At 45.2% G+C, this 144,179-nt stretch overlaps 1 protein-coding gene and 1 non-coding gene across 2 annotated transcripts; both read left to right on the forward strand.

Moving 5' to 3' along the window:
* Positions 1 to 232: 232 nt before the first annotated feature.
* Positions 233 to 61,644, forward strand: RHOBTB3 (Rho related BTB domain containing 3). The gene is made up of 12 exons (XM_052642920.1): positions 233 to 361; positions 518 to 743; positions 6,119 to 6,305; positions 16,375 to 16,529; positions 22,774 to 22,885; positions 25,280 to 25,645; positions 35,246 to 35,358; positions 38,415 to 38,535; positions 43,641 to 43,814; positions 46,631 to 46,797; positions 54,130 to 54,226; positions 58,716 to 61,644. Coding segments are annotated over exons 1-12 (1,836 nt in total). The 5' UTR covers positions 233 to 359; the 3' UTR covers positions 58,832 to 61,644.
* A 57,364-nt stretch (positions 61,645 to 119,008) lies between these two features.
* Positions 119,009 to 119,119, forward strand: LOC128051871 (U6 spliceosomal RNA). Its single transcript, XR_008199789.1, has one exon. It is a non-coding gene; the product is annotated as a U6 spliceosomal RNA (small nuclear RNA).
* Positions 119,120 to 144,179: the final 25,060 nt, after the last annotated feature.

Consider the following 144,179-nt stretch of genomic DNA (forward strand, 5'->3'; position numbering starts at 1 on the left):
GGCGCGGCAGCGGGCCGCCCGGCCGGGGGAGCGCGGCGCCCGGCGAGTCTCCGCGGCGGCGGCGGGGGCCCGGCAGCGGGAACGGCGGGTCCCCCCGCCCGGGATGCGCCCCGGCACTTCCTGACTTGCTGGCGGCGCGCACGCGGCCCCCGGAGCTCGCTCGCCCGCCCGCTCTGCGTCGGCCGCGCCGCGCTGCAGGCGCGCGAGGAGGGGGAGACGCGGCCCGGGATGAGCTGACTGCCGGGGGGCGCGCGTGGTGGTGGCGGGGGGCGGAAACCACGCCGCCGCCTGGCCCCCCGCAGGCCGCGAGGAGCCGACCTTTCTCCGCGCCGCCGCCCGGGCCCGGGGGACTGGAGATCATGTACGTACGCGTCGCGGGCCCGCTCTGGTCTCCAGCTCCGGCGCGTGCCGTGCGCCCCACCCCGGGCCCGGGGGGCTCTCGCGCGCCCGTCCTCGCCGCGCGCTGCCCCCCGCGCTCACCACGCGCCTCTTCTCCCCCTGGTCTCGGCCGCCTTAGGTCCATTCACATCGTGGCGCTGGGGAACGAGGGGGACGCGTTCCACCAGGACAGCCGGCCGTCGGGGCTCATCCGCGCCTACCTGGGGAGAAGCCCGCTGGTCTCCGGGGACGAGAGCAGCTTGTTGCTGAGCGCGAGCGGCGCGGCTGCGCGGCCCGTGTTCACCGAGTATCAGGCCAGCGCGTTTGGGAACGTCAAGCTGGTGGTCCACGACTGTCCCGTCTGGGTAAGGGGGCTGACGGAGCTTTCCTTTCCTTTTCTTTCTTTTCTCCCCCCGCCCCCCCTTTCATGAATGTCAACGTCCGGGTCACCGGGGGAGAGTTTTCTTTTCTTTTCTTTTCTTTTTTTTTAACATTTTGGGGAAAGTCTTTGGTCCTTCGTTTCAGGGGGCAGGGGCCAGCCTAATCAAAGAACACTCTTAGAAGGCAAAAAAAAAAAAAAAAGCCCCAGTGAGAATGGGAGGCACTTAGGCGTACGTTTCACGATTGTGGGTTGTCTCTTGGTTAAGACAGCTGACCCTTAAATGTCCCAACCCCAGGGGACGCGGGTCACTAAGTTTCACCAGCAGAGAGCAGTGGTTTTTTTTTTTTTTTTTTCTTGCCTATCCTGTGTGGGGGATATAGTAATATGAGTGTTCTAAAAATAAAGATCTCTGAAAGCTCAACAGAGCCAAAATACATTTCACTGGGGGCCAGCTCAGAAATAGGACCCCTGGAAAGGAGGGGGAAAGTCAGGGACTGAGAATTAAATTTAAACAACTCGCTTATAGCACTTTGAAAACATTTTTAATTAGTTTTTAATTTTAATAGTGCAGATGTTCCTGATATATTTAGCCATTTCTTTTTCCTGACCCGTAAATCAGAAATATTACTGATACTATTTTGGGACTTGAAAAAAGCTTTAAAATTTGCGATGATTAGAAGAAATTGTAATGAAGTTGATAAATGCTAATCTAATTCTTGAGTGATAAAAGAAGAAAGAAATCTACACCCTGATGGTATAAATGTTTTTCAGTACACAGTAGCATCCAGAATGTTTTCATGTAATCTTATTTCAAAGTTTCTGAGTCTTTACTAGTATAGAATCTACATTGCAGCTAAGTGTTATATTTTATAACAGAAGAAGGTTTAAGGTCTGAAAAAAAATAGAGGTTATCTTTATGTGAGGTTTACATTTAAACCACAGTTTAAGAAAAGTGAATTAGGGACTATAGGCTACACCTATACAAAGACAGGATACACCTTTCCAAAGAAATGTATAAAATGTCTGTAAAAACATTTCTTATGCGGATTTCCATATTACAGAAAGAAAAGATCACTTGTCCAAATAAATTTTCAGCTAAAAAGTAAATTTATGTTAGTAGACTAAAATAAATGAAAAACAGGCCTTTTCAGTCTAACAGGGAGGCTATTAAACTCCTAATTACGACATTGATGATGCTGATCATAAGAAGCATGGGTAGAGAACTTACTGGCTGGAGTCCATGCAAACAAATGAAACCCTTCTTCCCCTTTGATCATTTCATTGTGAAAAATCATACAATCTAAAAACTTACTGGGTCTACACTCAGTTGGACAAATATTGAGTGAATAGAGTAAATAAATGGAGGGGAAATAAAATAAGCTGAATTAGGATGTTAGGATAACCTTTCCTGTTTTTTTTGTTTTGTTTTGTTTTGTGTGAGCAGTTAACTCCTGTTGATGTTATTATTAATAATTTAACAAAAAGCAGTGCTTGTGATCCCATGGATTGTACTAAATGAAATCTTCCAAATCAGTTAAAATTAACCTTGTCGTCTAGATTTTTGATTGTTATGTTTTATTATTCTAATCACCTTTGTTTGGTTAACTCTGGCCCTTTTTAAGGCATTGAGTTTGTATGTAACCAGGCACAGCTTTCTGGGTTATAATGGTCTTCAGGCATAGTAGAGGGTGTTTGTAGAGCTACTCTTTATTTTTTTTTTATTTTTATTTTTTTAATTTAAAAATCTTTAATTCTTACATGTGTTCCCAAACATGAACCCCCCCTCCCACCTCCCTCCCCATAACATCTCTGTGGGTCATCCCCATGCACCAGCCCCAAGCATGCTGTATCCTGCGTCAGACATAGACTGGCGATTCAATTCTGACATGATAGTATACATGATAGAATGCCATTCTCCCAAATCATCCCACCCTCTCCCTCTCCCTCTGAGTCCAAAAGTCCGTTATACACAGCTGTGTCTTTTTTCCTGTCTTGCATACAGGGTCGTCATTGCCATCTTTCTAAATTCCATATATATGTGTTAGTATACTGTATTGGTGTTTTTCTTTCTGGCTTACTTCACTCTGTATAATCGGCTCCAGTTTCATCCATCTCATCAGAACTGATTCAAATGAATTCTTTTTAATGGCTGAGTAATACTCCATTGTGTATATGTACCACAGCTTTCTTATCCATTCATCTGCTGATGGACATCTAGGTTGAAGATGCTTTTCTTCTCTAGGTTGTAAGTAAAAGCCTGTTGGAGGTATGAAAGTTGATTGTATTCATCAGCTGGTATTTGACATGTACTGAATCAGAATATTAAACACAGCAAAGCAGATAGAGCACAAGTTTTGCTATCAAAAGGACCTGATTTCAGATCCTCACCTTGGTACTTAGTGGCTGTGTTCTGGGTAAAGTCACTCATCCTCTTTTGGCTTTATTTTCCCTGTGTGTAAAATAAACATAATAATCACCCCTCCACCCCCTGCTAGAACTATGCCAAAGAGTAAATGAGAGAATAGTGTAAAGTTCTTAGCATCCAGACTGGTATGTAATAAATACTTAATAAGTGGTAGCTATGATAATAATAAAGTATTTATCACAACTTTAACATAGCCATGTATTGCTTACACTAAGCAAAAGTAAAGTTTTCCTACATATCATTCAAGATTTACACACGAGAACACAGAGGCAGCTTGTTAGTACTTAGTATTAATAGATGCTGTATTGCAGCCCCACAACCAAGTAGAATGGAATTGTTGTTTCATTGTAAAAATTCAGATTCCTTTTAAAAGATGAGTTCCATTCCCCAACCGTGGCTCCAAGCCTTGTGTTGCATAACTATCCTGAGGAAATCCTGGAACTGATTTATGAGGGTTGGGAGAATTTGATTTCCTTCGTATTTCTAGAAATCAGTGGAACATTTTCTCTTTGAGATAGTTTGAAGAAATGTGACGTTGTTTCCTTGGAGTTAGAATGAGATAGTTGTGTTCCTCTTTCCTAGGTTTCTTCTGTAGGTCTGCTGCCCTGCTCTGGATCTTTGCCATTTATACTTGGCACTTTAAATAAATGAGCTTCAAATTCATTTTATGTAGCTTATTATTTATTAATAGTATGTCTCTCAAATCCATGTTTTTTAAAAAAATTTGTTATTTCATTTCTAGATCTTTTCCTGTTTACCAGAAATATTCCATAAAAAGCAATGAGGTAATATATGCACACATTTCTTGTGCAGGGTTTGAAGCTCTGATTTGCATTAAAAAGTAAAATTAGTTATAGTCTTTATATCCTCAATACCACAGAGTTAATGAAGCCAAAACCCATTTCCTCGTAATATTTTCCCTTAAGTGTCTCCTCTTTCCTTCTTCAACTCTCTAGTATTCTGGAATTTTGAACCATTCGGAATGCAAAGAGCAGTTACTTTGGATTTGTTTTCTCAGAGTTAAACAGCTGCTTGATATTGCTCCCACTTCTTTCGTTTGTTCATCCCACTCATCTGACTTTGTCCTCTTTCTTTACTGTACTTCCATACCCTGTTGTACTTACACACTTTGAGCTTGAATACTATACCAGATACAGTTGGAACTGAATGGGTTTTGTGGTTTGGGATTTGGAAATTAGCTTAGAGCTCTGCTGGGAAGCTTTCACATTTTCTTGATCTGTGTCCCTTTCCACTTTTCCCTCTTCTTCCATCCTCCACGATATTCAAGGTTTTGCCTTTGCTGTTTGTAGCCCCATGGTTGGCCTCTTTTTTTTTTTCTGTTTCGTTTTTAAGTCTTCCTCTAAAAACGCTGTGTCTGTCCCACTTTGGGTAAGGTATTCATATCTAAAAATTCTGTCATTTGTGTTACTGAATATACTTTTGGAAATCGGCAGGTTGTGAGGGTGCAGGGAACTGGGAGAGGCTTGGCCAGGGCATGGGGTGTACTGGTTAGAAGAAACTCTGCCAAAGGGCATTGCCGTGACCCTTCTCCAGAATTTGCTAGCAGAATAAAAGCTCTGTCACAGTTGATTGAAACCCTGTTTTGAACTCATACTTCAAAGTGCGAACTTTCATAGGCCAGCAGCTTTTTGGACTTGTCAGCCACATCTAGCTATTTTCTTAATCTAGCTTTATTACATCCTAGGAATACATACCAAAGGCCACATGAAAGGACAAATAATGATTAATAGTTAACCAGAATGGAAGAAGGAGGCCATTTATGCATATTTTAGCAATGGTTTTAAGGTACATACAGATATTTTTCTTACACCACTGTTCACGCAATAACTTTGAAAAATTATTTTTAAAATATCAAAGTGCAAACTTTTATCCTTAAAACTTTATAGGGTCCATAATAAGTTACTTTTGGCCTTTATTCTAAATATAAATATTATTAATGTGCGTGCTCCGTCACTGTCTTTGGGACCCCATGAACTGTAGCCCACCAGGCTCTGTCCATGGGATTTCCCAGACAAGAATACTGGAGCAAGTTGCCATTTCCTTTCCCAGGGGATCTTTCCAACCCAGGAATCAAACTGATGTCTCCTGCGTTGGCTGGTGGATTTTTTTACCACTGTGCCACCTGGGAAGCCTAAATATTATTAACTGTAGTCCAGAATAAAGATTTTCAAAACTGGAAAGGTTTAACCTGAATTTTTAATTGATAGGAGGAAAATACATGAATTGCAAGTGTATTCCTTACCATGTTAACATCTTAAAATACACACCATCTTTTTATGAAAGCATACCCTCTCCCTGCCCCATTCTCCTCCCTTAAACCACTATATATATGGAGTACTGTCCAAAGAACGGATAAAGTCGAAAGATATATATGAAGTTTGTCTGTATAATACATGGAGCTCCGTGGCGTTCACAGTAATTATAATCCAAAACACTGAACAATCCTGCACTAACTGGGTCACAGAAAATCCTCTGAAGCTTCCTTACTCACACTGATGCTCTTGTATCTAAAATGCAAGTGTTACATTTTTGAAACTATAGGTGATAAAGCTATGGCATAATTTTAAAACAAAGTGCTTATTTTTAGGTACAGGTGTTGAAAGAGGTTGCTTATTTCATCAGAGTCTCAGGGATCCTCTAGGTTCTGTTTTACCACTACATAGCTCTCCAGGCTAAAAGAATATAAAAAAAAATTTAAAGAGTTGATTGACTTCAAACATTTTAAATTTCATGAGTTACCTTTTAAAAAATAAATTTTTATTTATTTTTCATTTTTATTCTTTAAAATTGTTGATAATTTTTAAATGAATTCAAAAGTTAAAATGTAGCAAAAAAATTAATATATTACAGTTTATTTCATGATGAATTTGAAGATAGGCAGACTAAAGATTGCTCTCTACATTTTGGTTTAGGACATTTTTGACAGTGATTGGTATACCTCTCGAAATCTAATTGGAGGTGCGGACATCATTGTGATCAAATACAATGTAAACGACAAGTTTTCATTCCATGAAGTGAAGGATAATTATATTCCAGTGATAAAAAGAGCATTAAATTCAGTTCCAGTAATCATTGCTGCTGTTGGTACAAGACAAAATGGTAAGTAGTTTTCGTTTATATGAGAGTGCAGGTGCCATGATAATTTTGAAAAGCATTATTTATTGATGATTAGTAATTTTTTTTAAAGCAAAATGATTGGGTTCAAATTGCCAACTGTCATCTCTTCATCAACGGCTATGATAATGAGACGTCAAACATAAGTATCACAAACTACTGTGATTCTCATGGGTACAAGGTTATCTTTTAAACTGTTCTTCTACAGAAGTGAGGTATCAGTATCAGTTCAGTCGCTCAGTCGTGTCCAACTCTGTGACCCCATGGACTGCAGCACGCCAGGCCTCCCTGTCCATCACCAACTCCTGGAGATTACTCAGACTCATGTCCATTGAGTCGATGATGCCATCCCACCGTCTCACCCTCTGTTGTCCCCTTTTCCTCCCACCTTCAATCCCTCCCAACATCAGGGTCTTTTCAAATGAGTTCTTCGCATCAGATGGCCAAAGTATTGGAGTTTGAGCTTCAACATCAGTCCTTCCAATGAATATTCAGGACTGATTTCCTTTAGGACGGACTGGTTGGATCTCCTTGCAGTCCAAGGGACTCTCAAGAGTCTTCTCCAACACCACACTTCAAAAGCATCAATTCTTCAGCACTCAGCTTTCTTCATAGTCCAACTCTCACATCCATACATGACCACTGGAAAAACCATAGCTTTGACTAGACGGACCTTTGTTGGCAAAGTAATGTCTCTGCTTTTTAATGTGCTGTCTAGGTTGGTCATAGCTTTTCTTCCAAGGAGCGAGTGTCTTTTAATTTCATGGCTGCAGTCACCATCTGCAGTGATTTTGAAGCCCCCAAAAATAAAGTCTGTCACTGTTTCCACTGTTTCTCCATCTACTTGCCATGAAGTGATGGGACCAGATGCCACGATCTTAGTTTTCTGAAGTGAAAGAAGTCAGTCATTGTGTTCTTTTTGATATGGGAGAGTTATTAGGCTGACACTGAGCCCTGGAAAACTGTTTTTGACAATCTAAGGGACTGTTCAGTTGGGAAAGATAAATTGTCCCCATAAGGGTGTGGGGTTGAGAGCTCAGTTTTTAGGTAGGTCTGCAGTGAATGAGCTGAATGTATTGACACCACCACCTTGAGAGTATTGGTGACTCCATAGCTGGTGGATTGTTTAGGTTCAGTTTCAGTAGTTGCTGCTGTACATACTGTTGTCAAATTATCTCAAGGTCAGCTCAGAATTCTCTTTGAATTGATGGTGTTTTCTAGTTCTTAAGGATTATTTCCTCAGTAAAACTGTCTTTAAAATTCTGTTTTTATTCATTTTTTTCTTCCTTTTTATTGAAGTATAGCAAAATAAAGGACATTAGACTTCACTAATTTTAGAGCACAGTTTAATGCATTTTTCTACGTATGTATGCGTCTATACAGCCATCTCATACAGATCGAGATATATAGAACTTTTGCCTCATTCCAGAAGCCTCTCTTGCCCCTACCCACTTAATAACACCCCTCCCCGGAGATGACTTCCCGGGTGGCTCAGAGGTTAAAATGTCTGCCTCCAATGCGGGAGACCTGGGTTCAATCCCTGGGTCGGGAAGATCCCCTGGAGAAGGAAATGGCAATCCACTCCAGTATTCTTGCCTGGAGAATCCCATGGACGGAGAAGCCTAGTAGGTTTCAGTCCACGGGGTCGCAAAGAGTCAGACACAACTGAGCAACTTCACCTTCACCTCCCCAGAGATAACTGCTGTTCTGACTTCTAACATCTTAAGTTAGTTTTACCTATTCCTGACCCTCATACAAATGGAATTATACAATATGCAGTGTCTTGTGTTTGACTAATTTCGGCTTGTGTGATACTTTTGAGATTCATGCATGCAGAACTTATCTGTAATTTGTTCTTTTTATTGCTGTGTATTGTCCCATTGTATGAGTACACCAGGGTTTATCTCTGCATTCTTTTGATGATGGTTAGGTAGATTTCTGGGAGGATTTTTGGGTCACATGGTAGATATGTGTTTAGCATTAGTAGATGTGAATAAAGCAGGCTTGACCCTTCTTTGACCCCATGTCCCCTCTACTTCCCTAATCTTCTTTTTATTGCTGGTCACAGTTCTTGAACGAGTCATCCACACTTCCTGAGTCCACTTCCTGACTTCCCATTCATTCTTGAGTCCACTACAGTCTAACTTGACTTTCGCAATGACGCTGGGTTTGTTTTCACTCAGGGCTGCCAATTATATGCCTGTCGCCCAGTTTAATTGACATTCTAATAACAATTTTCCCTTTGAAGTTATTCACACACACCCCTCTCCCCACTCAGCAAAAGCTACTTTTTCTCTTCCTGATTGTTGTAATTCTCTGTCTTATTTCCTGGCTCCCTGAGGCCCCTCTTACTCATGCACCAAATCAGTCCACCCTGTGGCTGCTGCCCAGGGTCCCATCCTTTTTCTTCACCTCTTCTTGCTGTTTCCTCTGAGCTGAACCTGCTAATCTGTTGTCCTCACTTCCCTGCAGCTACATGGTGATTACCCGGTCTCTCTCTCTTGCTCCAGTCTCTCTCCTGACCCATGTCTCCACAGATACCTTTGTCTTTCTACTGAGTTCCCCAGTCTTTTTTTCTTTTTCTTTTTTAATTGAAGGATAATTGCTTTACAGAATTTTGCTGTTTTCTGTCAAACCTCAACATGAATCAGCTTCAGGTATACATGTATCCCCCCCTTTTGAACCTCCCTCCCATCTCCCTCCACATCCCACCCCTGTAGGTTGATGCAGAGCCCCTGTTTGAGTTCCCTGAGCCATACAGCAAATTCCCGTTGGCTATCTATTTTGCATATGGTAGTGTAAGTTTCCATGTTACTCTTTCCACTTCTCACCCTCTCCTCTCCTCTCTCCATGTCCATAAGTCTATTCTCCATGTCTCTTTCTCCATTGTTGCCCTGTAAATAAGTTCTTCAGTACCATTTTTCTAGATTTCTTATATATGTGTTAGAGTTCGATGTTTATGTTTCTCTTTCTGACTAACTTCACTCTGTGTAATAGGTTCCAGGTTCATCCACCTCATCAGAACTGACTCAAATGTGTTCCTTTCTATGGCTGAGTAATATTCCATTGTGTATATGTACCACAATCTCTTTATCCATTCATCTGTCAGTGGAAATCTAGGTTGCTTCCATGTTCTAGCTATTGTAAATAGTGCTGCAATGAACAATGGGATACATGTATCTTTTTCAGTTTTGGTTTCCTCAGGGTATATGCCTAGGATTGCTGGGTCATATGGTGGTTTTATTGCTAGTTTTTTAGAGAATCTCCGTACCATCTTCCATAGTGGCTGTATCAATTTATATTCCCACCAACAGCGCAAGAGCATTCGTTTTCTCCACACCCCTCCAGCATTAATCATTTGTAGGCTTTTTGATGAGGGCCATTCTGACCCTCACTGTAGTTGCGATTTGCATTTCTCTAATAATGAGTGACGTTGAGCATCTTTTCATGTGTTTGTTAGCCATCTGTATGTCTTCTTTGGAGAAATGCCTGTTTAGGTCTTTTGCCCACTTTTTGATCGAGTTGTTTGTTTTTCTGGCATTGAGTTGTATGAGCTGCTTGTATATTTTGGAAATTAATCCTTTGTCAGTTGTTTCATTTGCTATTATTTTCTTCCGTTCTGAGGATTGTCTTTTCACCTTGCTTATCATTTCATTTGCTGTGCAAAAGCTTATAAGTTAAATCAGGTCCCACTTGTTTACTTTTGTTTTTATTTCCATTACTCTAGGAGGTGGGTCATAGAGGATCTTGCTTTGATTTATGTGATCGAGTGTTCTGCCTGTGTTTTCCTCTGAGAGTTTTATAGTTTCTGATCTTACATTTAGGTCTTTGATCCATTTTGAGTTTATCTTTGTGTATGGTATTAAGTAGTATTCTAATTTCATTCTGAGTTCCCCAATCTTGAGAAATAATGCCAAACTTATCTGTTCACCCACACTAGAATCATCTAGGCAGTCTTTCTTTCCTGTTCTGCTTATCCAGTTGACTCAGAAGCTGTTTTGATTTATATTTGAAATAAACCTCAAACTCATCATCTTTACTGAATTTCAGATGCTAGTGATTTAATTATCTGTCAGAATGACTTTCTTTTCGGTCTAAATGGGCAGTTCCAAATTTTGTAGGATTTGAGATCTATACAATTGTAAAGGTTCTTTGTAAGGAAAAAAAAAAAAAACTACAAAATAACAGACATACATGTATACAAATGAATGTTTATTCAGAATGTGAAAAGAAAGCCAAAGAAATTAGAACTCCAGAAAAGCTGTCAAATACCACAGACATTTTAAAAAAAGTTTTTTTTTAAAAACGTGACACTTCTCTAACTTTTCGTATATTTTTTGGCTGCAGATTCTTTGATCAAGTCTTCACATGAGAACCCCTTTCTGAGATTTTCTGTAGAGCAAAAAGAATGGTAGTTGGGTTTTTTTTGGAGCTGGCACCACGGTTTGTGTCCTGTTTGCTTGTCTCTCAGCTCTGCCTCTTTGTGTCCTGATGCTGGACTAGTCTGCACTGTGGGTGGAAAAAGCGTTCCTGAAGGCCGTTCATGTACCGAGACAGCTCGCAAACACTTACACGGAAGTGACTACAGACCGCAAATAGTATCTCACGAAACCTAAATTTAAATTCCTCTTTCGCAGCGTCCTAAAAATGTCCACAGCTACTCCAAAGCTGCCTGATGCAAGGTGAAGTGAGTTGGACGGGAAGGAGGCCTGTGTCTTCGCCAGACATAGACAGACTATCTCATTTTGCATATTTTACAAAAGCATATGTCATGTGAAAGAACCCAAGGCCCAGGTTTCTCCCAGGACTTTGGAAACAAGCCATAAGGAAGGGCTTTGAAGCTTAGGCTTGCTGGTAAATCAGCCTCTGGTCAATTTTTCCTGCGTGGCTTCTTTCTGAAATAGATTCTCTCAGAATAACCATCCTAGAATATCTCAGATCATAATACTCAACTCTTTCAATCCTCTAGAAACTTACATCTTTTTTTTTTTCTATTTGCAAAATTTCAAACCTAAGAACTTGACAAGAATAGGACAGTAAGCTCCAGAAATTAAAAACACACACTTTTTTTTATTTGTTTGAACCATTCAATGGTAAATTGTAAACATTATGGAATTTCCTCAATCCTGATTAATTAAGCATGTCTCTTCTAAGAACAGAACCATTTTCCTATTAACCATAATGCAACCATCACTCAAGAAACATACTATTACCTGTTACATTATTATTTAAAATATAACCCATGTTCACATTTTCCCATGTATTCTAATTTTTTTCTTTTTAAAAAAAATTCAGTATGAAATTAAGGACTGTGTGTTTAGTTCTCATGTCTCCCTGGTGTCTTAATTCAGAACAGTTCCCAGTTTCCTAGCCATTTGTTTTTGTTTTTGTTTTGGAGGGGGTCGGGAGGGGTATCTTTCATGACACTGACATTATTAATAAGAATGCAAACCCGTTATTTTGCATGATCCCTTCAGTTTTGATCACTGGGGTTGCAAAATAGTGATTTCCTATCATTCCTTCTTCATTTATTAGTTGGCACGCTACTGTAAGTAGAGTGGGGTTTCCCTTGTGGCTCAGCTGGTAAAGAATCCACCTGCAGTATGGGAGACCTGGGTTTGATCCCTGGGTCAGGAAGCTCCCCTGGAGAAGGGAGAGGCTACCCACTCCAGTATTCTGGCCTGGAGAATCCCATGGGCTGTATAGTCCATGGGGTCGCAAAGAGTTGTACATGCCTGAACGCCTCTCACTTCACTATCACTGCCGTAAGCAGAGCTCTCCCTTTTCTCTGCTCCTGCACCTTTCTTTGAAATCATTATGAAAAATTCATGGGTTGGTTATTTAAATTCAATGTTTCAGAGTCTACTCATTATGCTTTCTGATACTCCAGGTACCCCCCATTTGCATCTTCACACTCGCTCCGGTTAGTTCTTGGGTCCTTCATCCTCCTGGTATAGAAGGATGTGCAGACTCACCTTAGACCTGCCCTGCCCCGGGCCACTCGGGTGCCCTTGGGCTGCTCCTCGCCCCGCTTCGTGAAGCAGTGAGCACTTCCATGTTGCTGCAGGGCGTGAGGTGGCCCCTGTCCTCTGAGCCTTCAGGTTCCTCTTTGGTCCTGTGCTCGCCACCTGCATCCACTCAGGGACCCCTAGTTTATGGTCCTATAAGAGTCTCTCCCCTAATTTTTCAGTGTTGCCATAGGTTCACCTCCCTTTTTCTCTTCTCTCTCCACTCCCCCCCCCCCCCCATCTCTCTCCTTCCCTTCCATCCCACCCCCCATTTCATGATTTCTGTGGTTTGGCAGGAAGAGGAGATTGCACTGTGGGCTTAGCTTGTCCTCTTGAAAGTGGAAGTGACGTGTTCCTTTTCTCACATTCAGGCCTCCGCATGCACCGTGTTGTACCATATAGAGTACCCCTCTGCACAGCCCGTCTTGTCTGCATACTGAATTTCTCCTTACCCTGGAAATCGTTCCCTCTTCTGCGAGGCCCTCCCCCATCCCCCAGGAAGAGTTAATTTCTCCTCTGTTCCTATGGTGATTTCATACACCTTTATTTCAGTACTTATTATAATGGTCCACAGTCGTTGTCTGCCTGGGCTCGGTTAATGATGAGTTTCAGTTATCTGTGTATCTTTATTACCCTGCTATTTGAGGTGCGGTGGCTGCTCAAAAAACGTTTATTCAATGCGTGAATGAATGGTTTTATGAATGATGTATACAGATGTGAAAAATCATTTTCACTAACTGAAATTAATTTCCCATGTGAAATGTGATCGCAAGGTAATTACAAAGCTAAAGCTGGCTCTTTGGTTCAAGGACACAGATTGTTCCTCCTTCCTGGAATATTCCTGCCTCCTGAAATCCCTTGCAGTCCAGTGTGCTGGGTGTTCTGTAACTCCTTTCTCCAGCTGCTTTAAGAACAAGTTCAGCAAGTACAGTCAGTCTCATCTCTTTGCTTTGTTATACGTGTTTTGACAAGCTTGACTGTGTGTGTGTGTCTTCATCGTACTTGGCTCTGAATAAATCTTTGGCTTTTATTAAATATTGAATTTGTCTTTAAAGTAGAAATTTTTTTCTCAAACTTGGCAAAGGTGTATTCATAGCCTTAAGCTTCTGAAAGCAGGCATCCTGTCTTGTCTTTTTGAAGCTCTGACAGAGCCTAGTACATTGCTAGGCTGGAATTCCTAGAAAGATTTCCAATACTCCCAAGCACTGGCAACATTGTAAGCATCCCCCTGAAAGAAAGTGAAAGTGAAGTCACTTAGTGGTGTACAACTCTGCGACCCCATGGACTGTAGCTTACCAGGCTCCTCCGTCCATAGAATTTTCCAGGCGAGAGTCCTGGAGTGGGTTGCCATATCGGTTCTCAAAGCCACTCTTGAAAGAGATGCCGTTCATCTTAATTCCAGAGTTACATTGTGTTTGCTTTGAAAAATTAAACATTTTGTGGTAATACCTTGAAAGATAATATATAAGGGGAGAGAAAAGACTGCAGTGTTAACTGGAAATGTAACACTGATTCCCAGAGTTCCAGGACTCTTGAGGAAGGCTCAGTAGGAGTGAGTCCTGAAGAAGGCACTGCAGTTTAACATTATTTGGGGTCTCCTGATTGTTACTGATGAAATGCTCAATGTTGGTTTATTTAATTCATAAACATTTTGCTTATTCTCCTACCTAATATGTAGTGGCTAGACATTTTTTCCATTTGGGTGCAAGTGAACAAAAAGCAATGTCTTCTGTGACATAGAGGAGATGTAACGATTGGACATTAGGAGACACTTTCTAGGTTGGTAAGATGCTTGTGGCTACACATGATGGAAAACCCCACTCAGCTGGGTTAGGCCTGACAGTAAGTGGATTTTTCCCTCAAACCAAGATTGTTGCCTCACAGTTATTTTACATTATGCTCACTAATTGTTCACTCAAAATGGTACTGATTTTATTTTTGTCCCGAAATAATGTTTAATAAGATGATTTGCCTACCCACCCCATTCCATCAATATAAGGAGAGCTTTGTAGACATGAGAAGATCTCTGTCTTCAGAGAGTCAAAGGCCTTGTTTGTGATAGCTTTGTAAAGAATGTGAAATGCCAGTGTGTTCTTTTTCAAGATAGGCTAACTTGTGTATGATAACTTTATTTGCTCTGAACCTAATATGATCTTAGAAAAAAAATAAGTGCAAAAATTCAAACTAGACTTATTATTTATGGCATACTTTAGCGAAACCAAGCTTCATTTTTAAATCATGGCATTTTTATGCAAACTAAATTTTTAACTTATCTTTTCATGGCTCTTTATCAGGTGTAGCAAGTAACAGTTTTATTATTGTTTCTCTATCTCTAAAACACAAGGAGACTTAGACATGTCACAACCTTTCGGAGCTTCAGTTTCCTCCTCTGCAAAATGAGGATGTGAATGCATGGTTTCCGAGCTCAGAATGCTTTCAGTGAATTGAAATTATCTAATTCTTAGGTGTATGTGTGCACATGGGTATTACGTATGCACCTGGCACTGATTATCCTTGGTATGCATGCCCTGTGTTCATATAGATGCCCCCTTTCTGCACTGTTCATTGGTAGGACGCTTGTTGTGTGTGCTGTGGGGATGGGGGGAGCAGCCTAAATGCCCTGTCAGGACCACTGTACTTTCAGTTACCAGGTCTTTTGGCCCCTGGGGGTCACAGCTGAGTCCCTTTCCAGGCATTACCCTCTGCTGATACAAGCTGCTTGCGCAAGGTTTTGCTCCCTCCACAAGGCAACCCTCCTCTACTTACTGGCTGATTTAGGGATACAGAAACACAGCTTTGTGTGGGGAACCCCTCTCAAGGGCCATCTAAGCTCCAGAGTCTCCTGTCCAGTAACTGAAGTGTCTGTTGAACAACATTGCAGTTCGAGTTCTCTCTGTGGAGTGCAGCTTCCTGCACCCCTGAGAAGATCTGTTTCCAAGATCACCCCCCAGAAAGCCTCCTCCACATGGTGTCTCCATGTCAGCGTATGTTTCTCAGGGAAGCCAGCCCACAACAGTGTGATTTCTTGGAAATGGTCTTGGCTGCTTTTTGAACAATGACATATCTGAAGTGTAGCATGAAACAGAACAGAGCTGGCCAGCAAATATGGAGTTGAACATACATGATTAGCCATGTTAAGGCAGAGTCTGACAGACAGGTTGGTTTACCACCTTCCCAGCCATAGGTCTGTACGTGATTCTTGGGGCAGTTCACATCTTGAGTAATTTATGCCTTCAGTTTTTAGTTTTATGATCTTGGAGCAAAAGATGAAAAGTGATTGAATTTGGTCACTGCAGTTAAATGCTTTAGAGTTCAGCCATTGAAATGTCTGGATTAATAGGAATGTACTTCATATGAAATTTGGAATGACTGACAATTTTGCAGCCTTCAGGATTGAGGTCAAATTGAGGATTCTATTAAAGTAAAAGATGTATTCAAACTTGAGTGAGTGAAGTTGCTCAGTCGTGTCCAACTCTTTGCAACCCCGTGGACTGTAGCCCACCAGGCTCCTCCATCCATGGGATTCTCCAGGCAAGAATACTAGAGTGGGTTGCCATTTCCTTCTCCAGGGGATCTTCCCGACCCAGGGATCAAACCCAGGTCTCCTGCATTGAGGCAGATGCTTTTAACCTCTGAGCCACCAGGGAAGCCCAAACTTAGTGAATGTATTTAAAGGTTATTACAACAACAACAAAAAATGCCAGCCCATTGTTTTCATGGTTGAAGTTGTATAAAAGGAAGCAGGCCTGGCATTTTAGTTACTGTAATAGCCTTGATAGTATTCATTCATTTATTTAAAAATTCATGTACTTTATAAGATTTTGTTCGTTGTTCTTCCATTTAAAGCTTATTTATTTTAAGGACCTTGCAGTTATCATTGACACTTCTCATTCAGAGTCTAGTGGACAGTGACTATATGAAGTGGCCTTGAACTGTGATTCTGGTGTGAGCTCTTAATTTGTTGTTTAATGTCCAGGTGGTCTGTGCACATGTGTGTGTGTGTGTTTAATTTCAAAACACTTTGTTCGTCATGTTCGTTTTCTCAGAAGAATTACCCTGCACGTGCCCGCTGTGCACCTCAGACAGAGGGAGCTGCGTCAGTACGACGGAAGGGATCCAGCTTGCTAAAGAGCTAGGAGCCACCTACCTGGAGCTGCACAGCCTCGATGACTTCTACATAGGAAAGTATTTTGGAGGAGTGGTAAGTGGAAGCCCCAGTCACAGAAATTAGTCATTTGTCAGACTGGCTCTTTAGCTGTTTCTTAGAAGCACAGTTAGAACTTTAGTTTAAATCAAGAATAGTTTCAATCTTGTGAAATGGTTGTTGTTGTCACTGCCTTCACTTCCCCCCTTCTGTTTGCTGTGAAGTGGAAACAGTGACAGACTTTATTTTCCTGGTTTCCAAAATCACTGTGGACAGTGACTGCAGCCATGAAATTCAAAGATGCCTGGTTCTTGGGTGGACTTCCTTGATAGCTCAGTTGGTAAAGAATCCACCTGCAGTGCAGGAGACCCCAGTTCAATTCCTGTGTCGGGAAGATCCCCTGGAGAAGGGAAAGGCTACCTACTCCAGTACTGTTGGGCTTCCCTTGTGGCTCAGCTGGTAAAGAATCCACCTGCAATGAGAAGACCTGGATTCGATCCCTGAGTTGGGAAGATCCCCTGGAGAAGGGAAAGGCTGCCCACTCCAGTATTCTGGCCTGGAGAATTCCATGGATTATTGTCCATGGGGTCTCAAAAAGTTGGACATGACTGAACAATTTTCACTTCACTTCGTTCTTGTAAGAAAAGCTATGAGAAACCTAGACAGTGTATTAAAAAATGGAGGCATCACTTTGTCAACGAAGGTCTGTATAGTCAAAGCTATGGCTTTTCCAATAGTCATGTATGGCTATGAGAGTTGGACCAAAAGAAGGCAGAGTGCCAAAGAATTGGTGCTTTCAAACCGTGGTGCTGGAGAAAACTCTCGAGAGTCCTTTGAACTGCAAGGTGATCAAATGAATCAATCCTGAAGGAAATCAACTCTGAATATTCATTGGAAGGACCCATGCGGAAGCTCCACCCCTTTAGCCACCTGATGCGAAGAGCCAACTCATTGGAGAAGATCCAACTCATTGGAGAAGACCATAATGCTGGAAAAGATTGAAAGCAAAAGAAGGCAGGGTGGCAGAGGATGAGATGGTTGGATAGCATCACTGACTCAAAGGACATGAGTCTGATCAAATTCTGGGGGATAGTGGAGGACAGGGGAGCCTGGTGTGCTGCAGTCCATGGGGTTGCAAAGAGTTGGACACGACTGAGCGCCTGAACTGAACTGAAAGGGAAAAGGATAGTTTGGTTTCGTTTGTTAGAGAAGATGGAGCACTTGCATCTTTGATCTCATGTTCCCGTTCCAGGTTCCTGGCCCTGAGGCTCTCAGGATCACTCTTCCCATTTCCCAGCTCCCAGGTTCTCTTCTCTTCCCTTGTTTCTCTGTGTTCCTAACACCTCGTGTTGGAGGCGTGATGAGAATCAAAGAAGTGGTCAGAGTCTGGAGAAAAGCTTGTGGTTTCCTTTTGCCTTAACTCAAGACTCAATGAGAATGTGAAAATAAGATCAGAATGGTCTCCTTTAGACCCTTGAATAGTAAAATATAACTGGGACCTTGAGTGTAAGAAACAGTGGTATTTGCAAGATTAGGGATGGAGTGTTAATGTCAGAGTGAAAGGTGCATTTCACTATTAATATCTTGTGTTTAGCAGTCAGGGAGGAAGAGCAGTGCAGTGTTACCCTCCGACCTGGCCAAGGGCAGCCTGTGCCCTTGAGCTCTGGAAGGCCTCCTCTGGTTGCACCCCTCCCCCCAGAGCACCAGTTGATGGACCCATGGGGCGGTGCCCACTGCAGCTCGTAGCTCCCCTCCTGACCTGCACCGTCCGTGTGGTAGCCACTAGCCACGTCTGGCTGTTTATATTTAAATTAATCTAGAAATAATGCAGGAGACTTCCGGTTCAAGATGGGGGAGCAGGAGCACATGCTGTCAGCTCCTCTTGCGAGAGCACTAGCTGCTGAACATCCATCGACAGGTGGACGCCGGAACCTACCAGAAAGCAATGCCCACGTCCAGAGACAAAGAAGAAGCCGCAGTGAGATGGTAGGAGGGGCACAGTCACGATGAAGTCAAATCCCATACCCGCTGGGTGGGTGACCCTCAAACTGGAGAACAGTGAATACCAAAGAAGTTCTCCAACTGTTGCGAAGGTTTGGAACCCTATGTTGGGCTTCCCAGCCTACGGACCTGACAAAGGGACTGGGAATCCCCAGGGAATCCGACCTTGAAGCCCAGTGGGATTGGATTACAAGGCTTCCACAGGACTGGGGGAGATGGAGACTCCAGACTTGGAGGGCACAAACAAAACCTTGCACGCACCAATCAAGACTCAGAGGAAAGGAGCAGTGACTCTGTGGGAAACTAAACCAAAATGACCTGCTAGTGTTGGAGGGTCTCCTATGGAGGCGTAGGTCAGCAGGGGCTCATTGCAGGGACAGGGGGACTGGCAGCAGCTGTCTGGGAAGGTCCCCTTTGGCGTAAACACCCTTGGAGGTCACCATTAGCCAGATGATGTAGCCTGTAGGGCTGGGTTAGAAAGTGAAGTCGCTCAGTCGGGTCCGACTCCTTGCGACCCCATGGACTGTAGCCTACCAGGCTCCTCTGTCCATGGGATTTTCCAGGCAAGAATACTGGGGTGGGTTGCCATTTCCTTCTCCAGGAGATCTTCCTGATCCAGGGATTGAACCCAGATCTCCTGCATTGTAGGCAGATGCTTTATTGTCTGAGCCACCAGGGAACTCAGGGCTGGGTTGCCTCAGATCAAAAAACTACTGGGGAGGGAGCACAGCCCCACCCATCAGCAGATAATTGGATTAAAGCTTTACTGAGCAAGGTCCTGCCCACCAGAGCAAGACCCAGTTTTTCCCACCACCAGTCCCTCCCATCAGAAAGCTTACACAAGCCTCATGGTCTCCTCCATCAAAAAAGGCAGACAGAAGAAGCAAGAAGAACCACAGTCTCCCATCGACTAATACAGAACCACATCACAGGAAGTTAATCAGCATGAAAAAGCAGAAAGTAGTGTCCCAGATGAAGGGACAAGGTAAAACCCCAGAAAAACAACTAAATGAGGTAGAGATAGGCAACCTTCCAGAAAAAGAATACAGAATAAAGACAGTGAGTTTGATTCAGGATCTTGGAAAAGGAATGGAGGCAAAGATTGAGAAGATGCAAGAAATGTTTACCAAAGACCTCTAAGAACTAAAGAACCAACAGAGGCGAGCAATGCTCTAGGAGAGAAACAGGCAGAAGCACAGATAAATTACCTGGAGGGCAGAATGGTGGAAAGCACTGCCACGGCAGAATATAGAGAAAAGGACGAAAGGAAATGAAGACAGTCTCAGAGACCTCTGGGACAACATTGAGCACACCAGTATTCACATTGTAGGGGTCCCAGAAGGAGACGAGAGAAAGGACCTGAGAAAATGTTTGAAGAGATAATAACTGAAAACTTCCCTAACGTGGGAAAGAAAATAGTCAGCCAAGTCCAGGAAGCACAGGATGAACCCAAGGAAGCACACACTGAGACATAGTAATCAAACTGACAAAACTTAAAATATTAAAAGCAACCAAGGAAGAATGACAAATAACATGCCAGTGAACTCCCATCAGGCCATCAGCTGATTTCTCAGCAGAAACTACAAGCCAGAAGGGAATGGCGTGACATATTTACAGTGATGAAAGGGAAGAACCTACCAGCAGAAATACTCTACCCAGCAAGACTCTCCTTCAGATTTGATGGAGAAATCAAAAGCTTTCCAGACCAGCAAAAATTAAAAGAATTCAGCACCACCAAACCAGCTTTACAACAATTGCTAAGGGAACTTCTCTAAACAGAAAACAAGAGGAGGAAAAGCCCTGTGCTGTGCTGTGCTGAGTCATTCAGTCCTGTCTGGCTCTTTGCAACCCCATGGACTGTAGCCCGCCAGGCTTCTCTGTCCGTGGGGATTCTCCAGGCCAGAATACCGGAGTGGGTTGCCATGCCCTCCTCCAGGGGATCTTCCCAACCCAGGGATCAAACGTAGGTCTCCTGAGTTTCAGGCGGATTCTTAACCATCTGAGCCACCAGGGAAGCCCAAGAAGATCCCTACCTACAGAAAATAAATCCAGAACAATTAAGAAAGGAGTAGTAGAGTCATAAGTATTGATAATTAGCTTAAATGTAAATGGATTAAATGCATCAACCAAAAGACATAGACCAGCTGAGCAGATGAAAACAAGTGCGTGTATGCACTTCCACTCACCACATCACTCTCCTTGACCCCCCAGGTTGTATGTAGTTATTTGATATTGACAATTTAATCATGTTCCCATTATGGCGTGCAATTATAATTATCTTTTATTCTCTGTCTGGTTATTGGTTGTGAAAACTGATAAACACATTTTACTACTGTGATTGTGTAACTATTACTCGCTTAATACCACCGCATCACGATCGGCCAACAGAAAAGTTATAGAATTCTATATCTCCAAAACCACCACTTAATAGAAGAACCTGTCATCACTTTTTAAAATCCAGATGTATATCAGAATCATATTGGAATTTTTTGAAAAATACAAATGCCCAGGTAGTGCTTTTTTTTTTTAAACCAGAGCTCCAAATATGTCTCTAATGAGCAGCCTTGTTTATTTTTAAACACCTGGGCTATGTGAGCATCTTCTACTTTTTATCTAGCTTGTTTCACTTGTTCTATCTCATATGCAGTGCTCCTCTGTCCATGGGATTTTCCAGGCAAGAATACTGGAGTGGGTTGCCATTTCCTTCTCCAGGGAAACCTTCCAAACCCAGGGATCGAATGCACGTCTCTTGTATTGCAGACAGATTCTTTATTGCTTAGCCACCCGGGAAGCCCATACATACATAAATAATTTTTGCTGTTCAGTCACCAGGCCATGTCCAACTCTTTGCGACCCCACGGACTGCAGCACACCAGGCTTCCTGTCCTTCACTATCTGCTGGAGCTTGCTCAAACTCAAGGCATTGAGGTGGTGATGCCATCCAACCATCTCATCCCCTGTCATCCCCTTCTCCTCCTGCCCTCAATCTTTCCCAGCATCAGGGTCTTTTCCAATGAGTCAGCTCTTTGCATTGGGTAGCCAAAGTATTGGAGCTTCAGCTTCCACATCAGTCCTTCCAATGAATATTCAGGACTGATTTCCTTTAAGATTGACTGGTTGGATCTCCTTGCAGTCCAGGGGATTCTCAAGAGACTTACACGTACATACATAAATAATAATGAAAAATTCCGTTCCTCAAGTGCACTATCCACGTTTCAGGTCCTCCATAGCTACAATTAGCTAGTGGCTACTGTTCCATGATTAGCACAGATGTTATAGGACATTTCCATCAACACAGAGCATTGCATTCTGTGCTGTGACCCAGCATCCCGAGTCCTCTGACCAGCTGGTGCTGAGTCTGTTTTGCTGAGTCTGTTTAGCCCAGTCTGTTCCAGTCTCTTCCCTGGGTCCATCTACCTGAAGGTGGCCCACATGTCTGATAATGTACACCCTGGGGCCTGAGAGGTGACCGAGGGGTGACTGGATATGAGGAGTAGGGGAGGGGAGAGTGGCTGGACCTCGGTTGTGTAGGGCTGGATGTCCACCTGCATGCTCCAGTGCCCTCAGGTAGGGGAGTGTGGAGTGGGCAGGCGGAGAGCAGAAGGGGGGTCTTGGGTCCCAGGAGTTAGGGGCCAGCTCTCTGTGCTGCAGGAAACTCTCAGGAGTCTCAGAATTTAAATCTGAACCAGGCCTTCCAGTTTAAATGATGACATACTTGGCAAAGCAGGAGGATAGAATATATTTTACGTAACAGTTTATTTTCTTGATTTGCAACACTTAAATATTTAGGCAGGTGGTATGTGGACCTCCTTTTGTACTTTTGCCCCAGGCATCACATGCCCAGAGCTGTGTAAGTGCATGTGGTTAAGATTTTTAATTTATGAAATGATGGATGCGTTTCAAAGTAATTTGTTCAGGAAAAAAAGTAGAGCACATATGAACTTCCTGAATTGTTGTGAGCATATGTGACCCAAAGCTAAAGATCTGCTCTTGGTTTGAATTTTTCTAATGTCCGTTGTTAATAGTTGCCTGTGAGATGGTTATTCTTAGTCACATGGATGTACTGCTTGGCATTCTTGATTATTCAAGAGAAAGTACAGTTTTTTCCTTGAATGATAGTTTATGTTTAGACAAGGCACAGACTGTTCTGCCTGATAGATGTTTTTAAAAAATAAAAAAAATTGAAAAGTATTGGCTAAGGCATACATGTCGATGATACTGGCAGCTGTAATTTGGGGTCCAAATAATCATGTCAGATACATAATTTTGTCAGAGCTCTAACATTTGATTCTTATTTTAGTTGGAATATTTCATGATCCAGGCCTTAAATCAGAAGACAAGTGAAAAAATGAAGAGAAGAAAGATGAGCAACTCGTTTCATGGAATTAGACCACCTCAGCTTGAACAGCCAGGTGTGTTTATTAGCCCATGTCTAAACATTCTGTTGATATTTATTGTAGATCATTTCAAAAGCATGGGGGCAATTGTTCTCAAATTTTAGTGTGTTCAGGACTCACCTGGCATTCCGATTCAGTGAATCTGGGATGGAGTCTGAATCTGATTTTTAAATAAGCCTCCCAGATGATTCTGAAGCAGGTGGTACCTGGGTCACATTTTGAGGACTATTGTCTTGAAAACTTGAACCTGTAGATTCTTTAGGAATGGTGTGTGTGATAGAGAGCTGCTCTAAATTACAGTCCAGTGAGAAGTAACCAGATGTGATGCATGAACTTTGAGTGGATACAGGTTCCATAAAAACATGTAAAAGATGTTCTTGGGACAGTTGTGTAAAATTTCATTATGGATGGGAAATTAGATGGTACTATGGGATTACTGTAGATTTTCTTACATATAACAATAGTACTGTGTTTAGTAGAAGAATGTTCTTATTCTTAGGAGATAAATATGAGTTATGAGTAAATATGAAAGTATTTAGAACTAAAGTATCCTGATGATTACAAATTACTTTTAAACGGTTTGTGAGTGAAGGAGAGTTGCACACACACAGAGAGAGGGAGAAAATTTAGAGATAAGGCCAAAAAGGAAAGTGTTAATAATTACAGAATTTAAGGGCAAGAATATATGTGTGCTCATTGTATCATTCTTTGAGGTTTATGATGGTTTGAAAATGTTCATGATATAGGGTTAGAGGAAAATAAAGTTCAAAATAAATTATATCAACTTACCAGAACTTATTGCATAATCTTGTAATAGCAATGGTAAAATAATACTGTGTTCAGATCAAGTAATTATGGATATTGTTCGTACTTGATAAGTATTTGGTGAATGAATGAATGTTCCTGAACAAGCCAAGAGAGTGTAATTTTGTATGGGAAGTCAGTTCCAAAAATGTGGACATACAGACTGTAAAATTGGCTTTGAACTTTGTGACGTGCAGGGTGAAAGGGGTGATGTGGTCTTTTACATAGCAAACCCTGGGCCCTTAATTACTTCCTGGATGTGAAGATGAGTAGGGGGTGGCCAAGTCAATAATACTGATCCGTAATTTCTTTGTTCTTATTAATCAAGAAAAGAAAATATACCAGTTGCTCAGATAAGGCAGAATGCTTCAGGTCATTTAGCACTACAACCTGTGGGTCTTCATCTGGGGCCAGCAGGTGAGATAGTGGGCAGGTGTGACCTTCCCACGGGAGCACTGTGGCATCGCACTGATCATAACTCAAGGTCAGGGGTGCACATTTGTTCCGGTGCTGACTTCTGCTAAGGACCGATCCCGGGCTTTGGGGCACGTGGTTTTTATAAACTGTTCTCAGACAGTCAGGATCTGTAGGGTGCCTCTGGTGATGGAGAGAAGAGGATGGATAGGGTACGGGGCAGAAAGAGCCTGGCCCCCAACTTACCTTGTTGTTGTCCAGTTTGTAGACTAGAGTTCTGCTTTAGAATAAAGAATTGTTTTTATTCTTGAAGAAGTCTAAATGGTACTGGTTTAGATGATTGTATATCCTTCAGGCAACCTTTCCCAGGTCACACTTTCCTCGGTGTAGCTTTAGATGAAAGTTAGCAGACTGTTCACAATTAGAGTCTATGATGAGGACCTGGGCTGTGGTTCTCAGGGCCGATGTTCTGAATTGATGGAGGCTAATGAAATTTAGTTAGTGATCAAACTAGGGAATGGAAGGTTACATCCCCTTGTGGAAATCATGGAGCCTGACCAGCAATCTCCCTGACGTGTGCCGAGAGGAAAAAGCTGGCTGTGGGGCAGCATAATGTTTTACTAGGAGGGAAAGACAAACTTCAGCATCAGAATAAAATGGTCAAGATGGTTTTAAACCATAGAGTCCGAAACTCGGAACCCTGGCTTTTGAGAGGCTGCAGTTTTGACAATTCATTCCTCTGCCTTCAGTTGTTCTGGGAGGAAAACTACTTCAGATGTGAGGTTGGGCTCTTCAGAACTTTCAGAAATTTCTTTGAATTTTTCATCAGGTGAAGAATGATGACAGCCAACATAACTAAAATCAAGCATTTGGAGAAATATTTTATGTGGGGGCACACCTAGTGAGAAATGCTCTTTGTGGCATTGGTACATTTTTCATTTGTACTATAAAAAGTAAATACAGTATTTCTGTGTATCTGTGTCATTCCTGGATAGTTAGTTTATAATTAGATGAAGCTATAGAAAAGGTACTGTTTTTCTGGGTCCAAAATGGCCAAATATTGGCAACTTCTATGGTTCAACCTAATAATATTTAAAAAAATAGATTGTTTTGTTGTGTTTAAACCTGAAGTGACGGGGGTGTGTAGACCTAAAGAGCAGTTTGTTATTCTTATCTTCTTTTTTGAAACAGAGAAAATGCCCGTCTTGAAGGCTGAAGCATCACATTATAACGCCGACTTAAACAACTTGCTGTTCTGCTGCCAGTGTGTGGACGTGGTGTTTTACAGCCCAGATTTAAAGGAAGTGGCCGAGGCCCACAAGATCGTTCTCTGCGCCGTCAGCCATGTGTTCATGCTGCTCTTCAGCGTGAAGAGTCCTGCCGACATTCAGGATTCCAGTATCATCCAAACTACCCAGGATCTCTTTACTATAAACAGAGACCCCGCGTTTCCAGGTGCTAGCCAGGAGTCTCCGGGCAACCCGCCCTTACGAGTCATTGTTAAAGATGCCTTCTTCTGTTCTTGTTTATCGGACATCCTGCGCTTCATTTATTCAGGTATCTTGTCAAATGGTTCTGGTACAGCCTCATAAGCTTTTGAAATGAAGTATGCCCGTGGGCCTCATGTATTACGGGATGGTTTTATCTTTCTCTTCTTCATACTATCTGAGATGAAGATTGTAAATGAAATAGGGTTTGCTTTATCCACAGGAACTGGTCCAAGCTTTCTCCTTACAAGTTTCCTTGCCTTGGTTTTACATCTGCCTGTAGAAACAATAACCTCTTTTCCTATTGAGAGAGTACATTAGTATTTTAAGTGTTAGTCACTTAGTTGTGTCCGACTCTGTGATCTCATGGATTGTAGCCCTCCAGGCTCCTATGTCCATGGAATTCTCCAGGCAAGAATACTGGAGGAGGTATCCACTCCCTTCTCCAGGGATTTTCCTGACCTAGGGATCAAACCTGGATCTCCCACATTGCAGGCAAATTCCTTACCATCTGAGCCACAAGGGAAGCCATTATATTTCAAAGAATATTCAGAATTCATTTTGAATATTCAGTATTCAAGAATTCATTGTCTGGTTTAACTTTAAAGAAATAGAATTCTTCAAATATATATGAAAATAAGTGTCTTTACTTACGTATTCTTGTTTGACGCAGATTTTGGAGGGAATTGAAGGGAGAAATTACCATGATCATTGCATTCAGTTTAGCAACTAGAAACAGTATCTAAAGTTAGTTCGGACTGAAATCTGATTAACTTTGACTATGAGTATTTCAAACTGCTGTTACTTCTGTGCTCTAACCTTTGTAAGATTCAGCTTATCGATTGCTTTTCTTCTTATCCTTTTAAAAGCTCAGTATAGCACATATATTCTAAAGATTAGACTTTTTAATTTGAGTTATTTTAACAGGGTGGCTTCCTGGGTAACTCAGCTGGTAAAGAATCCACCTGCAGTGCAGAAGACCTGGGTTCAGTCCCTAGGTTGGGAAGAGTCCCTGCAGGAGGACATGGCCACCCGCTGCAGTATTCTTGCCTAGAGAATCCCTATGGATTTAGTCAAATGATTGATGATGAGATTTTTCTTTTTTTCATTGGGGTTGTGTTTAGTTTTGCAAGTTAAGAAGTTAATGGTTGTGAAAAATACAGTTGTAGTATGCAGATTTAAGTGGATTAAAAATATACATATTGGAGTTGAATGTGGTGATATAAATCTTAAATCCATTAGGTGAATATTTGCTTGGAATATTCCACCCCTGCAGAGCATACCAGCAGTCAGTGCCTTCGGCATGGCAGCCTCTCTGTTAAGTGTAGGCTGAACTAATGAGTAGACGCTAGTAGCTGTGAATCATTACGTGACCAAACCAGATAAGCTAGAGTCTTCATTTAGTACAACAGATTTTTATGTTTAAACTTAGAATCTCACAGTTCAGAATTAGGACTAATTTCGAAAAGCCAAAATGTTTACACGTTAGAAGAAAAAAAATGTCTTTAATGATATGTCAGAGAACCGTGATGGAAGTGTTTGCCTTTTCTTTTCAATGAGTCTGCTGTTGAAGTCATGAATTATTCAGCATGTTTCCCACAGTATCCATTAAATACTTTCAAAGACACATGAGCACTTTGAGGTCAGTTCTATCCTCTTTAATATGGTAGCAATAAAATGACTAAATGTATGTCCAGTGACAGAACCTGCTTATCTTTCTCCTAGGGAGTAATTTTTTTTTTAATTGTAAAATTCATACATATAGATGGAAAAAAGGGAGAGAGAAAAGAAGAAAGTTCTTACGCCCTAGTACCTTTCCCCAGAGTTGATTGCCTGTTATAAGTCGTTCATGTATTCACTCTCTGATGCTTTTTGAGAGAGATGAATATGTTGAGAAACTTGTAACCTTTGGTGACTGATGTTTCCTGGGAACCACAGGTAGTTTCCATGGGTGGAATGTGGAGTGGGAGGGGATGGCTGGAAGGAGATAAGGCTGGCAGGGCCCTTGGGAGCTGCTCCTGCTGTCCTGAGAAGCTGTTCTAGAACTTTATGCATGATCAGACTGGGCTTTGGGAAGATCCTCTCTAGTGATGGTGGGAAGGTGGAAGAGCAGGCAAGACAGGAGTGCAGTTAGGAAGCACTGTTATTCTGGAGCTCAGCCTAAGGAAGGCCGACATTCTGAAAACAGGTGATTGGTTTTGCAGCCTCTCTATCACCAGTACCAGTGCTCTTCAAACCTTAAAGTACCCGCCAGTCACCTGGTGATCTTGTTAATATGCAGAGTCTGGTTCGGTGGGCCCTGACGGGGCATCAGTTCAGTTTAGTCGCTCAGTCATGTCCAACTTTTTGCGACCCCAGGGACTGCAGCACACCAGGCCTCACTGTCCATCACCAACTCCTGGAGCTTGCTCAGACTCATGTCCATTGAGTCGATCATGCCATCCAGCCATCTCATCCTCTGTCATCCCCTTCTCCTCCCACCTTCAGTCTTTCCCAGCATCAGGGTGTTTTCCAGTGAGTCAGTTCTTCACATCAGGTGGCCAAAGTATTGGAGTTTCAGCTTCAACATCAGTCCTTCCAATGAACATTCAGGACTGAGTTCCTTTAGGTTTGACTGGTTTGATCTCTTTGCAGTCCAAGGGACTCTCAAGAGCCTTCTCCAACACCACAGTTCAAAAGCATCAATTCTTCAGTGCTCAGCTTTCTTTATGGTCCAACTCTCACATCTGTACATGACTACTGGGAAAACCATAGCTTTGACTAAATGGACTTTTGTCGGTGAAGTAATGTCTCTGCTTTTTAATATGCTATCTAGGTTGGTCATAGCTTTTCTTCCAGGGAGCAAGCTGAATTTCATGGCTGCAGTCACCATCCGCGGTGATTTCGGAGCCCAAGAAAATAAAGTCTGTCGCTGTTTCCACTTTTTCCGCATCTATTTGTCATGAAGTGATGGAACCAGACGTCATGATCTTAGTTTTTTGAATGTTGAGTTTAAAGCCAACTTTTTCTCTCCTCTTTCACTTTCATCAAGAGGCTGTTTAATTGTTCACTTTCTGCCATAAGGGTGGTGTCATCTGCATATCTGAGGTTATTGATATTTCTCCCAACAATCTTGATTCCAGTTAGTGCCTCATACAGCCCAGCATGGAACCAGTTCGTTGTTCCATGTCCGGTTCTAACTGTTGCTTCCTGACCTGCATACAGATTTCTCAGGCAGATCAGGTGGTCTGGTATTCCCATCTCTTTCAGAATTTTGCACAGTTTATTGTGATCCACACAGTCAAAGACTTTAGTGTAATCAGTGAAGCAGAAGTAGATATTTTTCTGGAAGTCTCTTGTTTTTTCGATGATCCAGCGGATGTTGGCAATTTGATCTCTGGTACCTCTGCCTTTTCTAAATCCAGCTTGAACATCTGGAAGTTCTCGGTTCATGTACTGTTGAAGCCTGGCTTGGAGAATTTTGAGCATTACTTTGCTAGTGTGTGAGATGAATGCAATTGTGCAGTAGTTTGAATATTCTTTGGCATTGCCTTCCTTTGGGATTGGAATGAAAACTGACCTTTTCCAGTCCTGTGGCCACTGCTGAGTTTTCCAAATTTGCTGGCATATTGAGTGCAGCACTTTCACAGCATCATTTTTTAGGATTTGAAATAGCTCAGCTAGAATTCCATCACCCCCACTAACTTTGTTCGTAGTGATGCTTCCTAAGGCCCACTTGACCTCGTATTCCAGGATGTCTGGCTCTACGTGAGTGATCACACTGTCATGGTTATCTGGGTCATGAAGATCTTTTTTGTGCAGTTCTTCTGTGTATTCTTGCCACCCCTTCTTAATATCTTCTGCTTCTGTTAGGTCCATACCATTTCTGTCCTTTATTGTGCCCATCTTTGCATGAAGTATTCCCTTGGTATCTGTAATTTTCTTGAAGAGATCTCTAGTCTTACCCATTCTACTATTTTCCTGTATTTCTTTGCATTGATCACTGAGGAAGGCTTTCTTATGTGTCTTTGCTATTCTTTGGAACTCTGCATTCAGTTGAATATATCTTTCCTTTTCTCCTTTGTCTTTCACTTCTCTTCTCTTCTCAGCTATTTGTAAGCCCTCCTCAGACAACCATTTTGCCTTTTTGCATTTCTTCTTCTTGGGGATGATTTTGATCACTGCCTTCTATACAGTGTAACAAACCTCCATCCATAGTTCTTGGCAGGCACTCTGTCAATCAGATCTGACCCCTTGAATGCATGAGGGTCTGCATTTCCAGTAGTGTCCAGGTAGTGCTAATGTTTTGTACCTCAAGTTGCTGCAGCACCTGCTCTTGGTAGGACTGGAACCACCAGCCACAGCCAGGGGATGAGGGCCTGGAATTCAGCCCAGAGGCCCTGAGGAGGAACCTAGTGATTGGTCTCAGGGCACAGGGTCAAAGGGAAATCGCCTGCCAGGCTGACTGACACAGAGCTCTCTGGAGCTGGGGCTGTCCATGCATTCTTGTACCCCCTGCCTGAAGTTGAGGCAAGAGAATGCTTAGTGGTTGGGTGGAAACCCAGTGAGCCTGGCAGTAGTGACTAGAAGGCAGAAGTGCGTGATGACATGGAGAGCTTGCTGAGCTGCAAGCCCCCAACCAGTTCAGGGCATGGACTTCTTAGTCCGACGCTTAGCTGTTGCCTTTCTGCTCTGAGCTTTGTTTGCATGTGACCCAGTCAAGAGGTAATGCCAGGTACAGTCTGGCCACAGGCCACTGACCCGGGGCTACTGGGAGACCCGGATGTGGGTTGAGGCAAAAGGAAAGTGAATGCTTCCGCAGGTGCCTGATAATTATTATTTACCTATTTACTCAGTATAACCTCAGACTCAAGCAAAAGTCCTACTGTTCGTTGTGTTTAAAAAGACAACAATCTCAGCAAAATACAATTTATCGAGAAGAAAAAACCAGATTCCCAACCTCAAATGTCTAAACGTTTTCTGATGTTTTGCTTTTGCCCTTTGATTTTTCTTGGTGCATAGGTTGCTTATTTAAAAAAATATTTTTTTAATTAAAGCAAACTAAAATTTGAAACCTAACTTTTTTTTTCCCCCTTAGAGACTTAAGAGGCTGGGCTTATGTATTTTATGTTTGTTTATCTTATTGTTGTCCAACATCTGAACCCTTTTGAACAGAGCACAAGTCTTACGACCCAGTTTCACACTGGTTTCCTCCTTGCAGCCCAGGCCTAGCCGCAGGTCCTGTTGGGAAGCGTGGAAGACAGGAGCGGGTTGTGCTCACGTCAGTTGGACTGGGAGGCAGAGGCAGAACCCATGAGAGGGCGTGCTCCGGAATGTTTGCCCTGAGCAAACACGGGCTGAAAAACCCTATTAAACCTGTCTCCTCCTTGTTTTAAAAAATGAACCAAATGACAGAGAATGTCTCCATTTTTAAAAAAAATTTATAATTTTCTTTTAACCTTTAGAAATTTGAAATGTTGTAGATATTGTGTCTACCATGGACATTCAAGTCCTATATTTAGGAAGGGCCTTTTAATACTCTGGTTAACACTTTGCCCCTGTAATGAAGGCCTCTGTTCATTTTCGTATTCAAATTTCTGAGCAAACAGACACAGTGTAAGTGCATATGTTAATCTCCTCTTGGATAGCTGCTAACATTGCATAGTGTCTGAGCACGTCATGACTGCTGCTGACATTGTGTGTGCATGCTCAGTGGTGCCCAACTCTTTGCAACCCCATGAACTGGAGTCCACCAGGCTGCTCTGTCCATGGGATATTCCAGGCAGGAATACTGGAGTGGATTGCCATTTCTTTCCCCAGGGGATCTCCCTACCCAGGGATCAAACCCATGTCTCTTGGGTTGTCTGCATTGTCAGGTGGATTCTTTACCACTGAAGGAGGAATAATCTGATAAGTGAGGCCCGCAGTTTCCTGGTCTTAAGGAGTAATCCTTAAATGGCATACAATTGTAACATTCTTAGGATACTCTGTACAGCCTTTATGCTGGCAAATTCGAGTCACAGGATCTCAGATGGATAGCAATTGAAATCTTTGTAAGAGCATCAAGAATTTAGCTCTGAGCTCTTCCTGCCACAGATGGCCCTTAGAGTTTCACATCACTTATTGAAATGCTGCCAGGGTAAATGAATTTGTGGAAATGAGCGTAGTATTCTCCAGCTCTTGAAATTATTCTGTGATATGCTCTTTTCTGCACTGCATAAAAGAACAGCTGAATGCACATGGGTAGATCATGCTCTCTAAGACTAAGTAAATAAGTGCTCTAAGAAGTTAAAGAAAATCACAGTCAGCTATGCAGGATGACATCTAGAGCTCCGCTGTAACATACAGTACCATGCCTATGTTAGCAGTAGTGTATTAAAACTATGTTAAGAAAATGGAACACGTGTTAAATGTTATTGGGCCTTCCTTGGTTGCTCAGACTGTAAAGAATCTGCCTGAATGCAGAAGACCTGGGTTTGATCTCTGGATGGGAAAGGTCCTTTGGAGAAGGGAATGGCTACCCACTCCACTATTCTTGCCTGGAGAATTCCATGGCCAGAGGAGCCAGGGGGCTACACTCATGGGGTCACAAAAGAGTCAGACATAGCTTAGCATATAACACTAAATGTTATTATCACAAGAAAAGAAAAGAAATCTCATTCTGATTATTGCTGTATTAGGACCTAAGTGTCAAAGATGATTTGGTTAGCATTTCTAATTATGAAAAGAACCCAATCATTAGAGTGCCCTTATAACCTAGGCTTACTTTTCTTTTCAGTTATTGGATCTTTCTGTGTCTGTTCTCTAACAGATTAATATCCTATAGGGATTTACCTGTTGCTAATCTTAATATACTTAGATCTGATGCTTGTTTTCTTTCTGATACTCTTCTGAATGGAGATACTGTGTAGGTGTTCTTTAGTGAATGTAACTTTACTTTTAAGAAACAGTATCTGTGCTCTCCTTTAACATGTCTGAGTATCAGTCTAAACTACTTCCGTGTACTGTGTGCTGCATGCCACTGACCCTGGGTTTTGAAAGTCGATAAAATGTCTAAAGGAAGAGCAGTAGTCATCAGCACTCAATGCACGCTAGAATTTCCTGGAAGCTTTTAAAATTGATGTCTGGGCCCCATCCCCAGAAATGCTAATTCAGTTGGTCTGGGGATGGCACATTCTCCAATGGTATTTTATAAAAGATCGTCCAGGTAAATGTAATACATAGCTAGGGGTGAGAATCACTGGCATAGAGTGAATTTTCTTGAACTGAGGTCCCTTGGCTTCTAAGGGATCCTTGTCTTTTATGTAGACTTTACTGGCTATGTGTGCATGGGAAATTTTCTAGAGCAATGATCCAGACAATTCATCAGACTGTGAAAAGAGTATGTGACTTGAAGTTAAAAATCATTCATTGAGGAAGAGGAAAACAAAAAGCATAGGCTTGTTCTAGACTGTACGCCTTGGGGAATTTGAGGAGGGAGAAGAGCTAACAGTGAAGTCAGAAAAAGAGTGCCCAAAGGTAAGAAGAGGCAGGGGTGCCCTGGAGCTAGCTAGTGCCGATGTGTGAGAGGCAGTGGTATTTACCTGTTCCCAGAAATAGATGGGGAAGCAGTGGAAACAGTGTCAGACTTTATTTTTGGGGCTCCAAAATCACTGCAGATGGTGACTGCAGCCATGAAATTAGATGCTTACTCCTTGGAAGGAAAGTTATGACCAACCTAGATAGCATATTCAAAAGCAAAGACATTACTTTGCCAACAAAGGTCCATCTAGTCAAGGCTATGGTTTTTCCAGTAGTCATGTATGGATGTGAGAGTTGGACTGTGAAGAAGGCTGAGTGCCGAAGAATTGATGCTTTTGAACGGTGGTGTTGGAGAACACTCTTGAGAGTCCCTTGGACTGCAAGGAGATCCAACCAGTCCATTCTAAAGGCGATCAGCCCTGGGTGTTCTTTGGAAGGAATGATGCTAAAGCTGAAACTCCAGTACTTTGGCCACCTCATGCGAAGAGCTGACTCATTGGACAAGACTCTGATGCTGGGAAGGATTGGGGGCAGGAGGAGAAGGGGACGACCGAGGATGAGATGGCTGGATGGCATCACCGACTTGATGGACGTGAGTCTGAGTGAACTCCGGGAGTTGGTGATGGACAGGGAGGCCTGGCCTGCTGAGATTCATGGGGTCGCAAAGAGTCAGACACGACTTAGAGACTGAACTGAACTGAACTGAAGGATGTGTTCTGTGTTGTTGTATTGAACTTGGCCATGGTGGGAGCATGTACCCCACAGAATAGCAAATGCCCCAAATGAGGACTCTCCTTCCCCCACCCCTCTCCCAGGATACACTGTAGTAGTCATGAAGGGCAGGTAAGGAGAAGTTTAAGATCGGCAAGGATGCCAAGCGCTGCAGGGCTCAGCTATAATGAGGCCCAAGAGCAACTGGACTGCCAATCTGATTCTAATAAAGATTCGTTTCGGATCTCCTTGGTATAGCCTGGTGGCAACTGCCTAATCCCACTGGTTCAGTAAATGTTCATTCTGTGTCCTCTCCAGTCCCCAGTATTCATGAAGGCACCTGGCAAAGTTCTGGATACCTGAAGGGAAATACCAGAAGGGAAAGACCAAGAGCAAATAGAAAAGGATCTCAAGTTACCCAGAGAGATAAATCAGCTAAATTCATACCGGTCGTTAACAGCGGAGATAGAACTAGAACCTGGGTCTCCCAACTGTGCCCACCCACTCTATCTTTTTGAGCTGTATTTTTAGGATTTAGCACTGTCTATAAGGGATGGGCTGGACAGGGGTAATCTCTACAGAAATGCACTTTTGGAAACAGCTGCATTGATAATAAGATTCACTTGATGTGGAAAAGGCCAGCTGGGAGTGGGAAGGCTGGGTAGGAGACTGCTGTGGGCCAAAGAGAGAAGTGTTTAGGGGACGGGGAGACATTTTGCTGATCCTGGACAAGGAGACTGTAAGGCACAGAGGAAAAGGGGCTGACAGGAGTGAGGTGAGCCTAAGAAGATGGCTCAAAAGTGGGTTGGTGTGAAAAAATAAATAAAAGCAGAGGTGGAAAAAAAAAAAAAAGTGGGTTGGTGTGAAAAGGGCGAGAGGGACTGGGTGGGGTGATTTTTTTTTTTTTTTTTAATGTCCCAGTTGTGTGGTTCTACAGAAAATTATCCAGCTCTCTTCTTCCAGTTGGTTCTCTAAGAACTGGCTATGGAACATCCTCATCTGACCCGAGAGTGCATGAAACCTTCTGAATGCATTCTGTTCCTTTGCCTGATGGTAGTCACTGCCCTTCATGATTGGTATCACTGAATCCAGCCTTAGAAAGAACCGAATCCACCTCGTACTCAGAGCAAGTAAATAAGCTGACTGTTGGCCCTCTTGTGATGGGAACTCACATTCTAGCCGTTGCTGTTATCATTAGCTGATCGCCTGTTCTATAAAGAGGTGGCAGCTGTTCAGGAAGGAGACTCCAGCTTTTGAGAAATAATTTAGGTGAAGGGAAACTTTTTTTTTTAATGTGAGAGCTGTTTAAATGTTTTAGTGTAATTGCAAGAATATATGTTTGATAAATAAAAATTAAAGGAAAATAATTTTAAAAAAAGAAAGAGGAACATTGATACCCAGTAAAATATTTATCTTCCTGCTTTAACAAAAAATTCAATATATACTGATTTTTTTATAGGTGCCTTCCAGTGGGAAGAGTTAGAAGATGATATCAGGAAGAAATTGAAAGATTCTGGAGATGTTTCAAATGTAATTGAGAAAGTTAAATGCATTTTAAAAACACCAGGAAAGGTAAATTAGTTTATTGTAAGTTACTTTCTCTGAATTATAACTGGTATACTAAGGTGAATATACTGTGGAGTCATGAGGAAAGTTGATAGTGTATTTTTTTCCTTAAGTATATTTTTTGCTGTTTAAATGTTTTAAATATAAACACATGATTTCTTGCTATCTCTGATTTTAATTCATGTAAGAATTCAAATATGTATGAGTCATGTCTTTAAAATGTTGGTTTGTGAATTCTGTTCCCTGAGACATTCCCCTGGGACTCTGGGAATATGCAGTCTATGTTAAGAGTGAAGGCTGTTGAGTTTGCCCAGTTATAGTCAGGCTTATGGGAGACGGTGCTTTCTCACTGCTCACAGTTTCATTCCAATTTTCAGGGGCATGGCAGTTTCAGTGTGTCTTTTTCAGGAGTTCCGAGAAATCTCCTTGACTGGGTGGACAGCTGAGGATTTGTTTCTCATCCAGTATAGAGTTAAAATCATATGTTAGCTTCATAGATTATAGATACATAGACTTTGTATATGGTCATAAACTACTGCACATGAAAACTCTTGTAACTGAGATTTTGCAGAGTCTGTAAGTGCCTTAGCCGTAAGTTTGTTCACTTTTAAGATGACTACATTAAACAATTTAGCCAGAATCTTATTTCAGATTCTGTGATAAACAAGTCGGCTACAGTAGATAAAAAGATAAGTTGTGTGCACTGCTTAGCAGAACAGAGGTTTATGTTAAATGTAAGAAAAATGATTATTTCTTTAATTTTTTATACAGATGACTGCCAGTGCTACAACCTAAGTTTATTAACATTTTAAGTTAATGTTTCAAAACTGCACTAAGTTTTTAGAAAGATTCCTGACTATTCTTTAAATAAAAAAATGATCTCTTTTTAAACAAAATATGGAATTAAAGGGTAAGACCATTCTTTTCTTGTTTTAATAACACATGGAAGCAGGTATACAGAAGCTGGCCACTTGTGCAGGTGTATGGCAGGGTGGTAGCTCTTACAGTCTAATTCAGCTAAATAATGCTTTTGTAGAAATGTACATTATAGACTTGCACTCTGCTTTTCAAAAGTTCTGTAGATGAACTTGCTCACAGACCAGTGAAAATATATATATTCTCTCCAAACTTCTGCCCTTGGTTTTTTTTTTTTCCCTTCAAATTCAAGGCATGGTTGGAAGTTCTTGGTGGCCTAATAGAATTCTGGGCTTTCACTGCTGTGGCCTGAGTTCAGTCCCAGGTCAGGGAATTAAGATCCTGTAAGCCATGTGGTGTGGCTGCCCCCCCCCAAAAAATCAAGGCTTGGTGACAAGGAAATCTGTTATGCAGATTCATAATCTTTATATGTTGATACCTAAAATACATTTACATGTTTTCGTGATGTACAAATTCATAACCTTTACCTAAATGGTTAGGACAGAAGTGTTGCCTGTTCTAAACCTGAACTTTTCCTTGGGTTGGATTCTGAACAGTCATTCCTTTGAGTAGCAAGAATAAAACAACTTCTTCTTGGGGAAGGGAAAGCTGGGGCCTGTGTTAGTCGATGGAACTGAATTAAATCCTTCCTTTGCACTGGAGGACACAGGGGTTCTTGTGTGCCTTCCTCCTGTGCTTTCCTGGGGTCTCTCTTCTTTGAGTATTGGGAATCAGGAAATAATCCGTTTAAATTGTGTCTGCCACAAATTACCTGTGGCTTTGAGTAAGTCTTCTCAGGGCTTTCTCTAGAATGAGGGATGAACTAGTCATAGTTTATCAGTTTATCAGGCATAGTTTATAGGATTTACTGAATCCTAACCATTCTAACCAATCCTAACCACGAAGAACTTCCATCTATGCCTAGTTTATCTCTAGACTGATTTCTGAAGCCCCTGCTAGCCCTCAGGTTCTGAGGATGCTTTTTGACTGTTCCTCTTCTTTATGTGTAGGAGTCCCCCCAGTCCTCACCCCCAGTTCCTTCAATGTGCATTAAAGTATATTGTGTATAAGAACTTAGATTATAGGAGCAGGGTTTGTATAATCCTGTTTGGGTTGTCTTTTTTGCTCATGAGTATCATCCTGGAGTGTGTGTTCTTTGAGAGGAAGGGTAAGGTTTTCTTCCTTCTCACCAAACATTTTAACTTCCCACCCTAGTAGATTAACTCAGAGTGGGGAGTAGGTGCCTTTTATTCTTATTGTTAATGTTGTACACTTGGTTATTTCTTAGAGATAAAGCTTTCTGAATTTCCTGTCTAGCTGAGCAGAGGGTCAAGAGTTCTGACCCGGCCTGAGGTTCTGAGAGTCAGCCAGGGAAATGGGTGATGGAGGAAGGGAGAGGGGCTGGCCCTCGTTTCCTGGGGCTCTTTCCTTCAGAAAGGATTGTCTGAAGGATCACAGAAAGGATACACAGAGCACCAGATCCTGAGTGGGGAGCAGAGAAAGGCTGGAGACCCCCGGCCTTCTTCACTGTTAACTGGAGGCTCCAGCTAGGAGTTCGGAGAGGACAGATCGGTGTGGTCATGGGACAGGGTTTCTAGAGCTCCAGATGAGAGATGCAGGCAGCCTTTGATAGATTCCAGCCATCAGGACTGTGGGCAGGAGAGAGATTTAGGATTATAAGGTTGTAGATAGTTCCTCACTCCCAGGTGTATTGACGTTGAATCTAGTGAGCAGTAGAACTTGATGTGATTGGTGAAAAATATGTGTTTTCTTAATTGCAAATTAAATTTTGTGTATATATATTTTTAACTAGTGAATAGACAAGCAGGTTGTATATGCACACATGTTTTACTAGGCGTTCCTATGAGGTCGCACTACTGTTGTCTGTCTCCCAGCGCCCCACAGCTTCTCGGTTGTAGCGTTTTCACTTAGCCAGCTCCTTCGCTGCTGTGAGTGCTGCGCAGGGCAGTGGTGCTATTGACAGGTAGCAGTTCTCGAGGGCAGGTTTCCACGACAGCTATGACCAGAGGGGCCATAGAGGGGGTAATCATTACTCCTTTAGACAGCAGAGATTTCCACGTTCTCTAAGCAGATTATCAAAGCATATTATATAATATTTCCTCTCGTATTTTCATTTCTCCTCATAGTTTAATTGCCTAAGGAACTGCAAAACCTATCAAGCCAGAAAACCTCTGTGGTTTTATAACACATCCCTCAAGTTTTTCCTTAATAAACCAATGCTTGCTGATGTTGTCTTCGAAATACAAGGTACGGTTCAGTTTTTACAAAGTTCATCATTTGTTTTAGTTTCTTGTTTTAACTTTGTTTCAATTTTGAGTATTTTGGGTGAAGGAATGACTATACTCTAGTGTAGAATATAGATTAATAGTACTTGAATTTCTACAAATTTCTACAGTTTCTAGAAATTTTCATTTTCTAGGGAAATGAAATATTTTATTAAAATAAGAAAATAAATGTATATTTTCCTTAGTTTGTTGTTATTGTTACCCAGTGCTTCGTTAACTTTTAGGGCCTAGCTGGGGATAGAGCGATGTTACAGATCACCCACTTGTGTATTTTGTTTGTGTATTTCTTTAAGATCGTAGTTTTTAAATCATTTGAAACTAGCCCCCTCAACATTTAACATTACATCTAGTTTATGTTTTCCGCTCTTTTCCTTTTTATTTGAGCAAAAGGTGTCTGTAGTTACTACTACATTTACTTCTTAATGACACTCAGAGCTATTGCTGCTTTTTAGCTCTATTGGAAAGTAATGCTACCTAATTTTAATAAAGATGAGCTCTTTTAATACGCATTATTGTTATTCGCTTGGATAGTTTGTCACTTTAGTAGATTGAATGCATAGTCTTAAAAATGAATTGTGAAATACCTTTAATTAGGAAAAGTTGTTTCAAATGAATTAAGTACACTTTCAGGTGGGCCGTTACTAAAAGGAAGATTTAATTTAATTTTATGGTAGAAATGTATGGCAGCTAATAGTACCTTACTTTTTAAAAATGTTCACCAGAAGGATTTGTTTTGCTTTTAACTCTGGTCACTTGCCAAGACAAACAGTGAATTGGAAACTTTCCAAGGTGCCTTTGGGTAAGTGGCTGGTAGTAGCTGCAGTGTGAGTGTGGGCTACTGAGAATGGGACAGTCGGTGACCTTGAAATTATGTAAAAAGGGATTCAGAGGAAAGAAGGCTCACAGTTGACCAAACTTCCTTATAATTTGCCTAGGAGGCACTGACGCAAATTATTGTACACTATTATTTTGCAATATTATTTTAATATTTTACACTGTTATTTTAGTGTAACCTGTTGGAAAGAGTTTCATGGGGAATGTGCAGTGCATGAAAATATATGTTACACTGAGAGGAGAGCGAGCAGTGATACATAGCCTCCTGCTTTTCTTCGGTGATCCCACCCACTGACCCTTCGCAGGCACCTGCTTGCACCCCCACCATGGCAGCGGCCGGACCTGCAAGAGCCCCCTATAATGCCTGTGGATACCGCGTGGCAGCTGCTCTGACGCCCTTTGTAGCCTCCTCAGCTCAACACCCGAGGCCCCCAAGGGAGTCAGGAGCAGAGAGGGGCAGGAATGGGTGAGAGCAGGGTCCTTCAGCACCTCTGCCATCCACTGGTGGAGAGGCTGCCTGGCTCTGAGGAGTGGGGAGGGCAGCTCCCGGAGCCATGGTCACGGCTCTGGGGAGGGTCTGCAGCCCTAGCTCCAGCCTTGGCTTTGCTTTCCAGACAGTGTGTGTGTATACTTGGGCCGGTCCTCCGTATGTCCGCCTGGAGTCTTCTCATTTGCAAAGTGAAGACCATGAATCATGTCGATTCTAAAAGGTCCCTTCTAGTGTTAAGCTTGATGAGACAGTAGTGACAGCAGGTCAGGGTGTTGCTTGGAAGCATTTTTACTATTTAATAGGTTTGGCTGTGTTACTTTGCTTTTCGGATCCTCTGTTTCCTCACCTGTAAAATGGGGATGCTCGTGTCTACCTGGGAGAGGGTGACTGGTCGTGAGGATGGAGATGATGGTGTGTGGAAAGGCACGTTTAGAGGCCTGATAGGCAGACCGCACTGCGGTTTTCTGTGCTGAATCCAGGGCTGAGCAAATCCTTTTTAAAAAATGTTCAGACATCGCTGACAACTGAGTGGAGTTGACATGAGATAAAAAACTATGACTGAAATAGTCATCAAATGTACACATATACAAATGTATAAATGTATACAATGTGTATGTAAGTTTGTGTCTTTTCCCGTTAAATAAAACTAGTCACAGTAAATTTTTGGATACGATGTAGAAAGATATGTTTCCTTTTGACATTTGAATCTGTGCCTTATGAAAAATGCTATTACAGAGCTACATTCTGTCTTGTTTACTTAGTACATATTTTGAACCTCTCTTGAGCTAGACAAGTTTCCTGTTTTCAGGATAAAACAAAAGAATGATTCTAAAAATTTCATTTTTGAAACTTGGCAAGTAGTGTGAAGAAGGTATAAAAAATGTAGTATTTTAGTATGTAATAAAAACAAGGATCCTTGATAATCTGTGCAAAATTACTAGAAGCTGGGCTTTAAATATTGTTTCACTCTTAAAACTCTTTTCTGAAAAAAAAAGTAACAACAATTTCATGCTACAAAGGAAAGTTACTTTAGGTCTTGATGTTTTCAAAGGACATATTCATCTGTTAACTAGAAAACTGAGGTCTTTTTCCCCCTGTGATTCTTCAGCTCTATCCTCTTGCTGTTGTGTAAATAATCACTACCTTATTTTCATTTAGCATGTTTTATACTTTGCTTATATATATATACACAGTGTTAAAAAATGTGGCTGTACAGAGGTATTGTATTACAGTCTCACAGTAGAACAATTTATAACACCAGAACAATAGTTTGAAAGGGTGAGAAACAGAAATGGGTATTTTCTTGACTGGAGGTGTAATGGTTTTTCAAACTCAATTCCAAGCTTGAAGTGGGCCTTAAAAATGCTTGAAGGCCCTGAGTGTTCTGTTCTTGGTTTTGTAACTCCATTGTTACCACAGTTATCAACAGGAAATTTCTGTTCAAGTTTCAAGGTTACCCATCAAGTTTCTTTCCCATCTACTGCTATCTACTAGGTGTTTATTTTATTTTATTTTATTTTTTAGCCAATCTTAAATTCCTCTGCTTAACCCAAATTGTAGTTTATTTAAGCCATACTCCTATTTTTTTTTTCTTTTTTCATGGTTCCTTATTTAAGATTTTAGAATCTTCAAGTTGAAAGTCAAATTGCATCGCCTATTTGAATTCTTTGTTAATTGCTGTGTACAAATACATCCAGCACAATTTCGTTGTGGAAACTGGTCACCCCCCAACCGATGGACATAGTAACATTGAGGGTGGGTGACTGAAAGGCAGAGAGGGGGTCAGGAAGGGAGGCTGCCTGCTGGTAGGTGTGGGGACCTGGCAGGAAAACTCCTGAGACTTCTCCCTACACGCACGGGAGATGGGTCTGCGCAGGTGCTGGGCAGTGAGCACAGAACTGGCGCTGTTGTGCATTGCATGTGGGTCCCCAGGGGTTATTGGCTTTGGGAGAAAGTCACTAGGCTTACGTGGAACTTTCTTCTTTTTTTCTGAGTCAGAAGATGTTGTGCTTGGATATTAAAGAGCATGAAGAACCCAGTAACTAAATATTTTGGAGAAGAATATATGCCCCTGAGAAGTATGAGATTTGGGGGCTGCTGGATGCAGATTTGTGGGCAGGGCAGAGTAGTCTTGGCTCATAGAGTTACTTTCTGGAAGGGGAGAGTTTTGTCACTCACACTGGCTGCAGTGTCTTCCACCAAACTAAAAGTTTGGCGTCTCCACGCAGATATAAAGAACACACTTTTGGACTCTATGGGAGAAGGCGAGGGTGGAATGATTTGGGAGAATAGCACTGAAATGTGTATATCACCATATGTGAAACAGATCACCAGTCCAAGTTCGATGCGTGAAACAGGGCACTCAAAGCACTGGGACAACCCAGAGGGATGGGATGGGGAGGGAAGTGGGGTGTTCAGGATGGCAGACACGTGTGCACCCATGGCTGATTCATGTCAGTGTATGGCAAAAACCACCACAGTATTGTAAAGTCATTAGCCTCCAATTAAAATAAATTAATTAATTTAAACAAACAACAAAAAGATAATAAAATTTGGCGTCTCCAAAGGGAGGTAGCGCCATGTTTCTCATCTTTGCACGTTCAGTACCAAACGTGGTGGTTGTCACGTGGCAGATGCTTGATGGTGGTCTGTTGATCTGATCTAGACTGAGCTGAAGGCTGGCTGTAGGTTTGTGGTTTCCTCAGGAGGAGGGAATGGTGAGCCCCAGGTTACCTGAGTCCCGTCTGCCACAGCCGTGGTCCCTTGGCATGGTAGTCGGAGGGCTTAGCAAGTTTCACTGGAGAGTCAGTTCAGTTTCATGTGCTTCAGTGAGGCATATAGGCTGAAAAGTGAAAAGTGAAGTCGCTCAGTTGTGTCCACCTCTTTGCGACCCCATGGACTGTACCCTGGCTCCTCCATCCATGGGATTCTCCAGGCAAGAGTACCGGAGTGGGTTGCCATTTCCTTCTCCAGGGGATCTTCCTGATCCAGGGGTCAAACCCAGGTCTCCCGCCTTGCAGGCAGATGCTTTACCCTCTGAGCCGCCAGGGAAGATATAGGCTGAGGGGCCTTTAAACTTTAAAGCAGCCCTGGCCCTCCCACAATGTGCAGGCATTATTCATCTAGGAAGGGGAGGTTCCCTGTGGAGGTAATGTGACAGGGAGGAAGCGGGGGACTAGATCATCCATCCTCTTCTGAATTTTCCGTCAAGTCTGAAATGTTGCCTTTGGCCCCACAAGAGTTTCCCTTGCCATTCTTGCTGTGATCTATGAACTGCTTAGGCTAAGCATGATTTATTTTCCTGTTTCTGATACACGGAAGCCCAGCCAAGACTGTACTGTGAGTAGTGGCTGTGTTTCCTTGGGAGGGCACATGGGCAGGGGTGGGTAGTGGTATTTCAAGCCAATTGTAGAGGAATAGATGCTTTGTTATAAAAACATGTAGCAAAATATTTCATTTCAGTGTTTCTAGCTTCAGGAAATAAAAACTAAGTAACAAATAATTGCCTGACTTGCAAATTGTTCCTTTCAAAGCCAACTTTTAAACTCTCTTAATTTTTCAATTTATTTAAAAAACTGAAAAGTGTCTGAATTTTAATGCTGGTTGTCACCCCCAGATCTGGTTTTTGAATATCAGCTTAGCTGTGCCTAATGCAGTACCATTCTGATTAGAAGGAAAATTGCTAGAACAGTAACTCGGGAAGCTTATCGCCCTTAGCTTTTTTTCCTTGTTGAACCTTACAGGTACGACGGTGCCGGCCCACAGGGCCATCCTGGTGGCCCGGTGTGAGGTGATGGCAGCCATGTTTAACGGGAATTACATGGAAGCAAAGAGTGTTCTGATTCCAGTTTATGGTGTTTCCAAAGAGACTTTCTTGTCGTTCTTGGAATATCTATATACAGACTCCTGTTGCCCAGGTGAGCCATTATACATGTTAGATGATGATGATGTTCAGTCTCTAAGTCATGTCCAACTCTTTGAGACTTCATGGACTGTAGGCTCCTCTGTCCTCCACTGTCTCCCAGCCTTTTCTTTGCTCAGATTCATGTCCATTAAGTGGACATGATACTATCTAACCATCTCATCCTCTACCACCCTTTTCTTCTTTGCCTTCAATCTTTCCCAACATCAGTGTTGGGCTTGCCTCGTGGCTCAGTGGTAAGGAATCTGCCTGACAATGCAGGAGACCTGGGTTCAATCCCTGGGCCAGGAAGATCCCCTGGAGAAGGAAATGGCAACCCACTCCAGTATTCTTGCCTGGAGAATCCCACGGACAGAGGGGGTGGGGGGGGGGGGCGGCTACACTCCATGGGGTCACAAAAGAGTTGGACACAAGAACTAAGCAACAAGAACATGTTAAATAGAATCTCATAATTCTTTCTTTCCTGATAATCCATTTTGAGACATTGCTTTCTATGAAACCTCTTTTCATTTAAGGTTTGTGGGAGCTGACATCATGGAATGTGCCAAGCAGGTGGAGGTGATGTTGGGACAACAGAGAATTTTCGTAGTCAGTTCAAGTGCCAGAGTGGTGATTGGGTGCCTCTTGTGGGCTCTCAGACCCTGGGATAAGTTCACGTGTCTCTGCAGCGCCGACTGCATGCTGATCCCTGCAGGCCCTCTGAGGTGGAGGCGTCTCATGTGCTCAGCGGCTACTCCACTGCCGCAGATTAGGGCGGAGAGCTCCCTAGACACTGTCCTTTCATGAGAACAGGGTTGGGCCGCCACTTTTATGGCTCTGACTTCTGATTGAGGCCCTTTTAAGAAATTTCAATATTCTGAGATTCCTGTGGTTGTCACTCTAGCCCAGAGGATGGCCTTTTTCCAACTTTTAATACTAAGAAGTCTGACTTTTTTCTGACTTCTAGAATCATACTCTCCTAAAGCGGACTTATCCAAAAACTTTTCTTCAGTGGTTTAGAATGCCCAGTGGAGTGTAGGATTTATTTCCCTGTTCACCGACTGTTGACTGGGAACTGTCTGTGGCAGCTGCAGAGTGGACCAGATTTTGGAGGTTCCCCAGACCTGGAAGCACTTTAGAGAAACTGCAGAACCCTTGCCACAGACCCGGAGCCTTGGGATGCAGGCATGGAAGCCCCTTTTAACTAGTTTTTATCCTTTGACCACCAGATGGCTCCCACTGCAGATACAACCAGAATAAGCTCTGGTGGTGTAGTCCAGGAGCCTGAGGCCTTGGTTACAAGTACTGTACCAGACACCCTTGCCAATATAAAAAGAAAATACACCTTTCAAACCATACCTCTCTTCAGGCTTACTGCTTTAATTTTACATTCAGAAATGTTTGTTATTGAAATCTCCTAAGTTATAAATAAGTCATGAGCCCTCTAGTGAAAAGTTTTAGAAATTCCAGGACAGAAAATTCTTTTAATTGAATCAGTTCTGGTCTTGCAGCTATCTATAGAATGTTTTGGAGCCAGTTACAGTCGTTAGTGTTAGAGACTGGCTTATAATTGCTGTTTAGTAAAAATGAAAGCATTGATTCTCATCAGAATGTCTGTTACTGGGTATTTTATTATTTTGGTATTGGAAACATTTGTATATTAAAATATTTGACTGGATTTGGAATAATAAGGAAATTTGTTTTCTCAGTCATCCTCTCACTAGAGTAATCAAAGCTTTGGATTGTAAGTTTTATCTTACTAATTACAAAAAAAAAATGCCCAGAAAAAGCAGCCATAACTGTAAGACAAAATACTTTAAAAATGGTAAAAGGTGAAGTGTGGGGGGAATGAGTCAAAATGAATAAACAGAAAGTTAACCCGGATACTGGAATATTTGCACTGGGAAATTGCAGAAAGGAAAATATTCATTTTGATAAATATTTATCATACACACTATTCTTGGTTCCTTGCTACGTTTAAAGAGGGACAAGAAAGAATTACATGAAAAAAAAAAAAAAGAAAGAATTACATGAAAAAAATCGTTCGACATACATAGAAGTGTTTTAAAAGAAAAAAACTAACAAAAAAACACCTGGGTGACTGCAGGGATTTAGGGAAGGGGGATATTTTAGTGCTTAATTGGTCCAGAGTATCAGTTGAGGAAGAAGAAAGAAGTTTTGGAGAAGGGAGTGGCGGTGATTACTCACCAAAGTGAATATACTTCATGCCACTAACCTTTGCACTTAAAATGTAATGTTCTGTTTACACTTAAAACTTTTTGTTACGTTTATTTTACCACAATAAAAGCCAAACAAATGTGGGGACTTAAGCCAGAAGGAAAATTGCAAGGATTTAGTATACTTTCACTTTTCACTTTCATGCATTGGAGAAGGAAATGGCAACCCACTCCAGTGTTCTTGCCTGGAGGATCCCAGGGACAGGGGAGCCTGGTGGGCTGCCGTCTATGGGGTCGCACAGAGTCAGACACAACTGAAGCGACTTAGCAGCAGCAGCAGTATAGCTAACAGACAGAATTACCCAGTAGCCCTGGAGTTGATTATTAAGGGCAACGGTAGAATCTCTTTTCTCTGGAGAATTGAGAACAACAACAACAGGTTCACGTCTGAGTCCAAAAGCGTGAATGAATTCCACTAAAAATGGAGTCATCGTTTAGCTTGCTGACTCAACTCCTGCAAGGCCTTTTCTAGGCATTCTCTGTGACACTGGTTGGTACAGCCAGCACTTCTTCGTTTTTGCTGTTGTTTTGTGGCGAGGTCAGAAAGGAGATGGTGTTATCGCCCATTGTCTCTTCTCTCCCTTCCTTGCGTCAGCCGGCATTTTCCAGGCCATGTGCCTCCTGATCTGTGCGGAGATGTACCAGGTGTCCAGACTGCAGCACATCTGTGAGCTCTTCATCATCACCCAGCTGCAGAGCATGCCGAGCCGGGAGCTGGCGTCCATGAACCTCGACATAGTCGACCTGCTCAAAAAAGCCAAGGTAATCGGCCCCTGCATTTCTGGTTGGTTGATTTTTAAAATAATAATAATAATTACAAAAATTATATTACTTCAAACATTTTGTTTGCTTGTTTCTCAAGAGTTGCATTACCCTTAAGAACTAATGAAAATTAGTGAAGAAAAAATTTGAGGAAGGCAATGGCAACCCACTCCAGTACTCTTGCCTGGAAAATCCCATGGATGGAAGAACCTGATAGGCTACAGTCCATGGGGTTGCAAAGAGTCGCACACAACTGAGTGACTTCAGTTTCACTTTTTCACTAATGAAAATTAGTTTGGAAATATGGCTACATGAGTTAAATGTGCCCTGATAACATCTCTGCAGATAATTTTGGAGCATAGTGTTTTTGAGCAATCCTTTTCTAAGGAGACAGTTGCCAATATGGAATTTTCCCAACTGAATGGTGGTGGTCCTTGTTAGCGTCAGTCGTGTGTGATGCTGTATTGCTCTGTACAGGCAGTAGAGAAAATAGAACTTACCTTGAATTTCCCTGAAATAATCCCATCTTAGGATTCCTGAGAGAAAAATGGAGTCATCGTTTAAATTGCCGACCCACTCCTTCAAGGCTTTTTTCTAGGCGTTCCCTGCGACACTGAATGATTCATACGGACTGAAAAGGGATGGTTAGTCTGAACTCATTTATTTGCTCATTCATTCTTTCATACGTCTGTTCACTTCTCGAGCATGTTTTACAGTTCTGCTTGTTTGCCGGAGGTGTTGACGGACTTGTCAGTCCCTTCGAGCATCTTTCATTGAAGCGTCTCAGTGTATGAGGAGTTACTCTAGTATTCCATGGCCTGCCCTGAGACAGCCATCAGGGCACAGTGACTGACTCTGGACTTACATTAAGCTGAACCTTCTAAGTCTTTTTTTTTTTTTTTTCCCACAAAAATGTATTTGGTCCATCCTTACAGATGATCAGGACTTTGTGAAATCTGGCATACAACGTATTGGTTGTCCCTATCAACTTTGACATCCAGAGTTAGGAAAATATGACAAGTTTGTCTTCATCCAAGTTGCTAAGACAGAGCCACATAAGGGGGCAAAGGACTGACTCTCTGACAACTAAAAGCTTACCTCCATGCTGTGTTAGTCACTCAGTCATGTGCAACTCTCTGCGGCCCCGTGGACTACAGCCTGCCAGGCTCCTCTGTCCGTGGATTTCTCCAGGCAAGGACACTGGAGTGGCTTGCCATTCCTTCTCCAACCTCCATGCTGACATGAATTCATTAATCCCTGTGTCCATTTCTGGGAATGTAAGGGAATTCATTTAAAGCACCTAGGTCTTCTCTTATTATCTCCATAGCTATTTTTCATTTCTCTCATAATCAAGTCCTCAGATAGATGTATTTAATATTAGAGAAAAAACAAATTTTAAAAAAAAGAGATTAACCCTTATCTGTCTTTGAAATAGAATTACATTGAGCTTGGGATTAATAGCTATTCTCTAGATTTAGGTTAAAAATTTTTTTTATTCTTCCTAGCATTTTCACATGCATTTTTGAGTATCATTTTCATACATTCTAACAAGTCTTTCATCCTTTAAAAAAAAATGTGCACAAGCTTTGTTTTCCTTATCTTGTAGTATCCTTTTACATAGTTCACGCATAAGAGAACTTTCTGCTTGGTTGCATTGATTTCTTTAAGTGCCCCTCCCTCAAACACACACACACCACACAGTTCCTCATGAAAATCATTTATGATTGTATTGTCAGAAATTCTTCCTGACCTATTTTCCCTGAATGTGCAGTTTCTGACTGTGTGAGTAGTATCCTTATTTTTCCCCTTGAATTTTTAAAGTCTAAAACACCAACTCTGCGTGAATTTTACTGTTTCTGAAGACTTTTCTGTTTGCTAGCATTAAGCCTGCATTTGCTCCTTTTCCTTTAGTCTGTTCCTGGCAGTCCCTAATGTGCCAATATGAATCACAGAAACAGGATCAATTTTCTTCCCAGTTCTCTTTGAAGTTCCTAGGTTGAGGTTCAGCTTAGCCAGCCAGTCCATCTGTCGGTCAGATGTTGACCTTCCCCCCATTGTTTCTTTGACTTCTGTTGTTTGGCACAATTAGACTTCTAGTGGCTCTCTGAATAATTGAGATTTCCAATTCCTCTATCATCTCTGCTGGTTTTGTATTGTATATCAGGAAAGCATCATTCATACTTTTAAAAAAATTTTAATAGAGAAAGGGGTCACAAAGAGTTTTAGGCAGGAGATGATTACTTGTGTTTTAAAACATATTTATTTATTCTGGCTGTGTCTGGTCTTAGTTGCAGCTTGTGGGGTCTAGTTCTCTGACCAGGGATTGAATTCAGGCCCCATGAATAGGGATCGTGGAGTCTTAGCCACTGGACCACCAGGGAAGGCCCACATCATTCGCAGTTTTGGTACAGATGAGAAGTTTTGGTATTCTCTCACTTCTGCTGGAACTTTCCTCTAACCTCTCTCAGTTCTTTACCATGATTCTACCTTTAGATTCATATATTTCCATCAGGTTGGAATCTTAACATGCAGCAAAGGCTTTCCCCACCCGCCCCCCTTAATCAGATCAGTTCCTTTAGATCGAGGTAGAAATGCCCTATTCCTCCTCTCCTTTAAACCTTATCTTGGCAGACTTTGGTGATTCTATGAAGTCCTATTTACTCTCATATTAAAATGTTAAGTTCAACTTCTTATAATCTGTGCATTGATATTTGGCTTCTTCAAGCTACCATTATTGTTTCTGACAGTTTCCTTGTGAGTTGGGGGCGGGGGGTTACTTTCTCCATCATTACTATTCTTCACAGGGCTGTTACATGCTGTGGCATTTGCTTTATGGTATTTTTTAAAATGTGTTTTAAAATGCCATTATTTATTTCAGTTTAAACTGTCCTCTTGAGTCAGCACATATTCTTCCCAAAATGTAGTTTTTCCAGTGGGATGCATTTCGTTTCTTGCCAAGAGCCCATAATTATAAAATCTTAAATCTTATTCAAAAATAAAATTCTGCCCTTGAACCATGTTTTTAATAGCCAGCTATTCATTTCTGTGATCTCCCTCTCTCTTGAAGTCACAGCCTGTAGGCAGTGTTCTTATCAGTGAAAACATAAAGTGAAAAAAGATTGTTAAAATGTGATATAGTATTAAATGAGCTATAAAGGAAAACTCAGCAGTGGCCACAGGACTGGAAAAGGTCTGTTTTCATTCCAATTCCAAAGAAAGGCAATGCCAAAGAATGCTCAAACTACCGCACAATTGCACTCATCTCACATACTAGTAAAGTAATGCTCAAAATTCTCCAGGCTTCAGCAATACGTGAACCGTGAACTCCCTGTTGTTCAAGCTGGTTTTAGAAAAGGCAGAGAACCAGAGATCAAATTGCCACCATCTGCTGGATCATGGAAAAAGCAAGAGAGTTCCAGAAAAACATCTATTTCTGCTTTATTAACTATGCCAAAGCCTTTGACTGTGTGGATCACAATAAACTGTGGAAAATTCTGGAAGAGATGGGAATACCAGACCACCTGATCTGCCTCTTGAGAAATCTGTATGCAGGTCAGGAAGCAACAGTTAGAACTGGACATGGAATAACAGACTGGTTCCAAACAGGAAAAGGAGTACGTCAAGGCTGTATATTGTCACCCTGCTTATTTAACTTATATGCAGAGTACATCATGAGAAATGCTGAACTGGAAGAAACACAAGCTGGAATCAAGATTGTCAGGAGAAATATGCAGATATGCAGATGACACCACCCTTATGGCAGAAAGTGAAGAGGAACTCAAAACCCTCTTGATGAAAGTGAAAGAGGAGAGTGAAAAAGTTGGCTTAAAGCTCAACATTCAGAAAACGGAGATCATGGCATCTGGTCCCATCACTTCATGGCAAATAGATGGGGAAACAGTAGAAACAGCATCAGACTTTATTTTTTTGGGCTCCAAAATCACTGCAGATGGTGACTGCAGCCATGAAATTAAAAGACGCTTACTCCTTGGAAGGAAAGTTATGACCAACCTAGATAGTATTTTCAAAAGCAGAGACATTACTTTGCCAACAAAGGTCCGTCTAGTCAAGGCTATGGTTTTTCCAGTGGTCATGTATGGATGTGAGAGTTGGACTGTGAAGAAGGCTGAGCACCAAAGAATTGATGCTTTTGAACTGTGATGTTGGAGAACACTCTTGAGAGTCCCTTGGACTGCAAGGAGATCCAGCCAGTCCATTCTGAAGGAGATCAGCCCTGGGATTTCTTTGGAGGGACTGATGCTAAAGCTGAAACTCCAGTACTTTGGCCACCTCATGCGAAGAGTTGACTCATTGGAAAAGACTCTGATGCTAGGAGGGATTGGGGGCAGGAGGAGAAGGGGACGACAGAGGATGAGATGGCTGGATGGCATCACTGACTCGATGGACGTGAGTTTGAGTAAACTCCGGGAATTGGTGATGGACAGGGAGGCCTGGCGTGCTGTGATTCATGGGGTCGCAGAGAGTTGGACACGACTGAGTAACTGAACTGAACTGAACTGAAAGTCTCTTATAATTCAAAAATTCCGATTTTGTACAATTAAAGGGCTTCCCTGGTGGTTCTGAGGTAAAGATTCCACCTGTCAATACAGGAGACACGAATTCAATCTCTGGGTCAGGAAGATCTCCTGGAGGAGAAAACGGCAACCCATTCCAGTATTCTTGCCCAGAAAATCTCATGGGTAGAGGAGCCTAGCAGGCTATAGTCCATGGGGTCGCAAAGAGTTGGACTCAACTTAGCAAGTGAACAACGCCAACATAATTAAAATCAGGGACATTTGAATTTACATGTTAAATATTCCCACATTATGACTTAAAAACAGTGGTACTTGAGTTTCTTCCTTAAGATTGGAGATTACAAATCTGTTTTCAGTGCAGTATTACTTATTGCTTACATGATGGCTCAGATGGTAAAGAGTCTGCCTGCAATGCAGGAGACCCAAGTTTGATCCCTGGGTTGGGAAGATCTCCTAGAGAAGAGAATGGCTACCCACTCCAGTGTTCTTGTTTATATACTCTTTTTGAGTATAACAAGAATACTGGAGTGGGTAGTCATTCTCTTCTCTCTAAGAGAGCTGGGGCTTCCCTGATAGCTCACTTGGTAAAGAATCTTCCTGCAATGCAGGAGACCCCAGTTTGATTCCTGGGTCAGGAAGATCCCCTGGAGAAGGGATAGGCTACCCATTCCAGTATTCTTGGGCTTCCCTGGTGGCTCAGCTGGTAAAGAATCTGCCTGCAATGTGGGAGACCTGGGTTCGATCCCTGGGTTGAGACCATCCCCTGGGTTGAGACCATCCCCTGGAGAAGGGAATGGCTACCCACTCCAGTATTCTGGCCTGGAGAATTCAATGGATTACAGTCCATAGGATCACAAAGAGTCAGATACGGCAGCGACTTTCACTTAAGAGATCTATTAATATATTTAGCCTAAAGGTAGAAACAGCCTAAATGTTTATCACCAGATGAGTGAATTAAACGGATGCAATACATGCAGTGAGACATTACTCAGCCTTAAAAAGGAACGAAGTTTGTGTGTATTGTGATGTGTGTGTGTGCTCAGTCATGTTTGACTCTTTGTGACTCCTCTGTCGATGGAATTTTCCAGGCAAGAACACTGTTGGGGGTTGCCATGTCCTCCTCCAGGGGATCTTCCCGACCCAGGGCTCAAACCCGGGTCTCCTGCATCTCCTGCACTGGCAGGCCAGTAGCACCACCTGGGAAACCCATGTGTGTGTGTGTGTGTTTTAATTGGAGTATAGTCGCTTTACAGTGTTGTTAGTTTCTGCTGCGCAACAGTGTGAATCAGCTAATGGATATACATATCCCTTTCCCTCTTGCGCCTCCGTCACCCACACCGCATCCCAGAGCACCTAGGTCATCACAGAGCTTCCTGTGGTATACAGCAGCTTCCCGCCAGCTATCTGGTTTACACATGGCAGTGTGCGTGTCAGTCCTAATCTCCCTATTCATCTCAGCCTTCTCTTCCCCATGTATCCACGTCTGTTCTCTACCTCTGCGTCTTTATTCCTACCCTGCAAATAGCTTCGTCAGTACCGTTTTTCTAGATTCCATATATATGCATTAATATATGATCTTTGATTTTTTTCCTCTAACTTAACTTCACTCTGTATGACAGACTAGATTCATCCATATCACTGCCAATGACTCAGTTTTGTTCCTTAAAAAGTAATGAAGTTTTAATGCATGCTGCCACATGGATGAACCTCGGGGACCTTATAGAATAAAGTAGAATAAATCAGTCAGAAAAAAGACAAACAGTACATAATTTTGTATAACCTATATGAGCTACCTGGAATAGCCTAACTCATAGACAATAGAACAGTGGTTGCCAGAGACTGGGGGGTACGACAAAGGGGGAGTTATTGTTTAATGAGTACAGAGTTTCCGTTTGGGATGATAAAAAACTTCTGAAAATGGACAGTGGTGATGGTTGCACAATGATGTGAATATACTTAATGCCAACAAATTGTACAGTTAAAGGTGGTTAAAATGGTGAGTTTCGTGTGACGTATATCTCACCACAGTAACATTGAAAGAACTAGCCTCGTGTTCCAAGTTGCCTGTCAGCAAGTTATTATAATCCGAATTGCGTGGTTGGATGGATTAGTCATGGGTTGGAGGTGTCACTGGGTTGGCACCAAGGTGATGATGTCATGGCCAAGTTTCTGAGTCTCCCTTTTACCAGCTGTTGGAACTCAGGATAAATGTGCTGGAAATCCTGCTCAGTGCAACCTACATGCCAGTTATAAGCAGCTATTCATCCATAACCTCACAGAAACACTTACATGTTGAAACCCATAGCCTTAGATCGATGACATTCCCTCCTCAGAATATTCTTTGCTTTTCTCTGCAGGTGAATTTGTTGAGATATGGCCAAGTGTATACCTTTATTAACTCTAATCCCCTCTCTGCCACACAGATATAAGTGTAGTTTGTGAAGGCCATGACCTTAGATGAAAAGCTTAAATGAAAATCCTCGAGAATCTCCAGTAGACTTTGTTACCCACAGATGCACTCATGCATCTGCTTAAAAGCCTTTTTAAGCTCCTGTGGCCACCGTAACTGTTTCTTCATTTGATTTGGTTTCTTCACTGATGTGATTTTATTATGATTTGTTAGTAAGGCTCCCTTTTCCTGCCTGCTGTCAGAGTGGGCTGAAGGTTGCGTCGTGTACAGAGACATTAAACATGGAATTGGGCCGTCCGTGAGTTCTCCTGGACCATTCCCTCAGTCGTATCATCATGTTGACAGTCATTAGGCACAGTATTGTCTCACTCTCCATTTTTCTTGCAGTTTCACCACTCTGATTGCCTGTCAACCTGGCTGCTTCATTTCATCGCCACTAACTACCTCATCTTCAGTCAAAAGCCTGAATTTCAGGACCTTTCAGGTAGATCGCTAATTAATGTTTTTTGGGGAAAATGATACTCTTTTTCTTAGATTTGAGACATAATTTGTAGCAATAGTAGTTTTTAAAAAATAAGTCAGTGTAAGACATTCCTTTTAAGTATGCAGTGTGGTAATGAGGATACTTATAATACCTGTGTTTCATAAGAAGTTGACACGTGTTGCACAAGACACTTTCTAATGCTGGTTTCATAGCTCCCATCCATTTTTAAGTGCATTTTTTGTGTGTGAATTAGATAAAGTGGGCTCACATGGTATTTGGTTGTGATAAATGAGATTTGGTTTTAACCATCTAAGTCGGAAGCGACATTTAAATAGTTCAGCTTTTAAAATTCTCTTCTTATAAAGAAAAATTTATCCCAACTTGTACTGGTTATCTCCTGTCTCTGTATACATCCATCATATTACTTGGCAATAATAATTTTTTTATCGATCAAAGAGCGTTGCAAAGTTTACTGAGCAAAGAGTATACTTAATGTGAGCTTTTAAGGTAAATTATAGAGATTAAAACCAGTCAAACAGTGAGCTTCTGAGTGCTGCATAAGATGAAAGAAAATGAAAATAGAAGAGTCATCAAGGTAGTCAGTTTGGATACAGTGGTTCGTTCATGTTATTGCCTAGAAAAGAGTCAAGGAACAATAAAGTCATTGATAAAAAGGAGAAGGTAAAGCTCTCCCGATCAGGTAGTTTCAAATGCTAAGCAGAGAAATCTCCCTGGCAATGGCCAAAGGTCTTGCAAGGTGGGCGGGAGCGGGAGCGGGGTGGGCAGCAGAGAGGAGGGAGGGGTAGGGGCCAGACCTTGTTGTTGAACTCCTGCCAGCCGCCTTCATCCAGAGTACTTCCGTTTTACCTGTAGAAATCTTCTATGTAAAAATCGGCTTGTAAAAGAGCATCTGATGCTAGATGTCCACCTCTTTTGTTTTCATTCACCTATTCATTGCATAGTTAGGGAAACCAAGAAACACACAGTCAGTTTTGGGCAGATGTATTCAGCCAGTCAGCACACATTGGATGCCTGTTGGGAGCCTCTTTCCATAGAATCTTAACAGTGCAGGAGAGGAACATAACACATCATAGCAGGAACAATAGATATTTACTGTTTACTTTGTGCAAGAACCAGAGTTCATTCTTAAACATAAGGCATACATCCCCTTGCTGTTAGTAGGGGGCATTCTTACACAGTTACTCTTTAATCAGGCAATTAAAAATGAAATAAATGGACATTTTGATTTTAGGGCCACCTTCATTCGTGAAGGACAAGATGGTTTTCCAATTACTGTTCTGTGTAGATGTATGATACACGTGTGCTTCCTAGGTGGCGCTGGCAGTAAAAACACGCCTGCCAAATCAGGAGGCTTAATAAGAGACGTGGGTTCAATCCCTGGGTTGGGAAGATCCCCTGGAGGAGGGCATGGCAACCCACTCCAGTATTCTTGCCTGGAGAATCCCATGGACTGAGGAGCCTGGCATTTTAAAAATTGAAATTTCTTGCTTCTTTCGAAAAGTTGGAAGATCTGGTGCTTCTGGGCCTGTCTTCCGAGCTGGCAACACCCTGAAGTGGAGCCTGACTGCACGTGTATCCGACACAGTGCCACAGTCTCCTCTCTTCCCAGATGCCTGACTCCTGGCCTACTTCACATGGTCCCTTGAAATTGAAAGGCTTCATGTCACAGTCCCCTTACAGCTTCATTTTCAGCCTCAAAAATTACCAGATTATTATTGGAATTACAAGGAATGTTTTCCCTTAACTGGGAATTTTTCTTTGTTAGAGGTGTTTAGAAATTGAAAAGTGAGACTGGAAAAGATCTTATGTTAATGCTGCCACTGATACATCATAACTCAGTGAAAGAGCTCATAAAATACTAGGTGTATTTTACATACCAGATTCGTATGAAAGCAAACAGCAATGCACAGGAATATGTTACCCTTGGCATTTATGGATTCATTATTCTGTTTAATTTATCTCAGTATTATGTTATATATTATAGCCTTTTTTTGGTCTTGTTTTGATTTTTGCTGGTTACCAGACCTCATCTATGATAAATTTTTTCTCTCTCTTTTCTTTAATGTTAACCAAGGCAGCAGTCTTATATCACCTTTGCTAAATGTACAATTAATTTCCCGGAGCAGCTAGGCACCACAGCCTGGATCAGGACCTTGCTAATCCAAATTATAATACATGGAGTCAAACAGTAGATGAAGTGGAAAGTGGCTTAGCAGAAGGAAACCTAAATGCCCACAGAAGGGAATGCTGACGAGAAACAAGCTGATCTAGCCAGCAGAATACTGTAAAGCCTTAAAAATTTGCGAATTTTTGAGAAATTTCAGAAAACAGAATGAGACTTGGGGCTGAACGCCGCAGAGCTAGCTGAATGCTTTTGCTACGCTCTGTCCCACCCAGGCAGGGAACTGCACCCTCATCATCACAAGAATTGGGGGTTTATTCCTGGAAAAGTTAAAACTAAAAAAGCTAGAGAATCATAAACTCAGAGTGTAGCTGAGATTGGGGCAAGGAGCTGGACTGAAAACACAGGGATCGTGTGAAAGTGCACACATTATGTGGTAAGCCTCCAGCCTCCTTCCCGCCTCCAGGTTCTAGAGTTTGGGCAGCCAGGTATTTGACTCCCGCCTTGACTCTTCACCAGTCAGCAAGTCCTGCCCATGCCCCAAAGATTTCCAAACAGCTTTCTAGGAGAAGGCAATGGCACCCCACTCCAGTACTCTTGCCTGGAAAATCCCATGGATGGAGGAGCCTGGTAGGCTGCAGTCCATGGGGTCGCAAAGAGTCAGACATGACTGAGCGACTTCACTTTCATTTTTCACTTTCATGCATTGGAGAAGGAAATGGCAACCCACTCCAGTGTTCTTGCCTGGAGAATCCTAGGAATGGGGAAGCCTGATGCGCTGCCGTCTGTGGGGTCGCAGAGTCGGACACGACTGAAGTGACTTAGCAATAGCAGTTCTAGCATTTCACTTTTAAATATGAAGAGGTTAACTGAAGAGCAACTGATATTTGAGGCACTGTCCAATGGGAAAGATGAATACTGAAACAAAATGAAGAAAAATGGAAGAGAAGGAATTGGTAGGAACAAAGAGTAGAAGGAAATCTTAAAAAAAAAAAAAAAAACACCCTATAATTAATATCTGCAAAGAATGAGATACATGTTTGTAAAACAAAGATAGAATGTGATAAAAGAGAAACAGCATTCATAGCGACTGAGTGTAGAATAGTGGTTGCTGGGATGTGGCGGGGGGGAGGACAAGGAGTTGATGTTTGATGGGTGTAGAGTTTTGGTTTTGCAGGATGAGAAGAGTTCTGGAGATTGGTTGACAACAATGTGAATGTACATAACATGACTGAACTGAACACTTTAAAACAGTTAAGGTGGTAAATTTTATGTTACATGTATTTTAGCATAATTAAAGAAAATGATAAAAGAACAAGACGTTGCTTTTGAAAATTAGAATAGGATAGCAAAGAAATAAAATAAAATAACAGAACAACCAAACAACTAAATAAATAAATGAGCAGAAAGGTCAAGGTAAGGAAATCTAGAAAGTAGGACAAAAGGGGACAGGAGAAAAAGGGTTTAAAAAAAAAATCAGAGGCTCAATGCAGGAGTGAAGTATCTGGGTGATAGAAGTTAATACAGGAAGAAAGAAAAAAACACTGAGGAGGAAATTATCAAAGACATGATAGAAGAAGTTACCCCAGTACTGAAGAAACTGAGTCAGTGTATTAAAAGGCTCCGCTAAGTGCTCAGCTTAATGAATGAACAAGGTCCATCACTGGGCTGTGCAGGAACACCAACTTATAAACAGGAAAATCTAAATGTTTATAGAATAAAAAAACCTGCAGATGACTTATCAGTGACTGTGAATCTGCATGGTAGTAGAGTTCTTAACAACCTTGAAAACGAGGAAGCAGTGGGGTACTGTCTTCAACATACTGAGGGAAGATTCCATACCAGACCAGATGATCTGTTGAGTGTAAGATGCTTCATCACAAACAAGGTCTCAAAAATACTTTTTATGCTTGTCCCCCTTTCAGGAAGCTAATAAAAGTTGTGCTTCACCAAAACTAGAGAAAGCAGAGTGGAAGACTTGAAGTCTAGGAGCAGAGGGAAAAAGAATTGAGAGGACTTTAGAGTTTGGAAGGTTGAGTTAGTGACAAAGAAAACTAAATGAAAAACACAGAGTCCTTTATCTCCAGGAAAAAGAAGTCTTACTTGGGGGTGGGGGGCGGGGGGCAGGGGAAGGACGTAATCAAATACTACTTGATGAATCAGTGACATGATGTGTATAATTGTAAGTCACAGAATAGTGTGAATCCTGATGGCCTATTGAGAGGAGGGAGGAAGTGTGCAGCAGAGCGTGGATCTCATCTGTTGCACAGGAAGCCAGTACTTAATATTGAAAGTTGATCCCAAATAGAATATATTCAATTAACACTCTTTTTCTAAAACTTTTAGTGGAAGAACGCAGTTTTGTTGAAAAGCACAGATGGCCATCGACTGTGTACTTGAAGCAGCTTGCGGAATACAGGAAGTATATTCACTCCCGGAAGTGTCGTTGCTTAGTAATGTAACCTGGAGTTTTATACACATGCATTTTTTTTCTTGTTATTATGAAGAATGGGGTACTTTTGGGTTCCAGGAGAATTCTTGCAACCGAAACCAGTATGGGAGTTTTAAAAAATCACCATTCAGCTTAACGTGCTTATTAGATCTTGTTGGAAAAAACTACTATTGTGATCTTAAAAGGGAACAAAATATACTGTGGGTTAAAATGAAGACTTCACCCTAGCATATAAAGCTGTGTACAGCTACTTTTCCCTTTAAGATTCCTTACTGGTTTAGTGATATGAATTCCCCTTCCATCTAAGAAATGTTCAGATTTTTTAAAAATCATGTAGTATTAATGCAGAAATTTCATCATCAGATTAATTGCTCTGTTACAATAAGGGCCATTTAAAGACCCAGTTATGACGGTTTCTATAATGAGAAATCTAGGAGACTGATCAGACTGAGATCTTAGAAATTTTCCTGGGATTTTAAACATGAAATTCCACCTTATTCCAAATCAAGTGACAATGTTCAAACCATAATGAAAAAGAAAATCTGTTTTTTATCTGAACAACCCACCTAATCCACCTTGCCTGTCTTCCATGATTCTTACTAGTCAGGAAATCTGTATAGGGCTGGCTCTGTGGCCGTGTAGCCTGTGTGCTCACACAGCACCCCCTGCTTAGAAGGGCACCATGCTTGGTCCACTACCCTGCGATCGCCGTCTTAAAATTCATGATGTTTGAAGGAGGGCCCTGCATTTTCACTCTGTACTGGGCCCCCAAGATTATGCATATCTCCTTGCAGGGTATGTTGTCTTGCTCAGAACATTATCTTCTCTGAAAGCAGAAAAGAGGCACTGAAATCAAGCAAAGAGAAGGAAGCTTGCTGACGAAAGAGATCACATGGGGTTTCCCCCAGGGGGACGTCTGTACCACCCAGGGCCTCTCTCCTCTGCCACCTCAACTGGCAAGCGAGAAATGCATTGTGTTGACTTCACTTTGAGACACTCGGAGTCCTGGCTCCACACAGATAAATACTTCCCTGATCATTCTCTGAGACCAGGATGTTGATAAAAGTGACTGGCCGGTGTGACTTTAATATGCATTTATGAAAATGCTCGTAGGAAAAGATGCTTTCTAGAGAATTTACAATCAAAGGCTCAAGAGTTTTCTTTCTTTTAGTGTATTTGCTAACATTAAGACGTCAGTGGCTTGAACTGTGTGAATTCTCTCTGTGGACTGAAAAGGTATTTAATGAAGAATAACATGAATCTTGTCCTTCAGGATTTTATCTTGTAAGTTCAAAGAAAGGATATAAATCAAGACTTCATACATGGAAAGAAACAGGTAAAAAGATAGAGGACAGAATTATAGTTTCTTTTGAATCACATGTCAGCAGAAACAATTACATCAGAAGCTTGCAAGCTGAGAGATGGAAAATCAGATTACTATTTATTGTTAGCATGCTTTTCATCTGTAATAAAGTATTGGAATATATTTTTATTTTAATTTCCAGGGACTTTAGAATACACATAGTTTTTAACCACCTATTCTAAAGTTTGTTTAAACAGTTTTATGCCATAGATTAGACACAATACTATATAGTTAGTCCTTAAATATTTGCCAACACTGTCAGAATAAAACAGTAAAAATCCTCTACAAATATCTTACAAGAAATCTGTTTTTAATTGGATTGTGTTGATAAAGATTACTGGAATGCATTTTTAGTTTTTGTATTTAATTCATTTGAATTAACTCTCCCACTTGACAAGGATTAGCATTGTAAAGAATAAATACTGAAGTAGATTTTTAGTAATTCATTCACATTTAAGGCCTTTTAAAATGTAATGATAGCCTTTTGCTTTTCATAAGCATATCCTTACCCCTACATTAATTACAGCATTATGTCTTAGTAACTTTTAATCTAGGAAACTGAAAAATATAAGTGCTGAAGTAAAATATTTCCTTGAAAATACTATTTAACACGTCTGTAGACTATAGATAGTTTCTAGGTCGTTGGACCTAAGCGGAAGTTGGGTTTGGGAGCTGCTGCTCTGTTGGCATTGAGCACGTAGTTTTGATCATGAAAGGTCTTTGCCACCTGCGAGTGACTCAAACACACAAGTGTCACAGCTCTCCTGTGCTATCAGAACAGTAATCAAGTTAGATTTTAACCTAGACTCTTCAATACCTTTGGATTAACTCGATTTAAAGTAACAAAGAGGTTTTTTAAAAAAAACAAACTTACAAACTGTCTTGGAAAATGAGTTCTCTTTTAGAGTTTTTCTAATTGAAAGACTATTTCTAGAAGAATGTATGCTTTGTGCTGATCTCTGCTTCAATATATTTATCGGCCATTTCATTTAGAGAAGATACTGAACGGTATCAATAGAACTAAGGCCTTTTCTCTCTGGGCCAGGTTTTCACCTTATATAACCTTATATGCTTCTGACTACTCTGTGTTCGTATTGTAGCAGAGTAGGTGTATAACGTAGAAGATTTCGGAAACCTAACTGAAATTCACCCTGTCTGATCCAGCGCGGTGGTTTCCTGTTGGGCCGAAGCAGAAAACGGAAGAATTTCGTAAATTTGACTCTGTGGACGGCTGAACTTCTCAACTATAATTTTAAAAACTACACTACACTGATACAGATGATCAGACAAAAATGTCCTCGCGTGTTTTATTTAATTTAAATCATCTGTTTAATTCTATCTTTAATAATTTTGCAAAGAAGGGTATGTGTGTATTTTAATATAGCCTGACCTGAATTTATATGTTTTTAGTTTTAGTATTTAACACTTTTGTAACAAATAAACCTTTTTTTAAAACAAGCTTCACAGTGTCGTGTAGTTATTTTCACTTTGGATGTGAATTGCTGAAGTAAATTTGGGAATCCTGCCTTGTATGTCTCAAGCATAATTGTTTTGTGAAAACCGTTATGTGCAAAATATTTAGAATGTTGATATGTTAGCTGTGATAAGATAAAGAAATTTATATTATCTCTAACAACTGGTAGAATTTCTCTTAACAAAAATATATCATTTCTTTGGGAAAAAAAAAAAAGCTTTGATAATTATGTAGCATAGAAACGAGCACTTATGTGTTATTTTGGGGGCAAAACTTTTGAGAAACAGAGGCAACGCCACATAATAGCAGGTTAAGAATTTGGGTCTTTCCAGCAAAATGAAAAGGCACCCTACTGACTGGGAGAACATATTTGCAAGTTCTATATCTGATAAAGGGTTAGTGTCCAAAATATGTGAAGAACTCATATAACTCAATAGCCAAACAACAACAACAACAACAAATAACCCAATTAAACAGTATGCCGAGGATCTGAATAGACCTTTTTTCAAAGAAGACGTGCAGAAAGCAAGCAGGCACATGAAGAGACTCTCAGGATCGTTAACGTTCAAAGAAATGCCGATTAGAATCACAATGAGGCATCACCTCACACCTGTCAGAATGGCTGGCATCAGAAAGACAGGAAACAAGTGTTGGCGAGGATGCGGAGGAACGCTGCACACTGTTGGTAGAGATGTAACCGGCACAGCCATTGCGGGGAGCAGTATGGAGGCTTCACGAAAACCAGAAATGAACTGCCGTATGACCCAGGATTTCCACTTCTGGGTGTTTATCTGAAGAAAATGGAAATACTAACACAAAAAGATATCTGCCCTCCCGTGTTCATCGCAGCATTGCAGTCTTCGGGGTATTCGGATAACCTCAGTATCCGCTTGTGGATGAATGGGTAAAGAAAACATGCCATTTATATGTATGTGCACATACAGTGGAATATGATTTGGCCATAAAATAAAAGGTCTATTTGTGACAACATGAATGGACCTTGAGGACGTTGTGCTGAGTGAAATAAACCAGAGAAGGACAAACACCGTATGATCTCACATTGGTATTGCTGTCGTTCAGTCACTAAGTCATGTCCAACTCTTTGTGATCCATGAACTACAGCACACCAGGCTTCCCTGTCCTTCACTATCGCCTAGAGTTTGCTTAAACTCATGCCCAGTGAGCCGGTGATGCCATCCAACCATCTCATCCTCTGTTGTCCCCTTCTCCTCCTGCTTTGGATCTTTGCCAGCATGAGGATCTTTTCCAATGAGTCAGCTCTTCACATCAGGTGGCCAAAGTATTGGAGTTTCAGCTTCAGCATCAGTCCTTTCAATGAATATTCAGGGTTGATCTCCTTTAGGATGGACTGGTTTGACCTCCTTGCTGTTTAAGGGACTCTCAAGAGCCTTCTCCAACACCACCATTTGAAAGCATTAATTCTTCAGTGCTCAGCCTTTTCTATTGTCCAGCTCTCACATCCATACATGACTACTGGAAAAACTATAGCTTTGACTGTCCTGACCTTTGTTGGCAAAGTAATGTCTGTGCTTTTGAATATGCTAAGTTTGTCATAGCTTTTCTTCCAAGAAGCAAGTGTTTTAATGGCTCTAGTCACTATCTGCAGGGATTTTAGAGCCCAAGAAAAGAAAATCTGTCAGCGTTTCCACTTTTTCTCCATCTATTTGCCATGAAGTGATGGGGCCAGATGCCATGATCTTAGTTTTTTGAATGTTGAATTTTAAGCCAGGCTTTTCACTCTCCTCTTTCACTTTCAGCAAGAAGCTCTTTAGTTCCTCTTCACTTTCTGCCATAAGGGTGGTGTCATCTGCGTATCTGAGGTTATTGATATTTGTCTTGTCAGTCTCGATTCCAGCTTGTGATTCATCCACCCTGGCATTTCATATGATGTACTGTGCATAAAATTTAACTAAGCAGGGGGATCATATGTAGCCTTGATGTACTCCTTTCCCAATTTTGAACTAGTCCATTGTTCCATGTCTAGTTCTAATTGTTGCTTCTTGTCCTACACACAGGTTTCTCAGGAGACAGGTCAGGTAGTCTGGTATTCCGATCTCTTTAAGAATTTTCCATAATTTGTTGTGATCTATACAGTCAAAGGCTTTGGTGTAGTCAGTGAAGCAGAAGTAGATGTGTTTTTGAGTTCTCTAGCTTTTTCTATGATCCATCAGATGTTGGCAATTTAATCTCTCATTTTTTCTGCTTTTTCTAAATCTAGCTTGTACATCTGGGAGTACTGAATTCACATGCTGTTGAAGTCTAGCTTGAAGGATTTTGAGTATTACCTTGCTTGCATGTGCAATGAGCACAGTTATGTATGTATATGAAATATTAACCTAAAAAGCCCTCAAAAACTGAGCTTATAGATCTAGAGAACATATTGGTGGTTGCCAGAGGCAGGGGGTAAGGAGAGTGTGAAATGGGTGAGGGAAGTCAAAAGTTATAAACTTCCAGTTATAAAATAGGTCATGAGACTATAATGTACTGCATGGCATCTATAGTTAATAGTACCATATTGTGTGTTTGAAAGTTGCTAAGAGAATAGACACTAAAAGTTTTCATCACAGGGAAAAAAAATTGTAACTAAGTGGTGATGGATGTTAATTACTCATTGTGGTGATCAGTTTGCAATATATGCAAATATCAAATTAGGATGTTGTATACCTAAAATGAATATAATGTTATATGTCAATTATATCTCAGCTTTTAAAAATTGGAAATTTCCAGGGTTGAGGAGCACAGGTAGGGGGAGGCAAGAGACCAGGCAGCCATAACATGAGATGGAATGTGCACTATATATTACAGCCCCTCCCTAGAAGGTTCCCAGATTGCCAGTTAAGTCTCCTGAACCCATAAAGACCTCCTCAGTTCCATTAGAATTACATTCCTAACTCAAATCTGACCTGGGAACAAACCCTTCTAGAAGACTCCCAGTGCCTATTGAAGAACCTCCACAGTCTTCTGCCAGCAAGATCTTTCATAACCTAGCCTCAACTTTGCTGCCTTGACAAGTAGAAGTACCATCCAGACTGTGTTCTTGCTCATACTCCCTGTTGCCTTGGATTGGGTTACCATTTCTTATCTACTTTGCAAGCTCCAGCATATCCTGTAGTGGAGGTCGTCATGCTTAGTCATGTCTGACTCTGCGACCCCATGGACTGTAGCCCACCAGGCTCCTATGTCCATGGAATTTTCCAGCAAGAATACTGCAGTGGGTTGCCTTTTCTTATACCAGGGGATCTTCCTGACCCAGGGATTGAACCCAGATCTCTTGCGTCTCCTGAATCAGAAGCCCCCATATCCTGTAGAGTCCCAAGTAAATAATGTATCTCTTTTGCTTTCCATGCCTCTTCCAGGAAGAAGTAATTCCATCTGCATGTATCTTTTCTTAGTTCGTTCTTTATGCCTTTCTTATGACAGTTGAGCTTCCCTGATAGCTCAGTTGGTAAAGAATTCACCTGCAATGCAGGAGACCCCAGTTTGATTCCTGGGTCAGGAAGATCCCCTGGAGAAGGGATAGGCTACCCACTCCAGTATTCCTGGGCTTCCCTGGTGGCTCAGCTGGTAAAGAATGTGCCTGCAATGTAGGAGACTAGGGTTTGATCCCTAGGTAGGGAAGATCCCTTAGAGGAGGAAATGGCAACCCACTTCAGTATTCTTGCCTGGGAAATGTCACAGCACTTAGTGACCGAGCCCGCACAAAGTTCATTGAGGCTGAATGAAGCCTGTTTCCTGCAAACAAGAAATGGGGGACATAGAGAGATTTGTGTGTCCTTGGAGCCCCACATGGTTCCTGCTTGGTTTCAGAACCAGATTCTTCCTTCAGAGCCTACAGAAGGAATCATCCCTGCTGACATCCTAACTGTAGCCCAGTCAGACTGATTTTAGACTTCTTACCCCAAACTGTAAGACAATAAATGTGTATTGTTTAAGGCCATTAAGTTTATGATTGTTTGTTAAAGCAGTAAAAGGAAACAAATATACCCTTACTCATATAAAGATGACATGAATTATTATATATTCCTTGTTCTCAATTGATTTAAGGAGGATTGAGTGAGTCTTAATACCTTCAACATAGTAATTCATTAAACCAGTTGTTGTCAAGCTGCAGCTATCATCAAGTCATCTGAAAAGCTTTTCTTTTTTCAATTTTTTAAGAGTTAAAAAAACTGGCCACACCCTGCAGCATATGGAACATTAGTTCGCTGACCAGGGGTCAAAGCTACACCCCTCACATTGGAAGGTGGGGTCTTAAGCACTGGACTGCCAGGGAAATTCTGTAAAAGACTTTTAAAAACAGAATCCTGGGCCCCAGTTCCAGAATTCTGATCTTGTAGATCTTGTAGGCCTTGAGAATTTACATCTAAAACAAGTGCCTAGGTGATTCTGATGCTGCTGATCGATAGAATGGGCTTTGAGAACCCACTGTACAGCTCTTTATCTCTTGGGTCTGAAGCACCCAATTTCTCCAGGGCTCCCCCATCCTCCTCCATTAGTTTGACGTGACTTCTAGACCCATGTCAATCCGCTGTCTACTTGAAAATTCTTCTGGCTCTTTTTCCTTCCCTTTGTTTTGCCAATTCTGCTTCACAGGTTCAGTTCAGTTCAATCACTCAGCCCAGTCATGTCCAACTCTTTACGACCCAAAGGACTGCAGCATGCCAGGCTTCCCTGTCCATCACCAACTCCTGGAACTTGCTCAAACTCATGTCCATCGAGTTGGTGATGCCATCCAACCGTCTCATCCTCTGTCATCCCCTTCTCTTCCCGCCTTCAATCTTTCTCAGCATCAGGGTCTTTTCAAATGAGCCAGCTCTTCCCATCAGGTGGCCAAAGTATTGGAGCTTCAGCTTCAGTATCACTCCTTCCAATGAATATTCAGGACTGATGTCTTTTAGGATAGACTAGTTGGATCCCCTTGCAATCCAAGGGACTCTCAAGAGTCTTCTCCAACACCACAGTTCAAAAGCATCGATTTTTCAGTGCTCAGCTTTCATTAGAGTCCAACTCTCACATCCATACTTGACCACTGGAAAAACCATAGCTTTGACTAGATGGGCCTTTGTTGGCGAAGTAATGTCTCTGCTTTTGAATATGCTATCTAGATTGATCATAGCTTTCCTTCCAAGGAGCAAGCACCTTTTAATTTCATGGTTGCTGTCACCATCTGCAGTGATTTTGGAGGCCCCCAAAATAAAAGTCTGTCACTGTTTCCATTGTTTCCCCATCTATTTGCCATGAAGTGATGGGACCGGATGCCATGATCTTAGTTTTCTGAATGCTGAGTCTTAAGCCAACTTTTTCACTCTCCTCTTTCACTTTCATCAAGAGGCTTTTCAGTTCCTCTTTACTTTCTGCCATAAGGGTGGTGTCATCTGTATATCTGAGGTTATTGATATTTCTCCCGGCAATGTTGATTCCAGCTTGTGCTTCTTCCAGCCCAGCGTTTCTCATGATGTACTCTGCATAGCAGTTAAATAAGCAGGGTGACAATATACAGCCTGGATGTACTCCTTTCCCAATTTGGAACCAGTCTGTTGTTCCATGTCCAGTTCTAACTGTTGCTTCTTGACCTGCATATAGATTTCTCAGGAGGCAGGTCAGGTGGTCTGGTATTCTCATCTATTTCAGAATTTTCCACAGTTTGCTGTGATCTACACAGACAAAGGCTTTGGCACAGTCAATAAAGCAGAAGTAGATGTTTTTCTGGAACTCTCGTGCTTTTTCGATGATCCAGTGGATGTTGGCAGTTTGATCTCTGGCTTCACAAGAGTTTGACCAAAAGAGCAGAGCTCCCCCTGAGGCTTGGACTTGTTTTTCCCAGGATGATTTCTGCTTGGGGGAGTGTTGATGGGGGGAGAGGGTTCAGAAGGTGTGGTCTTGACTCAGACACTAAGCCTGCAGTCCTCACCTTGCGCTGCCATTGACTGACCTTCCAATCTCCTGTCATGCTCAGGGTTTCTTTAGGCTTACCTTGCATGCGTGCTGAGTCACTCTGTCGTGTCTGACTCTTTGTGACCCCATGGACTATAGCCCTCCAGGTTCCTCTGTCCGTGGAATTTCCCAGGCAAGAATCCTAGAGTGGGTTGCCATGCCCTCCTCCAGGGCATCTTCCTGACCCAGCGATGGAACCAAAATCTCTGGCGGCTCCTGCGATGACATGTGGATTCTTTACCACTGAGCCACCTAGGAAGCTTGCTTGCTCAGATGCCCAGTCGTGTCTGACTCTTTGCAACCCCATGGACTATAGCCTGCCAGACTCTTCTGTCTATGGAATTTCCCAGGCAAGAATGTTGGAGCAGTTTCCTCTTCCAGGGGATCTTCCCAACCCAGGGATCAAACCCATGTCTCTTGCGTCTCCTGCATTGGCAGGCGGATTCTTTACCATTAATGCCACCTGGGAAGCCCCACGCTTATCTTGAGTGCTGGTCATTTACCCTGTTGTCCAACAGATGACACAAGGCTGTGAATCCTCAATGAATTAATGTAAAATTAAATTCTGAAAGACCTAGAAAACAGCATGATATGCACTTTTAAACAGAAAATCTGAGTTTTCATCAATGTTTTAATAATGACAGATTTTACTACTGTGTCAGAATATACTTTTTTTCCTGAAAATCTCCTACCTTTTTGTTTTCTTCTAATTAAAAAAAATATATTCAGCTTCCCTATGAAAACTGGAAACAGTATTGGAACACATCATAAATAATCGTTTTTAAACTGGAGACACTTGTAGGACAAAGTTTGGTGAAACCAGTTCTGTGAGGCCGGAGCATTCCTTCTGTAGGTTGCAGATAACCACTGCCTCCTTGCCCAGGCTTGCTTCCAACTCCTGAGTGCTTTCAGTCCTTTCCCCTGAAAGCAAGTATCTTGTTTTTGCCCGTAATTTTAGTAAGTTTCAGGCTATCAAAAAATAACTACACATTCCTCAGTTGCAGTTTTCATAAAATTAAGAGTTTATGTAGACTTTATTTTCCTAGAAATCTCCTGTCTGATTCTCTCCCCAGGGTCACCTGGGTTCCCGAATGCATCATTTTTCTTGGGTCTTATGTCCCCTGGGTTGGAAGAGGAGTAGGGCTGTTTTTCTGAATTGATAGTGACTTTCTCTGAGGAATGAATCACCTCATATTAAATTAGGACATTTTGGTCTATAATAACTACGTACCCAAATCCTCGAGTGGCCATGGATAAAACCCTTGGTCATGGGGTAGCAAGGCAGAATCCACTGCTGCAATGCCCAGGTGAAGTTTAAATGCTTTCCTTGACTAGATGGAAAGAGAATGCTGGGATAATTCTCTTGGCAAGACTCAGATATAAAGAGATCACTGAAAGTAGGTACTATCAAGCATTGCCTGGGCATTTTCCAGAGCTGCACACTCATCACCACCACCACTACCACCAACACTTTCTCTTATATTCCTCACTGTTTTTAACGGATATGGTCAGAAAGGCTGATCTGGTGTAGGACATTAGTAGGCATCTGACTTCTTGAATCTTACTTCATATTTATGTGTCTTTTAGCACCATTTCCCAAAACATAATAGTTGTTTCAGAAGTGTGTGTTGAATGTAATGGGACGCAGTTGATGGAGAGCCCAGCAGTTGCTGGTCTCCAGGTTGACAGCATTGAATGGCCCATTTCTGCTTAAGGACCAGAGGTTTGACCCCAGTGGGGGACACAGAGGTCACTCAAGCAGGATGAGGCTCCAGCCTTGAGGGACTTGAAGGGCAAGGCCTCCAAGGAGGGGCAAGGTTAGAAGGGCAGGAGACACCCCAGAAGTAACTTTGGGAGACGTTGGGGCTCATGTTCTGCAGGTCGAGGTATAATCGAGTGAAATTTCTGCTACCACTGTTGGTGAGCTCTGTAAGCCGGTGAGGCCTAGGGAAACTGGAGGGTTGTTATTTCATTATTACTGTTTATTGCCCTTCTGCTAAGTGCTAGGCATTTTGCATATGTCATTTCCTTTTAGAGGAGAAAATAATGTAGCCCGGAAAAGTCGTTTGGTGAGGTGACTACACGTGAGGGCCAGAGCAAGAGTGCCCAAGCCAGCCCGGATCGCAGCTCCGCCTCTTGCTCTATGACCTCGGACAGGTGAGCTGGGGGCTTTCTCTGGATTTCATCCGCTCATGTATAAAATGGAGCTCATGGATGTGGCGACCTCATGGTTTCACTGGGAGGAGCAAATGAGGTGACGCATGTATACAGGTGCTGAAACTGGGGTCTTGCACGGGCTAGCACCCTCTAATGCTTAGTAATGTCACGTTGACCCAGCAATCCTGGGAGCCCAGCACTGTCAGTATCTCCAACTCTAACAGGAGCTCAGCGAGGAACCGCCTAAGGCCACACAGTTAATAAGTGACCGAACTGGCTGAACTCACACCTGACGGCAAAATCTACAAGCTCTACCAAGTAGCAAACAGCCTCTATAAGCATTCTAAGAAAAATGTCAAATCATCCAGCTAAGGCAGGAACTGGTGCTCCCTTTAAATAACACTGCTGGCTCTGTGTGATATGGGAAGACAAATGGAGGCTGCACATGTCCCTGGCTCCAAGGTCAAGGAGCCATCAAGGTCATCCCTCCGCCCCCACCTTCATCTCCACCCTCCTCCCGGGAAACTTTTCCAAGGTCTAATCTGATCGTGATTCTTCAAAGGTTATGATTAATTAATACACCACACTTGTGGTTAATGTTTGAAGCAAGTGAAAAATCTGCCTGTAATACGGTAGATCTGGATTTGATCTCTGGGTCAGGAAGATCCCCTGGAGACGGAGATGGCAGCCCACTCCAGTGTTCTTGCCTGGAGAATCCCATGGACGGAGGAACCCGGCAGGCTACAGTCCATGGGGTCGCAAAGAGTCGGACACGACTGAGCGACTAACACACACCCCCTGAGACAGATGACTGGGAAGCAAGCAGCATATCCTGATATGAGGTGTCAGAAAGGCAGCTGGTTGCAGGGTTCGGCCAGCCCCAATAGCCAGGGAATGAGGTTTCTTTGATAGTTCTCTCTTTTTTTTAATTGATTTTAATTTAATTAGTTAATTTAATTATTTTTAATTCTCATAGGAAGAACCCAAGCTGAAGAGCTTTGCTTAGCCACAGGCACACAGCTAGGAAATGGCCTAACCAGGATTTTAATTCTATCCTTGTGGCTTCTACACCAGGAAAATCTATACTTGGAGCAGCAAGTACCCAACTGGTCTTGGGCCAGTTCCTGTAGGAACTGAGCAGCTTGTATGAACAGTCTCTTGTTAAATAGTACAACTGAAATGGGTGAATTACATAAGCTGTAAAGTATGCCTAAGTTTTTTGGGGGGAAACAGTGGAGACAGTGACAGACTTTAATTTTTAGACTCCAAGATCGCTGCAGATGGTGACTGCAGCCATGAAATTAAAAGCCCTTGCTCCTTGGAAGAAAAGTTATGACCAACCTAGACAGTGTATTAAAAAGCAGAGACATTACTTTGCCAACACAGGCCTGTCTAGTCAAAGCTATGGTTCTTCCAGTAGTCATGTATGGATATGAGAGTTGGACTATAAAGAAAGCTGAGTGCCGAAAAATTGATGCTTTTGAAGTGTGGTGTTGGAGAAGACTCTTTAGAGTCCCTTGGAGTGCAAGGAGATCCAACCAGTCTATCTTAAAGGAAATCAGTCCTGAATATTCATTGGAAGGGCTGATGCTAAAGCTGAAGCTCCAACACTTTGGCCACCTGATGGGAAGAGCTGACTCATTTGAAAAGACCCTGATGCTGGGAAAGATTGAAGGCGGGAGGAGAAGGGGATGACAGAGGATGAGGTGGTTGGATGGCATCACCAACTCAATGGACATGAGTTTGGGTAAACTCCGAGCTGGTGATGGACAGGGAGGCCTGGCGTGCTGCAGTCCATGGGGTTGCAAAGAGTCAAACACGACTGAGCAACTGAACTGAACTCAAGTTATTTTTCAAAGAAAGGAGGAACAGGAGACTGGAAAAAGGAATAAAAGAAGGAAGGGATGGAGGAGGAAGGAGGAAACATGAGTAGCTGGAAAAATGTTTTCTAACTGATTCAGTGACCACTGTAATCCTGTGACATGGGTTCAGTGAAAGCCAGCAAAGCTGGATGAAAACAGGAAAAGTTTGTTTCTGGGTAAATGCTTGGCCCTCATGAATGTCTTGTGACCCATCTCCCCTGCCTCCTCCCCGCACCCGCTCCCTGCCTCTGCCTACCACTTACAGCCTTGTGACGACATGTGATGAGCAAATAGAAACGCTTTTTTGTGTGTATGTTTGCTTTTGGTAAAGGCATACTTGCGGCAACCTGCAGAGTTCTACAGTCAGAGGACTGTCTGAAAGAGTGCTCTGTTAAGGGTGCCATTTGCACAGTCGCTGATGCCCAGGGCTGTGTAGTTTGCTAGCACAACACAGGTGCTGCTCTAGCACCTCTAGAAGGGCTAAAGAGTTAGACTGGGCCAGGGGCCTGGTCACACTCCCCTTCCCACCAGATGTAGCCCATTTCCCCGCCACCCCGTCAAGCTGGGGGCGCCCCTCCAGGAGGCTGTTTCCCTGCTATCCATCCTTTGTTGTCATCTCCCTGTATCTCAGCAAAGGGAGAGAGATGAAATCTTGTGTGTGTGTGTGTTTGTGAGGTTTGGTGAGTTTAACAGCAGAGTTGTTGTTCTGATAGACTTTTCTTTAGAGTCGTGTTAGCTTCACAACAAAATTAAGAGGAAGGTGCAGAGATCTCTCGTATACCTCCTGCCTCCACATGAGTGTAACCTCCCCCGATATTAACATCCACCACTCTACAGAGTGATACACTGTCCACCATCAACTGATGAACCTACACAGGTGCATCAGTCTCCCAGAGCTGGCAGTTTGCTTTAGGGGCCCCTCTTGGTGGTGTGCATTCTAAGGGTTTGGATAAATGTAGAACGACATGTATCCCACAGAACAGTTTCACTTTCCTAAAAATCCTCTGTGCTCCGTGTGTTCCTCCGACCTACTCCTACCCCCTGGCAACCGCTGGTATTGCTGCTGTCTCCATAGCTTTCCCTTTGCTGGAACGTCAGAGCTGGGATCACACAGTATGTAGCCTTTCCAGGCTGCCTTCTTTCACTCAGTATTACGCTTTGAAGGTGCCTCTATGTCTTCCGGGGCTTAACAGCTCATTTATTGTTTTTCTTCCCTCTGAAGAACTTCCAACATTTCTTGCAAGTAGGTATGCTGACCACAAATTCCTTCGGTTTTTGTTTGCCTGAGAAAGTCGTTATTTCTCCCTCACTTTTGAAGGGTCGTTTCCCAGTGTACAGAATTCCAGCTTGGTGCAGATTTTCCCTCAGCACTAACTATTTCAGTCTACTCACTTCTTACCTGCATGGTTTCTGAGGAGAAGTCAGATGTAATTTTTATTTTTGCTCTTTTATAAGTAAGGGTTGTTTTTTTTTTCCCTGTATCTCCATCAAGATTCTTTCTTTATCTTTTATTTTCTGTAATTTGAAAATGACTAGTCTAGGTGTGGGGACTTTGCAGGTGACGCTAGTGATAAAGAACCCCCCTGCTAATGCAGGAGACATGAGACACGGGTTCGATCCCTGGGTTAGAAAGATCCCCTGGAGGAGGGCATGGCAACCCACTCCAGTATTCTTGTCTGGAGAATCCCATGGACAGAGGAGCCTGGCAGGCTAGAGTCCACAGGCTCACACAGAATCCCATGCTACTGAAGTGACTTAGCACTTAAGCAGTCTAGATGTAATGGGGTTTTTTTTGGCTTTGTTTTTTTTTTTTTCCTTCTTGGTTTTCTCTGAGCTTCCTAGATCTGTAGTTTGGTGTCTGGGGAAATGCTTAGTCATTATTGCTTTAAATATTTCTCCTGTTCCTTTCTGTCTTTCTTCCCCTTCTGGTGTTCCTATTCTGCATGACTTTCGTTGCTGTCCTATAGTTCTTGGATATTCTATTCTGGGTTTTTCAGTAATTTTTTTTCTCTTTGCTTTTAAGTTTTGGAGGTTTCTTTTGAGACATCCTTACGCCTAGAGACTCTTTCCTCAGTCTTAATCGGTTTTGGCTGCTGTAACAAAATACCCCAGAGTAGGTAGCTTATAAGGGGCTTCCAGGTGGTGCAGTGGTGAAGAATTCACGGGCCAGTGCAGGAGACTTGAGTTTGATCCCTGGGTCGAAAGATCCCCCTGGAGGAGGAACATGAATTTGTGGGGGACACGCTCAGACCATACATAGCCCATGTCTCGTGAACTAATGAGCCTGTCAGAGGCATTCTTCATTTCTGTCACAGTGTTTTTGGTCTCTAGCACTTCTTTTTTGGTTCTTTTTAGAATTTCCATCTCTTTGCTTACGTTGCCCATTTGTTCTTTCATGCAGTTTACTTTATCCATTGGAGTCTTTAGCATGTTCCTCATAGCTGTTTTTGTCTGTTTTTAATTTATTTATTTTAATTGGAGGCTAATTACTTTACAATATTGTAGTGGTTTTTGCCATACATTGACATGAATCAGCCACGGGTGTACATGTGTTCCCCATCCCGAACCCCCCTCCCACCTCCCTCCCCATCCCATCCCTCAGGGTCATCCCAGTGCACCAGCCCTGAGCACCCTGTCTCATGCATCAAACCTGGACTGGTGATCTGTTTAACATGTGATAATATACGTGTTTCAAGGCTATTCTTTCAAATCATTCCACCCTCACCTTCTCCCACAGAGTCCAAAAGATTGTTCTTTATATCTGTGTCTCTTTTGCTGTCTCGCATATAGGGTCATCGTTACCATCTTTCTAAATTCCATATATATGCGTTAGTATACTGTATTGGTGTTTTTCTTTCTGACTTACTTCACTCTGTATAATAGGCTCCAGTTTCATCCACCTCATTAGAACTGACTCAAATGCTTTCTTTTTTAATTGCTGAGTAATATTCTGTTGTATACATGTATCACAGTTTTCTTATCCATTCACCTGCCAATAGATAGCTGTTTTAAATTCCCAGTCTGATCATTACAACAGCCCTGCCTATTGTCGCTCTGTCTCATCCAGCTGTGTTGTTTGCCTTTTAATATACCTATAATTTTTTTTTCTTTTTTACAAAAAGGTGTATTTGTTTATTTTTGGCCGGGTCTTCGTGGCTGCGTGCGGGCTTGCTCTGGTTGAGGTTTCTCACTGTGGGGCTTCTCTTGTTGTGCAGAACAGGCTGTAGGCACGGGGGCTTCAGTAGCTGTGACGTGGCTCAGTGGCTGCTGCACCCAGGCTCTGGAGAGGTGGATCTTTCCTCGACCAGGGATCAAACTGGTGTCCCTGGCATCGCAAGGCAGATTCTTAGCCCCTGGACCACCCGGGAAGCCTTAGTGTTTTCTTCCCCTTTGGCCATGTTGCCTGGCGTACGGGATCCTAGTTTCCCTGACCAGGGTTTGGACCTGTGCCCCTTGCATTGGAAACTCGGAGTCCTAACCACTGTACCCCCAGAGAAATCCCACTTGTCATTTTTTTTCCTGATGGCCAGAGACGGTGTGCTGGATAACTGCTCTAAACAGGCAGTTTGCTCACGTGGTGGTCAGATGTGTGGAGCGTGAGGAGCCTCTAGTATTGCTGCGGTTAGGCCTCTTGTTAGTGAGCCTGTGGGCGTCACATGCGCTTCTCGAGCCCACGCCCTCGGTGGGGGCCTGTCTAAGCCAAGTAGGGTGACGTCAATGGAGCTGGGAATTTCCCTTTTCCTTGTGGAAGGCTAGAGGGGTTTGGAGTTGGGGTTTTTCTCTTCCCCTGGGTCAGTTAGGCTCTGATAACACCCCAGCCTGTTAGGCCCTAGTTAGATAGTTAACTCTTGAGAACAGATCTTGTTAAGAAAAACAAAATGCTCTGGTGTGTTTCCAAATAATTCCCTCTTCTCCCCGCCCCATGTAAAGCATGGGGTTTTTTCCCTCCAGCATTCACTGTGAGAACCTGGTTAGAACTCCAGGTGGTAAAACTCACAACATTGTGGGCCCCCGATGACTGGGTCCCCCTGGAGCTTTTAGCTGTGAGCATCATCCATGGGGAGCCTCAAGCCAGCTGTTGAGCACGGCTCAGGTTCCCCTCCTGCAGCACCAATTCTCCTGTCAGTTGAGATTCTCTGTGTTTGCGTGTCAGTCTCTCCTGTGTGGGGGCACCTTGCTTTTCTTACGGATCTAAGGAGAGTAATCAATTTCTCAGTTATTCAATTTGTCACTTTTTGGCAGGATGGAGGAGCAACTTCCAAGCTTCTTAGATGCCAGATTGGAAACTGGCTGTCCTCAGGAGCGTATGTTTTAAAAGTCGATCAGATAAAGGGCTGGGACTCTCAAATGAGTACATGACCTGCAGGCCAGAACACTGTGCAGCCCAGCATTTGCCAAATGCATTTGACCATAAAGCCCTTTTCTTCATGTACCGTTTATCAACAAGCCCTGGAACCGGTGTTCTGAGGAACCTGCTTGGAGGAACACCGAGCCCAGATGCAGTCCTTGCTGGAGAAATGCAAGCTGAGGTTGTGGCTCAGTGCCCAGACCCCAGGGAGGCCCTCCATCAGTTATCCCATGAAACCAGGAAATACAGTCCCCTTTGCAGCGAAAGGCAGAGCAGTGGGAGTGTGTGCCCCCAGTGCCTGCTGGGCTCAAGTCCTGGCTCTGCTGAGGGGCCCTGGGCAGCTTAGCTTCTCTGTGCTTTAGTTTTCCCGTCTGTAGGATGGAAGTGACAATGATAATAGTTGGCTTATTGGGCTGCTCTGAGGCCCACGTGTGCAGCTGGGTCTTTCCAAGCTCCTTCCATCAGTGTACCCTGCAGACTCTCATATTCACCTGTTTTAACCAATGGGGACACTAAATAGCCTCTTTAAAAATGTCTAGGAAACGTGGGATAAAACCCTTGCCTTGGTTTTAACTATTATGGGATACTACCTGTATGCTAGCTGTTTTCTATGTTTTGATCTGTACAAGTAGGAAGACAGAGGAGGACCACTGTCAGCCGTCTCTTTGGTACAAGAAGGCAGTCTCCAACATTGCCAAACTTGTACCCCCTCTTCTTTTTATATTAAAAAAATGGGAAGGCCCACAGCCTCTCCAGATGTAGTCAGATGTAGTCATTGTGCTTTAACCATCGACTGAGACAACAGTAACAATCAAAAGCTGTTATGAATGTGAGGATGCTTTTTAAAAAATGTTTTGAATAGATAATTATATGTACATGCAATGATTCTTCACATGAATTTACATTTTATCCCTGCTGCTGCTGGCATCAGAGGAAACAGACCAAGAAAACCTTTGAACTGGGTAAAAACAGTGTTCATTTTTGTTAAAATATTAGAAAATCTAGATGCAGTGAAACACACCGTGGCACCTCTTTATGTATCCCCATGGTAAATCAGAACATCTGTGTGTCTTCTCTGACCTCAGTAACCCTGAGCTCCTTCCCCAGGTTCTGCGGGGTCCACTCGCCTGTAGTCAAAGCATTATCAGTGGAGAAAAGGGTCCTTTTACTACAGACCGTCCTGTTAGTGAGAAACGCTTATCCCCCAGTCCACAGATTCTTATAAAGGAGGGATGCTCTGTCTCCTGCCAGCTCTGGATGTGTAAGGGAGCGCTTCGAATCTGTTGACCAAACCCTCATTTGGACGATGGGAATTTCTCAGGTTAAGAACAGTTTTCAGCCATGAGGCTGCACCTGAATGCAAGGGGTTTGGGATAAATTGGCCTCAAATGTGGACCAAGAAGAGGGGTGAGAGAAGGACAGATTGGGAGCTTAGGAGTAACAGATGCACCCTGTATGTATATATTGGGTGGATAAATAGCAAGGTCCATTGTGTAATAGTACAGGGAACTATATTCAATATCCTGTGAAAAACCAGAATGGAAAAGAATATGAAAAAGAATGTTTATATACATGTAAAAAAGGAATAGAATCACAGACTATTAAAAAAAAACAACAACAACACTGGCCTGAAACCACATTGCACATTGCTGCCTGCCTCAGGCTTCCTGGATGAAGAGGAGAAGCGGGGCTCTCGCTGGTTAACCTGGGGGTTATCTGTCTGGGACCACCCACGTTTTCCTCTTTTCGGAGGCAGCCTGAGACCCATCCTTTCCTCCCCTGCACCTCTGGTGCAGTCCAGTCATTCAGAGACTGTGTTTGTGACTGGGCTCTTCCAGGCAGTGAGCTAAGGGTACTCAGTTAGCTTTACACCCACTCTCTCCACACGCGGGGTTTGTTCTAGATGTCGGGGGGCAGCCTCCAGTCTGGTCAGCTGAGCTCTCGAGTTTGGTCTTCCCCGGAGTTGTCAGTCCTCCATTCCTACCTAGAGTGGGTCCTTGGGTCCCCATGGTCTAACCAGGGTTAGAACCCAGGGCAGATTGGAGTCAAGATCATCACACCTCAGCCCTCGGGATGCTTTGGAAGAGTCATCAGAAAAGGCAGTGCAGAATCCACACCATCCCACCTTAAAGACAACTTGTAGTTTTTGCACCGACTATTCCAAGTTTCACAGGCACACGAGAGAAAAGTCAGAAGCAGCTACTTCGCTGTCTCCTGAGATAACTCAGCTGCAGGGTCCAGAGGCTCCAGCCCAGTGGGTGGGAAGGAAGACCCCATAGGAGCAGGAAGGGCCACAAGGAATAAGACCCCAGGTGCAGCAGGTGAGGCCCCAGAGGGATCACACAGAGTTCTGCTTTCACTGGCTCTCCTTTCCCCCTTTAGCCTGCTGCCCCTCTTCAGCTCTGCACAGCTGGCCAGACAAGTCACCTGGGGACAGGAACTACAAATGGTGTGTAAATATAGACCTGTGTTTAAATATCACCTATGCTTAAAGGGACCAGGCCAGAATTCTCTTCCACAAATTAGTAAGATTAAACTCTGCCCCTTCAAATGTCCAATGTACTTAATAAGAAAAAAATCACTATTAATGTAACAAAAAGATTTGAATTAAAATAACTCAAGAGTGCCAAGTCTTTAAAATATTTCCCAGGACCCAGGTAAAATTGTTCCGGTACAGTGAATTAGGGAGTGTGGCTTTCTCTTACAGCCAAATGTCATGATGATGGCCTAGCCATACCCACTGGAGATATAAATAGTGTGAGCTGGGCCACACTGATTCCCCCTGGCTGTTGTTTCTCCATCAGGACTGTCTTTGGACAACCCTGAATTGGGAAGAATGGCTGTTGGGCGTCCCAGTCCAGGAGCCAGGCTGGAAGGGGCAGACTGAAGGCAGTTATTAAAGTGAGACACGTGTAGGAGATTGAATCACTTGATTTTCAAAGGAAACTAAAGTTACAGAGCCTTGGCTGTAGGTTTTTTGGCTGAATACTCTTGTTTTCCTCTGCCAACCCCTTGTGCCAACTTCTTGATGCTTTTGGGGTGATAGTTCTTTCTTTTCCTGCAAATCACTCAGAATTACTCAGCAAGGAACAGACAGAAAATAGACAATTACGTGAGAGTCGGCACACTGATTGGGGGCTGCCAAATCCCTTTTCCCTGCTTGGCAGTGGGAACCTGGTGGCAAGCCCCACCCCCCCAGCTGAGAAACTGAGAGACTGAACAGCTGAAAAGAGAAACGCCCAGGAGCTGACAGCTGGGTGACCTGCATCTCACCATTCATTCACACGTTCATTCATTCAGCCACCTAACAGAGACTTATCAAGTGCCTGCCACATGCACAGTCTTTAAGTGCTGTAGATACAGCGGCGAATAAGGGGCTTGCAGGTTAGCAGTAAAGACAGATAGTAAATAAAATAACCAAATTATATGACATGTTAGTAATAAATGCTATAGAAAAAAAACAAGTGGGATAGAGCATGCCAAGTGAAATTTTAAATGGGGTGATGGGGAGGTCTTGCTGAGATGACATTTAAAAGGCTCTGTGGTGAAGCCTACCAGTTGACAAGGCCAATTCCTGCAACAAATCTGCCAACCTGGTTTGGGCCTCATACTTAAGTGTTTACACACAGCTCGGTCACAGATGTTTAGTGCAGAACATTGGAAGGTCTTCCAGTTTCAGCAGAAACAGAACATAGGAACTCATAGAAAATGCTGGAATTGGAAGACCACTATTTAAAAGGCCCTAACTAGAATTAATATTCTATGCGAGAGAAAAGACTGCATCCAGAGAACAAGAATAAGAAAAACAGAGGAAACAGCTGAGAACAAGGAAAAATTCTTGTTTTATGAAATAAGGAAAAAAATCACAGTTGGGAAAAAATTCAGTGAAAGTATTTTTAGAACTCTCAATAAACTCAACAAGTACTGGGCATTTACATAGCAAAAATAATTCTAGAAGGAAAAAAAGGAACACTCAGGCAGTATTGAAGAGCTATTAAAAGTTAAAAACATTATCAGAAGTGAAAAATTTGATAGGGAAATAAGGAGATAAAAATGAGTAAGTCCTTCAAAACAAAAAAGTAGAAAATAGGAGAGAAAATATAGTGGAAATTAGAGGACAAGTCTAGGAAAGCCAGTATCTGATTCCTAGGAGTTCCAGAAAGGACACAGAGAAAATGGAGGGAAGGAAAACATCCATAAAATAGCTCAATAATAGTTCCAAAGGCCCTTCAAACCTCTAAGTGGCCCCTAAAATGTATGAAAAGAGACCCTCGAAGACATATCGCTGTGATATTTCAAAGGGAAGATTTTGCAAGTTTCCATAATGTTAAACAGAGAAGGCAATGGCACCCCACTCCAGCACTCTAGCCTGGAAAATCCCATGGACAGAGGAGCCTGGTAGGCTGCAGTCCATGCTAAGGGTCGGACACGTCTGAGCGGCTTCCCTTTCACTTTCACTTTCATGCATTAGAGAAGGAAAGGGCAACCCACTCCAGTGTTCTTGCCTGGAGAATCCCAGGGACGGGGGAGCCTGGTGGGCTGCCGTCTATGGGGTTGCACAGAGTTGGACACGACTGAAGCGACTTAGCAGCAGCAGCAGCAGCAGAATGTTAAACAAGGAAACCAAACAGGTTAACCACAAAGGATCAAGAATCAGGATGGCTTCAGACTTCTTAACAGCAGCACTGAAAGTAGAAGGCCATAAGCAGTGCCTTTAGACTTCCACAGGGAGACGACTTCCAGCTAGAAGCTCCGTCCAGGTGAACTACCAGCGAAAGTGTTAGCTGCCGTCGTGTCCGACTCTTTGCGACCTCTTGGACTGTAGCCCACCAGACTCCTCTGTCCATGGGATTCTCCAGGCAAGAACACTGGAGTGAGTTGCCGTTTCCTTCTCCAGTGGATCTTCCCGATCCAGGGATTGAACCCGGGTCATACTGGAGCTTCCCTGGTGGCTCAGACAGTAAAGCATCTGCCTGCAATGTGGGAGACCTGGGTTTGATCCCTGGGTCAGGAAGATCCCCTGGAGAAGGAAATAGCAACCCACTCCAGAACTCTTGCCTGGAAAATCCCATGGACAGAGGAACCTGGTAGGCTACAGTCCATGGGGTCACAAAAGAGTCGGACATGACTGAGCAACTTCACTTTCCTTTTTTTCCTGCTACATTGTAGGCAGATTCTTTATCATCTGAGCCACCAGGGAATATCAGTCAAATAAAAACACTTTCAGACAAGCAAGGTTTCAAAAAGCTCCCATCCTCTCTTTGTTAAGACCAAAGAAGGATATATGGTCCTCCAAAATGAAAAACAGTATTGATAGCTTATGATAAACGATGTTGGATTCGTGATCTCCAAAGAAGCTTTAGCTTTGGGACCAGAAACCAGGCTTGATCACTCAAGAGCTTTTGTGTAGCAGAGTTTTATTAAAGTGAAAAAGGGACAGAGAAAGGTTCTGATATAGACATCAGAACGGGGATGGAGAGTGCCCCCCACTGCTAGTCTTAGAAAGGGAGTTATATACTTTTTCAGTTGGTTATTACACTAAACCAAAAGAATGTCTTAAGGTTGTAAAGGTCTTACCAGACCCACTCCCATAATACGTATTTTAAGTCAGAAGGTTCTCAAGAAGGAGAAACTTGTCCTTAAGCAGAATCAGTTCAGTTCAGTTCAGTCACTCAGTCGTGTCCGACTCTGCGACCCCATGAACTGCAGCACGCCAGGCCTCCCTGTCTATCACCAACTCCTGGAGTTTACCCAAACTCATGTCCGTCAAGTCGGTGATGCCATCCAGCCATCTCATCGTCTGTCGACCCCTTCTCCTCCTGCCCCCAGTCCCTCCCAGCATCAGAGTCTTTTCCAATGAGTCAGCTTTTCGCATGAGGTGGCCAAAGTACTGGAGTTTCAGCTTTAGCACCAGTCCTTCCAATGAACACTGAGGGCTGATCTTCAGAAAAGACTGGTTGGATCTCCTTGCTGTCCAAGGGACTCTCAAGAGTCTTCTCCTACACCACAGTTCAAAAGCATCAATTCTTCAGTGCTCAGCTTTCTTCACAGTTCGACTTTCACATCCACACATGACCATTGGAAAAACCATAGCCTTGACTAGATGGACCTTTGTTGGCAGAGTAATGTCTCTGCTTTTGAATATGCCATCTAGGTTGGTCATAACTTTCCTTCCAAGGAGTAAGCATCTTTTAATTTCATGGCTGCAATCACCATCTGCAGTGATTTTGGAGCCCCAAAAGTTAAAGTCTGACACTGTTTCCACTGTTTCCCCATCTATTTGCCATGAAGTGTTGGGACCAGATGCCATGATCTTCGTTTTCTGAATGTTGAGCTTTAAGCCAACTTTTCACTCTCCTCTTTCACTTTCATCAAGAGGCTTTTGAGTTCCTCTTCACTTTCTGCCATAAGGGTGGTGTCATCGGCATATCTGAGGTTATTGATATTTCTCCCAGCAATCTTGATTCCAGCTTGTGCTTCTTCCAGCCCAGCGTTTCTCATGATGTACTCTGCATATAAGTTAAATAAGCAGGGTGACAATAAACAGCCTTGATGTACTCCTTTTCCTGTTTGGAACCAGTCTGTTGTTCCATGTCCAGTTCTAACTGTTGCTTCCTGACCTGCATATAGGTTTCTCAAGAGACAGATCAGGTAGTCTGGTATTCCCATCTCTTTCAGAATTTTCCACATTTTATTGTAATCCACACAGTCAAAGGCTTTGCCATAGTCAATAAAGCAGAAGTAGATGTTTTTCTGGAACTCTCTTGCTTTTTCGATGATCCAGCAGATGTTGGCAATTTGATCTCTGGTTCCTCTGCCTTTTCTAAAACCAGCTTGAACATCTGGAAGTTCACGGTTCACATATTGCTGAAGCCTGGCTTGGAGAATTTGATCTTCACAACCGAGATAATCACGATGGTGTGATCACTCACCTAGAGCCAGACATCCTGGAATGTGAAGTCAAGTGGGCCTTAGAAAGCATCACTACAAACAAAGCTAGTGGAGGTGATGGAATTCCAGTTGAGCTATTTCAAATCCTGGAAGGTGATGCTGTGAAAGTGCTGCACTCAATATGCCAGCAAATTTGGAACACTCAGCAGTGGCCACAGGAGTGGAAAACGTCAGTTTTCATTCCAATCCCAAAGAAAGGCAATGGCAAAGAATGCTCAAACTACCGCACAATTGCACTCTAGCAGAATACCTTGTTGCCGTGTAATCATTGGTACAGAGTTTAAGAGAAAACATATCCTTGAACAAGACGAGTTGTTTTGTTGTGCAGTCATCACCTCTGGGCTTAAAGAAAAAAGGTTTGTCCTTTCCTCCTCCTGATATTATAAGATATTGCACACAGTTTCTTCTGCTATAGAGTAGTTCCTTGTTGTCTATGTATGTTATGCATAGTAGAGTGTATCTGTTCATCTTAAACTCCTAACTTTGTTGGAGTGTAGACCTCCCTGAGTTTTAGCTGGGCAAGGGGCTTCCCAGCAGGGACACCATTGCCTCGTGTCACCCACAGCTAAGTGGGGCCGGAGACTGAGTTCTGGGTAATGGGATGTGAGAAAAGGGCTGTGTGCATCCCAGGTTGATCCTGACTTCACAGGGCAAGGCCACCTGCCTGCCTCTGAACTGTTAGGAGAGAAAAAAAGCTTCTGTCGGAACGTGATATTTTGTTACAGCAGTTTAGCTGTGACAGATATCTGTGGGGTGCAAGAAACAGGAGATCCAGCTCTGGGTGGAGAGCAGTGGACTCTCAGGATGACAGTGAAGGGAGATCCTCGGAGGAGAGCGGTGTTCAGACTTGGATGGCAACCAGTCCAGACTGGAGCACCGAAAGTCCCTGTGTTGAGAGCTTCTGCTGTTGTCTTTTTTTTTTTTTTCTGTTTTTTAACTTGAGGACAGAGTGCTTAAATGAGCCTGAGTACATGCTTATCTGAAATTTGTCTTGTGCTGACATTTCTGTTCTCCAGGCCACACCCTTGGCTGGTGGAAGGGGTGTGGGCTTGCCACACACACGTGGACGTGGTGTGCTTGGGCCTGCTCCTGGAAGCTGGAGGTGGGCCGTGGATGCAAAGATGCAGAACCGCCATTTCCATGACAGATTTCTGGGGGGTGCCCAGTACCTGTACATAATCCCCGACCATGGGGTGCCTGGGGTTTCCAAGGACTCATTTGGGACCACCCCTCTGGCAAGCTCCCAGGAAACAGAAGCCAGTCTATGACGCAGAGCCTCTGTTCAGCTTATCTTCTCCTGGGGCCCTTCATCCCTTTCCTTACCCAGCTAGGTTGGTGTTTGTTAACTGCTTTTCAACACTTAAATGTGTTGCTGAGGGATGATATCCTGTAGAGTACAACCATAACACATGGGAATTGCTCTCAGAGAAGCAGCAGTGAGCGGTAGCTTGAAGTGAGGTCTTAGTTCCCTGCCCAGAAATTGAACCTAGGTAACCTAGATGACCTCACCTGCCTCTTGAGAAACCTGTATGCAGGTCAGGAAGCAACAGTTAGAACTGGACATGGAACAACAGACTGGTTCCAAATAGGAAAAGGAGTACGTCAAGGCTGTTTATTGTCACCCTGCTTATTTAACTTCTATGCAGAGTACATCATGAGAAACACTGGGCTGGAAGAAGCACAAGCTGGAATCAACATTGCCGGGAGAAATATCAATAACCTCAGATATGCCGATGACACCACCCTTATGGCAGAAAGTGAAGAGGAACTACAAAACCTCTTGATGAAAGTGAAAGAGGAGAGTGAAAAGTTGGCTTAAAGCTCAACATTCAGAAAATGAAGATCATGGCATATGGTCCCATCACTTCATGGCAAATAGATGGGGAAACAGTGGAAACAGTGTCAGACTTTAATTTTGGGGGCTCCAAAATCACTGCAGATGGTGATTGCAGCCATGAAATTAAAAGACGCTTACTCCTTGGAAGAAAAATTATGACCAACCTAGATGGCATATTCAAAAGCAGAGACATTTCTTTGCCAACAAAGGTCCGTCTAGTCAAGGCTATGGTTTTTCCTGTGGTCATGTATGGATGTGAAAGTTGGACTGTGAAGAAAGCTGAGCACTGAAGAATTGATGCTTTTGAACTGTGGTGTTGGAGAAGACTCTTGAGAGTCCCTTGGACTGCAAGGAGATCAGCCCTGGGATTTCTTTGGAAGGAATGATGCTAAAGCTGAAACTCCAATACTTTGGCTACCTCATGCAAAGAGTTGACTCATTGGAAAAGCCCCTGATGCTGGGAGGGATTGGGGACAGGAGGAGAAGGGAATGACCCAGGATGAGATGGCTGGATGGCATCATCTACTCGATGGACGTGAGTTTGAGTGACCTCCAGGAGTTGGTGATGGACAGGGAGGCCTGGCGTGCTGCGATTCATGGGGTTGCAAAGAGTCAGACATGACTGAGCGACTGAACTGAACTGAACTGAACCTAGATGAAAACCAGGAACCCTACCTGCTAGTCAGTCCACCAGGGGCTAGGGGCTAGAAGCAGAATTCCCTTGCCCCTTGCTCGCATTTCTCAAGGAAGCAAAAGCTGTAAAAACAGGTCCAGAGTTTGTTATTAGAGTCATAGTCCAGCAAGTGAGAGAGCACACAGAGAAACAGTTTGTTTCGACAGAAGAAAGACAAAGACACAGACCTGGAGAGAACAGGTGTGAGTGTCTTCCCAGTGAGGAGCAGCACAGTAGAGAGGCAGGTCAATCATTCATATGGGACAGTTCTTCGGGGTCTTTGTTTACTTTTGTCTGATTTCTTTTTCCATGCTTAACCTGCTCTAGAACCCTCCCCCACATGCGTGTGCAGTTTTTTTCCAAGATGGATCCCAGCCCAGAGGCCTGTGGGAGGCCTTGATGTCGCCTCTTCTGGGTGGTACCCCCTCCTTTTTGATCCCCCAAAGATCCTTTCTATGCATGGGCATTGTCTCTCTTGCCCCAAGGATGGGAAAAATATGACCTCTTGATCTTTTACTCAGAGTTTAGCCCCTCTCTATTCCTGCCATCACTGTTACCTTTAAGCGTCCTCAGGAGCCAAAGCTTGGCTATTTACCCTGTTTCTGTTGTTATTTCTATCTCAAAGTACAAACAGGAAGCTGGGTGTAAATATCTAACCTGGAGCCCACCTGTCTCCTGTCTCAAGAGGTGCAGATTGGAGGCTAGTTATAAGGGTCCAGCCTGAAGCCTGTCTTTGTCTCACCCCCTAGAAGTATCAGCAGGAGGCCAGTTGTAAACGCCTCGTCTCGGGCCCATCTGTCTCCTGCTTAGAATGAATACAGCACAAATGAAACCAGAGGGGACTTCCCTGATGGTCCAGTGGTTGAGAATCTGCCTTGCAATGCAGGAGACGCGTGTTCGATCCCTGGTCAGGGAACTAAGAGGCCACATGCCACGGAGCTACTGAGATGGAGAGCCACAACCAGAGACTCCTAGTTGTGGATAAAGAAGATAAACCAGGAAGAAGATGCCTCTTGCCACAACTAAGACCCAGGGCAGCCAAATAAGTTTAGATCATCTCAGTGAAGGGAGGAAGGGGCTACTTTGGGAAGGGGCACATGGGTCTTGTAAGGTAATTTATCAGTACCTTGGAAGGACGCTGTGATATAGATGCTCTATTTCTTAACTTAGGAGGCAGACACATGGGTGTTTATTTAAATAGCGCTTTCCAGGTGGTGCAGCGGTAAAGAATCCGCCTGCCAATGCCGAAGACACAGGAGATTTGAGTCTGATGCCTGGCTCGGGAAGAACCCCTGGAGGAGGAAATGGCAACCCACTCCAGTACTCTTGCCTGGAAAATCCCATGGACAGAGGAGCCTGGTGGGTGACAGTATGTGGGGTCACAAAGAGTCGGATATGCCTGTGCGCACACACACATACATTGTATATATCCTTATCTAATACATTTTATATTTCTAAATAGCTTAAATACCAGTGAAAATGAAAAATGTGTATGCAGGACTGGGATTTGGGAGGGGTGGAGTAGTGTCTTAGTGTTGACATTTTAAACCACATACGTGTATAGCTTTGATAAAATAGACCCTCTGTTTACGTTGAGGCTCTCGCCTTTGAGTATTTCTGAATCTGGCCAGAGCCAAGAGAGATGATTACAGTGTAGCCTGATGAGAGTTGCAACATGTTCAGGGCCCTTTAGGATTGCAGAAGAGGGAGCAGTGACTTGTATTTTTCGTCAAGAGGCAGTGAGGTGAGAGGGTAGGTCTAGAGGGGAGAGCCTGTAAATCGAGCCTTGAAGGCAGGGTTTGAAAGACAAACAAAGGAGAAAGAAGGGTATCTTGGGAGGACCATGATGAGCAGGGTGCAGAGATGGGAAAGGAAGAGCAGGCAAGTGGTTGGGACGTGACTGGGGACCAAGTTTGCACACTGCTCTGCACACTGCACAGCCTCAGGGGGTGTGTTCACAGTGTGGTGTGTGACCTGCGGGTCATCCACTGCCATCTGGTTGAAGGGAGGAAGGTTAGAGTCCCTAAGGGAAGGGAGAGGAAGCCCAGGGTGCAAGAGTATTAGCAGAGGAATGGGAAAATGGAATGTGGTATGAAAAAGACTATTATTGAATCCTAAACATTATTCAATAGGCTGTGTAAACATATGCAAATTATGAAATTTACAAAATCACACCAACAGTGTATACTCAGTGAAAGACAATAGCATGTGCCTTTATTTATAATGCCAGGAGGGACGGATGTGGAGAAAAACACCTGAAATTGGTTCATTTTGCATTGATGACACTCCTTAAAGTCTTGAGAATGCAGAACTGGGCAAAAATCACTGTATGATCCACGGGTACTTCTTAATAGAGAAGAAATTAACCATTCATACTTGCGTCTGCAGAAAGAAATTAACTTACTCTTGCAATTCTAGACTCCTTCACAATGAGGAATTCTTAAGTTCTCATAGAGTGAGGGGGGAAGAGGGGAAGAGAGAAAATCATCTAGAACAGTGTTTCCCAAACTTGGCTGTTTTCACAGACACATTTTTTGGGGGAGGGGGATACAGGTTTTCTACGTAACATTTAAATGTTTATGTTTTCCTTCTGTGTGTCATCTAAACAATATATGCTTGTTCAGGATTCCCTGGACACCATCTGACCTAACAGTGTTGCCGTATGATCACCGCACCTACAGTTAGACCTCTGATCCCTGGAGCACCAAGTGAAGACCAACCGTGCTTAACTTTTCACGTGGTTTCTCTCGGATTGAGAGACAGAACAGACAGAACCGTCGAACATTTCCTGTGAGATCTGCGAGTTGTCAGGGTTCAGGGCAGTGTTTCACAGCAGTGACTCTCAAAGCAGAAAGGGGTGGGGTGGGTTGGAGATGGTGGCCTGGGAAGACACCTTCTGAAAAAGCACATTCAAAATGCCTGTTGATTTCATAATGCAAATTCTAGGACATCAAACTCAACAAAATAATTTTCAGGCAGTAGCAGAAAACCAACTCTAGCTTTGTGCTTGGGGGCCTGAGACACACTTGGTTGAGAAACCCAGGTGTTGGAGGTAGAGGCATCCCAGCTTGAGGAGACCCTTGGTAAGAACATGTGCCAAAGAGAAGGACCATCTTTGGGGTCAGTGAGTGAATCCTAAGCATATCTTGTCATGGTCCCTGGGAACCCAAAGGGCCAATCCACAAGAAACCCAAGACATCCATCAGACCTGTTATTTTGGGCAAGTTGGTTCATTATTAATACTGAGTCAAAAGAAGCTGTTGACTTCCCTTCCCCTTTTATTGAGGTTAACATATTTCAGTAAACAGTTGCTGTAACTGGGTACAGTCACCCCAGGTCCATCCTCCAGGAACTGCTGTCATTATCTGCAATGCCATCCTGTCCCCAAGGGGGATATCAGCCTGGGTCTGCTCTGCTAGGGAAAAAAAACAAAAAACACAAAGAATCGGATCTTCTTAGAGCAGTTCCCATCATTTCTCTTTCATTATCAGAGCACTGACTCTTGCCATTTAAACACAGTCAGTTGCAGATGGTCTTGAAATGCAAGTTGCCAGTGGAATACTAAGAGCATAATATGCTGAGGGACAATGCAGCTAAAGAGATCTGGCGAATATGGGGGACTCTAACACCCACCCCAACCTAGAGGTCACTGGGGGGATGGTATTTCCCACTTTCCCTGGAAAGGCACAAGTTTTCTTTCATTCTTAATCTAAGCCTGAATTGTTAAAAAAAAGTGTATCGAATAGGAAACATTTGGCACCACATGGGGTGAGGCCAGGAAGCTAACCCAGACAGACGGGGTCTGTTTACTTGCTGGGATAAAGCTGTAGAACTGTAATTCAAGATTTGTAAAACTGTTTGCTTTGAAAGGGATCGGTTATGCTTTTCAGGCCTTGTGTTTTCACTCCTGTGGCTTTTCTGAGTAATCCCTGCAAACTCTGTGTACTCATTGCTCAGGGGTTAATTATTAATTAGTGGGCAATAAATACCCTTCAAAGAACATTTTAATTTGAACACCCTACGTTTCTCCTTCGGCTTAAAATAAAAACAGTCTTTCAACGGATGAGTCAGTGGAATTGGCCTGGTTCGAAGCCGTCTTGCTCCAACAAGAGCTGCAGGGAGGGGAACCCATCAGATCCCAAAGGGATCTTGATTCCTTTCTGAAGGATCCATGACCCTGTGGTTTTCCATTCAAAGATCTCCTTCAGGTTACAACTTTAGGAAACTTTGGCTTGTCATATGGGAAGCCAATTGAATTGAGTTGGCTTCGCAGGGTGAACACAGGTACAGCAAAAATCACCTTGTTTTCACATTGCATTTAGGAGATTTCAGGCTGCTTCCAATGGCCTATGACCTCTGGCCACGGCCCACATCTGCTGCTATTAATACCTTCCCTTCTCACTGCCCTTCACGCAGTCTGCTCTTGCTTGCTTTCTGCTCTTGCTTGCTTTCGGTTCCTTGAATTTCCATGCTTGTCCCCTCAGGACCTTCCTGCCTACTTTCTATTCCTTCTGCCTGAAAAGCTCTTCTGCTTCATCATTATATTGTTGTCTCCTTCTTGTCAGTCAGGTCTGGGCTTAGCCAGCCCCTCTGAAAAACGCCTTTCCTCACCACATCAGCTCAGTTTGCTCCCTACCCCTCTGCCATGTTCTATTAGATTATTCACTTGTTTCAGGCATTATTCAACTTGTGTTTAATCAGTCTGTCTCTCTAGAATATAAGTTCCATATTATTCTTTTGTTCATCTCTATATTTCCAATGTCTCGTACAGTGTCTGGCCCATAGTAAGTGCTAAATAAATATTTGTTAAATGAAGGTTGGGGGAAAAAGCTTTCCTCCTACTGATGCACTTTGTAAAAGGGAAACTCATACATGACATCGCAGTTCCCCAAATCACCCTTTGCCTATCTTGGGTGCCTTGCTCGATTGTAATAAAACACAACAGTAGAGTTCCACCATCTGTCAGTGTTCCTGGCCCAGAGTCCCACCTGTCACTCACCTGTAATTATTGCAGGGCTCCAATTTGCTTTAGCCGTGTCAACAGTTCCCCTCTCTCGTGCATATTTACTAGATCAGTGCATCCACCTATGCACTCTTGACCGATGAAGACTCTAGGTACCTAAGAAAGCAAGCAAGCCAGGACATTTAGGGAACTTCATTAGGTTAGACGCTTTTATCATTCTCTGAATATTCCGCATGGTCTGAAGCTTTTCAAAGCACTTTACAACGTCCTCATGTATACTCTTTCAAGTCAGAACTTTGTGAGAAGCATAACATAATTCACTCGAGAATGCTTTTAAACTAAGATGCTTTTCACATGGAATGTTCTGTGTGAGATTGTCTAACTTGTCAAAATGATTTAAAAATTTCACTCTGCAGGAACACCTTTCCAGGAATGGGTTTTGGTTGGCTGCAGCCAGACCACCCTGATTGAATTCTGGTTTCTCTGCAGCTGGGACCACACGTGAGCCCTTAAACTGAACCATGGCAACCAGGAAGGAGTTTAAGTGCAGCTGGACAAGTATTTCCATCAGTTCTGTCCCTGAGTTTTAGACTCAGTTTATGAGAGTCCTCTCTCTCTTGTGATCCCTGCCCTCAGCTAGGGAAGAGATGATGATGTCAGAATCACCTTCTTTGAAATGCCTGTCCCATCATAGGATGAAGTGCCACAGCTCTGGGAACAAAGACATGCATCTGCTTTGGTTTCGCAGCTGGCATGGGTGGGTCTTCCAGGGCCCGTCAGACTGACACAGTCAGCTCTTTCTGCTGGGCACATTCATCTCGAGTCAAACTCAGGCTCCCTCCCCTGCTGCTAGGTAAGGTGCATTCCAGGATTCCAGGGGGCTCTTGGAGGAGAAAGTCCTTTCACTATGGCTCAGACAAGTTCCAGGCCAAGGGTGTTGCAGAAAGGCTGACTGGCAGTGAAGAAGCAAGCCCAGCACAGGCTCCCCGAGGGGTCAGGAAATACCGGGTCCTCTCCCAGAACACTAGGGACATAGTAGAAGGGGCAGGAGAGGTTAAGAATATTTTCAGAGCTTTTGCTTTTCCTCTGAAGGCACAGTTACTCAGATGCATGTCTTTATGGAGGTATAGTTGACGTCCAGTATAAGTTTCAGGTGTACAATATGGTGATTCACAATTTTTATAGATTATATTCCAATTATAAAATATTGGTTGTACTCTCTATAAGGTAGAATGTATCCCTGTAGCTTACTTTTACATAATAGATTCGACCTCTTAACCTCCTACCCATGCCTTGCCTCTCCGCTCTCCTCACTAGTAACCACTGGTTTGTTCACTGTATTTGTAAGTTTCTTTCTTGTTATATTCACTAGTTTGTGGTGGTTGTATTAGATTCCACATATAAATGATATCATGCAGTCCTGTCTTTCTGACTTGTTTCACTCAGCAGAATGCCCTCTGAGTCCATCCACACTGTTGCAAAGGGCAGACTTTCGTTCTTTGTCATGACTGAGTAGTATCCCACTGTGTATACACACACCCTGTCTTCTTTATCCATTCATCTATTCATGGACACACTCAGGTGACTTCTGCATCTTGGAAATTGTAAATAATGCTGCTATGAACATTGGGGTGCAGGTTCAGATGAATTTTTTTTTTAAGGAAGAGAGTTGAGAAAAAGGGCTGAAGTATTTCAGGTAAGTCCTACCATATTTCTATTAAGATGGGGATCTGAGCGGAAGTAGGCTTTACAAATTAAATTGAAAGAATCCTGCACTACATTGCCTCGGCTGCATCCTGTATCCTGAGCGGGAGGAGCGCACAGGATGGTGTTCCAGTGAGGAAGCCTGGCGGTGCCCTCCTCAGCCACACACGGGGCCGCCCGCCCCGCACGCCTGTGTGGGAGCTTTGCACATGGAAGTGACATCAAGGCCGCTTTTCTTTTTTAAATCTTAACCAGCTGAAAGAATTTGCAGAAAGATGAGCTCAGAAACCTAAAGTTTCCCCCCTGGATCCTGGCCATTATTTTAGAGAAAATAAAGCACCTCTCAGATTGTTGGGGGCCATTTGGCTTCTGTCCCCCCAGGAACAACTGCCTGTGGTCAGTTGCAATGGTAAAGAATCCTAATGGAATTAAAATAATTATAACACTGGGCTCCTTCTGTGGAAAGCATTGCCTAAGGGAGTAAAACTCATCTGAGCTTCAAATAAAGAAGCTTTCATTCTTTTAGTTTTTATTTTTTCTTTTCGATGTGAACCATCTTTAAAGTCTTTTTTGAATTTGTTACAACATCGCTTCTGTCTTATGTTTTGATTTTTTGGACAGGAGGCACATGGAATCTTAGGTCCCCCACCAGGCATCAAACTCACACCCCCTGCACTGAAAGGAAAAGTCCCAACCACTGGACTGCCAGGGAAGCCCCATGGAAGGGATGTGTTCATTCTTGAACTTGCGTTACTTTTGAAAAGAACTGATTGTCACTCCTGCTGTTGCTTGCCCCATCCAGACCAGGGGGTCTGGATTACATTAGTTGGAGAGAAGCCCCGAGAAGGAAGGAGTCCTCCCCTTAGACAGCAGTTCTCAGACCTGAACCACGCATCAGACCTGTGGTGGGCCTGTTAAAACCTAGATTTCTTACTCCTCCCCACCCCACATTTATGATACAGGAGATCTGGGCAGGGGCTCAAGAATGTGCATTCTGTCAAGTTCCCAGGTGACTCTCAAGAAGCATATTTGCAACCACGGGTTGGTGCTGAGGGCAGTTCCTTCCTCCCGGGGTAACTAACTGAGGCTTTGGAAACCCATAGCTCTACGGCAGCCCCCAGCCCCCGAAAGGCAGGCCCTGAAACATGAACAGATCAGATCATCTGGGCTGTCCCCAGGGCAGAATTCTGTGCATGCCATCTGGCACACAAGCTGCTTGTGAGAGCTGATAGCTGGAAGGCCCCATTGCCCTAACACCCCCTCCTCTGGACTAGGGAACAGTGAAGACCACGGGAAAGCCCATCAAAGGTCCAACAAAGGTCCGTCTAGTCAAGGCTATGGTTTTTCCAGTGATCATGTATAGATGTGAGAGTTGGACTATGAAGAAAGCTGAGTGCCGAAGAATTGGTGCTTTTGAAGTGTGGTGTTGGAGGAGACTCTTGAGAATCCCTTGGATTGCAAGGAGATCCAACCAATCTGTCCTAAAGGAAATCAGTCCTGAATATTCATTGGAAGGACTGATGTTGAAGCTAAAACTCCAATACTTTGGCCACCTGATGCGAAGAACTGATTCACTTGAAAAGACCCTGATGCTGGGAAAGATTGAAGGCAGGAAGAGAAGGGGACAATAGAGGATGGGATGGTTGTATGGTATCACCGACTCAATGGACATGAGTTTGGGTAAAGTCCGGGAGTTGGTGATGGACAGAGAGGCATGGTGTGCTGCAGTTCATAGGGTCACAAAGAGTTCGACACGACAGAGTGACTGAGCTGAACTGAAAGCCCTTCAGAGGAAGCTGAACTTGCAGGCCCCACCGGATGGTGTGGGAGGCTGTGGTGGCCCAACAGGAAGCTGCTGATGCATCCGAGAAGGAAGAGAAGGCTTGTGCTCTGTGCCTCCCCTCCCAGCCCACCCCGCTCTTCGGAGGAACTTGAGTCTGTTACATTAAAGAAGTAGGGAACTGCCACCAGAAAAGCCAGCTTGGGAGTTCTGTGGCCTTCCTTCTCCAGCCTCAGCTGGGGTGGCCTCTTCTGTTCTCTGTACTAAGTCGCTTCAGTCGTTTCCGACTCTGTGCGACCCTGTGGACTGTAGCCTGCCAGGCTCCTCTGTCTATGGGATTCTCCCGGCAAGAATACTGGAGTGGGTTGCCACTGCCTTCTCCGGGGCTTGAACCCGCGTCTCTTATATCTCCTGCGTTGGCAGGCGCGTTCTTGACCAGCAGTGCCACCTGTGTTGCTGAGGCTGCTCCTCAGCTGATTGCCAGCTCTCTGCAGCACCTCCTTGGCTGCTCCCTGGTATGGTTCCTTTCTCACCGGAACTGGTGCCATAACCTCCAAAGGTCCCCAGCGTAGGTCCTCATCCTGGCCTTCCTGAAGCCTCTTTCCCCACAGCCACTGGAGTGACCCTTTCAAAATCAAGCGGCATCTCATCTCCCGTCACATGCCTGGTCCGTGTGCCGTGTGATGGCATGAACGGCCCTGCCTACCTATTCCCCATGATCTCAGACCGCACCCGCTCCTAACTCACAATGCTCCACCCACACAGGCCTTCTCGCCAGGCAGGCTTCTACCTCAGGACCTTAGCATTTGCTGTTCCTACTGTCCGGAATGTCCTACGCCTACACTTCTGCATGCCTTGCTCCCTCAGTCCCTTTAGAGATCTGCAAAACCAGTGAGACCCTGCCAGCTCCATTTAAAAGTGTACCTTCCTGCCTACTGCTTGCCTCCCTGTCCTACCTGGCTACTCCATACCACACATCACTTACCACCTTCCAACACTCTACTTTATTTATGGCATTTACTAGAATGTAAGTTCCACAAAGGCAGGAATTTTTGTTTGCTCTGTTCAGTGTTCAGAAAAGAGCCTAGTACAGCAGGTGCTTAAAAATATTTGTATTCAGCAAAATTATCCTTCAAAAGCAAAGGAGGAAAAGATGTCTGCACACAAGCAAAAAGGAAGCAAATTTGTTGCCCAAAGTTCCGCCTTGTGAGGAATGTTCAAAGGCATCCTTCAGAGAGAAGGAGAATGACAGAGGTCAGGAAACTTGGATTTACATAAAGAAAGAACTTTCGGGAAGAATAAGTGAAAGCACTGATCTAGGGGCTGTGGCTATAGCAAAACCAAAACCAGTGTCTCCAGTTTGGTGGCCTGATCGAAGTCCTGTGTTTCTGCAATCAGTCAAGTCCCACCGGGCTGCTGCTCCTCGCATGGCACCACAGGCATAGCAAGATAGTGACAGCGCTCAAGGTTTCCAGTCTCTCTGAACAGAAAACCTTCAGCGCTAGGGAGGATGAAGTTATATATCCTGAAAGGATTAGTTGACTCAAGAACCTGTGAAAGGTATCTTGAAAAATTCAAAAACAAACTTAGACAGATCATTAGAAGAAAGTGTTAGCTGTACAGTGAATTGGGGTGGCGGTGGGGGGAGTTGAATGGTTGTGTGAAGAGGTTTGTTTTTCCTGCTAGAGGATAGCTGCTGCTGGTTGAAAGATGTGGCTCCCAAACCTTGTTGCAAATTGGAATTACTGTTTTGGTTTTTTGATGGGAGATACATTCTATTTTGACTTCCACATTTTTTGAGGTGTAACTGACAAACCTGTGTGTGTTTAAGGTGTACAATGTCAGGATTTGATATACAGATACACTGTGAAATGATTACTGCAGTCAAGTTAATTTACATATCCACGACCTCACAGCTACTATTTGCGTGTGTGTGTGTGGTGAGAACACTTAAGATGTAATCATAGCAAATTGCAAGCCTACATTTCACCCCCAGCACTTCCTCCTCTTACAGCTCCGTGTTTGTATTCAGGTCCTGCTAAGTCACTTCAGTCGTGTCTGACTCTGTGCGACCCCATAGATGGCAGCCCACCAGGCTCCCCCATTCCTGGGATTCTCCAGGCAAGAACACTGGAGTGGGTTGCCATTTCCTTCTCCAATGCATGAAAGTGAAAAGTGAAAGTGAAGTTGCTTAGTCGTGTCTGACTCTTCGAGACCACATGGATTGCAGCCTACCAGGCTCCTCCATCCATGGGATTTTCCAGGCAAGAGTACTGGAGTGGGGTGCTATTGCCTTCTCCGATTCATGTCCTAGAGATCCTAGGGATCTTTAAAACTACTGATGCCTGTCTGCCCCCTCTCCTGTGGGATTTAATTGGCATGGAGTCTGACTGAGGCATTGAGAGGTTTGTTTTTTTTTGAAGTTCCCCAGGTGATTCTGGCTTCCCTTGTAGCACACACAGTTGGTAAAGAATCAGCCTGCAATGCAGGAGGCCTGGGTTTGATTCCCGAGTTGGGAAGATCCCCTGGAGAATCCCATGGACAGAGGTCCTGGCAGGCTACAGTCATAGAGGACTGACCCATAAGGGTCAGACACGACTTACAGACTAAACCACCCCCACAGGTGATTCTAATGTACAACAACACCTGTAAACCGCCCTCCCCGAGGGATCCCTCACATCAGGGGCCAGAGCTGTACCCACACTGCCCTTTGGTGCTTAGGACCCAAGCAGCCTGAATAGCTGGTGGTCCAGCCAAGCAACAAGAGGCCCTCTCGTCATTGTGTTCTCTACTCCAGGACCTTCCTAAGACCAAGGGTCCTCGGCTCCCAGTGGGGGTCCCTGGAAGCAGTAGAGTTTTGCCTCCCTCTGCACCAGAATGCTGACTTCTGATTGAAGCGGTGGGCTTCCTCTTGAGAACCAAGGAAAAAACACCATCAAATCCAAACTAAACCTCTACTAGGACATGTGCACCTGCAAACACTGTATCCTAGAACATGTGTCCTGAAAGGGAGCTGGTGGAACATGACTCGGCACCACGCTCCGACCCCGGCACCTGCGCTGATCTGGTGGCCTGGCTGGTTGGCGACCGGAAGCCCTGGGTGCTAAGGAAGAGGAAGTCCTTTCACACAGAGGAGAGAGGGTGTCAGGAGCCCCCGCTGTCTACTCAAAGCAAAAAGGACCATAGAGGTCTCCTCCGGCCTGGTGTTGCAGCCAAGGGGTATCCTGAGGGTCACAGGTGGGGTGACTTGCCAGGATCACACAGCAAGCCACTGAGAGCCCGGCCAGAACTCTGGCCTCTGACGTCCCTAACTCGACAGGCCTGGAACTATCCTCTCATTTAGGTCAAGGAGCCACAACGAGTCATTAGGTTGTTTTTTGGGTTTTTTTGTTTTGTTTTTCCCCAGTGGGAGGAATGAGATAAGATACGGAAGAAGGAGAAAATTTAAGGTTAAAGAGAGCCCAGAGGAAAAGACTGAAGGAGAGCAAATGCCACTGGGCCCTGTGAACCCGGAGGAAAGAATGCTCTGGGTTTTTGCTCAGCAGCAGACACAGAGGGCTCACCCGTGGCCCCTCCACCCCTCCTTCCACCGCCCAGCCCTGCAAGCTCAGGCTGTCAGTGCTGAAAACAAAGACTGCAGAGCGCTCCTCGGCGGCGGCGATTCCGGGACACAGCTGCCCGCCGGCCCGCCCGCCTTGACGCCCAGCACGGGTCGGCTGCGCACCCCGTGGGCCGAGGTCCGCTGCCTATTCAAGGAAGCAGCTCTTGTCTCGGGCGCCCTCCCCCGCACCCTCTCAGAGCGACGAAGCCCTAGCGGTGTCCCCGAGGAAGGCACGGGCCACCCGTCACAGACAAAGGCATCCGGGAGCCTTCCCCCCTCCTCCCCTCGCCCCCCCCAGCCTTTGAGCAGGAGACCCCAGGCTCACTGTTCTGGCTCCAGTGAGCTGCTGCAAGTAATCTTGAATCTCACTGGTGTTACTGGCGGCTGTAATATCGACAAATTCCAAAAGCCCTTGTTTGAAGGGCAGTTGGCTGAGAAGCTCCTGAGTCTTTCTGCAGTAGGGGCAGGTGGGCTTGATGAACACGACCACCTTCCCAGGCTGGATCTTGCTGTTGACGAACGCTTGAGCCATGCCGCCTCCCTCCGGGGGGTACACACCTCCACTGTAGGTAGAGCTTTGGAGTAAAAGCCGCGGCTGACCGACCAGCTGGCTCTCATTTAAAGGAACCTCCCTGGAGGAGGAGTTTGCCCCCGCGGCGTGCTCGATTTTTAAAGGGCCAGCCCTGAAAGTCATTTCAGTTTGGAGCGATGCACCGGCTAGAGCTTTGGAGCATGAACAACTACATCCCGGGGTGTCATTGTCCCCAGCCCTTTCAGGGGTGCCCTCTCTGGAGAAGAAAGCAGAGCCAGCTCGCTCTTCGGAGAAACCTGAAGGATGCAGACCAGCTCCAGGGGGGGAGCCTGAGCAGGCAGGCAGGCACCTCTTAGAGTCAGTTCTTATTGCCCCCTCAGGGCTTCCCTTGTGGCTCAGCCGGTAAAGCATCTGCCCACAATGCAGGAGACCTGGGTTCGATCCCTGGAGAAGGGAAAATCTACCCACTCTAGTGTTCTGGCCTGGAGAATTCCATGGACTGTATACTCCATTGGGTCACAAAGAGTCGGACAGGACTGAGCCACTTTCACTTCACTTATTAGACACGGTTTCTAAAAAAACACACAGAATCATTCAAGAAGCAGAATGCACTGAAATCTATTTAGAAGTGAAATTCAGATTGTCTGAAATCTATTTAGAAGTGAAATTCAGATTGTGACTTTAAGTCTCGTCTTGCCTGCCCTGTTTGTTGTCACTGTTTAATGGAATTGCTCCACCACCTTCAAACATCTGGAGATTGCACAGAAGAATCTGGCCCTGCAGCCTCTCCCTGAAAAGTCAGGTCACCTTCATGAGAGGCAGCAGCTGGGGCTGAGGTGTGGTTGTCCTTTGGAGGGGACAGAAGCTGGCTCCCGGCTGGCTCACGCCTTCCAGATACCCGCTCTTCATCCATAAGCTTTTGAGTTTGTGACCCTTGAACAGCAGTTTAGCATGGAGGCAAATTCTAGCACAAACCCTAATTTCAAACTGCAGATCCAGTGAGGGTGTTTTTCTCTGTTTGATCCCTTTGTTGTCACTGTTTGTGAGTCTGAGTGGTGTTCAGTTCAGTCACTCAGTTGTGTCCGACTCTGCGACCCCATAGACTGCAGCACGCCAGGCCTCCCTGTCCATCACCAACTCCCAGAGTTTACTCAAACTCCTGTCCATTGAGTCGGTGATGCCATCCAGCCATCTCATCCTCTGCCCCTTCTCCTCCTGCCTTCAATCTTTCCCAGCATCAGGGTCTTTTCCAATGGGTTAGCTCTTCCATCAAGTGGCCAAAGTATTGGAGTTTCAGCTTCAATATCTGTCCTTCCAGTGAATATTCAGGACCGATTTCCTTCAGGATGGACTGGTTGGATCTCCTTGCAGTCCAAGGGACTCTCAAGAGTCTTCTCCAACACCACAGTTCAAAAGCATCAATTCTTTGGCGCTCAGCTTTCTTCACAGTCCAACTCTCACAGAAATACATGACCACAGGAAAAACCATAACCTTGACTAGACGGACCTTTGTTGGCAAAGTAATGTCTCTGCTTTTGAATATGCTATCTAAGGTCATAACTTTCCTTCCAAGGAGTAAGCGTCTTTTAATTTCATGGCTGCAGTCACCATCTGCAGTGATTTTGGAGCCCCCAAAATAAAGTCTCTCACTGTTTCCATTGTTTCCCCATCCATTTGCCATGAAGTGATGGGACCGGATGCCAGCTGTTGTCACTGTTTGTGAGTCTGAGTGGTGTAATATCTCACTTATTTCACGCTCACCCGAGTGTTGTGACACATCATAGGACCTGCTGCTGTGTTCTGTGGGCCCACACTCCTGAGTGGGGTGAGCGGTACCCTTTGTTTTAGGGCCAGTTCTGACCCCTCTCTGTGTGGTAAGTTAAATAAAACAGGGACAACCACCTCCTCTAAAAGCGGACTCTCCTTTTCCCCCAGGAAGTTTTACACTGAAATTCGGGCCGCAGGCCAGAGCTATACACTCAGTGATTGTCATGTCAGAGTCCCAAGCATAGCGTGACTAAGAGAAGGAAAGAAAATTGACTCTTGGAAGCAGCTGTCATTATTCCTAAAATTAAGTGGCCAAACAGAAACCCAGGCTCTGAGTCACAGAAAGGGACTCTAAGTGATGTCTCTATCACTGGAAAGAATGTGCTATGGGCCTGAGCGCTGAGGCGACTGGTTCTTGTCAGGCTTGGGACTTCCCAGCCCACAGCTTCGTTCTCTCTGGAATAAGCTCCTGGCAGAGTCCTTGTCGTCTGTCTCCAATCCCTTCTCTGCACCTGGACTTCTGCGGCCAGGCCCCTCGCTGAAGCCCAGGGCCTCCTCAGGGCTTACCCGCCCTCAGCTTGCCCTGCACCCGGTGTTTCCCTCAGGCCCACTCTCCTCTCGTGTCTGGGGTCATCTCTCCCTGTTCTGCTGGCTCCTTCTCCTCAGTGTGCGACTCAGGGCAAGTCGCTCCCTTGTTTCCAACCACCACCTTCTGTCCCCTTAAACCGTCCTGCCCTCTTCCCTACTTGCTGTTATGTTTGCCGTCTGGACTTCAGCCACGTCCCAGCTTCTCCTCTCCCCGATGCAATCTGACCTCCTTATCAGCCGTTCTGCTGAAACGCCCTTGGCCAGCCTTGATCATGACCGCCACGTTGATAAATCACCTTGTGGCCAGGTGTCCTGCCTGGGACCATCCCAGAAGCGTGGGTGTGGAGGGTTTTGGTGAACTGGTGGAGTGAAGCTCCCAAAGGATCTGTTTGTGTAGGGTCCTGAGGGGACTTGGTCCCTGGGGCAGAGATCAGGGTATAGGGGGGTTGGTGGTGGGGCTCTGTTGTCTGCCCTAGAGCTCAGGCCCAGGACAGATGGCCAGAGGACACAGCTCAGGAAGGCCTTTTCATGTGGAATGCAAACATATGGCAAAGAAGGGGCTTCTCCACTTTGCAGACAGTGCTGTGGCTTCACCTCAGGGAGGAATTCAGAGCGTAGGCTACTCTATTGTCTTGGCATCATGAAAGTCTGGAGCTCTGGCACTGCAGGAGATGGAGCCCGTGGATCCTGGGAACAGTTCAGGGCAGGCAGCCACCACGGGAGCTGCCGTCCTCAAGTGCCGTGGACATCAAGATGGGGTGTGTGTGGAAGAGACACAAGAACTCTTGGTGGGCTTGTGCTCGACACAGCTAGGCACTCCCAGAAACGGAGAAGCACGGACTTTTTTCAAGGGAGTGGAGATGCTGCTCTGCAGATAATTGGCAGTGAGCTAGTGATATATGTGAAATATGAAATTTTCTATTTGCTACTATTAATGTGATCTCATTTGTACCACAGGCTGACGAGGGTGGGGACAGTTTGGCCCACAAATGAGCGTTTCTCAGGCTCTTTTGCTTACTTGCCACTTTGCAGGATTTGACTCTGTGGATCACTCTGTGTCACGCCTCTCCCCATCCCCTGCCAGCTCCCTTCTTCCTAATATCATATGCAACTTGATCTCTTTTTTCTCCCTGTATCCCTGGGTATTCTGTGCCAGCTTCTGCCTCAGGAATTTCGCCTAATGTGTGGTTTGTCCCGGGGCTTGCACTCCTTTTCACTCGTGCACACCCTCTGTGGAAGATTTCATCTGCATGCATGTCTCCAGCTATCACCTTTTTGTTGATGAGTTCCAGGTTTACTTTTCTCGTCGAGAACACTTTCCTGAGCCTCAGGAATGGATCGTTCATTGCCTACCGAGAAGACCCACCTGGGGTTCCTCAGCATCTCAGCCTCAGTGGGAGCAAAATGGAAGCCACCCTTCCCTCTTCCAAATATGTGCCCTTCCTCCCAGACTCTGTCATCTACCTGCAGGGCAGACACATGGGAAGCATCTTGACCATGGCTTCCTCCCCTGCCCTCTGCTTTTTAATTATGCAGAGTCACCAAACTCTAACAGCTAAGTTGATTCTGAGCCATTGCCACGCTTCCACTGCTCACACTGTCTTTGCCTTGAACCTGCTCCTCTCTCGGTCCAGAGTGGCTCTGACCTGTCTTTCTTTCTGTGCGGCTGACTTATGTGGTCCAGCACTATCCAGATCATGTGTAGAGTCCTCTGGGAAGACCCCTGAACACAGCTCTTTCCCCCACTGGGTTGAGTGCCCCTCAGCTGAGTTCACACAACATGCCATACCCTGACTCATCCCATTCCATTGTTCTTTTTTTACTCCTTTTCTGTGAGCTTCCTGTGAGCAGGGAAAGGGCTTTCATCCCCATGCTACCAGAGCCCAGATGCACGCTGGTCCTTATCCACCTACCAGGGCACCCACCCCTTTGTTGCTGTTTAGTCCCTCAGTCGTGTCTGACTCTGTGACCCCATGGATGCAGCATGCCGGGCCTCCCTGACCGTCACTATCTCTCAGAGTTTGTTCAAACTCATGTCCATTGAGTCGGTGATGCCATCTAACCATCTCATCCTCTGTCGTCCCCTTCTCCTCCTGCCTTCCATCTTTCCCAGCATCAGGGTCTCTTCCAAGGAATCAGCTCTTCACATCAGGTGGCCAAAGTACTGGAGCTTCAGCTTCAGCATCAGTCCTTCCAATGGACATTCAGAACTGATTTTCTTTAGGATGGACTGGTTGGATCTCCTTGCAGTCCAAGGGACTCTCAAGAGTCTTTTCCAACACCACAGGTCAAAAGCATCAATTCTTCAGTGCTCAGGCTTCTTTATGGTCCCACTCTCACATCCATACATGACTACTGGAAAAGCCATAACTTTAACTGTCCTGAATTTTGTCAACAAAATGATGTCTCCACTTTTCAGTACGCTATCAAGGTTTGTCATAGCTTTGCTTCCAAGGAGCAAGCATGTTTTTATTTCATGCCTGCAATCACTGTCTTCAGTGATTTTGGAGCCTAGGGAAATAAAATCTGTCACTGTTTCCCTTGTTTCCTCATCTATTTGCCATGAAATGGTGGGACTGGATGCCGTGATCTTAGTTTTTTGAATGTTGAGTTTTAAACCAGCTTTTTCACTCCCCTGCAAACATTTATTAATCAGCTACTCTGGGCCAGACACAAAGATCCCATGCAGCCCCAGCCCTTAGGACTTTTTAGCCTTGTGGTGGAGGGGAGGGCGGGGGGATACAGACATAGCAAGTAAACCCAGTGTTGAGAGTATTCTACATGGTATAATAGAAGTCTGTATGGGCATTAGGGTAACCAAAAGAGAGTGGTTATTCTTGCCTGGAGGGTGCTTAGGGAAAGGTTGACGAAAATGAGCTAGGCTAAATCTTGAGAGAGATGCTTTCGAGTCTTCAGGGTAGGGGAGTGCACTTCAGGCAGAGGCAACAGGAAATGCCAGGACGACACAAAAGGCTCTTGCTGTTGAGTGTAGTCACGTGTGGATGGAGCATGAGGGGTTTGAGGTGGGGAGTAGGAGAGAGACAGCTGGTGAGCGTGCGGATCGTGGGTGTCTTTTACCAAGCTGAAGAGTAAGGACTTTACACAGAGGAATGAGGAGCCTAACAGGAGTATTTCAAACACAAGTAGATTTGCAGTTCGGTGTTCAATGAGATCAGCACATTGTGACATCTCTCTCGTAACACACTGAGTGGCAAAACACAGCTTAACCACAGAAGGAGTGGTGGGGCTGCTTTAAAGCAGACAAACCTTTAGAATCCTTCAAGGCTCACCCTGGGACACGTCCTGGCTTCCACAAGGCTTGCAGTTTGCAGAGGGGCAGCTCAGAAGGTGATGAGCTGCCAGGGTTCTGAGCTGCTCTCAAGACTTCCTAGACTCACCGCGGCTGCACTTGGCCCTGTCTGTCTGTATGCAGCTCTAAGGGTTCGGCTGAATGAGCCACGTTGCCAGCAGCTCTTTCCAACCTCAGATGCGTGAAGACCCTGGTTGGTGGCTGTGCCGGTGTTTTCAGAGTCTGATCTTGTCTGATGCTCTTTCTCTCTCTGGGTCTCTCTAGATCTGACCACAGAGGACCAGTGTGACTCTCATTGTAGACTCTTACTCCCATTTGACCACAGAGGATTCTGGCTGACTCTAACCGTGGTCCTTTTCATACTGTTCATGGGGTTCTCAAGGCAAGAATGTGGAAGTGGTTGGCCATTCCCTTCTCCAGTGGACCGCGTTTTGTCAAAACTCTCCACCATGACCCGTCCGTCTTGGATGGCCCTACACGGCATGGCTCGTAGTTTCCTTGAGTTAGACAAGGCTGTGGTCCACGTGGACTTCCCTGGCGGCTCAGAGGTTAAAGCATCTGCCTGCAGTGCGGGAGACCTGGGTTCAATCCCTGGGTTGGGAAGATCCCCTGGAGAAGAAAATGACAACCCACTCCAGTATTCTTGCCTGGAGAATCCCATGGTCAGAGGAGCTTGGTGGGCTACAGTCTGCGGGGTCAGACATGTGATCAGTTTGATTAGTTTTCTGTGATTATGGTTTTCAATCTGTCTGCCCTCTGACGGAGAAGGATAAGAGGCTTATGGAAGCTTCCTGATGGGAGAGGCTGACTGACAGGAAAACTAGGTCTTGTTCTGATGGGCGGGGCCATGTTCAGTAAATCTTTAATCCAATTTTCTGTTGATGGGCGGGACTGTGTTCCCTCCCTGTTTTTTTGACCTGAGGCCAAACTATGGTGGAGGTAAGGAAGATAATGGTGACCTCCTTCAAAAGGTCCCGTGCAGTTTCTGCTACACTCACTGCCCCCGACCCTGCAGCAGGCCACTGTGGAAACGCCAATACTTTGGAGCTAAAAATCCAATACTTTGGCTACCTGATGAGAAGAATCGACTCCTTAGAAAAGACCCTAATGCTGGGAAAGATTGAAGGCTGGAGAAGGGGACGACAGAGGATGAGATGGTTGGATAGTACCACTGACTCGATGGACATGAGTTTGAGTAAACTCCAGGAGTTGGTGATGGGCAGGGAGGCCTGGTGTGCTGTGGTCCATGGGGTCACAAAGAGTCAGACACGGCTGAGCGACTGAACTGAACTGTGGTCCCTCACCTTCCACCTCTAGGGGGCGCTGCTTGGTACTGAACTCAGAAACATGGCAGCTCCCATTAACTATAGACCTACTGTGCGCTAGGCTCAGTGCTAGGAGCTTTACATACAGTACTTCTCAACCTCACAGCGACTTTGAAAGGTAGACACTTGGAACCCCAAACCGACTAGAAGTTCAGCCATGGTCAGTAGTGGCTGCTCTCTCCAGCAGGCTCCACCACGTACTTGAAAAGTCTCTCTGAAAAGTTGTCACCTTTTCTGAGATCCGGACTCAGTTTGGTATAATAGCACGTCACCCACTAATACTGGTGCCCTCAGGGTCCCTAGTCCCTCTGAACTTTCTTGCTGTCATTTGAGCTCAAGATTGTATTCTTCCACTTTTCCAGATGTTGCACCATAGGCAGTTCTTACTTTTTCTATTGGATTCACGGGAGAGCTTTTTCTCCTCTCCTTAAGCAGATCACATCAGGCAAATCTAACTGAGCTATTTATTAGATATCTGTTTATCAGGGGAAGCAGGAAGGAAGTGGCATGTTTCTCTCTCATCTCAGCTCCTGGTGCTAAAGTCGCATATCTCACAGGGCATCTGACCTGTCTCCTGAGGGATGGGTGTGCTGGAGGAAAGATGGAGGGTTAAGGACTCCCCTTGTGCTGTGAATCCAAGGGAACCCCTTGGATTCCCTCTAAGGGGTTCCAGGATACTTGGAGAGAAAGCACATAGATTTAGACTTCAGAGCATCATATAAACAAGCAGAACATAATACCCTAGGTTTTTTTTTTTTTTTTTACAGCCCCAGCCTCTAATTAGGTTTAGCTGTTTGGATGTTTTAGGTACAAAGTAAGGACATACCCAGTTTAAACTGGTTTTCTTCTCTCTTTTTTCAAAATATTGCTTTATTGATTGCCGGGTCTTCGTTACGGCTCACGGGATCATCAGCCTTAGTTGCGGCGTGTGGAATCCTTAGTTGTGGCACATGAACTCTTAGTTGCTTCCTGTGGGATCTAGTTTCCTGACCAGGGATCGAACCTGGGCCCCCTGTGTTGGGAGTGCAGAGTCTTTGCCCCTGGACCACCAGGGAAGTCCCTGAACTGGTTTTCATTAGAGGGCTTTGGTTTTCTTGGCTATCACTTAGTTGGAGGTAGGAAGCCGGCTCAGAGGCTCAGGGGTCCAGGGCTCTGGGCGGGTGTTTCTGAGATTCTCCTGGTCCTCCCCTCATGACTGCAGGTTGGCTGTAGCTGGTGCAAGCATCCATCCTCACGTAACTGTGATCAAAGGCAGGAGGAAGAGGATGGCCCAGGCAGGGGTGGGCCAGGCGGGGGTGACACGGCAGGGCATCCCCCTCCACCCGCCCCTGCCCCCAGCACCCTTCCCTCTGTCTGCAGTGCTGCAGGTGGTTCACTGCCCACCCCCGGTCAGCGGCTCTCTTCCCTAAGTGCGCCGACGTGTGCTTGATACCTGGGCTCTCTGGGCCAGCACGAGGAGACAGTGCACCGGGTGGGTCATCGATCCGCCTTTCTCCGTCCCATGTGGACTCTGACTTTATTGTCTTCCACTCCCTTTCACCACCGAGAGCACGGCTCCTCGTTTCACTGGTGCCTCCTTCCCAAGGTAGCTGCACCAGAGGCGAAGGGATTTTCGGGACTGATCCATCACTCCTGTATGGGATGCCTTGGGCTGCAAGGAACAGATACCCTAACTCAGACTGGCTTAAATAATAATTTTAAAAAAAATCAGACTTCCTTGGTGGTCCAGTGGTGAAGAGTATGCCTGCCAATGCAGGGGACACCGGTTCAGTTCCTGGTCTGGGAAGATTTCCACGTGCCACGGAGCAACTAAGCCTGTGCGCCACAACTGCTGAAGCTGGCACCCCCTAAAGCCTGTGTGCCACAGCAAGAGAAGCCACTGCAATGAGAAGCCTGTGCGTCACAACTAGAGAGTGGCCTGTGGCAACTGGAAAAAGCCTGTGCACAATAGTGAGATGCCCCCCAAAATAAATTAATTTTAACAATTAAAAATAATATTCAAAAAAATCAAAAGTCTGCAAGAAGCACAGCTTTGGAGCTGGCACGGTTGAGTGGCTTTGGCTCCATTCACCTGCCCTTGTCCACGTGATGGCTTCACCCTCAGCCTGGCAGTGGAGTCCCTCATCTCTGTGAACAAGTGTTCAGAGGAAGTGAGAAAACTTCTCATGTCTGAAGTTTTCCTACATCTCACGGGGTGTTGGTCCAGATTGCCCCCAGGCTCATTCCTGACCCATGGATAGACACAAGGAATGGAATGATCTCTGTGCCTCTCCAAAGACATCCACCTTGAAGACTCAGGCCCTTACCTGGAGTGGAGATGGTTTAGCCTCTCCTGAGGGAAGGGGCTGTGTTGGGGAGGACTGGACTCCTGGGCAAAGCTGGGAGGAGGAAGGAGAACATGCGTGTCAGGGAGGCAACCACAGCATCCACCACCAGCTCCCAGGACAAACCTCTTGGGAGCAGAGAGCCGCCAACAGGGACTTCATCTTGTTTCAGCAAATGAAGCTGAAAACCCTGAAATAAAGGATGACAGCTTCTGCTACTGAATAGATGGTTTTAACCACTTCTTTCCAGTAGTCATGTATGGATGTGAGAGTTGGACTATAAAGAAAGCTGAGCACTGAACAACTGATGCTTTTGAATTGTGGTGTTGGAGAAGACTCTTGAGAGTCCCTTGGACTGCAAGGAGATCCAACCAGTCCATCCTAAAGGAGCTCAATCCCGAGTGTTCATTGGAAGGACTGATGCTGAAGCTGAAACTCCAATACTTTGGCCACCTGATGTGAAGAGCTGACTCACTGGAAAAGACCCTGATGCTGGGAAAGATTGAAGGCAGAAGAAGGGGATGATAGAGGATGAGATGGCTGGATGGCATCACCGAGTCAATGGACACGGGTTTGGGTGAACACTGGGAGTTGGTGATGGACAGGGAGGCCTGGTGTGCTGCGGTTCATGGGGTCGCAAAGAGTCAGACACGACTGAGCGACTGAACTGAACTGAACTGAACCACTTCTTTGATACATGCCTTCTGAGCCTAAATGTTCTCAACAGTTTGAGATCTGCCGTTTCCTCCTTTCTGAAGGCAGATTGTCAGGATGATATTTATCTGATAAATATCCCCTCCACAGTAGATGTACTACTTGCAGATAGGAAAGCAGCTCCAGGCAGGTTTGGAGGCCATCCAAGGCTCTCCAGCTGGGAAGGGAGAGGCTTGGGAGTCAAGCCCAGGTGTGCCTGAGTCCAAAGCAGATGCTCTGTGCTCCACCCAGCAAAGCCCACGGTCTTAGAGGGAGGCCAGCACCTCCCCGAGCCCTGTCGCGTGCTGGCATCCCCACCAGGGCATCTCTCTGCTGTATTTTTGCAGCCTGCCCTTGAGCCCCTCCACGGAACAGGCAGGCATTGGAGTCAACGAAAGGAGTGCCCAGTATCTCCCTTGGAGGGTGGAACCTCTCCTGCCAGTGAGTGCCCACCTCCCCCTCAGACATAACTTTCAAGTAAGACAGAACATTTTATAGCTTATAGAGCCAGGACAAGGAGGAAAATGGCACGAGTGTTCGAGGACATCATGGGAGAAACAGTCACAGCCTTGCTGGTGAAAGAGAAAATAGTGGTTCCAAGTGGGAGTGAAGATAAAATCACAATGCTGGGCTTTTCTGAAGGCACACCTGAGCACATTCTGCTCTCACACGGGACTTAGTGATGCATCTCCCCGCTAATGGCGTTATCCAAGTGCCAATTCCCCCCTTGAAGCTCAGCTTGACTCTACGAAGCTGATAAAAGCCCAGAAAGCTTAACTGAACTCACTGTGGGATGCAGATTTGACTTTCATTCCTGTTATCATCGAAGTTCTAGTCTAACTTTTATCTGGATACCTTGTTTTGTTGACACATATCCACTCCTGTGAATGGTCTACAAGCTGGTTGTTTTTCTTGCTAATTCCCCTGATGTCAGTACAAAAGAAAGCATTGGTGAGTGCTCAACTTGAATATCCATCCAGAGGCACTAATTTCGTAATAATATATGGCAATATGACGGAAGACTTAGGAAATGTTTTTTTAAAAAAAGAGGCAGACCCTTGTGAACTGGTATGGGACAGTCTCTTGTTAAGACGCAGCAAGATGACTGCAGTTTGCTACCTTTTATCTAAAAGAAAAAAAACCTTTGTTTTTGCACTGGAATCAGGAGGCCAGAGCTGGGGGTGAAGAAGGGCAAATACTGCATTTTCTGTAGAAAACTGTCAACAGCTAGCAAGCCTTCCTTTTCAGGGCTTGCTGAACGATGTTGGAGCTGACCCTGTGATCATCAGCCCGCTGTCCCCACCACCTTTCCCCACCCTGGTTGGCCCAGAAAAGCATATTGGTGTTTTTCCTTTTCTCCCCCAAACCAAATGAGCAGGGCTCCAAGAGAAACATTCTGAAAGATTGGCATGCCCCCTGCAAAAGGGAGATGGGTAGCTCACTTGCCAGTTGGACAGGCACTCAGATTGTCAGTACCTGGGTCTGCCCTGTGCTACTACCCGGGAGGGTGAAGAGCCTCGGGAGAGATGGGAGATGCGTGAGTTTCCCATGGGACCAATGTGCATCAGGGAAGGTGACAGCGTGGATCTGGTCATAGTAGCGGCAGGAGCCTGAGGACATTAGTAGAAGGCAGCCTGCAGCTGGCTCTGCCTCACTGGGGAGACTGTGTTTCTGTTCTTCAGAAACCCTCTCTGAAGAACTTACCTGGGTGCCCCAAGTGAAAGTGAAGTCGCTCACTCGTGTCTGACTCTTTGTGACTCCATGGACTGTAGCCCACCAGGCTTCTCTGTCCATGGGATTTCCCAGGCCAGAATACTGGAGTGGGTTGCCATTTCCTTCTTCAGGGGATCTTCCCCACCCAGGGATCAAACTCAGGTCTCCTGCATTGCAGGCAGATGCTTTACCCTCCAAGCCATCAGAGAAGCCCTGGGAGCCAGCCACTCAGGGGGCATGGCTGAGTGCCAGTGTTGGCCAGGATGCTGTGACCATTCACAGGGAGAGGACCACAATGTAAGCAGCTAAGAGACATTTGCCTTTCCTCCCTGTTGCCCCTCTCAGTCCTCAGCCTTGAAAAAGGAGGGGGAGAGAGATATCATTGAGCCGATCATGTGCCCGCTCCAAGGGGCGGAGCAAAGGAGCAGATATGGAGGTCCCTCCCAGCCAGCAGTGGAGGTGGGCTTGGAGCTGATATGAGATTGGAATTTTAAACTTGAGTAACTAAAGGTGAACAGAAAGCTATGGGGTCTGTTCATCTTCTGCCAAGCCTGTAGAGAAGGGAGATTGGACAGAGTACAGCAATAAGTCAGCAATAAGTGAAAAATAAAACACTCCAGGTTAGCTTTCTGCAGCATCGTATATTTAAGTGTATATAGACTGTCTCTCAGTCATGTCCAACTCTTTGTGACCACATGGACTGTAGCCCACCAGGCTCCTCCATTCACGGGGATTTTCCAGACCAGAATACTGGAGTGGGTTGCCACTTCCTCCTCCAGACTATCTCTGAGCTTCTCAGCACGATAGTAAAGAATCAGCCTGCTAATGCAGCAGATGCAGGAGATGTGGGTTTGATCCCTGGGACAGGAAGACCCCCTAGAGAAGGAAACGGCAGCCCACTCCAGTATTCTCACCTGGAGAATCCCATGGACAGAGGAGCCTGGTGGGCTGCACTCCACGGGGTCACAAAGAGTCAGACACGACTGAGCGCGCCCGCACAGAGTGTCTCTAGAGGGACACACAAGAAATGGTGAGCAGAGACTGACATTGGGGGCAAGTGGACAGAAAAGTTGGCCTGTTTCTCCTCTTTAAGGGATCAGGTCCACACTGAGGCGCAAAAGCCAAATTCCTTTCTGCCCCAGCAGAGACAGGGTGCAGGGCTGGTGGGGGCTGCTCGGCACCTAGCTTGTTCCTGAGAAGCGGAAGAGGTGAGGATGAGCCTGCATGCTCACACACAAGCCATGTGCTGGAAGCCGGGGACAGAGAGTGTCTGCAGGGCGCAAGCCCTCCATCCGCGCGTCCTGCACCTGGAGGAGTCTCTCACCCACACCCTGGATCATGAGGACATTCCAGAAGGCTTGGGACCTGGCCTCAGTCTTCTCCTTAAATGGATCTCCTGCAAATGCTTGTCCAGAAAACCTCACCACGTGCAAGGATGAGTCATCGAAAAGGAGCCATCACGAGATCTGTGTACAGATGATGCCCGAAGAAAAGTCTGGAAGCCGGAAGAGAGGAAATGTCCACAGAACATTACAAAGAGTACATATGAGGACTTCCCGTGTGGTATTGTTGGTAAAAATGACAACTACCACCCTAAATCCTGGGAACAACCTGAACACTCATGAGTGGTTTTTTAGTTGCTAAGCCATCTCTGACTCTTTGCAACCCCATGAACTGTATGTAGCCAAGCTCCTCTGTCCATAGGATTCTCCAGGCAAGAATACTGGAGTGGGCTGCATTTCCTCCTCTGGGGGATCTTCCCAACCCAGGGATCGAACCTGTGTCTCCTGCATTGCAGGTGGATTCTTTACTACTGAGCCACCGGAAGACCCTGAAAATGACCCAAACACTCATAAATAAGGAAGTAATTACACAAATCATGATAATCTATATAACTGACTTGAAAGCCTCAAAAATAGCAAGTTACATATGTATTCCTAAAAAAAGATCTTTAAGATATATAATTTTAAGTGATTCAAATAGGCAATATGAGGACATATGGCAAAATTCTAATAATACAGAATGGCGTTAGTATACAATAAAAGGAAAGTTGCTTCTTCACCCTGAAGTCCCAGGTGCTAAGATCCTCTTACCAAGAACACAGCCACTGTTCCCAGAAACTTGTACCTGGATATATTAATGAACTTTTTCAAAAACTAAGGTCAGAACAGCATGTGATTCTATTTGCATAAAATTTTAAAGTATATATATATGCATATGTATGTATATAAAATATATCATATATGTAATGCATAATATGTACCTGTGTACATACACACTGGAGAAGGAAATGGCAACCCTCCAGTATTCTTGCCTGGAAAATCCCATGGACAGAGGAGCCTGGTGGGCTATAGTCCATGGGGTCACAAAGAGTCACACATGACGAAGTGACTAACACACACACACACATACATACACACAATACAGTATAAAAGCAATATATATTATTTTTTTGAAAAGCAACTCAGGACCCTATTAATCAATCAATCAATTAATTTCTACAGTCATCTTTAGGTACATGACCAGCAGTCAGATGAGGGTAGGGTAACTTTGATCAAGTTGGTAGTATTTCACTTTGAAAATGTTTTCAATTATAAGACACATTCTGCCTGTAAGAGTTTCAAACAATATAAAATTATCTGAAGTCACAGTGATCACTATTCAGGTGGCCGTTTGAGGCCGACCGGACAGAAACATAGGATGCTGGCCAAGAACCGGGAAGGACTGGTGGCACTCAGGCCCCAGGCAGAAGTGCAGTGGTAAAGCTGCGGGAGGGGGTGTCTAAGCTGGCCCCGGCGACACGGGCCTCCTGGAGTGCAGTTCGGTCTCATGCTGGGGGGGGCTGACCTCTATGAACAGGCTAGCGTGGGGATGATGGGCATGACTTCGGACTTAGGAACTCCAGGGCACTGCGGTTCTGCCTTGCTCTCTCCTGGATCCGTCACTGTGCCTACAGCCACGCTGTGAGTCCCCCTCAGGCCATTCCACGTACAAGTCCGGGGTGGGGCACAGACCTGGTGGTCCAGTCCGCAGCCGTGGAGTGAGCCGTCTGGGGGGCGCGTCTGGCAGCCGTGCTTCAGAGAGCCGCGGCTTCAGCCAGCACCTCGACTGCAGCCTCGTAAAGGCCCGGGCAGCCAACTGTCCATGGACTCCACACCCTCACACGCTGCGTGGGAATGATAAATGTCTGTGGTCACAGGCAGATACATTTGGGGCAATTTGCTGTGCTGCGATGGAGATCTGGTAAGCAGGCCTCGGTAAGCAGGCCTCGGCACCCAGGGCTCACCCCGCAGGCAGCAGGGAGGGGCGGGGGACGGGGCTTGATGGCTTCTCCCGCACTGTTCCAAGGCGGGGGTTGGGCTTCTGTTCAAGGGCTCCCTCCGGGTCGGTCAACGTAGGGTGTGATCAGCTTTCAGCCTAAAGGTCTTCAGAGCTGACCTGTGGGAAGGGGTGGGGCGGTTTGGGGCGTGCCTGAGTGCTTGCGTGTGTGTGTGTGTGTGTGTGTGTATGTGTGTGTGTGTGTACAATGTGCATGTATGTTAATCAGCACTGAGCCCTTTTGCCTTCCACAAAGCAAAACAAGAGCCTATTGTCTATGTCCTTTGCCCCCAGTGTGACTATGAATCCTACTTTAGTTATGAGATCTTTTCAGTTTTTTCTCAGTAGATTTTTTAAGAGCAGTTTTAAGTTTATCAAAAATAATTGAGAGGAAAGTGCAGATTTACCGCATACCCGCTGCCCCCGCACATACAGAGCCTCCTCCATTATCAACTCCCCCCCCACCCCCCCGGGTTTGTTGTTTGTTACAACCGATGAACCTACACTGACACATCACTGTCACCCCATACCCGCTGCCCCCGCACATACAGAGCCCCCTCCGTTATCACCGCCCCCCCCCCCCCCCCGGGGTTTGTTACAACCGATGAACCTACACTGACACATCATTGTCACCCCAAAGCTCATAGTTAACATTAGGGTTCTCTCTTGGTGTTATGGGCTTCCCTGGGTAGCCAGCTGGTAAAGAATCCTCCTGCAATGCAGGAGACCCTGGTTTGATTCCTGGGTCGGGAAGATCCACTGGAGAAGAGGATAGGCTACCCAGTCCGGTATTCTCGGGTTATACCTTCTACAGGGTTGAACAAATGTAGAATGACATGTATCCATCCTTCAGAGTCGTTTCACTGCCCTCAGAATCCTCAGTGCTCTGCTTCTTCATTTCTCTCTCCCAAGCAGGAGCTTTTTATTCCATGTTATACCTTCTTCACTGAATCTTTCCCATCTGCACATATCACCTCTATGTTTCAGTTCAGTTCAGTTCAGTTGCTCTGTCATGTACGACTCTTTGTGACCCCCATGGACTGCAGCACTCCAGGCCTCCCTGCATCACCAACTCCTGCAGTTTACTCAAACTTGTGTCCATTGAGTCGGTGATGCCATCCAACCATCTCATCCTCTGTCGTCCCCTTCTCCTCCCGCCTTCAATCTTTCCCAGCATCAGGGTCTTTTCCAATGAGTTAGCTCTTCACATCAGGTGGCCAAATTATTGGAGTTCCAGCATCATCCTTCCAATGAATATTCAAGACTGATGTCCTTTAGGATGGACTGCTTGGGTCTCCTTGCAGTCCAAGGGACTCTCAAGAGTCTTCTCCAACACCACAATTCAAAAGCATCAATTCTTCAGTGCTCAGCTTTCTTTATAGTCCAACTCTCACATTCATACATCACCACTGGAAACACCACAGCCTTGACTAGATGGACCTTTGTTGGCAAAGTAATGTCTCTGCTTTTTAATATGCTGTCTGGGTTGGTCATAAGTTTTCTTCCAAAGATTAAGTATCTTTTAATTTCATGGCTGCAGTCACCATCTGCACAAAAGTATCTGCATAAAAGTATCATTTTTCTGTTTAATTTTTTACTTATTTAAAGCAGTATTGGGCATTAGGGAGTGGAGAAAAGCAGTATAGAATAAGTTTAAAGAGCTTTGGCAGGACAGAGGGAAGTGAGGAAGACAGGGCAATAGCTTAAGGAAACAGCAGGGGAGAGAAAAAGTATCTTTAATGATGGAGCATTGAGTACTTTTTATTTTCCAATTGAAGGAGGAAAATATAGTGAGAGAGTAGACAGAGCTGAGGGTAGGGGACAGAGGGCCAATCGGAGGGACACGTCTTTAGGGAATGCTGGTCCAGGTTGGGGGGTTGGTTCTGAGGCTGGCCGAGGGTGGGGGTGGGGGGTGGTTAGGCAAGTCAGGGGCAGCTGTGAGAAGCCCAAGGGAGACTCCAGGCTCCAGCCGACGTGTGGCTGAGATAGCAGATTGTGGGCTCCAGGCTGGAGAGGAGGCAAGTGAAGCCAGGAAAAGATGGTGAAAGAACAGAGTGGGGAGGGGTTGATGTCAAAATGAAGATGAAAAACTAGCTCAGTGGCAAGGATTGAAAAACAGTAATTTTTTTTTTTTTTTTAAGTTATGCTCAGTAACAGGAAAGTCAGGCTCATCAGCAAGTATTCTGGATGTTTGACTGCATGACTAAATGTGAGCAGCAATGTCGGAAATACTGAAATGAGCTATAAAAGCTTTAAAAAGCAGTTTCAAGCCTTTCTTGGGAAACAGCTTTCCTTCGGCTAACATCACACTACAGGTAACCTTGGTCTGTTTAGCCAGGGAGGCAGCACTGGAGGAAAACCATCAGGAGCCAGTTAGCTACCGATGCATCGACACGTTCATCGCTTCAGATTACCAGCTGTCCACCACCTGCCTCTCACGGAGGTGGGAGCTCTATTCATGCACAGCTGGCTCTGAGAAAAACTCCTTACACGTGAGCTGAGATGCTAAAGGAAAGGAATCACTCAGGGCCGCGGCACCGTGAGTGGGAACAGACAGCTTGTCCCACCTGGAGACAGGCGCTGGGCACATGTATATGGAGCTGTCATTTGAAATGACTTGTCCAAAGTGCTTAAGGTGAGACTAAAAGAAGCTGAAACTGGAAGATAAAGACATGAGCTGACAGAAACCGTTGGACAGCATTCCCAGAGTGTTAGGAGATGAATCGAGAGACGCCAGCGTCTTAGCCATTCCTCGTTCTGGAAGCTTCCTTTCCGTTTCTTTCTATGCCGCCTCCTTTCATGATTGCTCCATAGGCATGGAGTTCCGTTCAAGATAGAAAAATGTTCTTCAGTGGACTTCTGATTAATAATTTTCCATCCAAACGCTGGAAGAGGATGCAGTTGTTCATAATAAATGTATATCTGTCTATCTCTCTGTGCTAAGGTTTCTAGGGTCTAAAAATTAAGGTGCAAGAACTTCCCTGGTGCTCCAGCGGCCAAGACTCTGCCTTCCAATGCATGGGGTGTGAGTTCAACCCCTGGTTGGAGAACAAAGATCCCACATTCCACACAATGTGGCCAAAAATTAAAACAAATGAGTAAAACTTGTTAAAAATCAAAGTGGACAACCATGTCTAATAGGACGATCTCCTTTGTTTTCTTTTTCCCCTCCGTGGTGCTATGCTGTACTAAGTCACCTCAGTCGTGTCCGACTCTTTGCGACCCCATGGACTGTACCCTGCCAGGCTCCTCTGTCCGTGGAATTCTCCAGGCAAGCATACTGGAGTGGGTTGCCATTTCCTTCTCCAGTTTATGAAACCAAAGTTTTGCACCATTTCTACAGCTCTCAAAGGCATCAGTTTCAGCAGCATGCTTGATATCACTCAGACTTCCATGGTGTTATCCGAAACCACGAGCCACTTACTCTGCCTTCCAAGGCTGGGGTCGGGGGGGGGGGGGGGGGGGGGGCGAGTCTCCTTTGCATGAAAATAAAGATGTAGGGTATGCGCTTGTGCTGTATGTGTGTGTTTATATATTTGTATATGAATGAGATGGACCTTTATATCCCAACATGAGTGTTTCCCAATGAAAAACACTTATTTTAAAAGTTACAAAATAATACCTAAATCTTAATATCTAAATCTAAATCCACGTGTGCATGGATCCATATACTGTTTGTGGTGTAACTGTCCAGAAAGAAGGCTGGAAAGCCATACAGGAAGCTGTGGGCGGTGTGGCCTCTGAGCGAGAAAGTTGGGGGAACCATGTAGGTTTTCAGCTTTGCTCTGTAGACTTCTGTATTGTTGGAAACTGGTACCATAAGGATGCATTTGTGTAAGAAGAAAAAAAAAAGAGGGACTTCCCTGGTGGCCCAGGGCTAAGACTCCATGCTCCCAATGCAGGGGGCCTGGCTGGGTTCCATTCCTGGTCAGGGAACTAAATCCCATACGCCACAACTAAGAGACCTGGCATGACCAAATAAACAAAAATAAATATTTTTTAAAAAGACCAAAAATGAAAATGATGTGTTCAACTCTTGATGCTCTGGTGGGAAATGAGAGAATCAGAGGGTGGTGACCCAGACATGAAATGACATATCCCAGTGACTAAGCAGAGCTTTGCTGGGAGCTGCCTGACAGAGGGACATGAGAGACAGAGGGAACAGGGCTTAGAGGGCCCAGGCCCCTCACTTCTGCAGGTTTGGGAGCCACCAGAGAGCTGAGAGCAGACTGAGCTTGAAAGTTCATCTCTGAATGGCATGACCTGTCAGTAGCTCCAGGGCAGCGGCAAGGGGCCTTTTAAAGGTCGCTGGGGAGTAATTTCTCGACACTTCTCAGAAGATGCAATTGTAGGGCTTCCCCTTTGGCTTCCGAGTTACTAAAACACAGCAGTGTCTGTGGAGAAGATGGACCGTCCCCCTGTGACTGGCCATGCCTGGGTTCTCCGGCCGGAGGTGGCCCCGTGACTCTGGGACATGGGCCAGACAGGGACACGCGTAGGGACAGGCGGTCTCCTTATGAATGGAAACAGCAGGTGATCAGAAACTGTGGGGATCTTCTGAGAATGAAGCTATCACCCCAAAGGAAGGCGCATGGGAATCTCAGCTCAGAGACCCAGCCTTCGAGGTCCTCCTTTTGCTCACGGGGAGCATGGTAACGGGGTTCCTGAGACCTTCAGGTGCCCAGCACACTGAGAACAGGTGGGGCTCATGAGTCAGTCATCTGAACCCCTGCCCTCCCACCAGATTTCAGGGAAAAGGTGTTTTCCCCAGCACGAAAGTTAGAAATCACTGATGCAGAAGATGCCCATGAAGGAGGCCAGAGGGGCACCTAACTACAGGACCGGGCCTGTCCATTTGTGATAGGAGTGATGGGGCCGCCGTGAGTGATATCTCTGTTCTCAGCTGACCTGACTCGCCTGGAGCCCTTGCTAGGGCTTCAGGGCTCTGGGAGTCACCTGTCCGTTGTCTCGGGGTCAGGAAAGCGTCCTTGAACTTCCAGCCAGTGAGACGGGTGATGGAAGGGAAGAGAGATGAGGGGCTTGCCTCCCTCCGTGGATGAAGGATGTGCATCCAGACCCTGCCTTCTGGGCAGAAGGGCTTACAACAAGGCCACAAAAACCCTGGACCCCTAATCTGCAGCTTCCCCAGGGCCTGCTGTGGCCTTGTTCTCCCGCATTGCCTCTGGTTACCAAGGCAAAGGGACTCAGCTGTTACTGGCAGTGCCAGCCACGCCCCTCTCTAATGCCCAATAAAGGGTGACTGGGAGCCCCACCTCCAACATCCAGGATATCAAGGGAGACTCAGGAGGAGGAAGGCTCCCAACCCAAGAAGGGGGCCCCTGGCATTGCTGTGTGTTGGTCTGGAGTCTGTAGAGCATGAAGACTCTAAGCATACACAGAGAGGTTTACCTGAGGACCCACGATGGAGAGATGGAGATTGGGGCTGGCAAACCATCTCATGGCCCTGGGGGGATGTAAAGCCCAGGTTTGTATGTGATGAGTTTTCTTTCAACCTGTCTACACAGGAGATGTACCCAGCAGCTTTAAAAACATATGCCTGAATTCCACCCCCTAGACCTGCTGAATCAGAACCCCCGGGGTTCATGCTCCCACCAAAGACATTCCTTCCTTTGTCCTTTTCCTTGTGGAAGGCTAGAGGGGTTTGGAGTTGGGTTTTTCTCTTCCCCCGGGGTCAGGTAGGCTCTGATAAAACCCCAGCCTTTTAGACCTTAGTTAGATAGTTAACTCTTGAGAACAGATCGTGTTAAGATGCTTTGGCATCTTTCTAGGGAAGCTTACCTCTCCTGTGAGGGGCTATTTTACTGAAAAGTTACTCTCCTGTGACATGAAACTGGGTCTCCATTATGCTGGCTAAGAAGTGCCCTTGCTTCCCTTTGGAAATATTCCCATGTACACATGGGAGCTATTTTCCCTTAAAAAGCACAAAGATTGTGCTTACTTCAGCAACGCAAATATACTAAAATTGGAACAAGACGGGGAAGATTAGCATGGCCCCTGCTCAAGGATGACAGGCAAATTCGTGAAGCATTAGGTAGTTTTTTTAGCCTCTTTTGTAACCCACTTTTCCTTCATGTTTTGCTTCAGAGAAGCCAGACCAAATGAAATATAATATCAAGGTCATTTTTTTTAAAAAGCTGAGAGATTTGTTGAGAGGAGGATGCGGCAGACTTGCAGGCTGAGGATTCCTGTGTGGAGTTTTCCCCTGCCCTCCTCACGGGAACAACGCTCAGGCCGTCGTGTTCTGAGTTCCCAGATCCTTGCCTCGCGTGGAGAAGTGGCCAGTGTCCAGCCGTTGTCTGCTTTAGCATGCGGACATGGGTTTTGGAATATAAGAAGGCACTGGAGAGTGAGGGGGCGGGACTGCGCTTTGAGGGCAGGAAGTGGGCGTGGCCTGGCTCCCTGGCGCGGTGCGGTGGGTCCTCAGTAGCAGGGCCCCCTGTTGCCCCTCGCCATCCGCATGTCGACTGTGATACACCCGGGCTAAATCGGGGGAAGGAGGCCGTGGACACCTGGGGGTGAGGACCTGGGGGCCCGGCTCCTGGCTTTTAAACTTTTTCTTTTGTGTTGGGGTTTAGCCGATTAACAGTGCGGCAATCCTTTCAGGTGAGCAGCGAAGGAACTCAGCCCATCCACGTACACGTATCCATGGACTCTGAGAGTCCCTTGGACGGCAAGGAGATCCAACCAGTCATCCTCAAGGAAATCAGTCCTGAATATTCATTGGAAGGACCGATGCTGAAACTCCAATACTTTGGCCACCTGATGCAAAGAACTGACTCATTGGAAAAGACCTTGATGCTGGGAAAGATTGAAGGCGGGAGGAGAAGGGGACGACAGAGGATGAGATGGTTGGATGGCATCACCGACTCGATGGACATGAGTTTGAGTAAACTCCAGGAGTCAGTGATGGACAGGGAGGCCCGGTTTGCTGCAGTCCATGGCGTTGCAAAGAATCGGACATGACTGAGCGGCTGAACTGAACTGAACTGAACTGAATTCTCGCCCAAACTCCCCTCCAATCCAGGCTGCCACATAACATTGAGCAGAGTCCCCTGGGCTGTACAGTGGGCCCTTGTTGCTTACCGATTTTAGATACAGCGGTGTGTAGATTTGTGGGATCCTTGCGCTATAGGGTGATGGAGTGATTCCCACCACACACAGCTTTGTTGGTAGATCATTGAGGAAGGGCGTTTCACCCTGTGGCTTTAAAGAGGGGGGAGGGTAGGATTGAGTTTGGTGCCTGGATAAAGAAGAACGGTGCCTGAGCAGGTCCAGCAAAGCTGGAGGTGTGATGGGGAGGCCGGCAGAGGAGAACGCCGCAGCAGGTTAAAGAGGGACGTGAGGACCGGAAACCTCCGCGGTTTGCTGTCAGGTGTGGATTCGGAGTCCTCCGCCGCTCCAGGACACCTTGGGTGAAGCCGCAGCTGGCTCCTGATGCTTCTGGGCGGCTGCCTTCTCCTCCCCCTCCTTCCTCTTAGATATGTTATTTATTTCTTTTGGCCCTGCTGGGTTTTCATCGCTGTGTGGGCTGTTCTCTAGTCTCGCGAAGCGGGGGCTGCTCTGTCCCTGCGGTGCGTGGGATTATCCTCGTGATGGCTTCTCTTGCTGCAGCCCGCGGGCCCTAGGTCCTCCTGGGCATCAGTGGCTGTGGTTCCCGGACTCTCGAGAGCACAGGCTCAATAGTTGCGGCTCATGGGCTTAGTTGCCCTGGAGCTTGTGGGATTCTTCCCTAACCAGGGATCGAACCCGTGTCTCCTGCCTTGGCAGGCGGATTCTTTACCACTGACCCACCAGGGAAGCTCTTAGAAATGTTTTAAGGTAACTCTGGGTCACTGTTCCCGAAGGTCATACAAAGAGACACTTCCTCTTGTTCCTGGCCTCAAGTTCCTCCCCCTGAATGCAGCCACAATTCCCTGGTTCCCTGGTTCTTGCTGGAGGAGATGGTTGTGTACTATTTTCTCTGAAACAGTAGCATATCTTCTGGCAGTTCTGCCCTTGTTGTGGTCACAGAAGCATTTATCCAGAGTGTATGGAGCTCCAAGGCATCTTTATAATGCTACTTTGTATTCCATTTTTTGAGTGGACTGTGATACATTTAACTGGTTTCCTGGGTTTGGGGTTTGGGGTTGGTTCAGTCTAGCAGGACTGCTACAATGACTCTCTTTGTCCTTGGAGCCTATTCTTTCAGAGAACTCGGGGCACTCAGAGTGATCCAGAGCCCACAGTTGCAGAGACAGCCACAGGGGACTCAGAGGCGTGAAGTCAGAGGACCAAGAGAGATTAAGTGCCAGGGAATGTTAATATCGGAGAACCTTGGGGCTTCTCCCCACTGGGAACTGGAGATTTAAGGGATCCTGAAGAGATCTCCGGGAATTCCCTGGTGCCGCTAGTGGTAAATAATCACCCACCAGTGCAGAAGACATGAGATGTGGGCTTGATCCCTGGGTCAGGAAGATTCCCTGGAGGACGGCACAGAAACCCACTCCAGTATGCTTGTCTGGAGAATCTCATGGACAGAGGAGCTTGGCGGGCTACAGTCCCTAGGGTCACAGAGTCACACGACCGAGCGACTTAGCACACACGCCTACAAAGATTTCGAGGGCTGATCATTCAGTTTCTCTCTTCTCTGCCTCCCAGGAATCCCTTGACTACCCTGATCCATAATGTGCCTGCAGTGGAGTCTTGAGAAGGAAAGCTCACCTTTACAGTCCCTACACCACTTATTCATAGGCCCTCCAGAAAATCTGATTTTATTGAATCTATCTTATTATTATTGGGGAACAAAACTATAGCATCTGCTTCACTGTTGCTGTTTTTCTTCCCCTGAATCTTCCAGTGAAGAGCTGCAGTCCTGGCAGACGCCTGCCATTTATTTCTGGGGATCAGCAGAGGGTGTTTCACAGGCACTTAGTCATGAGCCCTTTCAGCCGCTTCTCGATGTCCCTGGTACTTTGCACCTTCTTCCTGATGCTGGCTCCATCTCTTTGGGGTCCTGCTGCTGTTTGCCTGGGCTGAGCAGGGTTCCATACTTTGGACATCGCTTCTGACATCACTTCTGACAGCTCTGTGCTGTGAGCCTTGCTCATGTCCTGTAAGTCCCTGCCATGTCACTCTCCCACACAGGCAAGTGCAGGAATTGTTCAAGTTTGGGTGCGGCTTCATCTTCCACAACTGGCTCCGCGTTCAAGGATTATGATACCTGGTACCTCACCCCTTCATGACCTAAAAAACCAAATGGAAATTCCCCTGGGAGGAAGAAGTAGGGGTGGCTGTTGTGTAGACACCTGCCGAGTCTCTTAATAGTTGAACATTAAGGTGAGCAGTCAGCTGATGCCACCTTAATGGACTTAATGGATGATGCAACTCAATGGACTGGAAGGGCCTCAATCTGACACAGTAATGCACCTAGCTATTGTTACTCATCCTTGATAAGTCCATCCATTGTGCAGGAAAAAAAAAATTAGGAAGAAAGGTTTACCTCAAAGAAAGGAGAAAGGGAATTATGCAATCTTTCCTTCTCACCTAGTGGAGTTCTGTGGCAAACAAGCAGAAACACCAAGACTGGCTTCAGTTATGCTGGAATTTTCCAGCGTGCCGTAAGGACCAGCAGTCACTCTGATTGGTCGGAGCCCATGCCATCTAAGATGTTAAGTATTTTAAATAGGTCTGGGTGTGTGTTCTGAAAATCCAATTCAATATTACACAATAATTTTATATATGGAAAACGAAAAAGGATTTCTTTTGTGAGTCAAACCATGTGAACCGACTTTTGGCAAAATCCTTTTGTGGGCCACATGGGAAAATGCAAAAGATGGAATGGAGGGAAGGGACCAGTGGGGACCAAACCAGAATTTGGGGCAGTGGTTGTGTGAATTTTTCACTTGTCTGAGGGGCATGTGGATGAGGAAAAGTTTGAGAAACACTCAACTACATAAAATAGAGGTGATGGAGGTGATTCGGGTTAGGTACCAGTTGGGGTAATGTATGAAGAAAATCTATGATAACTTTCCCTGTGTATGTTGGCTGTGAGCACGCATCGTTACGCATCAAGCCTGAAGGCACTCAGGCCTGTGGTCATTGGAAGTGCCCGTGGCAGCCTGTGTCCCTGTGGGGCCTGAGCATTCTTCCCTGGACGCCTCTGTTTGTTCTCGTCATTCTGTGCCTTTGGGCCTCCATGCTGGGAAAGCACTTCCTGAAGCAGAGGTCCACGGGGAACCAGTGTGTAGAGGTTGAGAGCAGGACTTCAGGGTCAAGACGACCTACTTGCAAATCCCTCAGACCAGGTAGATTCAGGCAAGTGACTTCATGTCTCCAGCTCCAAGTCTCCTCTTTGCCGGATGGTGTTAGATGGGGTGGTGTTGGAACCACCCTCAGAGAGGAGATGAGGATCACACGAGATGTTATCCTGCAGTATTTTCCATGGTGCCTGGCCCAGATGAGTGTTCTCGCAGCAAGTGGTAGCTGCTACTGCTAATACACAGAATAGATACTAATTCACAGGGAGAGTTACTACAAGTCTGACTTCATGCCGGAAAGAGGAGGCAGAAATGTCAGGAAGGCACAGGAAAAGGTGATGACCTTTTGGAACCAGGAAAAGGTGATGACCAGGAATAAAGACCATAAGAAAACTGTAAGACTTCTGAATTTTGAAGTTCTCCCAGTCCTCAGTTCTAACAAAGAATAGAATCTGTTTCCTGGTTTTCAAGAACATCAGAGGTAGCTAGAAAGACAAGTCTGCCCTCTGTTCTAGGCCAGGCCAAATTTGGGAGCAGAGAAACTTCCAGGAAAAAGACAGAAAAATGAAAACGCTGGTATAGTGGGGCCTGCAGGAATGCAGAAAAAGTAGCTGATAACCAAACAAGACTCAAAATATGGCTCTAGGGGCTTGGCTGGCCTGTGGTGCTTCCTGATACAGTGGCTCCTGGAAGCCAGTTTACCCAGGAACACTCCCTGCCTGTGCTGGGTCCGAGTTTGTGGCTTACTTGAAATAAACATTTACTTAGTGAACATATCAGTGAACAGGCAAGCTAGCTTTGCGAGCAGTCTCTGTTATTTAGCTGCTCTCCAGCCCACCAGAGGCATCTTGTATGCACTATCTGATCAACACAGACAGCAGCAGAGAACAGCTGAGCCAATGAAGAGGGTACACAGCTGTGGTTTCTGCCAAGGCAACATCCCTTCTTCCAGCAAAGATTGTCTATTCCTTTTGGGGAGCCACCCTCTCCCTACTCTTGATTTGGGTTTCATCCTTTAAGACGCAGTTCTAGCACGAGGTGACCTCTGCTAAATTCTTCGTCCCAGCGGGGAATGGTCACGTGACACCGCTAACCAAGCAGAACCAAATCATTATGTTTAAGGAGGGACAAATGATCCAGTCCAAGACAAAGGGATGCAACTCCTGGTACCCGGCGTATTGGGACGCAGATTCTCTTTTCCTAGAAGACTTTAAGTCCGTATGCCTGCAACTGTTGGCTCTCTCCTCCGGGAGAGCCCAAGTGAAGATGGAGCTGGTCAGAATAAAGTGGGCCCTTTGCTGTCCTGAAACGACTATGTGTATGCGTGCTCAGCTACTCAGTTGTGTCCGACGCTGTGGGACTCTGTGAACTGTAGCCCACCAGGTTCCTCTGTTCATGGGATTTTCCAGGAGGGTGCCTTTCCTTTAACTGATGATTCAGTTACTTTGCTGTTCTAGGGATGTGCTTTGGGGTTTAGTCAGTTATGAGCATTGCATCTGAGGTTCCACATCTTTGTTTCTGGAAAGAGAAAAAATTGTACCTCCTAATTGAACCTGAGAGGCAAAATACAAACTGTCTTTAGTTTTGCGTGGTTTGACAAATGTGCTTTTATAACCTGTGGGTCAGATGAGATGTGGTCCTTTCTGGTCCCCACACAGACACTCTGTCCTCCCTTCTGCAGTGTGTCCGGAGTGTCCCCCACTGCTTGTGGCTCCGGGAAGGTCCCCAGTGAGCTTCAGTGCCCTCATCTGTAAAATGAGCAGCTTGGACTAGATCAGCGGTTCCAAGTTAGAGGAAAAAGCAGGGGGGTGCTTTGTTCAAAGCTTGTACAGAACCCTACCAGCTGGAGCTGCTGGGGCTGGGGTGGGAGTGGGGTGCTGGGGCTCCTTTCCTGGCCTCCAGGGTGCCTCCCCGGGTGCCTCCCCCAGCCCCTAGGACTCTGAAAGAAAGTGAAAGTGAAGTCGCTCAGTTGTGTCTGACTCATTGCGACCCCGTGGACTGTAGCCCACCAGGCTTCTCTGTCCATGGGATTCTCCAGGCAAGAGTACTTGAGTGGGTTGTCATTTCCTTCTCCAGGGGATCTTCCCAACCCAGGGACTGAACCTGGGTCTCCCGCACTCAGGCAGATGCTTTACCCTCTGAGCCACCAGGACTCTAAGGGGCCAATAAAGTGCCCACATGTTCACCAAGGCCCTGTACTGCACTGTGCTCAGCCACTCAGTTGTGTCCGACTCTGTGCGACCCCACGGACTGCAGCCTACCAGGCTCCTCTGTCCATGGGAATCTTCCAGGCAAGAATACTGGAGTGGGTTACCATGCCCTCCTCCTCTCCAAGGCCCGACCTCCCTCCAGACATTTCAGCTCTCTTCATTCCCAGTGCCACCTCTGTTGTGAAAGCTTTTCAGTGCCCTGGCCTACACAGATTGCTTCTTTCTTTGTGGCCCTGTCACATTCGTGAGTATATCACACACTCTGGCCTGTGTTTTTAAACTGGCCTGGGTATGGAGATCGGAGAAGGCGATGGCACCCCACTCCAGCACTCTTGCCTGGAAAATCCCATGGACGGAGGAGCCTGGTGGGCTGCAGTTCATGGGGTCGCGAAGAGTCGGACACGACTGAGCGACTTCACTTTCACTTGTCACTTTCATGCATTGGAGAAGGAAATGGCAACCTATTCCAGTGTTCTTGCCTGGAGAATCCCAGGGACGGGGGAGCCTGGTGGGCTGCCGTCTATGGGGTCGCACAGAGTCAGACACGACTGAAGCGACTTAGCAGCCGTAGCGGCAGAAGGTACGGAGACCTGTTTTCCTTGAAGTGACTCAGCACTCACTTGGGAAGCTGAATGTCCTGAAAGAACTCCAGGGATGGGGACAGAAGCTTCGTTCAGGCTGTGGCAGGCTGCCCTCACCACAGGGCACATATCTGGGCAGAGCAGAGCTACAGCAGACCTCAGGCCCCCATATAAGGGTTTCCCTCATAGCTCAGTCGGTAAAAGCTCTGCCTGCAACGCAGGAGACCGGCTTCCATCCCTTGATCGGGAAGATCCCCTGGAGAAGGAAACGGCAACCCACTCCAGTATTCTTGCCTGGAGAATCCCATGGATGGGGGAGCCTGGCGGGCTATGGCCCATAGAGTTGCAAAGAGTTGGTCACGAATGAGCGAATGAGCGCGCGCGCGCGCGCACACACACACACACACACACACACACACACACACGGCCCACATATGGGTCCTCCCGCTCTAGACCTCGCCGTAGCGCACGCGTCGGCCTGGCTGTGGTGGCTGGAAGGTCTGGAGGAGATCTGTGTGAGCTGGGTCGTGGCCTCACCTTTCAGCATCACTGGGCCAGCCCCTGAGATAGGGGAAGAAGTCACTTCCCGTCCCCCACCCGACCCCATGTTGGCTTGGTCATTTCCTTACCACTGCCTTCCCGAATAGAGCGGTTTACGGTTGTCAGCCTCACTCTGGGGTCCTGTGTAAACTGAGAAACATTCCATGCAGTGTGATTTCATTTCCTATCTTGCCTAACCTAGGGCTGGGGAACTGAAACCGGTTTCCGAGGCTCATAGAGACATCGTGGTTGGAGCACCACCTAGCGGCAGCACAGAATAGTGCTTGTGAGGAATCTTCCGGAAGGGTGGGTGGTGAGATTAAAGGGCACTCTCTATTTGATCTCCACAAACAATTTCATTGAAAATATGCTTTAAGGCAGAGTTATCCTGAACGTAAATTTTAGCCTTTTAAAAATGATTCCAAAGACATGTCTGCATCACCATAATGAATACTTCTTATTACGTGAAAGTCGCTCAGTCGTGTCCGACCCTTTGTGACCTCATGGATTATACAGTCCATGGAATTCTCCAGGCCAGAATACAGGAGTGGGTAGCCGTTCCGTTCTCCAGAGTAATCTTCCCACCCAGAGATCGAACCCAGGTCTCCCGCATTGCAGGCGGATTCTTTACCAGCTGAGCCCTCAGGGACTAGTGGTACTTATTATTATGCTGCTGCTAAGTCACTTCAGTTGTGTCCGCCTCTGTGCTACCCCACAGACAGCAGCCCACCTGGCTCCCCCGTCCCTGGGAGACTCCAGGCAAGAACACTGGAGTGGGTTGCCATTTCCTTCTCCAATGCATGAAAGTGAAAAGTGAAAGTGAAGCTGCTCAGTCGCATCTGACTTTTAGCGACCCCATGGACTGCAGCCCACCAGGCTCCTCTGTCCATGGGATTTTCCAGGCAAGAGTACTGGAATGGGGTGCCATTGCCTTCTCCGACTTATTATTATAGAGTACTGTAAATATATGAGACTGGGAAAAATCTGTATGAAGTTTAACATCCCATTTAAGTTTCTATTTAAAAATATTTGGTACATCCAGAAATAATATACCATGTAACGATTTAAAATGAAGTAGGTTGTTAATATAGAACTGGCTAAGAGATATTAAAAGAAGGAGGTACGTTATAGAACTGTATCAAAAGCATGCTGCAGTTTATGTGAGAAAAACATTAGAAAATAAGCATATAAACTTGGTCTACCCAGAACTTCTACTACTAAAGCGAGAGACTGATTCATTCAGCTCCAAAGAGCAAGGGACACTTGCTTCTTCCGGCCACAAGATGTTCTCAGATGACTTAGAACCTAGCAAAGTGTCTGAGGATCCATTCTCCTGCCGTGCAGCCGTCCTCTTGGGGACCCCGCTGAAACCAGTAAGTAAATGCTGCCCTTCCAGGCGCCCCCAGGGGAAGGACCGACCTTAGTGCTGTGAGAACCCACAGTGTTTTTAAGACAGTCACAGAGAGACACCGAGGTGTTAGGAGAGTCTAACTGACCCAAGGGCGCAGAAGCAGTGTGCATTCGCTCCATCACACTACCCTCAGAAAGCTGTTGAGATCAAATCTCATATCTGAGTTCAACCACTGCACTGATAATGGGAAACTTTTATGGCTCAAAGGCCAAACAGCCACCTGTGGGGATAGCAGCTGCCTTCATTATGTCTGGGTTCGATCCCTGGGTCAGGAAGATCCCCTGGAGAAGGAAATGGCAACTCACTCCAGTATTCTTGCCTGGAGAATCCCATGGATGGAGGAGCCTGGTGGGCTACAGTCCACAGGGTCGCAAAGAGTAGGACATGACTGAGCGATTTCACTTTTCAAGTACTTAATTGGGAATTAAAAGAAATCCTGCCCTGAAATGGCCACGATGGGGTTCTTTTGACCCTGCAAAGCTGACTTTTGTGTGCACAGAGAAAGCCAGCAGAGAGCAATTTCTTATCGAGTCTGTCAGTCAGCCTCCTGGATCCCTGCCTGCAGGGTCTGCTGGAAGCAAGAGTGGTAAGAATTTTTCTCTTTTCTAAAATTAGATGAGCCAGAGAAAGTATTTGTAGGGCTTAGTTCCTTGGATCCTTTGGCTTGAAAATTCTTCTCTGCTCAGTCACTCAGCCATATCCGACTCTTTCTGACCTCTTTGCCCACCAGGCTCCTCTGTCCATGGGGTTCTCCAGGCAAGAATACTGGAGTAGGGTGCCATTCTTCTTCATGGGATCTTCTCAACACAGGGATCAAACCTGAGCCTCTTGCTGTCTCTTGCATTCTGAAGGCAGATAAAACGCTCATCTTAAAATGCTGTACCTATTTTAACTGGAATGCAGAAGACTCTAAAGTCTTCAAAATTCCAAATTAGCCTTATCGAAAGATCTGTTCTAGAAGGCTAATGAAAGATTAAGGATATGAAAAGTACCTAAAACAAACAAAAGCTAAAGACTGATGTACTGGTCTCAGATGGCTTGCAGCGAGCGGCTTGAAGCAGGCTTTCAGTTCCTGGCCAGAGATTGACATCGGGTCACAGCAAAGAGAGCATCAGATTCGAGCCGCTAGACCAGGGGGTCAGGGACAAGGCCCTGGCCCTTTGGCTTTGCAGAAAAAGAATTCCCACAAAGACAAAGGTAGTGAAACACATGAAGTGATTATTGGGAGGAAAAACTACAGCATGTGTGGATAGAACACAAGCTGACTCGGAGAAAGACAGCTGTGCCCTCATGGTAGTTTACATCACTTCTATGTTTATAAGTTTAAATCACCTCTATGGGGCATTTCTTCCAGGCCTCCTTTGGCCTGTCATTTTGATTTGCCTGGTTCAGAGTCCGTACCAGGTATGTCTCAAGAGTCTCCCAAGTGTGCGTGCGCCTCTTAGTCAAGATGGGTTCTCCTGAAGAGGCTGTGGGTCATTAGCATTGCCGAGCATCACTCCCCTTTTGACCTCCAAGAAGCATGTGTAGTCAGGGAGGTTTCCTGACTTTGAGAATGAGAACTATGGACTGGCTTATCTTCAGTCTGTGCAGGGCTCAGACGCCTGCCCTGTTGTTTGCCCTGTTGTTTGCCCTGGGGGCCCCATCTATCTCCTGCCTCTATCTATCTGTAACTATCTATCTATTCCTCTCTATCCTTCATTTGAGTGCTCATTCTAGTAATCCTCTGAGTTGCCTGTCCATCCTGGACAGACTACTAAATGATTGCTTTAGAAATGGGACCACTTGAGGCTATAGGCAGAACTCTTCAGCTCAAAGGCCAAGCCGAGGGCCATAATTGAAGAATTTTTTAAACCCAGGGAGGATCCTCAAAAGTTTTTGTAAATGGATTACCCAGATGTGAGGCTAACTGAACTCATAAATTTAGCTGATATTCTGAGTCTGATAGATTTTTTTTTTTTTGGCCTTATTCTCCTGAGCTAAATGAGGATAAGAAAAATATTCCAACATAGTTGAATTAGTATGTCAGTCCTTTGATATCATTAAGGTGGCCACCCAGTTTTTTGAGGAATTAAAAACAGCTGTCCTTGTTTTACAAATCTTGTCTTTTCAGAATTAGAAGTGACTCTGAAAACAATTGGAAGCCTACCAATCCTTTTACCACTCCCCAAACCTTCCCTGTTTATCTTAAAAGGCCTTTAAGTATTGAGAAAGGTCAATAAAGTCATCAGCATTTTGTTGTTTTTTAGTTGCTAAACTGTGTCTGACTCTTAGCAACCCTATGGACTGTAGCCCACCAGGCTCCTCGGTGGGATTCTTCAGGCAAGAATACTGGAGTGGGTTGCCATGCCCTCCTGCAGGGGATCTTCCCGACCCAGGGATCAAACCTGTATCTCTTACATCTCCTGCATTGACAGGCAGGTTTTTTACCACTAGCGCCAACTTTGGGTTCTGTCTGCAGTATTACTGGTTTTAATCTGTGTTTCACAGGTATAAGGAAGCCTTTCTCCTCAAGCTAACTATGACTGACAGCAGTTTGGTAAATTATAACTTTGTAAGTAAAATCAAAACTCTTTTCTCTCTACTGGATCCCTCCAGAAATTGGAAACTCTTAGGTTTCCAGCAGCCTCATCAGGAAGGTGAATAAGAAAGGCTGCCTTCTAGCAGTGAGACCTCAAGAAGAGAGGAATCCACCCAAATCTAAGAGATACTGCAAGCGATTCTGATGGCAAGTCCTCGTTGTGGCTTTCCTGGCTTGAGAGGCATTTTACAAGTTCAGTTTGAGATTCTTTATAAAAAGTTCTTGCACAGCCAACTTCAAAGAGCCTGTATGATCAATTACACTTATGTAAATGATCAGGCTAAGTTTATTGAAACCAGACTTATTTTGCAAATAAATTAGTCTTAACTTGGCTATATTTGGTAGAAATTAGCTTTATTCTAGAGGGGGGGAATTATATTCAGTGGGCATTAAGTAGCAGTGTTGTTGTTTTTTGAGAGTTATTTTTTTTTGGTATGTGTGTTTACTGCTTAAGATTCATTTCTCAGATGGCTCCTTGTTGCTTTGTTACCTTATTATAAAGTTTGCTTCTGAAGTGTAACACAATAATTGTATCTTTGGGGGACGATCAGATGCCCCGTGACCTGCAGCCAGAAGATTGTGCATGATCACAGCTATGCCACTCTTCCTGCTTAACTGTAGGACACAGTTCACTTTCGAAGGGGTTAAGGTGACCGCCTCCAAAGCGTCTGAAGATACAGGGAAAGGGCTTGATGGCAAACACACACACTTCATTTCCATTTAGAAAATATTCCTTGTGTGAAATTTTAAAGGGAGGGAGTAAGGCAAGGCTGAGGGGAGAAATGTAAAGGGAAGTTTTCTGGAACAGCAGCCCTTGCCTAGGAGGGATAACAACTGAGGATGTGTTTCTCACAGTTGGCCCTCACCAGTTGAAGCTGATCAAGGACCGTGATCTCGGGGAGACCCTGGCCCACCAGCCTGTCACTGGTCCTAACTGAAGAGTCTTCCTTAGCAGCAAGGAATGGGGTTTGTTTTAGCCAACTGTGTTTATTTTTGTTTCTTCTTGTATTACAGTATAGTTGATTTACAATGTTGTGTTAATCACTTCTATTCAGCAAAGTGATTCAGTTATACCTGCATGTGGTGATTTAGTTCACTAAGTCGTGCCCATCTCTTTGCGACCCCATGGACTGAAGCCAGCCAGGCTTCTCAGTCCGTGGGATTCTCCAGGCAGGATTACTGGAGTGGGTTGCCATCTCCTTCTCCAGGGGATCTTCCTGACCCAGGAATCAAACCCGGGTCTCCTGCATTGCAGGCAGATTCTTTACCGACTGAGCTCCCAGGGAAGCCCCTATACATACATATGCATTCTTCTTATAATGTATTCTTCTATATTACGATTTATGGTAGGATATTGAATGTAGTCCTCTGTGTTTACAGTAGGGCTTTATTGTTGATCCGTTCTGTTTATAATGGTTTACATCTGCTAAGCCCAATCTCCCTCTCCAGCCCTCCCCCACTTCCCTCCCCCTTGGCAACTACAGTCTGTTCTCTCTTTCTCATCCTGTTTCACAGATACGTTTATGTCATGTTCTAGATTCCACAGATAAGGGATATCATATGATGTTTATCTTTCTCCGTCTGACTCACCTCACTTCGTATAATCTCTGGTTGCATCCATGTTGCTGCAAATGGCTTTATCTCGTGCTTTTTTGTGGCTGCGTAGTATTCCTTTGTATATATGCACAGTATCTTCTTTATGCATATTCCTCTGTCGGTGGACATTTAGGCTGTTCCTGTGTCTTTAGCCAACTGTGTTTAGGCCTGTGGATTCATTCTGTCCTCTCCAGAGAGATCCAGAGTACTGGGTCTCTGTCCTTCATTACCAATAACCGCAAGAAACCTGCTCCTGGCCAGCACTTTTCCCCTCTCAGTGAACTTCTACTTCATCACCAGTTTACGTTCCTTTGTTTGATAAGTCAGTAGACTTAGCTTTTTATTTCTCTATTCATCTATACACTCCTTCATCCATTTTCCATCCACCTCTTTGCCTATTATTTCTTTTTTAGCTCTGGTGGTCTTCATTTTATTTGTTGACAGGCATAAATAAATCAGTATATGTAAAGCACTGATAAGTGATAGCTATTATCTTTTTCACTCACTAGTATCTTGTGTATATAAGAACAGCATGTCATTGAAACATTTTAGTTCTATGTCTTTGGAAGTAACATGAATAAGAGTCCTTGACTTCAGCTGACAGGAGGTTTCTAACCCAAGTTTGTAAAGTGACCATGTGGTATTCAGGAGTGCCTCATCTGGTGTCTAGAAAGAAGCCTGGGAATATTCTGAGGCTTTTCAGTGGGAGAGAGGCTGATAGATTCAGATCTAAATTCCAGGTCAAACACTGATGTTTGAAAGACTACTCGTTGTGATGCTAACCTAATGGACTTTTGGAAATTGTAACTCTGAACTCTTTAAGAAAACAGGTTAAAAGGTAGCTTGTTGGTGTACGCGTATCTGGAAGGCCTGTTTCTACAGCTCGGCCTGTGTCTGCACTTGCCCATGTGCACACAGCCTTGATCTCACACTGTAGACTCCAGCACAGCACACAAGGGTGGGCCCTTGGTACCAAGGAAGTGACTGTGTCTCAGAGCAAAGACAGACCGAGGACACTTCTCAGTAAGTCACACAGAATAGGCCTGTTTTTTCTTGGACCTGCTGTTCTGTGTCCCCAGAAGCTCTTGTCCTGCCTCTGATGGCCTGGTCAGTCACTGCTGCAGCGCTAGTGGGCAGTCCAAGCCCTCCTGGTGAAGGCCAGCCCATGCCCCATCTTCCATCCTGCTTGCCTGGGCTGTTGTGGCCCACGTTTGAACCAGTCAGTGAAGGAAGGTCACGGGCAATTTTGAACCAGCTGCCAAGTGCTACAGAAGCTTTAACCACAGAATAAAGCGGGGGGGGGGGGGGGGGGGGGGGGGGGGGGACTCTGAGATCAGGGCCCTAGATGCCACTTCCCTGCTTCTGCAGGTGCAGGGGCGGGGAGAAAGACCACCGGGGACTGCCTGACAAAGATGACAGTAGGGGCACTCAGACAGAGGCCGCAGTCCAAGCATCACAAGCTGGGAGCTGCTTCACATGCGGGCTCCTCCTCTTCTGATCGTCCTTTTAGCTGGAATGAATTATTCATTTGCAATCTCTGCTTGCGCCAGTTGTCCAGCTGGTGTGGCCGCAGCTCCTTTTCCCAGACCAACACTGAAGAGCCTACAGAAGCAGGAAGGAAGCGTGCGTTCCAGACTGCTCCCCCACTGTGCTGTTTCCTGAGACCAGTGCCTCGAGCTCTCATGTTACTGTCAAGAGGATGTTCGAGCGTCCTTTCCTTCCCGCCTGTGATGCATCCAAGGAACCCAAAGGCCACCTGGTCCAGTTGCTTTCTGGTGAGCCCCATCCGTGCTGCTCTGGGGCCTTGTGGGTCACTCTAGGAGGTGCACACAGGCCCTGCCCTGTGTTATGGTGGTGGAGGCATGGGGTGCAAACTCTCCTGAGAGTGGCCCGTGACTGGTCCACCAGTGTGTGAGTGGGAGGAAAGGCCCTTCACCCCAGCCTCTTCCTGGTGTCACAGCTTTTTGTTAACATCTCTTTGGTGCGCGCGCGCACACACACACACACACACACACACACACACACACACACAGAGCCATTGCTCCCAAGGCATTCCTCTAGTTCAGGAAGGACTGGCTCTTCCTGGTTACAAAACCAGGTTGTAACAAACTTTTCTAATACTCTCAGACGTCAGAAGTCATTTATGGCCTAGTTTGGCAAGAATTAGGAACTCAGCTAAAGAGTTTTCCTGGCGTAACTGTCTCCAATTCTCAAACCAACTCTATTGCTGCAACTTCTACACTGTAGAGTCAGTGCTTCCTGCTAAATTAACCAGTATCCTGGGATCTTGCTTTATATCAGCACCCATCCCTCTCTGCTCATTGAAGGTATTTAATAGGTGCTTCTCAAGATACCCTCACAGGCTACTTAAGAAGAGATTTTCAGTTTACAGTCACCCACCCAATTATTCCTTGAAGGCTTGGATTCCTTTCTCTCATAGTTATTGCTTTAATCTACTGCCTTCCACTGAACCATGAGACAGCAGATTTTCAGCCTACAAGGCTGAAAGCATTGAAAGCATTATCTAAAGGTGCAAAATGGATTAAGTTCCTACTGGGAAAAGAGAGCTACACAACAGACTGTTTTGTGCAAATACAGTTTCTGCCTCAGAGAACAGTCACTCAGGCAAGATTTTTAAACTGTACCTTTGTTTTACCTGATTGATAAAATGACACATAAATCCAGACAAAATGAGAATGTGGGAAATTTGAGAAGTAAGAACACAAAAGCAGTTAGACATAATCTCATCATCCAGAGATAGTACTATTAACATTTTATTTCCTTCTGAGTATTTATTTTCACTTAACAAAAGCAACAGGTTTCATTTCTTAAAGGATAGTTTTAAGTTTACAGCAAAATTGAGCAGGGACTTCCCTGCTGGTCCAGTGGTTAAGACATCACCTTCCAATGCAGGGGGTGCAGGTTCGATCCCTGGTGGGGAAGCTAAGATCTCACATGCCTCTTGGCACCCCCCCCCCCCCCGCAAAAAACCCCAAAACATTAAAAAAAAAAAAAAAGGAATATTGTAACAAATTCAATAAAGACTTTAAAAATGGGCCACATCCAAAAAGTCTTAAAAAATAAACTGAGCTGATAGTAAAAATATTTCCCATGTGTCCTCCTTTCCTGCCCTCAACTTCCCCTGTACTAACATCTGCGCTAGTTGGCACAGTTGTTGCCACTGATGAAACACTATTATTATTAAGTACAGCCCAGCAGGTGCACCAAGTTTCACTCTCGTGTGGTGCCGTTCCTGGTTTTGACGCCTGCCTGGATCATGCATCTGCCCAGACAGCCTACACCCATCAGGTTGCCCACTTCCTTTCTATCTTGTCAGATCCAAGCGGCTCGCGCTTCAGCAAGCAGCTACCACTCTCTGCTTTTCATGTCGGAGCCTGACAAGACTCCTCCACCTTATTTGCCCTCTGCCTCTCCTTGTCGATAAACTCATAGACACCACAGGACGCATCAGCCTATACTTAGCCAGTCCCCTGCGTTCATATTGTGGATGGTTTTCCCCCTTATATGGAATATTTAAAAATCAGTTCATGGAAACAGCTTTCCATGATCTCGATAACATTCAGGAACAGTTGAGGAAGGCGCAGTGCCATGTGGTGTCCCCCGGCACCTCCCAGAGATAGGTGGGTTGTTTTTTCTCTTTTGGTCTGAGAGCTTGAGGCCTGTGCTGAGTGCCAGTTCCCACCTGGCTGCCTGTGCTGCGGCGGGGGATGGGCCTCCCTGATGTCAGTGGGGAGGTGGGGGATCCCCCCACCCCTCCCGAGTCCCAGCTTCCTTGCTCCTCCAGAAAGGACCGCGCTTCAGCATTGCTACCCTCTCACTCCCATCCATCCGTGCCCTTCGGAGTCTTCATATGCAAACCTGGCGCTGTTTCCTTTTGCTTTTCAGACTGGTTGGCCTCCTAGGGCAGTGAGCCCTGGCCGTGCTGGAAGTGGACTAGGGCCGTGTGGATGGCTTTAAGGCACATGCCACCTGGCTCACCTGGCTAGGACAGACTGCCTTCCGGAAATGGCAAAGTATGGAATGCTTTTGATGCTTTTGAACTGTGGTGCTGGAGAAGACTCTTGAGAGTCCCTTGGACTGCAAGGAGATCCAACCAGTCCATCCTAAAGGAGATCAGTCCTGAATATTCATTGGAAGGACTGATGCTGAAGCTGAAACTCCAATACTTTGGCCTCCTGATGTGAAGAGCTGACTCATTGGAAAAGACCCTGATGCTGGGAAAGATTGAAGGCGGGAGGAGAAGGGGATGACAGAGAATGAGATGGCTGGATGGCATCACCGACTCGATGGACATAAGTGTGAGAGAACTCCAGGAGCTGGTGATGGACAGGGAGGCCTGGCGTGCTGCAATTCATGGGGTCGCAAAGAGTCAGACACGACTGAGCAACTGAACTGAACTGAACTGATGGAACGGGAACGCTGTCCGGAAAGTTTTCACCCGCGGGTGAAAGACTGGCAACATCTCTTTGCCCGTTTGCATGGAAGTGCACGTCAGAATTAACAAGAAGAATAGCACTTTGTTGTGGTGGCGGTGGAACTGTTAGAACCATAAAACTCTGTACCTGCAGAGCCTGGCCTCCTGCGCGGGTCGTGTTAGCCGGAGCTCAGCACAGCGTGGGACGCTGTGGCCACAATGCAGGCCAAGGGGGGATCTCTGAAGTCTTCAGAGCTGGCGCTGCCAGAGGTGGTTCCTTGCTTCTGTTCCTGGTGCCACAGCTGGTTTGTGGCAGAAGTGGACGCTGTATCCAGGACAGCAGTGTCCACATCCCCCACGCAGGCATGCTAAAGCCTCTTTAAGAACAGGCCAGGCAGCCCTTCAGCCTGGGTAGACCCCTTTCAGAGATGCCTCTGCAAGCCTGACCTCCTGTCTGGGGGTCCCCTCATGGGACCAAGAGCCCAACTGAGAGGCCTTGTTTGATTTTCCATCCAGAATCCCGCCTGTCCCCTGACCTCTTGCCCAGAACTATTTATTCCAACCATTCCTAGCCTGTTGCCCCAGCTCAAAGCAAAGTAAACGAAAGGTTACCTCAAGCCCTCGAGCCCTGCTCAGAGGGGTCAGAGAAAATGAGTCCTGTGGTCATGTGGTTGGTGAGTCATTCTTGCCCCTGAAACAAACACTAAAATAGACTCCAGTGCAGGGCCTAGGAGGGCTTTGAGAGCTGAGAGGCAGCAAACGCTAGACATGTAGTCTTTGGGCCAGAGACACCTAGGTTTGAATCTGGTTCTGACTCCTCTGAGCTGTGTCACCTTAGGCAGACCTCTTAACCTCTTTGGGCCTTACTTTGCTGTTTTTTAGTCGCTGAGTCGTGTCTGACTCTTTTGTGACCCCATGGACTGTAGCCCGCCAGGCTCCTCTGTCCATGGGATTTTTCAGGCAAGGATACTGGAGTGGGTTGCCATTTCCTCCTCCAGAGGATCTTCCTGACCCAAGGATCAAACCCACATCTCCTGCATTGCAGGCAGATTCTTTACCACACAGCCACCTGGGAAGTCCCAAACAGGGCTAATGATAGTGCATATCTTATACAGCAGTTGTGAGGATTACCTGAAAATAAACAAACAACAAACTCCACAAAGGTAAAGTACTTAGCCTGCTGCCTGGCCTGAGTAAGCTCTTGCATGCATGCTAAGTCATCTCGGACACGTCCAGCTCTTTGCGACCCTATGGACTATACCGCCCACCAGGCTCCTCTGTCCATGGGATTCTCCAGGCAAGAATACTGGAGTGGGTTGCCTTGCCCTCCTCCAGGGCATCTTCCCAATGCAGGGATTGAACCCGCGTCTCTTTGTATCTTCTGCATTGGCAAGCAGGTTCTTTACCACTAGCGCCACGTGGGAAGCCCAAGTAAGCTCTTCAGTTCAGTTCAGTTCAGTCGCTCAGTTGTGTCTGACTCTTTGCAACCCCATGGACTGCAGCACACCAGGCCTCACCTCACTGTCCATCACCAACTCCCAGAATTTACTCAAACTCATGCCCATTGAGTCGGTGATGCCATCCAACCATCTCATCCTTTATCGTCCCCTTCTCCTCTTGCCCTCAATCTTTCCCAGCATCAGGGTCTTTTCAAATGAGTCAGCTCTCAGCATCAGGTGGCCAAAGTATTGGTGTCTCAGCTTCAACATCAGTCCTTCCAATGAATACTCAGGATTGATCTCCTTTAGGATGGACTGGTTGGATCTCCTTGCAGTCCAAGGGACTCTCAAGAGTCTTCTCCAACACCACAGTTCAAAAGCATCTATTCTTTGATGCTCAGCTTTCTTTATAGTCCAATTCTCACATCCATACATGACTACTGGAAAAACCATAGCCTTGACTAGATGGACCTTTGTTGGCAAAGTAATGTCTCTGCTTTTGAATATGCTATCTAGGTTGGTCATAACTTTCCTTCCAAGGAGTAAGCATCTTTTAATTTCATGGCTGCAGTCACCATCTGCAGTGACTTTGGAGCCCCAAAAAATAAAGTCTGACACTGTTTCCACTGTTTCCCCATCTATTTCCCATAAAGTGATGGGACTGGATGCCATCTTAGTTTTCTGAATGTTGAGCTTTAAGCCAACTTTTTCACTCTCCTCTTTCACCTTCATCAAGAGGCTTTTTAGCTCCTCTTCACTTTCTGCCATAAGGGTGGTGTCATCTGCATATCTGAGGTGATTGATATTTCTCCCGGCAATCTTGATTCCAGCTTGTGCTTCATCCAGCCCAGCGTTTCTCATGATGTACTCTGCATACAAGTTAAATAAGCAGGGTGACAATATGCAGCCTTGACGTACTCCTTTCCCTATTTGGAACCAGTCTGTTGTTCCATGTCCAGTTCAGTTGCTTCCTGACCCTCATACAGATTTCTCATGAGGCAGGTCAGGTGGTCTGTCATTCCCATCTCTTTCAGAATTTTCCACAGTTTATTGTGATCCACACGGTCAAAGGCTTTGGTGCAGTCAGTAAAACAGAAAGAGATATTTTTCTGGAACTCTGTTGCTCTTTCAATGATCCAATGGATGCTGGCAATTTGATTTCTGGTTCCTCTGCCTTTTCTAAAACCAGCTTGAACATCACATATTGTTGAAGCCTGGCTTGGAGAATTTTGAGCATTACTTTGTTAGCATGTGAGATGAGTACAATTGTGTGGTAGTGTGAGCATTCTTTGGCACTGCCTTTCTTAGGGATTGGAAAGAAAACTGACCTTTTCCAGTCCTGTGGCCACTGCTGAGTGTTCCAAATTTGCCGGTATATTGAGTGCAGCACTTTCACAGCATCATCTTTCAGGATTTGAAATAGCTCAACTGAATTCCATCACCTCCACTAGCTTTGTTCATAGTGATGCTTCCTAAGGTCCACCTGACTTCACATTCCAGGATGTCTGGTTCTAGGTGAGTGATCACTCCATCAGGATTATCTGGATCATGAAGATCTTTTTAAATACAGTTTTCTGTATATTCTTGCCACCTCTTCTTAATATCTTATGCTTCTGTTAGGTCTGTACCATTTCTGTCCTTTATTGAGCCCATCTTTGCATGGAATGTTCTCTTGGTATCTCTAATTTTCTTTAAGAGATCTCTAGTCTTTCCCATTCTATTGTTCTATTATTCTAAAGTAAGCTCGTAAGATACTGTAATTTTTATTATTCAATCACGAGGAAAATCCCGAAGCATCAGTATTTTGGGTCACTGGTGTCACTCACACAGTCTGTGAACACTGTTGCCAAAGCAGCAACACCCTTCATCTGACATCTTTGCCTTGTTTTTCAGGCTTCCTGCTTTCACAACCCCCCCTGGATTTAGGTCCGTAACCTCTTAGGCAAGAAAAGTTTCCTATGAGTGTGACATATATGAGCACAACCCTCAAGAGCCAGGGAGGTTCTGGCAAAACCACTCACAGTCTGTAAGTTTCCTGGGAGTTTCCCAGTACCCGCCACCTGGAAGCCGCTGAGCTGTGCCTGCAGACTGCTCCCTCCCGCAGCCAGCGGTGGTTGACTTCATCTCGATGTCAGCCCTTGATCTGCTCCATGCTGAGAGCCTGACCTGACCGGCTAGGGGATTATGACAAGCCTTTGTTTCCATGTGGGCGAAATCTTTGGAAAAGGGGAAAGCTCCTCAGTGAGCCGTCATCCTCAGACGTGGCTAGGTTATGAGTAATTCTACTAGCAGAGCCAGGGAGCTGGCAGTTGTTAGGTTGAGACTGTGTTACTAGTTGTACAGAGCAGTGGGAGAGGAACGGGGATACTTGATGCAAAAGCCTCTGTCAGCTGGGGAGCTGCTTACCAACCCAGAAAGGCATATGATGATGTCCACTCTGGGAGGTCAGTGCAGACACTCCTGAATATGCAGCCTCGCTGTGTTCCTGCACACACGTGTGCACACACACACACACCAGCCGCATGCTATGGTGAGGAAAGGAGGGTGCGTGGCCTCGAGGATTGGTTTGGATAAAGGGTGCACATTCCTGCTAATGTTTTTGTTCTCTTTCCAGAATGGACTGTAGCCCGCCAGGCTCCTCTGTCCCTGGGACTCACCAGGCAAGAATAACGAGTTGGTGAGGAAAGGGGGTCGTGTGGCCTTGAGGATTGGTTTGGATAAAGGGTGCATATTTCTGCTAGTGTTTTTTTTTTTCTCTCTCTCTTTCCAGAGTGGACTGTAGCCTGCCAGGTTCCTCTGTCCCTGACTCTCCAGGCAAGAATAACTGGAGTTGGTGAGGAAAGGGGGTCGTGTGGCCTTGAGGATTGGTTTGGATAAAGGGTACCTATTTCTGCTAGTGGTTTTTTTTTTTTTTTTTTTTCCTCTTTGCAGAACAGACCGTAGCCCGCCAGCCGCCTCCGTCCCTGGGACTCTCCAGGCAAGAACACTGGAGCGGGCTGCTGGGCCACCTCGGCGATCCCCGGCAGGAGGCTCTGGGTCCGCGGTCAACTCGAGCCCGCCGCGCCGTCGCCGGCGTCCAGCAGGGGGCGCTGCGCCCCAGCCCGCCGGCCCTCTCTCCCCGGCCGAGGCCGCCGCGACGCCGGCCAGTCGGGGAGCGGGTCCGCGCGCGCACGTCCTCGGGCGGCCGCCGTGGCCAACGCGCACCGTGACACGCCGGCTGGACGAGGCCCTTTGTCCGAAGCCACGGGGACCTGGCGTTTCCGCACGACGGGAAAAACAAAGGGCTTCTGCCTGCCTGGCCGGGGTTGACATTGGCTCACCCACTGATCCCCGGGCTTTTGCAGGCAGAATGAGTTCGTGCGAGATCGCAGGACCTTGCCATGAGTCACACTCACTTTCTGTAAATCCAAGTCAACAGCACACTTCCCCTCACTTTGGGCCGTTGCTTGAAGTTTTAGGTCACCGGGTGCTGTTTGCGTTAACAAGAGACTCGAATATTTCACAAGTCCTTTTTTTTTTAAAGGCAAAACCAACTTGGGGGGCAGATTTGCAGTTGAGGAGTTTTGGTTGCTCTTAGCTCCCAAAATAGGTTGGCCTTATATATTATTTACATGTTTCAGAAGTCTGCCATGTAAAAATTCAAGGGAAACTTGCAAAATATTTTCTGGCAGGAGGCCCAGGAGGGGTTATTCAGGGAGATAACGATGACTGGACCAGGCGTGGGAGCCCATAGGTGAGGAAACCAGCTCAGAGCTGCTGCTTCTTTTTTTTTTTTTTTTTTAACACCTAGAAAAAAAATTGTAGACACCTGGAGTTGATCTGTACTGAGGATTATGGGCAAATTTTGATATTCTGGGAAACAGACAAGATGGGATTAAAAGTAAAGAGACATACAAGAGACCTGGGAGGATTTGGAAGGGTTTGAGCCAGTGAACAAGGAGCCTGAATAATACCATCAGGTGGAGCACCTGAAGAGAATTAACTTGGAAGGTGGTGGAGGCTCGGGGAAAGCTTTTCATTGGCCACTGGCCTGGAATCCACTGTACATCGGGTAGTGTCTCTGGGCCTTGCAAAGATGTTTCCCTCGCCAGCCTTTCCAGCAGGCTGCTCTGGATCCTTCTTCACCACATTTAGGGGGAAATATATCCCCAAGAGAATATGAGGTGGCACTAGTGGTTAAGAATCCGATTGCCAGTGCAGGAGACGCAGGTTCGACCTTTGGGTCCGGAAGATCCCCTGGAGGAGAAAATGGCAACCCACTCTGGTATTCTTGCTTGGAGAATTCCACGGACAAGGCTACAGTCCATAGGGCTGCAGAGAGCTGGACGTGACTAAGCACATACACATCCCCCCAAAGTTCCCTGCACCCTCATTCCTAACTTTTAGCTAATTGCCACCTGCCAGGACTTTTTTCTGTTGATATCCAATCCCCTTTCTCATCTCGTGAAATCTCAAATCTGATTGTCTCCTGAAAGTTCTCCTACAGAAAGCTCTATGCCTGGTGAAATTTTTGTGCTTTTTTTTTTTTTTTGTATGCACTATTATTTTTAAAAATCCTTTTATGGTTTTATTGAGAAAAAGGATCTCTGGGGACCAGAGAAGGTAGGAAACAGTTTGTGGTCTCTTTTAAGTTCCCTTTTCCTTCCAGGCCTCTTGGGGGTGGGGCCTCCAGCTGCCCTGCTGACCTCTTGCTTTGGTGGGATTAGGGTTGGGGGCTGATGGGAGGGACGTAAGGACAAACACGGAGTACCTTTAGACACAAGGATCTGGACGTGTCAGGTAAGTGAGCAAACAAATAACCCTAGATAGTTAGAAAACCAAGTCCAGCAGAGTTTGCTGCTGCTGCTGCTAAGTCGCTTCAGTTGTGTCCGACTCTGTGTGACCCCATAGACAGCAGCCCACCAGGCTCCCCGTCCCTGGGATTCTCTAGGCAAGAACACTGGAGTGGGTTGCCATTTCCTTCTCCAGTGCATGAAAGTGAAAAGTGAAATGGAAGTCACTCAGTTGTGTCCGACTCTTGGAGACCCCATGGACTGCAGCCTACCAGGCTCCTCCGTCCATGGGATTTTCCAGGCAAGAGTACTGGAGTGGGGTGCCATTGCAGCAGAGTTTAGCCTCACCCAACTAAACTCACCCCAAACCTACCCCTCGAGGCACACAGGAAGCGTGATGCTCCTTTGTGTAATATCTTCTCATGAATGTATGCAACCTTATGCGCAATTCTTGGCTTGTAACATGAATTCTACCCTTTCCTTCTTTGCTCAGAAGAACATACTGGGGTTGAAGAAAATGAAAGGATTCGCATTCTTTGAGTGTGTGTGTGTGTGTGAATTTTATATATATATGTATTTTATGTGAGGGGGGATAAATGCCCACTGACACTTGGCTAAGTAATAGGTTATAATTGATCCCAGTACATCAGGGCAGTAGAGAGTGGTAAGGCCACACACACATATGTACATGCACACACACAGGTTGTCTATTCTGTGTAATTTTGGAAATTGGGAAACAAATTCCTAGAGAACTTAAGTGAATCTCTTGAGACTGTAGTATGTCAGAGGTGCAACGGAGTCTTCCAGTTCATGCCTTTAAACTTCTGTCTTTTGTCCTTTGTGAGGTACCTGGGGATGAACAGGTGCCTGTCTGATACACGCCATATTCCGTTTTCAGAGGAGCTGAGATCAGGTATCCCCTACCAGTCCATCCTAAAGGATATCAGTCATGAATATTCATTGAAAGGACTGATGCTGAAGCTGAAGCTCCAATACTTTGGCCACCTGATGCGAAGAACTGACTCATTTGAAAAGACCCTGATTGGGAATGATTGAAGGCAGGAGGAGACGGGACGACAGAGGATGAGATGGTTGGATGGCATCACCAACTCGATGGACATGAATTTGGGTAAACTCCGGGAGCTGGTGAAGGACAGGGAGGCCTGGTGTGCTGCAGTCCACGGGATCACAAAGAGTCGGACACAACTGAGCAACTGAACTGAACTGAACTGACAATTTGAGAAGGGTTGCGAGGACCACCATTCCCCAGCGTGCTGGTGAGTATCCTTCTCAGGAAGA

The sequence above is a fragment of the Budorcas taxicolor genome, chromosome 7, assembly GCF_023091745.1.
Source record: "Budorcas taxicolor isolate Tak-1 chromosome 7, Takin1.1, whole genome shotgun sequence".
NCBI classification, from domain to species: Eukaryota; Metazoa; Chordata; class Mammalia; order Artiodactyla; family Bovidae; genus Budorcas; species Budorcas taxicolor.

Coding starts and splice junctions, on each gene's coding strand:
- RHOBTB3 (XM_052642920.1), top strand. Junction 16,530..22,773: donor GAAAGTATTTTGGAGGAGTG/GTAAGTGGAAGC, acceptor TTCTTATTTTAG/TTGGAATATTTCATGATCCA. Junction 35,359..38,414: donor TTTTAAAAACACCAGGAAAG/GTAAATTAGTTT, acceptor TTCTCCTCATAG/TTTAATTGCCTAAGGAACTG.